The following is a 144,179-nucleotide window of genomic DNA, read 5'->3' as shown; positions in this document are numbered from 1 at the left end:
CTATTCTTAGTTTGAGTGTTATTTATCATGAAATCATGGTGGATGCTGTCACATGCTTTTCTAGTGTCTATTGAGATGATCATGTGGTTTTTGTCATATGTATATTAATATGATGTATTACATTGATTTTCACGTTAAACCAAGTTTGCATTGCTCGTATAAATTCTCCTTTGTCATGGCGTATAATCTATTTTATATGTTGTTGGATTCAGTTTGCTAGTATTTTGCTGAGGATTTTTTTGTCTAAATTCATAATATTGATGTGTAGTTTTCTCTTTTTGTGACATTTTTGTTTGATTTTGGTAACAGGTAAAACACTGGGTTCATAACATAAGTTGAGAACAGTTGACTTTTTTGAACAGTTTGAAGGATTGGTGCTAATTCTTATTTACACATTTCATAGAATTTATTAGTGAAGCTCTTTAGCCTGGCATTTTCTTTGTGTGTAAGTTTTTATTATTACTAACTGTTAGTAATTCAATCTCTTACCTGTTATAGATCTATTCAGTTTCAGTAGTTTCTTGAGTCAATTTTGGTTGTTGTCTTTCTAGAAATTTGCCTATTTTATCTAGGTTATCTAATTCCTGGGCATTAAATTGTTTATAGTATTGCTGTATAGTCCTTTTAATTTTTGTATGGTCAGTAATGATATTCCCTCCCTCATTCTGATTTTAGTTAATCTCCTTTTTTTTTTTAAAGATTGGCACCTGAGCTAACATCTGTTGCCAATCTTTTATTTTTTTTTTCTTCTTCTCCCCAAAGTCCCCCAGTACATAGTTATATATTCTAGTTGTGAGTGCCTCTGGTTGTGCCATGTGGGACACTGCCTCAGTGTGGCCTGATGAGTGGGTACCATGTCCGCACCCAGGATCCAAACCAGAGAAACCCTGGGCCACCAAAGTGGAGTGCAGGAACTTAACCACTCCGCCGGCCCCTCCTTTTTTTTTTTTTAATCAACCTAGCTAAAGTTTTGTCAACTTTATTGATCTTTTCAAAGAATCACCTTTTGGCTTCATTGACTTTTCTCTTTTTTCTTTTTTTCTATTTTCTAATCTATTTTCTTTCTGATCTTATTTCCTTCCTTCTGTTTTCTTTCATTTTACTTTGATCTTTTTCTAATTTCTTAAGATGGAAGGTTCAATTTGAAATTTATCCTCTTTTCAATATAGGCATTTAAAGCTATACATTTCCCTTTAACTACTGTTTTAGCTGTGTCCCATAAGTTTGGTATGTGTGTTTTCCCTGTTATTCATCTCAAAGTATTTCCTAATTTTCCTGGTAATTTCTTTTTTGATTCATTGGTTATTTAAGAGTAAGTTGTTTAATTTTCACAAATTTGTGAATTTCCCACGTTTTCTTTGGTTATTGATTTCTAGTTTCACTTCATGTGGTCCGAGAATATGCTTTAAATATTTTAAAATATATTGAGGCTTATTTCATTCCCTAGCATATAGTTATCCTGGGGAATGTTTCATGTGCACTTAAGAATGTATATTCTACTATTGTTGGACGAAGTGTTAAATGTCTGTTAATGTAGTTGATTTGTAGGGTTATTCAAGTTCCGTGTTTCTTCATCTTCTGTCCAGTTGTTTTAGCCATTATTGAAAGTAGGATATTGAAGCCTCCAATTATTATTGTCAATATGTTTATTTCTCTCTTCAATTCCATCAGTTTCTCTTCCTGTATTATGGTGCTCATTTATATGTTTATAATTGTTATATCTTCTTTATGGACTAACCCTTTTATTATTATAGAATGTTCTTTGTCCCTAGTAAAATTTTTCTGGGGCCAGCCCCGTGGCTGAGTGTTTAATTTCATGCACTCTGCTTCAGTGGCCCAGGGCTTCACTGGTTCGGATCCTGGAGCGCAGACCTAGTACCGTTCATCAAGCCATGCAGAAGTGGTGTCCCATACGGCAGAACCAGAAGGACCTACAACTAGAATATACAACTATGTAATGGGGGGTTTTGGGGAGAAGAAGAAAATTAAAAAAAAGAAGATTGGCAATAGATGTTAGCTCAGGTGCCAATCTTTTAAAAAAATAAAGTAAAATACACAAAAATTTTTTTTCTCTTAAATCTCTTGTCTGACATTACTATAGCTTTTGTCTAATATTAGTACAGTTCTTTTTCTATTACCATTTGCATATATTTTGTATATCTTTTCCCTATCCATTTATTTTCAACCTATTTTGGTCTTTGAATCTAAAGTGTGCCTTGTAGACAGCGTAAAGTTGGATCATGCTTTCTATTCTTCTTTGTCAATATCTGTCTTTTAATTGGAGAGTTTAATCCATTTACATTTATTATAATTCCTGATAAGTAGTATTTATGTCTGCCATTTCACTGTTTTCTTTTTCAGTCCTCTATTCCTCCATTACTGTCTTTTTTAATATGAAATAAATATTTCTAGTGTGCTATTTTAGTACTTTTGTCATTTATTTCACTATATTTTGGACTTATTTTTTTCAGTGGTTGCTCTAGGAATTACCATTAATATCTTAATTTATAGCAAACTAGTTTGGATTAATACCAACTCAATTTTAATAGTATACAAAAACTTTGCTCCTGTATAGCTCTGTTTCCTTCTCTCTCCCTTGTGCTCTTGTTGTCACGCAAATTAATCTTTATACCTCTTGTGCCCATCAACATAGATTTATAATTATTACATTATGCAGTTGTCTTTTAAATCAGATAGACAAAAAGAGAATTATAAACAAAATATGTATTAGTGCATCTTTTATATTTACCTATATAGTGACCTTTACTTGTGCTCTCTATTTCTTCATGTGGAATCTAGTTACTGTCTATTGTCCTTTCATTTCAGCCTGAAGATTTCATTTTAGTATTTCTCATTGGGGAGGTCTACTAGAGATGAGTTCTCTCAGTTTTTGTTTCTGAGAATGTCTTGATTTCTTTTACTTTTTTGAAGGACAGTTTTGCTAAATATAGAATTCTTCACTGATTTTTTTTTTTTCTCTTTGAATATGTCCTTCCACTACCTTCTGGCCTCCATGGTTTCTGATGCATAATGGGCTCTTAATTTTGTTGAGACTATCTTCTGTGATAAGTTGCTTCTCTCGATACTTTCAAGAGTCTTCTTTGTCTTTTAACAGCTTGATTATGATATGTCTAGGTGTGAACTTTTTTGATTTACCCTACTTAGAGTTTGTTGAGATTCTTGAACGTGTAGATTAATTTTTTCAAATCAAATTTGGGAAGTTTTTGGCCATGTTTCTTCAAATCTTCTTTCCTTTTCTGTAATTTTCTAGGGCTCCTATGTGTATATGATGATACTCTTGATGGTGTCACACAGATATCTTAGGCTCTGTTCATTTTTATACATTTATTTTTTTTCTGTTCCTCAAACTAGATAATCTTAATTGTCATGTCTACAGCCCACTAATTCTTTCTTCTGCCCACTCAAACTGTTGTTGAGCCCCTCTAGTGATTTAATTTCAGTTAGTTTACTTTCCGTTTCCTCAATTTCTATTGGAGTATTTAAAAGAGTCAAAACAGATTTCTAACTCTGATGCTTTCTATTTGGTGCGACCTCGGGAATCATTCTTTTGTTTCATAGAAATGGTTGTTTTGGCTCTTTGAACATATTTAAAATAGCTGATTTAAACTCTTTCTTTAGATATAAAGGCGTTATCTAGTCCAATGTCTGGACTTCTCAGGGAGAGCGGCTGATGGTCGCTTTTTTCCCCTGTGTTTAAGCCATTCTTTCTTCAATTTTTGCCCATGTCTTATGCTTCATTGAGAACTAGCCATGTTAAATAATATACTGTGCAAACTTTAAAATTCAGATTCTCTCTCCCCACCAGGCTGATTTTTTTGTTATCGTTGCTACTTGTTGTAACTGTTGTTTGTTTAGTGACTTTCTTGAACTAATTAGTAAAGTGTGTATTATTTGTGTGGGTGGTCACTGATGTTTGTACTTGGTTAGTTTAGTGTGCATAGATTCTCTTAAGCATTTGGAGACAATAGATTTCCCAGTTTTTGCTGAGAGGCCTTGTGTGCATGTTAGGGTACTCCTCCAACACTCAGCTGGGCACTTGACAATTCTACTTTAACCTTTACCTGCTGCTTGTGTCATCACAGGTTATGGACTTAAGGCCTTCTCCAGTCTTTCCTGAGTAGGTACACAGCTCTGCACATGTGTGTGGCCTTCTAGATTCCAAGTAATAACTCAGAGCTGTTCAAAGTCCCTATGGACATTGTTTAAGCCATTTGTTAGCCTATTGTTTGTCCCAACTGTTATCCACCACTTCAGGCATTGTGAAGTTAATCGATTACCTCTAATTGTTTTCGACAAATGCCACAAAGGAACAGGCTTTTTGCACTTGGTGAGTTCTGAGTCAGTTCAAATATAAACAGCCTAGCAAGGGGGATACTCCAGGATCCACCAGACAGGTCACATAATGAAAACTCTTGGGAATGAGACCTTAAAGTTGGTTCAACCCCATTCTGCCCCCTCCAGTAACTGCCAGGCTGGTGGTTTTAACATGGTTGTAGGTTGTTGGTTTTCAAGGCTAATATAGAGCTGGAGAGGGAAAGATGCAATATGGTAAGTTAAAACTTCACAAAGCTTGTTATTCTTACTAACACTTTGCTATATTTCTTCAGTAAACTCTCCCTGGATTGCAGAAAGCCTTTTGTTAATTTCCAGTGTTATGAAAAAGTATATTTTTAATAATTTTTGCCAATTTTCTCATTGCTTTTATGAGAGAGAAATTTCAAAGTTCTGTTCTCACTGATGTCACTCCCACCAAATTTCTTTTTTAACAACCTTGCTTTTTTTTTTTTAAAGATTAGCACCTGAGCTAACAGCTGTTGCCAATCTTCTTTTTTTTTTTCTGCTTTATCTCCCCAAACCCTGCCCCCCACCCCCGTACATAGTTGTATATCCTAACTGCAGGTCCTTCTAGCTGTGGGATGTGGGACGCCGCCTCAACGTGGCCTGACGAGAGGTGCCATGTTTGCACCCAGGATCTGAACCCTGGGCCGCTGCAGCAGAGCGTGCGAACTTAACCACTCCACCACGGAGCCGGCCCCCTAAGTTTTTTTTTTTTTTTAAAGATTTTATTTTTTTTCCTTTTTCTTCCCAAAGCCCCCTGGTACATAGTTGTATATTTTTTGTTGTGGGTCCTTCTAGTTGTGGCATGTGGGACACCGCCTCAGCATGGTTTGATGAGCAGTGCCATGTCCGTGCCCAGGATTTGAACTGACGAAACACTGGGCCGCCTGCAGTGGATTGCACGAGCTTAACCAGTCCACCACGGGGCCAGCCCCCCAGCCCCTTAATTTTTTAACTTCTTTGAAAATATTCATTCCAAGTTCCAAACAACCGTTTTGCAAATGTACTTTTGGATACTTTGTTTATTGAGGAGAGCCTAAAATGATCCCTCTCTTACTGCTCACAATAATAAAGAGCTGGGCCAGTGCTACTCATAAACACAGAAGTGTCCCCCTATGCTGTATAATTTGAGGAGCATTAATAGATTCTGCAAGCTCCAAAACTCCTCCTTACCAGCTTGCCCTCATTGAACCTTCCATCTTTAGAGCCACTGAACTATATAAGAGCACAAAGAGATAGAAGACTTTACTTAGAAATTCACAGTATCATGAAGCATTCCTAAAAACACGCCTTCCCTATTAGGTTAACCCCTTGACTGATTCCTTGGTCCCTGAGAAGACTAGATAAACAAATATCAAGATGCAAGAGGGAGTAACACATAGCATGTCTAAGCCTCAAATAGCCCCAGTGATGGGAAAATAAAATAGAGGTAGCAAAGTGAGATGGAAAAATATTTGTAATTTAAAAGTCTTATAACTTAAAAACCTAATCTCAAATTTACCCCACCTGGCTTTGCAATATTAATGAAATTGTGATCTTTTTTAGTTTCACAATCTTTATTGGTGAAATGCATAATATAATCCTCACCCTGTAGGGTTGTTGTGAGGATGAAATGTATATGAAGTTACCTGGGACGGTACCTGGCATAGAGAAAATGCAGAGTTCACGTTAGTTGAATCTGGAAGTCCAGGTCTGATGAGTAAATAGGGCCATAGTGCGTAGACTGAGAGCAGGAAGACCTCTGTGCTTGAGGAAAGATTGTGTAATCACTTCTTTTGGAATGTAAGCTCTCCAATAGCCAGAACCTCACTGTCTAGTCAATTGCTGAATCACAGTGGATTAATGCAGGAACCGACACACAGTAGGTGCTCTAATAAAATATTTAGCTATCCTTTTCATTTCTTAAGCCTCCAAAAAAACAAGATTCCATAATCTCCATCAGTAATCATTCAGGCGTTTAACAACCCTGTAAGGGATGACTTCCAAACAGCTTTTCTAACTCCCTCTTGTTGCAGCTGGAAACCATTTCATCTTATTCAATTCTCAGTGCAGCATTTCAGCTCCCATTGTTCTTGAAAGGTGTGCTTCTTCTGGCTTAGCTCTTGCTAATTTTGAGTTCCTTTAATAATTAATATCCGGTCTCACTCCAGCCAAGCCGACAGACAGGCTCCTCTGCCTCTCCTTTTGCTTTTTAATTGGCACCTTGTGAGCTGCAAACTGCACAGTGCAAATGAGTTAAACACCAGGCTCTGGCTGACATTTCCTTGTTGACAAAATTCAGCAAGCTCAGCCTCAGGAATGTTCAGGAAGGACTACAGAAACAGTGCTGATTAAGAGACAAAAATGTTCCCATGATTTTTTTTCCCCTTGTGTCTTTGCAGTTGCACATTCAAAGGGCTAAAGTGTAGGCAAGGGTAGGGGACAGTGATTCCCAAGTGAAAGATAGAGGGTTATTATTGATAGTGTAAATAGTCAAGATTGGGCACTTACAAAACAGGTCTAGCATGGCCCCTTCAGAGCTGTAGCAAACAGTGATAAAAGTCAAGTCTACAAGGATCAGCCAAATATTTATTTAATATTAATCTGAGTCCCTGGGATAGCCATGCTACCTTGTAGAAGCAGAGGTGGATGAAGACCCAATGCATTGTGGGAAATTGTGACAATCGTGCCAATAATGAAACGCTGTAGACATAGCCAAAAAGACTGGAGAATATTAGGAGTAGAGGAAAAAGATTCAGATGCAGAAATTTCTCATGTATGCATGTGTGTGTGTATCCGTTACACCTGAATTTTGTCAACTGTTTGCTGAGAGAAGTGAGTGGCTGCTGTGAAGAAGATGACAAAAATTCAAAGTTGAGTCCAGACTTGAAAGGATTTTAAAAATTAGTTTAAATGTAATCCCACCTTCGATTTTTTAAAGTTATATTTTAGGTGATGTCCCAGTAAACATGGCTTTTCAAAATGGAAAGATGTAGATTTTCATGTGGTCTGAATGAGGACGAGTATCAGCTAGCCACCTAGGCTAACGATCTGTGTTTAACACAAGGCCAATCCCACAGAAACTATCTACGGAATACATATGTTTGATCAATTAAACTACATATTGTACATTGTAAATTATTTCTGTGAAGATTATCTATCCAAGGGCTGAAAGAAATATGCTCCCACTGATGCCCCCAGAATAAAGGGATTGGATGAAATTTTTACCTTAAAATTGAAAGAGAAAATAAATTGTCATATAGATGAAATATCACAGGTAGAAAAATCTGTAGTCCTTGTGGGTTAGGAAAAAACTTTTGTATTCATGTACTCACAAAATATGTTTTTTCTCAGAAGTTGTTCTCGATGTCTGCATCAGGAAATTTTTCTGTGATAATAGATGACTCAAAAACTTCAGTGGCTTTCACTCTTGAATACTCTTCTCTCTCATGTTACATATTGGTAGCTGCAGGTCCATGTGTTTTCTTGTACTGGGGATCAAGGCTGAAGGAGAAGTCTCTATCGTGGCAGAGAGAAACAGCCAGAAACCTGATGGGAACTCCTGGTGCCTCTCAAAACTTCTACTCAGGAATGGTGTATATCACATCCACTCCCATTCATTTGGTGAAAGCATGTCATGTGGCTAAGCCCAAAATCAATGAGGTGGCAACATGCTCCCACGGCAGACACAGTGAGTCCTAGGGCCAGGGCAAGGGCCAGGGGTTAGGATTGCCAGATAAAATGCTGGACCTTCAGTTAGATTTGAATTTCAGTAAAAACGAAAATAAGTTTTTAGCATGAGAATATCCCAAATATTGCATGAAGCATATTTATATTATTTCTTGCACATCTGAAATATAGGCAGACTGCATTTTTATTTGCTAATTTCTGGTGACCCTAGCAAGGATGGATAATCCTCCTAGAGAGAAGGGGATAGTGAATCATTGAGAACAGCACAATCTAGCACTGTACCTCTGTATTGCTACACTTTTTATAATTAATAAATTAATAATTAATCATAGCTCAGGGAGTCTGGCTGCTTGCTTCTTTCTGCTCCATGAACTTTCCTCTGTACTAATTTAATCTACTCTAATGCCACCTGGCTTCATATTAATGACAAAATTACAATGACCCCAGACCTCTAACCAAGAATTTAGCTCCCCTAAAGTTAGTCACTTGTGGACACGGGGCAGCACCAACAGTATTCTTTTCTTCTCCTCCTTCAACTGACATTTTCTGACTCTATTACTTCAGGGCCACCTGAAGGATCCTCACCAGTACTTCTCTGCCAGTGCCTACCTTGAGGACACTGTGTGCCAAGGGTGCTAGGTTCCACTGCCCCCGAATCTGTTATACCCCAGAGCACCAGGCTGGGGCTGGGCTCCATAGAAAGATGGAAGAACTGCCCTCTCTTGGCTCTCTGTTATTGCAGCTGGGCCCAGGACCAGCTCTAATTATGCCCCAGCTTCCGCGGAGCCTTTCACGAGAACATTTTTGCCAGCTTCTGCCCTTCACTGTTTTAACTGTAGAATCTCAAACTCAGTCCTGGGGACTTTAGGCTTATGCATCTGTGGTGGAGTTTGGGGAATAAAAGCCAACTGGATGTTTTGTACAGGCTGTTGTGCACACTCACAATGTTCTTGCTATGCCTGTTTCCTGTTCACTAGAATGCTAACACACTGCCTGCTGCTTCTGCTTAGTACACCTTTCACCTGTGTTTTTCTTTCTCATGCTCTCCTTTGCCTGCAGAAGTTCAAAGATATTGATTCCTTTTCCTGGCATGTTTTACTCCACCCCCTACCTTGTAGTGAACCTTGTGGTTGACGCTCCAATATTGATTCTATTTGTTTCTCAATGAGGAGCAGTGATGTGATGGAGGGATTGACCTAAGAGTAAGCCAGTCTGTACTGTCTGTGGTTGGTTTATATGACCTAGTTCTGGGCAATGTGAGATATGAGAGGTTTGCTAGAAGCTGCTGGGAAAAGTCTTTCTTGCTCTTAAGAGAGAATGATGGGAAGCTACTATTTCTTTCTCTTCAGTTTGAACAAGGAAACACTTGGCAGTAAATGCTATGCTAGGCACCATCCTGCAGCCGTGAAGGGAGCCAAAGACAGGATGAGACCAAATGCTGTGGAGAGTGAAGCAGAGAGGGGACCAAAAACTGTCCTCCATGACGTCATAACCTGTGGCTCAATCAACTTTGAGACCCACCCTACCTCCAGATTGCCTCTTTGTCATCTGACAAATGTTCCTGCTCTTCCTGTCAGTTTTGATTTTCTATTCCTTATAGCCGAAGGCATCCTGACTAATACATTCCTACCCCTGCTTCTTCTCCTGCCAACTCCTACTTATGCATCAGGATTGAGTTAAATGTAGTTTTCCTGGAATTGCCTGAGTCTGAGTTAGGGCCTGTAGTTGTGCTCTCAGAGTCCTTAAGACACTTTATTGTTGCTTGTGTAACAGTCTACACCAACTGCTGCAAGATAATTCCAAAAGGACAGAAACTATTTGTCTTGTCCACTAGTATATCACTGTCACAATGCCAGTCACAGAGTGGATGATAATTAAAGTCTTGCTGGAAGAAGGGGCTTGAAGGCGTTGTTCTTTGATGTGCTGGTATCATCATGTTTAGCCATTCAGACGCAGCTCACCTTCAGTGCCTGGTTCTTGCCTCCAGCTGGTTATAACAATGCTGCTCCCTCTCTTTGTTGAGTCTGTTCTGGTTTCTGGCTTCCATTGTAAGGCATGCCCCTCATCCTCCACGCCATCCACCCAGCTAGTCCTCCTAGGTTCCCTGGGTATTGACTTTCCTCACTTTCTAATTGTCCTGGTTACATCTGGTCAGCCTAGCACCATTGCCCTGCTTCTAATTCCTGCACATCCCTGACCTGCTTCAGTCATCACCTGTTACCTTTCCCCAGACCTCATAAAAGGGCCAAGGTGATTGTCAAGTTTCTTACTTCTGAGGTAATTGCAAAATATAAAACAAACAACAAAATTCATATGGGTGTTTATCTCTTCCTTTAGACCTAATGAAAGGGCAGCAAACTAATGGGATCAACAAGGTTCAGATCCCAGGGGCCTCGGAGTTCTTGGAATATTTTATCAAGAAATGGTGGCATTTTTTTCAAGCAGCCCAGATGGAAAGTTGAAGACATATTTGAAAACAAAAATACAAAAAACAAAAACCAGAAGTTAGCTTGAATCTTTCTCTTACACGTGGAAATTAAAAGGCGGCTGCACTGTGACAGACTGTCAGACAATCTTTGGTGACATGAATAGTGTGAAAAACTGGTCTCTGTTTTTCCTGAGCTCACTCCTCGATCACTGTAATAGAGTTATCAGAATGGTATTGTGAGAACAAATATCCACCGGATTCCATTTGTGTGTTTATCTTAGAAGAGAATCATATGTGAAAATACTTGTAATTCCTGCAAAGCAGATGGATTTAAGTAGTAAGCAACATCCAGGGCTTTATTTTCAGGAGGAAACCTGAAGTTGTTTTTATCACACATTCATTTATGTCAATAATAATTCTTACCTTCTGTCCATTGCCTTCCATGTATCAGAGCTTAGCTTACATTATTATCTATATGGTTTCTTTTAGCTTTTCATTAGTTACTAAACAAAAGTAGAGAGAATCTCACAATGAACCCCCACATATCCATCACTCAGCTTCAACAGATAGCAAAATATGGTCAGTCTTGCTTCACTGATGTCCCTCTTCTACTCTCCCCCACCCCACCGCATTCTCTTATTTAATTTTCTCAGTGAGAGAGGTACTGCTGCTAGCCCCATTTAGAATGGGGAAATGAGGTTCTGAGAGATTGAAAGGCATCCTAGTTACACAGGGTAACACATGGCAAAAGCCAGAACTCGAGTAAAGGTCTGAATTATATCTGAGTCACAACCTACACTGCTTCTCAGCAAAGGTACCAGACGTGCATGCCAATCATATATCGATTTACCAACATCTTGAATGAATCAATAAATCAATTAGCTAGTGTTTGTTGAGCTCTGATTTTTATACCCACACTGTGCTAGCTACAATAAGGGAAAAATTTAAAAAGGAGATTTACCAGAAGTGAGTCCCACAATGGCAGTAATTTTTAAACAGCTTTATTGAGATATAATTTAAATACCATAAAACTCACCATTTCAAGTGTATGATTCAATGAGTTTTACCATATTTACAGAGTTGTGCTACCATTGATGGCAGTCATCTTTGACTGTTTAAATCTATTTTATTCCCATTGCCTGGAAATAGTGCCTGAAATATGTGTGTTCAATAAATATTTGTTGAATAAATGAATAAAAAGATTTAAGGAGCTTACATTATAGTTAGTAGACAAGATATGTACACATGAACAGTCAGAAGGTAGTTTATAATATACCAAATTTATTCATTTATTCATTCGTTCAGAAGATACTATTGAATGCCTACCCTGTACCAGGTGGAATTGCTGTTGAAAGTTTCATTCTCACCCTGGAAATAACCCAACAAGTTCAAAATTAGTGATTTGTGCACTTTGTCATTATTGAATACAGTCTTTTAATATCTATGTAAGGAATGCCAGCATTGTTTGACTTTACAAAAATTTCCTGCTTTTGGCAAGAATCAAAGAATACAGGAATCATCTTTGTGGCACATAGTCTAGAGTCCCTATTCTAAAGTAAGAGACACTAATGAGACACGATCTGCATCAAGAAGGCTTTTTCTAGATGTTGGACTGATGTAGGAAAATGCGCCTAGAAACAGAAGTCATAATATGAAATTTAGGGTCATGAGATATGAATTCTCAGTCTTGTTCAGAGCCTGAGTTTTCAAAATATAACTTTGCATTTTAAATGAAACAAAATATGAATCATTTTTTAAGTACATAAAATCTGGAAGAATTTGTTGAATTTCATAGAGTAAAGAGAAAGTAGTTTCAAATTGTATGACAATTTTAAGAAATGTAAGCATGTGCTAAAGTCAATTCTCTCCAAGAAATATGAGTTAGTGATTGAGGTCAAACTATAGCTTAAGCTTTATTGATCCTTGATGTTTGAAAAAAGTCTGACCGTTAGTAATCCAGAGGTATTCTAACTTTGTATTATATATCCTTTTATTCTGGAGCGGATAGTTGTGATACAAAGCAGCTTCATCCAGAAGAAGCAGGAAGAGCAGAAAAAAATGAAATAAAATAAACCAAAGTTTTCTGATTTTATAAAGTTTAAAGTCCATTTAGATTAGACTTTGGAAAGTGATTTGGCTCTATATCCACTATATATGAAGACCAACTAAGGTAAGCCCACATTGTTTGTGTACCTAAAACCTAGACTTCTCTGAAAAACCTAACCATCAAATGTACATTTCTGTGGCCTTCTAAACAGATCTATTTACTACAGAAACCATTATGACTAACATTTTTACTTGTGTTTCCAAAGTACCAAATGTCTCTGTACATTGTCTGTTTCTGTCTCAGTCCATTAGTTTTAAATTATCCAGGACCATACCCAAACCCTATTTGAGCTTCAGTAATAAATGGAGCCCTGTCTGTGGCATAGAGCAGAGAAATATGCTTTCACTCAGTTGAAGAACTCTCACTTTATTTGTCTGAGCATGGTGGCAGATACTCTGAAGTCCCATGGTGATGACCACACAAGGGAGCTGTGTTGTGGGTGATTGATTATCTGGGTTCCTGGATTACTGGTCATGGGAGCAACACCATCAGCCAGGAAAGGTCAGAACCCTAGGGAAGTTTTAGATGACACGTTTTGAAATTGCTAAACTGTGCACACCCTCTTTTCCCAAGTAATTCTCTACTAATTGTGTGCACTTATTGAGTTGGCAGATCTTTGGGGACTATCTTTCCATCCTCAGTTTCTGAAGCCTTGCCATGCAGTCAAGGGAGACTATTGAACATAATGAGACAAAGCACTGACTTGAAGTCAGATAGACCTTGATTTGAAATCTAGCTCCACAATTTACTAGCCTTGGCTCTTACAGAGGTTTCTCAATCTGTGTTAAACAGGGATGACAACAGTATCTATACCCCAGGGTTCTTGAAAGCCTAAATGAAACGCTTAAATGAAATAATAGTTATGGTGCTGAATGCATGGTCTGGCATATAGTAAGTATATAACAAATGAAGACTGTTATTATGTCATTATTGCCTTTGTGTCCCTCTCACAAAGATGAATAATCAAATGGGATCCTCAAAGTCCCAGTCAGCATACAGGCAATGGCAATTAATTCAACTCAATTCACTTTTTTTTAAACACAGAATAAAGTGCTTGAGAAGTGAATATGACATAATTTCTCATGGAAAAAAAAATCAAAATTTTGTGTGCAGACCAATATAACTGTATTTGGCCGTATTACTAATCAGAATATAATTAACTAACAGGGCTTTAGACCACTTAAAGTATGGTTTATGGACCAGTATCATCAACAACACCTGGGAGTTTTTGAAAATTGAAGACTCTCAGGTCCCACCCCAAGTCTTCCGAATGAGAATCTGCCTTTGAACAAGATCCCCCATTTGAATGACAGGCACCTGGAAATTTGAGAAGCAATGGTCTAACGTGTTACAAACAAAGTTCTATGGTGGCAATTAGTACGGATGGGGAGATTGGAGGTTATGCTGATGAGGTTTAATTTATGTTGAGTGTTGAAGGAAAGATTTCAAAGAAGGACAAAAGATACACTATAGGATGAGTAAATAGTAAGAACAAAGGCATGAAGTGTGTAGTTTTGTTTCTCCCTAAACCTGTATGATGTTTAGAGAGAAACCATTAGTAGCTTCATAAACTGGATTAGAGAGAATGTGAAAAGAAGTGGTAGGAGATGAGGCTAAAAAATTTAGTTGGTAACAAATGGTGACATATCTTCAATGCCATGCTATAAAGTATATTCTATATAAAATGAGAACTCAGGTATTTTGGGGCAGAGGGATGCCATGATGGTTTATTTAAATAATACGTGAAGAGATAATATGAAAGATTGATTGAAGCCAAAAGGGCAAGCGGAAGAGAAGTTGCCTAGACAACAATTGTAAGAGCCCAATGAATGACGTGAGCTTACAATATAGGGACTAAAAAGAAAGAAGAAGCAGAATTAAAAGACATTTCTGTGTGAAACCCTGGGAGTGTTTGAGCAGCAAGAGCAATTGAATTAAGGATGATTTATATTTATAGCGGAGATAATGGGGTAGAAGATGAAGAGATCAACTGAGACTGGATCACTAGAGAAGGCATAGGATTAAAGGGAAGATAACTAGTTCAATTTTGAACATATTTGTGTTGAGCCTTCTAAGGGACATCCAGGTGGAGGTAGACAGAAGACAATTTGGGCTGAGAGCGAAGGTTATGGCAGAGATGCAGATTTTGGAAGCATTTTTATGTAGATATAAGTTGAAATTATGGCAATGTATGAAATCAACCAAATAATGAGTGCAATGTACAGAACAGAAGAAACTAGGCATAAAACATTAGAGATCATTTACAATATGAGTGAAAAGAAATGCCAATGTTCATTAACCATAGGACACTCCTTGTAGACACTTAGGACCCATCTGCCCCAACTCTACAATACTCCTTTCCCTCTTAAACTTGCCTTTGATGTGATAACCTGCTTCAAAATCTCTAGGGATTTTTTCTAGGCTCTGAACTTTGTTAGGAACGGCTCTAGGCTCCACCCAGGAAGAAGACAAAGAGCATCACAGTCAAAATAGCCACAGTGGCTGTCCACAAGTCCTCAATGACAAGAAACCACTTTTTGCAACAATAATAAACTATCCAGAACCTCAGTACTTAATAATTTGTTAACTATTTCTTTTGCTTTTTATGCAGACCCTCACACTCCACTTTCGTCTCCTAAAAGCTTAAGCATGTAGGTAACTTGTGTTTATGGATGGTGCTTCTTTTGTTCGTATGATGATTTCCCATCAGTTATCTCCTTTATTTCTCAAAATCACCCTGTGGGGGAATTATTGTTTTTACCTCCATTTTCAAATGAGGCAGCTAAGGTTCACAGCAATTTCTCCCAAGTTCTTAGTTGGAGAACGGTCCAATCCAGGTTTTTAGATTCTAAATTCCATGCTATTTTTCACTCTGTGTTCTTGTCCTTAACCTGTTAATAGACCATCCGTACATGCAAACTCAATGTTTAGTCCATTTGAGCTGCTATTACGGAGTACCATAGACTGGGTAGCTTACGAACAACAGATTTATTTCTCACAGTTCGGGAAGCTGGAAAGTCCTAGATTAAGGTCCTTGCAGATTTGGCATCTGGTGTGAGTCTGTTTCTTGGTTCATAGACAGCCGTCTTCTCACAGTACCTCACATGGTGGAAGGCATGGAGGATCTCTCTGGGGTCTCCTATAAAAGATCACCAATCCCATTCATAAGGGCTATGCCCTTGTGACCTAATTACCTCCCAAAGGCCCCACTCCACTTTGGTAACCATATTTCAACATACGAATTTTGGGGAGATATAAACAGCTGGACCATAGCACTCAGAGGATTTATTTCCTTCATATCAAACATAATGGTCCAGTCATCTCATTTGTGAAAAACTAAATATATTACCTTCTTCCCTGGTTAGGGAGGAAGACTGCACACCTTCATTTAGATGCTACCACTGCTGTTAACAGACCTCTTTCTCCTTGAGGCTACATCAAGGGCATCCTTTATTGATTAGCATATGGTAACCACATAAGGTAAATTGCTAATTGGAAGCAGCAGTGCATACAAAGTTATTTTTATCCCAAAACTGAATTATAGTGAAAAAATAAATAAAAAACTTTGCATAGTCAGGATGTCAGGACAAGGTTTGCCTCTCATTAGAAACCTTGCATTTATCAACTAGGGAGACACTCTGTGGCCTCAGAGGTTGTCTGAAGAGCTGAGTGATGTTCAAATAGTTTGGTGACAATGAGAATTGTCATGCCCATGGTAGACTAGCCAAAAAAGGCCTGTTAATAAAAAACTAATGTCTTGAAGGAACATTTTGAGACACACTGTGGGATGTGACTTAACATTCGTACATTACGTTTTTTACTCAAAACAATTCCTTTTTCCATATCTTATTTTTTAATAATTGTACCAGAAGAAATAATTGTGTTCAAAGCTACATTTGTGTATATCTTAAAAATCTTAAAATGTAATATACACACATTCATGTGGGAGGAATTTTATAAGAAAGGATAGTTTTATGTAAAATTACAATGTACTTTTTATACTGTGTTCTATAAGAAATGATCCAGTGGTGGAGGTGAAACCGAACTGTATAAATACATTTTAAATATTCGTTATGGTTCAAGAGTTAGTTTTAATATTTTATAAAACAATAATATTCTTCCTTCCTCTGAGAATTCACAATATTGTCAAAATATATTATTACATATGATTTTCTCAGCAGCCCTGTAGGGTAGATATTATTATCCTTTCTCTGAAGGTAGATTCAGAGATATTGAGTGACTCACCGAAGATCATAAAGCTCTGAAGTAAGTGATAAAACCAGAATAAGAACCACAGACAGTCTGTCTCCTAAGTCCTCCCTCATAACCACTCTTCCTGCTGCTTTGCTCAAGATTACTTTGCACCAGCCAGAACCAGGACTGGCACTGCTAACTTTCTTCCCAGGCCTCTCTGTTTTGTTCTGTTTTCATATAGGTAAACTGAAACTGAAGGTTAGTGTTAGTTTAGATTCTGGACACCAAAGCAAATATTTCCGAGCTTTCTTTCACAAGCCACAGGCTGGGACCCCTAGAAATTCTGTCTGGACACCTTGGCAGCATGGAATTCTTCTCTTCCCAGAGCTCCAAACATCACTGGACTTCCAGGATAAACATCATGGCAAGGTCAAGTTCAACTGACTTCAGCAGGCTCATGACAAATCTGCTGGGGGCAGCTGGGCAGAGGTCAGTGAGTGAAAGCACGTAGGGAAACCCAGGGCCAGGAGTACAGCACCCTCCCGAGGAGAGAGCTGGCAAGAGGACTAAGGAAAGTGGTTATGTTCTCTCAACGTGCTTGCCTCATTACGGTTGCAATGGCTGAACAAAGATACAGGGAACAATGTTTGTCTCCAGTGGCCAACAATTAAATACACCCCCACAGATGGGCCAAACCCAGTTCGTCCATTCAGTGGTCACCTAAAGGAAAGAAGGGATGTGGCTGGAGAGTCACTGGAAGTGGCCTTCTGGCCTGGATGCCATCTTTGGTATTAGGGCCTTTGGTCTTAACCCTTGTGTATTCATATGTGTGTGATGAATTTTGTATATATATATATATATATATATATATATATATATACACATACATAACATAGGTATATTTGGTGTTTTAAATAACTGTATTTTATTATAGACATTTTTCTATGTTATAGCTGTTTCTTCATTTATGTAGAACTATGTATTGCAAATAAATACTTACACATATTCGTCATATACTCATAGAGGAGAAGAAATCTTAAAAATCAGCCCATTTCTCTCATTTTACTCATGAACTAAATCCAAAAGAGGATAGTTAGTTCACCAAGGTCACAAAGTTAGATGCAAATATTGCTAGAAGTATGTGGAGTTTCTCAAACGCTCCTGAGCCCAGGCTACAGAACAGGCAGAACCTAGGATAGAATGCCAGCTCCATCAGTTACAAGCTATCTAATCAGGGCTGCAGTTCTCTTATTTATAAAATGAGGATATTAATCTCCATCTTAAATGGAATGGCATAAAGGTTAAGTGAGGTCATTCATGACCAGCATGGGTCCCCATATCTGGTACATCACGGCTGCTCAACAAAGAGTGCTCTTCTCTCACCTTTAATTGTCCACAGCCATGCAATATGTACTTCCCTCTAAATTTACTAAGTTAATTCACTTAACATTTATGTCCACCTTATCTTCAAAATGATTTGCAGCACCTGGATGGTTGGGTAGATAGACATGGATTTCGAGTAAGCCAGAGATGACAGTCATAACCTAGAACGAACCCATGATTGGAGGTGTCTATGTCACTTTTAGCCTTCTACACTGCATGGGGTTGCATTCTGTGGCGGGGTCTTTAATTATCTACGAACAAGCGCTGCTTTTCCTGGTTCAGGCACACAAAGATCAGTACTGTAAGGGGAAAAATCCCTCAAAGAAGGCAGTTCTCATTCATTTTTTAAAAATCCTGTTTCAGAATTTTTTTTCACTTAACTCAGACCTCTCAATCTGCCCTGATAATTTATCTCTACATTTCAAAGACTATGAATCATAAATAAATATTTCCATCTATTGTTCAAGCTCATGAAATTGCTTAAGGGAGAAAGGCTGGATCTTTTTTAAATCTAATTTTGCTGGTACTCACCTAAGGAATTTCAAATCAGCCAAATTTTTGTAAAGATGGATGTGTGTTGTTTCTTGTTGTTTGTTTCAATATGACTTCCTGAAAGGAGCGTTTGCAAATATGCACATGCACTGATTGACCCTAGGCACAAATAGCTGATCTCCCCAGGGTGAAATTAAAAAATAAAATGAGTAGATGATATAGAGAAATGAGTGGATAGGGATTCCACCTGCCTTTGGTTTGAATTAATTTTTATACACCACTTCTGAGCAGTGGAAGACTATTTTTCTACCTTCTGACTTTTCCTTTTGTCTTGTCTTTCTGCCTTTTAGACAATAGGTTTTTGTTTTTTGTTTTTGTTTTTAATTTTAGCCCTGACTAAGTCAGGTACTGTGCTACTCCTCGCACTTACAGAAATAGATGTTTCAGCTTTAGAAGTGTCTATAGGCCAGCAGGAGAGAAAAGAGCATGGAACCAAAACCAGAGCCATGAGTCCACTCGTCTCACAAGATGAACAGCTGAAATAAATTCAGTCTCTCAGAATTTCTGGTGGGAAGAGACTATGCTGACCAGTTGACAACAATGTTCTGGTTTCCTTAATAATTGTATTTCTTATATAAATGAATAAATTGACATGTTGGTTTCTAAGTAAGTCTCTTGGATTTTGGTGAGTCATTTCCCAAGATCCAATTGCCAAAGAGTGAAATGACAGAACTACAGGGCTGAGTCTGCCCTGCTGAGAAAGGGACCCTGTCTCAGGGATTCCAACAAGTTGTAGGCACCCACCTTAAGACTCAGCCTGGGGTGTTCACCTCTATCACATCCTAGCAGCTACTAATAAATGGGATAAGTAGTGTCTGGGGCTGTCAAGAATGCTTTGAGGTCAGTCTCCAGTTGGAGTAACATTTGGGTAGAAAGAAAAGAGAGGAAACATTCGCTGAGTCTCTACTACACTACTTCACGTGCTCAGGTTAGAGAAGCTGTTAATTGCCTCAAGTCACGCATTCAGCCAAGAGCAGGTCTGAAATTTGAATCTAGATGCACATTCTGCCTATTTTTTTTCCAGAGTATTATTAGTTGATATATCAATATCTGTAAAATTCTTCAGGCTTTTTAGCATCGCATTTTTATAGCTAAGTATTCGTAGGAAATAATCAGATGTGCACAAGAGATAAACAATGTTCACTGCTGTTAGTTACACTAAAAAAATGGAAATAACGAAGAAAATGAGCAAGAGAAGTATACTTCAATAAATTATAATGCAATTGTATGCTGGAACATTATACAAAAAATTAAAAGCAACATTTCATGATAGGAAATATTTCATGATACGTTAAATAACAAAAGCAGAATACAAATTGTAAAGTTATTCCACTACTATTTCTAAAATTCACAGAAAAAATACTAGAGGATGGTGAACATGATGTAATCTACACAGAAAATGAAATATATAATGATACATACCTGAAGTTTATATAACCTTATAAACCAATGTTACTGCAATAAAAAATACTAGAAGAAAACAAGTTCTCATTTCTGGATAATGAGCACACCAGTTGATTTTTTGTTTTCAGTAATTTTCAAATTTTCTAATATTGAGCCTGTATTATTTTTATTTTGTAGTGATAAAATATTCTTAAAATAGTTATATTAATTGAGGCTCTTCATATAGTGATTTCAAGTTTTTTAAAGGTTTTCATATATGTTACTTTTCATCTTAGAAAGTGGTGTTGGGAGTTATTGTTACTTGTCTTCACAGATGAGAAACTGAGGCTCAAAGAGATTAGGAATTTGGCTGAGCTCACAGAGTAAGATTTGAGACGAACTCTGGCGGCCTTTTCTTTCCTGTTCCTTCCTGACTATCACGCATCTTTCTTTTAAAAGTCTATACAATTGGATGACAAACTCAGAACCTCCTAAATTCTCTCCTATGTGGCCTGCACTCAGCCTGCCTCCCCTTCTTTGCTGCTAACGAAATGTTCAAAGAATGATAAGAACTGGCTCCCTAAGCTTACATACACCCATTTATTTTCTCTATTGAAATATTATTTTCCAACTTGTAGGCCCATTTATGGACAAATAATAAATAGGACTGCTTTGGTGACTGTGGTCACCAAATCCTGATCTACTTGTGAATCTGAGTTAAGTCTCTGAGACTTTGAAGTGGCATCTTCAGAATAGAAGGCCTGCAAGCATAGAGTCAACTTTTTCTAATCTGAAAACTCCAAAGAGTTTGATAGTTTGAGTTGCTTTCTCTTTTTAATACTTACTGTATTTTAGTACTCTAAAGTTAATCTATTTTTAAAAGAAATATTTAATATGATCTAAGAGCCAAGGCTTAATATTACTGGATATCTTTCAACAAATTAGTTGAATGATATCTAGTCACTATTCAACTGTTCAAAAGTTATAAGCAATTAGTGGTCTGCAAGAAAGCCAGTAATTACTAGGATTTATAGCTTCTTTTTCCAACCAGGAGATAAGGAAACATGGCCTAAGACTTCATCCCAATGATAGAAAATTAATCTAACCTACCTGATTAATGTCAATACCAGGTCAAAATTTGAATTTTTGTCATAGCATAGTATTTAAGTTTGCCTCGTGAAGGATTAATTAAGCAATTATATTCTTCTGGTTTCAAACTCTGCGCCAAAGTAGAAAGCAAATAAAGAGATGAGTTTTGGGGAAAATGCGTAGCATTGCCTCTCATTTTTTTCCTCCTAATTTCTTCTGGAGATCAAAATTTGTGATGAAATGCATTATTGCACATGAAATCAGTGTGCTCAGCCATGTTGCTTTTGTGAAAAGTACGGTAAAAATGTGAAGTATGAACTAGCCATTGTGTTCCTGATAACATGGGCCTTCAGGCAAAAGGATCTGAATTTTGGAAAGGACTTGTGTCTTAGCTGAAGATAACGTAATAAAATACCATAGACTGGGTGTCTTAAACAACAAATTCATTTCTCACAATTCTAGAGCCTGGGAAGTCCAAGATCAAGGTTCTGGCAGGGTTTGGTTCCTGGGGAGAGCTTGCTTCCTGGCCTACAGATGGCTGCCTTCTCACTTCATCTTCACCTGATCTTTTCTCAGCGCATGCACAGGGGGAGAGAGAGAATATGAGAGAGAGATTTCTTCCTTTAAGAAAGAATCCCATCATGAGGGCCCCATCTTCATGACCTAATCTAACTCTAATTACCTCCTAAAAGCCCCATTTCCAAATACCATCACATTAAGTGTTAGGGCTTGAACATAAGAACTCGGGGAGGGGACACAAACATTCAGTCCGTAACAAGTTGTAGGGATTATCAAGAGCTAACCAGATTTCCAAGAGCTGGTAAAGCCTTGGAAATATCAAAAGAAAGAAAGAAGAATATTTCTTTCACATGAATGGAGATGAGGGCAGCATCTGCTCCTGCTTTCCTGCTGGCTAGAAGGAAATAGATTGTGCTTGTTCTGCAAAGAAAGAGTTATGCTTGCTATGCTTCTGCTTTCCAGCTCAGAGATTTGCTTCCTGGAGCCAGCTGAGCCCTGTGGCCTTTAGCGCCTGTCAAAAGACGGTACCTAGATCCTGACAAAGGGGCAGGAAAGCAAGGGAAGAAGGACAACCACAAAGCGAATTGTCAAGAATAAATTAAGATCTGTTGTCAGTCCCAGAACTAATTCCTAAATATCCTTTATCCTTGAATAAATCATACATGATATTCATCTGTATTCTGTGTAGTGACAGTCATAGCTCTGCGATCACAGGAATTGGAACAGCTCCCTGAAGTTCACCATTTTAACTCTTTAAAAATTTTAATCTTTTTATTTTTCTGAAAGCAACTTAATAAAATTGTAGTTAAAGCAGTTTGCATATTCTCCCACATGAAAGAAGCAAACAATAGCGTTTATACTAGCAAAAGCCTTGGAGCTATTTTTTTTTTAGCACATCTTATTTATGAAGAAAGGCATTGAGTATTATCTTTAGTTAGATGATTCATGCTTTGATCAGACTAAGTTCAAGGATGTGGTGCCTCCTGGCAAATGAATCTGACTTGCTCCATTTTCCTCTGAAAGAACTGCAGACTCAAGTCTGCTCTCCTCAGATTTTCATACTAATTGAAGGAAAGGCTGGGAAATAAGTATTAGTCTTCATGTTCCCTGCATGCTTCAGTACACACTCTGCCTGTGATAAAGGTAAAGTCACAATTTTTCAAATTAACAGACTATGTGGATATTGCAGGATGAAAACATTCACTTAGCAGCATTGGAAACCAGGTCAATGTAAAATGGTAAAGAGCAAACTGTGTGCTTTATGAGAGAAGGCACAATGGACCGAATGTTTGCATGACCCCAAAGTTCATATGTTGAAACCTAGTCTTTAAGTGATGGCTTTTGGAGGTTAGGCCATTGGGAGGTGTTTAGGTCATGAGGGTGGAGCCCTCATGAGTGGGATTAGTGCTTTTGTAAAAGAGACCCTGGGAAGCTCCCAGCCCCCTTCCACTATGTGAGGACATGGGGACAAAACAGCCATCTATGAACCAGGAAGCAGGCTCTTACCAGTCACCAAATCTGCCAGTGCCTTGATCTTGGACTTCCCAGCCTCCAAAAGTATGAGAAAGAAATTTCTTCTGTTTACAAGCCCCCCAGTCTATGTTATTGCTGTTACAGCAGCTCAAATGGACTAAGGCAGAGGGGAAGAGTCAATAAGCAATATCATTATTGGCCATGAAAACTCTCCCGGGATCAGGGCTTCTCTACTCCGGACCCATGTTAGAATCACCCGAGAACAATCTTAATGCTCATGCCATATCCCATCAATTAAATCTGAATCTCTCAGGGTGGGACCAAGCATTTGAGGGGCTGACTCCCAAGCACAAGCAAAGTTGAGAGCTGCTGTGCAATTTAGTTCCTCGCCTCAAGCTGCTTCTGCAGTGGTCTATCCTGTTGGCTCTTCTGTAAGAATAAGCCATGGTGAATACACAGAGGACTGAGACCGAACGATTCCTCCAGCTAGTTTCTCTCTCTCACGTTTAACCTGATGACCCAAAGGTGAAAACGTGTTGACAATAATCAAGGTAAAATCTACGCAAATACTGAGATAAAAGTTATTATTTAAGCACGAGTTTTAATTTCTAACAGTCTGCCTGAAGTTAGAGAAGCATGAAAATAAAATTCAACTTTAATTTCAGAATATTGCTATCAAATTTTAATAAATGGACTATATAATTATTAGATTAACATTTGTGAAAATTCTCTGAAATAGCACATTTTTCAGGGAACTATTATAGGGTTCACTTATTCAGCAGATATTTCACTGAGTTGTTATTATGTACCAGCTCCTATCCTAGACACTGGAGATGCCATGGTGAACAAGGCCAAGTTCCTACACTTATGGAGCTGAGAATCAAGTAGGGACAGATGGCGTCATTAGCATCCGGGCTACTGCCTGGGATTTTAAGCAGCCTCTTCACAATGATTCTCAAAATTCACCGTGCATAAGGGTTACCTAAAGTGCTCCTTAAAATGTGGCTCTCTGGGCTCTACCCCCAGAGATTCGGAATCAGAGCTCTAGGGAGGGAAGTTTAACAATTACCCCAGGTAATTCTGACACAGGTGGTCCATTTATCACTTTGAGGAATGCTAGTCCAGCACTCTTGTTGGTTCCATTGACTTACAAGGAACACTATGGGCGGCAGGAGGATTATTCAGGGTTTATCTAATAGCATACTCAGGCAGAGAGATGTAATCTTGAAGGGATAATGCCTGTCCATTATAGGTGAATGGCAGCTGCCAGGAATTACTTCTTTACTTTTAGAACAGAAAATATAGCTTCTATGAGTAAGCAGTCTTAGGAGAAAGTTTGACCTAATACAGATTAGTTTATATTTATCTCAAGGGAGTTATTCAATTTACCTGGGTCACCTCAAAATGTGGCTATTTTGAGTGCGAAAGAATGTCCAATAAAATATAAATTGTGGTGTGAGATTTGGATCCAGCCCCAAAGCACACATTATGGACGGTGGGGCAGGGCTGGCTGGTGGAGTACAGGCCTGGGAGAAATAAGCCCAGAAATTTAAAACCCTCTTAAATTTGATGAGACTTTGGTCAATTCACTTCATCTTGCCGGGCTTTGCTCTAGCAAAGTTTGATCAGATGATTTCTTAGGTTCCATACAACGAAGAATGCCTTGAAATGGGCCAACCAAAATCTGCAGATCATCTCTAACTAAAAATAAAAAAATGAGTGTTTTTACTCATGAAAAAGTCCACAAATATCAGTGTTACCATGATGGCTGCATGTTTGCCAATGTTTTCCACACTCACATGTATGGCAGTAGGAGGAAGACTAAGGTAGACTAAACACCTTAGAGTCAATGATCAACAGAACTGGAAAAATTAGTCATTTAGTCAGTTGACCAATCCATCCACTATCAGGATGACCAACTGTCCTGTTTTGTGTGAAACTGAAGGGTTTTCTAGGACAGGGGACTTTCAATGCTAAAAGCGAGAAGAATTGGTCACCCTATTTATTATCCACAAAGTATCGATGGGGTATCTCCTCTGAGTTTGTAGTCACGGTCAAGAGACAAAAGTAGCACATAAGATAACTGAAGAAGAATTCTGTGTTAAACTGGGTGACATTGTCTCCAACTACAACCGGAATTCCGAGAAAGAAGGTCAGTGCGGGCTGCAGTTACTGTAGAGAGCTTCATAAATTAGGTGGGACTGGGTCCAAGTTTTGTGACTTGCAATCCTGCTTCCTCCTTTACAAGAAATGTTGTCATGCTTGTTGTGCTGATAAACATGAAAATGACTTAGAATATACATTTTAGACTTAATAGGAAAGGGCAAAGAATAAGAGAGAAGTTTAAAAAGTTGATTTAAAAACTTTCCTTTGTCTATTTAACCAATTAACATTTATTTATTATTACTATAATAGATGCTGAAGATATAAAAATGAGTAAAATACAGTTTCTTCCCTTGATGCGTTCACTGTTTAATGAGGGGTATATATACTAATAGGTGAAAGTGAACTCTTTGTGAGTGGACCTGTGATATTCAGACTTACAGGCACCCCAAAGAGACCAATATGTGAGAAGAAATTGGAGTTCAGTAACTAACCCTGCCTTTTCTATATTTAATTTCAAAATTGTTGTTGGACATTCTTAGTTTTAGGGCTACCAACTGAAGTAGTTTGATTGATCTACTTTGTAGTAAAATACTCATTTAATGAGAAAAAAAGAAATCACACTGCATTATATGCTTACTTAGGGCAAACTTGAATAAAGACTGCACACTGTGAAGGGTGGAGAAAGTTCAACTCTCTTAGAAAGACACTTATGTCGCTAAGCTTCCTGAGGGATCCAAGATTGTGGCCTGATTGCATCTTACATGTAGACCGCCCACTTGACATCCCGGGCGCATGTCTTCCTGTCTCTGCGAGTTTGGGCCATTTGCATTGTAGAGAAGAGGGAGAAGGGGGGCCATGGTGATCGCCCTCCCAATTCCTCCCAAAGCCTGTGAAATAAGAATCCACCTACCTCTCTTTGAGGATAAGTGTCCTCCTTGTGTGGGTCATGGGTTTACTACCCAAAGGTAGCCAACTCTGAAAAATAGCATGACCAAGGCAAGATGCAATTGCATTAAGCATTTAAATTACATTTCTTTGACACTGGCTTTTGGGATTCATCCCTTGATTCCAGCCTTGTCTGCGTCTTGCTCTGTGACCTGCAGGGTGAGTCATCCTGATCTCTAGAGGCTATTTCTCTTCTTTACCTGAATGCAAATCCCTGGGAGCGGTATTCTGTGCACAGTACTCTGAATGTTCTGAGGTCTGACAATGCGGGGTCAGATTCTGTCTCTGCTACTAATCATTTCTGTCAGTCTGGAGAAGTTATTTAATCTTTTTAAATTTGTTTTCTCTTGGGGCTGTTAACAAGAATACATATCACAAAGGGTTGAAGTAAGGACTGAAGATTAAGGATGCAAAGCACTTAGCATAGTGGCTGACTCCAGGTAGTGTCCAAAAAATGATATTTTTACATGCCCCCAACCCAGGCAGCGCTGACTTATAAATATCTGATCTACTCTGCCCCATACATGTGAAGAGGATAGTAGGGCACTCCCAGTGCCTGCTGCCAAGACCAGACACTCCAATGTCCCAGCTAAACCTTCTACTGCTTCCATACCAATTGCTCAGCAGAAGCACAATTCAGTTACACATTAGATATAAAACTCGCAAGTCCTCTGTCTACCTACTTCAATTTCATACAATTACAGAACCAGGATACTCTAGGTTAGGCCTCCTTGGGTCTATGTTTTTGGCAATCTGCCTTCGAATGAGGCTCCTGGTGTAGATCCTGGGAGCCAAGTATGAACATTAGGCAGAGTGATCACGGACCAGCTTGGAGTGTAATGGGTCAGAGAAAACTAACATGTGTGGTCCAGCCTACTATAAGCCACAATTCAATTAGGTCCCATTAAGTACTTCACAAACCCAAAGGGCACTGTACCAGGCAGTGTCTTGCTTTCAATTTGGAGGCAAGCTATCAAGGCTGATTTATCAGCATTTCCTCTGTGTTTTATATTTATTTGGGGAAAATACAACTGTAAAATCTCTTCATCGGTTTGTTCCCCTGGCTTCCTGTGTTTGCATAAACATGCCAATCAGTTCAGAATCCTCTGTTTATACCTTTCACTTGGTCAGAAAGATAAAGGATATGAAGTAAGCTGCCCTCCTCTCTCCCACCCCCAAACCCCAACCGTCTCCCTGTGTTCTAAGCCACAGCGTCTGACAATGGGGAATCTTATCCGTTCTAGTCGTTTGCTCTTTGTAGATCTAAAACTCTTTAAGTTATAACAGCATTCCCTAGGCCTTCTGCACAAATAGTTCACATTTGCAACCCAGCCCACAGACACCGCAGTGTGGTGTCATAAAGACTTCAATTCTGCAAGAGGCACTAAATTTAATACCAGCCCTTCAGGAGCCAAAAGCCATTGCTCAGTCCTTTGCAGAGAGACCAATTTAATTAAGATGTTTTATGTCCATTTTTACACTTTTAAATGTAGGAATTTAAACATCTATAATACTAAATAATTCTGTCTTTAGAAGCATGTTTTTCTCAAAAAAAACAGACTGGCAGGTTTTCATTTACACAAAATACTTCAGCATCAAGAGCTGCCTCGTTAGCTGCCAGGCTTCACTTTGTCTCAGTAAATTAGCAGAATGTAAATGAGCCAAGGTCCATGAAAAATCTCCTCATTGATTGCTTCTCCCACTTCTGCCTCAAACCTTTCAGGGCTCAGATATTCGACATTGCACTTTCAACTTATGCATATTTGTATGAAAACGACAGCGTTTTTTTTAAAATCTAGAAATGCTCACAAGGCATTTTGACAAGTGATAGGCCAGTCTTTCCAGAGACATTTGCTTTAAAATGGTGAAAAATAATTAGACAAGAGTGTGCTATCTCACGTGAGCTCGTGAGCTATTGGCAGCCTCTAGCAGTAATTGTTGGTGCTACAAGAAGCCTTTCTGGAGGTGTGGCCAAAAAATATAAGTGGACTCATCTCGGCCTAATTTGGCCTAGGTCCCTCTGCTACAACCAGGTTTCTGGGCTGACTCTAAAATGAGCAGTTGAAGTAGCTAAAAACAAAATGGAGCTAAAAAACAAAGAATAACCCTAGACGAGGGAATCCGGTCCTGATTCTGACACTGTGTGACCTTGGACAAGTCACCATCTTGACAGCAGCTTCCCCTGGGCTGTGCACAGAGAGGTTTCCTGATGGAGCCATGCCCAGCACCCACAAGCTGCCTCATTCTGCCTTTCGCTTCTGCTAAAGAAAACATAGAAATACAGGTATGAGCTGGTTTCTTACAGAGATAACTTACAAGCCAAGCAAGTTTATTTTTTAAAGACAAAGTACCAAAGCTTGCAAGTAATTTATTATTAGTGTCAAATTACTTGTGACTCTCCTGAGGCTGATGGCAATAAACCACCGGACCGTATCTTCATGGTTGAGAGCAAGTGGGCTAGCCCCTGCCTTCGGCTGGGCTCCCCTCCCTTGTGCTGGCTGCCTCCCAAAAGGGGGGAGATCTTATAAGAGATAGGTGGAGAAGTTTGACTGAAAAAGTAAAAGTTGAACTCTCGTCTGTAAAGGAGAATCAATAAGAACGACTACTTCCTCATGGATTTGTTGTAAGGAACAATAAAATGCTACTGAATATAAAGTGCTTTGTATGAACTGCAAGGAGGTATTCAGTTGCCAGGACTGGTCTGTGCTGATTGGAGACTCCACAGAGAGAGCATGAAGGTACGTGTATGATGTAGCAGGATAGGGTGGGTGAGACCCGTGTGCAGAGACCTGGGCCCACGGTTGTTAACGTTGGGGAGACGGGATAATTTCCCCCTTTTCCTTAAGTTCTTCTGGCTGGTCAAATAATTTAAAAGGCAGGTTAGCAGTAGAAAATCAAATAAAGTTTAATAGCATCTATACATGGGAGAAACTCAAGAGAAACTGAATAACTCGGCCATCTGGCCGAGGCTGCCTGTTTAAATGTCTTTAACTACAGACAAGGAAGACATTGGGGTAGTGATTTAGGGCTTCAAAGTGGAGGAAGGCAACTCACATAGAAATGGAAAAGCAAAGGTTTGGTAAATAGAACTTTGATGAGTGGGCTTGGCAAGGATCCTCCCAGTCTACTGCTACCCAGAGTTATCTACGGTGATGGCCTGTCCTGGGGACAGGCCTATATTTTAAATTTCTTTTAGGCAGTTATGGGGGGAAGGTCAGATGTTTTTCCTGAGTCTTCTGAGCCATTATTGTCTTCAGCTTGAAATAATCTGCATACCAGAGTGGCACTTCTTGGGAAGGCCTGCCCTGAACCCCATCGCTAACAACCCAGCATAGAGCTTGGCATGTAGTAAGAGATCCATAAGTATTTGCTGAATGAATACATAGTTCGTGAATGCTTGAATGAGTGAATAAAGGAATGATGGAAAAGTGTTATACAATAGGATTCTGGATGATGAGATTCAAATAATGGGCTGCCTTGAAACATCTATTCTAGCCCAGAGCCATGGTACATGTACCAGGTCTGAGAAGAGATGGTTCCAATGGCTGAAACACTGATGCTCTCTCTCAGTAATAGGAAGCTTAGTGTAGAGATTAGGAGCAGGGCTCTTAGGTCAGGTTACATGGCCCAAACCCCAGATCTGTCATGAGCTGTCTGAGATGTGCACCAATTTGTCAAACATTTCTGTGACTTTGTTTCTCCATCTGTGATATGGGGAAGAGGATGGTGATGAAGATGATGGTGATAACTACCTTATAGCATTATTATAAGGTTTAAGTGAGTCAGTGCATGCAAAGCACTTAGTGCAAGGATCATAGTTAAATTCTAAGTATTAGTGGTTACATTTAGACAATGAAGGATCAGCAAGACATAGTTGTTTGCAGTGTATTTACAAATTTATGTATATACTATTTATGAATAGTTTACTGAAAGCTTGAGTGGGAGATCAAGCCTCCAGAAATAAAAATGCTTAGTATTTGAAGTCAGAAAAACAAGGCTTGAACACTTATTTGCCTCTTACAGACTGAGTGTACTTGGACAAGTCAGTGATCATTTTTGAGGCCCAATTTCTAACATTTAACATGTGGAGTGCCTTAGTTTGGGCTGCTATAACAAAAATACCATAGCCCAGGTGGCTTAAACAAGAGAAATCTCCTTCTCACAATTCCAGAGGCTGGAAAGTCCAAGGTCAGGAGGCTCACCGATTCAGCTCCTGGTAAGGGCCCCTCTCCTGGTTTGCAGATGTTCAGCTTCTTGCTGTATCCTCAGCAAGACTGAGAGAGCATCTTCTCATGTCTCTTCTTATAAGAGACTAATCCCACTCATGAAAGCTCCACCCTCATGACCTGATCATCTCCCAAAGGCCTCATATCCTAATACCATCACGTTGGGGATTAGGGTGTCAACATACAAATTTGTGGGGGACGTAAACATTCATTCTATAACAGGGGAAATTATAATGATACCTCATAGGGTTGTTATGAGGGTTAAATTAAATATGTATGAAAGGGATTTTTAAACCTTGAAGACTACCCAACAATTATTATAGATTTTTCGAAAACTTGCTTTACATTTGTATAATGTTGAAAATAAAGTGTTTTCACATTGTTTCTGATAAGTAACCTACGGCTTTCATACCATGTGTTACTGTAGCGTTGTTCATATATTTTTATGTGGTAAATTACCTTAACATATTATTCTGTAGGTGGTCTAGGCTTAGCTGAGTGGTTTTCATCTTGGGTCTCTCAGATGGGTACAGTTAGATCTTGGCTGTGGCTTGAATATTCTGCTGGGCAAGATTATCAACATGGTTTTCTTGATCACATGTATGGCACCTGGGCTAGGATGGCTGGAGTATGTGAGGGTGGCCAGTTCTCTTTCTCTATGCCACCTCTCCATGTGGGTAGTGTGATCTTCCTTTCATGACAATCTCAAAGTAGGGCAAGCTTCTTACATGGGGGCTGGCTCACACCAGGATGAGTCTTCCAAGAAACCAAGGCAGAAACTGCAAGGCTTCTTCTGGCCTCGACTCAGCATCACTTTTCTCTTATTCTATTGGTTATATAGGGCCAGCCCACTTCATAGAAAGAGGATCACATAAGAGCATGAATACCAGAACACATGGTCATTGGGAAGCCATCACTGGAGACTAGCTATTAGAGGTATACAAATAACAGTCACTTGGCATATGATTCCCAAATTCAGGAGCTTGTTCTATACAAGAAGCATCTTTTCTTGGATTTTAATTTGTTAAGGCTGGAGAGCCAGATCATATCTAGAAATTTTCAAAATAAAAACAAACATTATAAAAATGTTAAAAGTCTCCAGTTCTTTCTATCAACTCTTAACTTTAAGAGTTGTATTGCTTCAGTATAAGTATATATGGAATACCAACCCGTATGCAAAAAATAACATACAAGAAAAATAGTCTAAACAATTTCCTCACAGAAGATAAATTCAAATAAGTTTGAGACACCATGTTCCAGTACCCCCACAACAGCCTCCATCAGTGCTCCAGACCCTGGAATTGCCCTTTGTCAGATGCATCCTACACTCTGAAGCTCTGGGATGGAGCAGGTGTTCAGTTCGTTATACGTAATTATGCCTGGAGAAACTGTTCGAGTGATTGCCATTGAACTGACCTCAATTATGAACAGCATTCATTCATTCCTTCCTTCTTTTGTTCAGATCACTATCTTTCCTATCTCAGCTATTGATTTGGCATCATGTAGCATTAGCCTGTGTTGTGTGTGGCTGGGCATGTGTGTAAGTGTACGTTAAAGTAAATCTCTCAAGAAAGATCTCCAGAAAGAAGCCCAGCTTATTAGAATGATTAAGTTTTCAACCTCCTGATGATGATGTTGCAAATTTTACTACTTACTGTCCACATAATATTTTCTGCTCTTCAGCCTCTAGGTCATGGTGCTTGCTTTACTTCAAAGTCGAGTTCAAGGTCTACTTTTCTCACGGAGTCTTTCCTAATGGACTATTGCCACCTGCAGTCATCCACCCTCCCCTTACCCCGGCAGAATCGTTTCTGTTCTACTCCCCGACACTCACATGCTGCCTCCTGTCATGCCTTGATTTCCCAGATGTATTGAAGTTTATTATTGCCTAAAACCTCCTCCATTGCTCTTTAATTCTTTGTCATGCTTTATTTTTGTTTACTGAATTTATTGTTACCTAACATTGTCTATTTATTGGCTTATTTTGGTTTTATATATTTAACCTAATGGTATATAAGTAACTCAAAGGCAGGAATTTTGTCTCTTATTCACTGCTGTGTCTTCAGCACCAAAAATGTGTCCAACACAGTAGATAATCAATCTTTGTTGAATGAATGACTGTGTGGTGACAGTCTTCCTGGCCTGTGTGTGCCCCCAGCATTTGTACCAGGAGTTTGCCAGTGAATAAATAGGCACGTTGCTCATGCTTCAGCTTTTCTCTGTGCCAAATGGACAGTATGCCACTTCCTTCCTATCTTGCAGAGATGCCATGAGGATGACTGAGCAGTGTCCAAATTCACTGATTAATTGTTCGAGTGCTCCCAGAGAGCAGTCTGAGTTAAAGTTTGTAAATTGTTCTGTAGTTAGTTGCATTAAAAAAATCGTATAATCAGAAGCTACGTTCAAATGTAACAGCGTGAGACGTGTCAGCTTAATTATCCCCTGTAACAGACAGAACAAATTAACTTTCACTAATATCAGCGCCCCTGTAATCCTAGTCCTTCCTGCCATATACTTCTCTACCTACTCTTCTAAAAAATTGTGAGCCTAGACAACATGGGGTGCCCCAAATTTAACTGGGACCACAAATTTTGATTTCCTTATCCCTCTGTCCCTGCTGGACGTCAATATGGCTCCTCAGCTCTGCATCTCAGGCAGAGCAAGAATAGTGTTACACTGAGCAGGGGCCACAGTGTGGGCCAGAGCACCATTTGCAGCATCCATGGGATTCTGAGCCCTCTAGGCCATGGCTTTCTGCAGGCACAGCAGGCTGACTGCATCGAAATAATTCCGTCCAGGTAATTTATATAAACTCCAACCAGCAGGCTCACTCTCTGAGATGGAACATTGGACTTTTTCCCATCAGCTTTATGGTGAGCAAAGAAAGGTACATAAGAAAAACTGGGAGGCAGAGGACATTTTTGGAGGACTTCCCCTTTTTTATAGCCCAAAGACCCCTTTCTCTCCTGTGGCTCTCTTCTGGTACCTCTCTACCTCTATTTTTCCATATTACCTATTCTCCTTTTATTCATACATTCATTCATTCACTCACTTACTCACTCATTCTTTCCTTTACTCAGCACACATTGATGGGATGCTCACCAGGTGCCAGGCACCGAGATAGATGGTAGGATATGAGGATGGATAAAATAGATATAGCTCCTGCCTCAGGAGTTCAGGGTATAAGACAAGGAGCTCTGTGGTGCCCCAGGTTCCAAGAGCATTCGTCACCCAGTACTAAGTACTTCAGTTTGCCTCATGTGAACACACATGGTCTGATCAGAGCTCTAGCTTTGTGGAGATGAAACAGCATGTAACACATTGACCAGCTTAAACTAGTTTTGCTTCCTTAAAACAGCTTGTTGATTCATCAAACCTTGCTCAGTAAGAGAGATAGCACTGCATGTGTGCCAAGTGGGAACCCATAGTGCCAGGATGACCCTAGAGCCAAAAATCTTCAGAAATGATACCACTGGAGCCCTTTACAAAGTAATAAGTTCTTCGATAAGTCCGGCTTCCAGCAGCCCAAATAGCTTGATTACCATATATGGACTGATTTGAGACTAGCCAATCAGCTTCTGCCAAGTTTGAAATTTCTCTAACTCCTTAAATTTCACGCTGAACCCTGGACTGGGGAGACATATTTGAAAACCTTGCCTCCTGTCTCTTTCCCAGTTGACCCAGCAAGAAAAGCTTTTTCTTTTCTCAAAAGCTGGTGCCATTGTACTGGTTTCCCTGTGCATTGGGCAGCAAGCCCTTGCTTGATAACAGAGAGCAGAGCTTTGGTGGTGGTATGGGGGGGGGGGCAGTGCAGGAACAGAACAACAGCATGTCTTCTTTCTCAAGAAGCCACAGTCTAGGAGAGAAGAAAATGACTAAAAAACCCCCTAGTATAATGGAAAGGAGAGCAAAGTTAAGTTCAGCAATTGAAGTAAAAACAGGATACTACAGACATTCAGAGGAAAGAAAGTTTCCATCCAGGGCTGGAAATAAAGAAAGAGGGAAATGCTTCTTGAAGGAGGGGATAATTCATCTGGAGGTTGAAGGATGGTTGGAATTTCTTCGGGCCGACAAGGCGACTTCCAGACCTAGAAAAAAAGCGACAGAGAGAAAGTATAGAGTCTGTTCAGCAAAGATGGCTTTAAATGCCCAAGTGTGAGATTAGTGCTTCATTGACTCAGAGAGGAGTTCCTGGAGGCCTTTGAACTGATTGATAATGGCTCACTTGGAGCTGCTCTTAAGAGGAGCCGTTCTCAGTCTTGGGTGGGATGCGTTGGAACTAGATGAGTCTGGGGACCAGTGGGTAGATTACTCTGGGAGTGCGGGAGAGAAGTAATGAGGTGGTAGAAATAGGACCAGTAAGAAGAGACAATACTTAAGTTATGCTTATGGAATTAACATTTTCAACTCAATGAATGTTGGGGGGAGGTTGAAGAGTCAAAGACTGAGCTGCAACAAGGCTGTCCGGTAACAACCAAAGGACTTGCCCTCCCCCCAACCTTGAATGACGTTTGCCTCTTAAGAGTTCTCCCTTCATCAAAATGAAGCTTTAATCATGGTTAAATTTGCACTCTGACTTTGGGCAATTTTTTTAGACAGTTCTGATATCAAAACACTTGAAAAATTGGTAAATAACTCGGATTTATTCACTATTTGAACTCTGCCAAAGCTTTGAGTTTTTGGATTTGGGTGTGGTTTTAGATGTTTCGCTCTACTCCTTGCCCATTTGCAGTTGTCCATGTCTGCCCATGGCTGTGTAGCCTAATTGCATGGTGCTGCCACTGACCTGTGGCTTCGTTTCCCTCAAACGTGCATGTGAGAGCAAATCACTTGTTTCCACACTCTTCTCAGGGATCCTACATCAGGCTAATGCATGTCAAGTGATTCTCCAGTGACAGTTGGATGAATTTGCATTGGTCCCTCTGCTCCTTCTCATACCATCCTTCCTGTGATCACAAGTGTGCATGCTAGGTCTGACCAGATAGGAAGAACCAGATGGCCCCATGAATCCACAGAGTGTAAAAATCCCTGAGTGCACCACCAGGTGATTTGCAGATGAAGTAGGCAGCCCTCTCGTGGTGCTATCTGAAGGGCAATCATAGGATTTCATATCTCAAAATATATCCATTCATTAATCCATTCATCCATTCAACAAATATGGATCTTCTCTCAGGCTAATTCTGTCCCAGTACACACAATGCCACCACACGAGTTGTTAGAACCTATAAATACTTCCTGCTTATAAGTAGCCATTGCCTCAGTCCCTCTGAGTGCCCACCTTCTTCAGATAGCCCCGGTAGCCCCAGCTCTTCCTCGAGGACTGTCTATCCCCATACACACACATACTTGCCCAGGGTCCCACAACTAAATACTTAACCCCTGGCACAGCCCTGCAGCCAGCATCCCTTCTGATAGGTTGGTGCGCACGCTGTTCCTGTTGTTATATACTTTGAATAACACCCCTGATTTCATTCTACACTGGGGCCAAAGTGAGATGCTAGAACCCTTGGAAGAACCAGACTATGATTTTGCCTTTAAGTAGCTTCCAGTCCCTGTGGGGTCTCTGAGCAATTGCATGAATAACTGGGATGGACGCAGAGAAATAGATTAAATAATGGCCCCCAAAGATATGTCTATGACCTAATCTGTGGAACCCGTAAATGTTACCTTAAATGACAAAGACTTTGAGATGTGATCAGGTTAAGAAACTTGAGATGGAAAGATCATCCGAGGGGCCCTAAATGTTACCACATGTCTTTATAAGAGAGCAGCAGAAGGAAATTACAAATAGAAGAGGAGGAGGCCATGTGGCCACAGAGGCAGAGATCGGAGTGATATATGTACAAACCAAGGAATGCTGGCAGCCACCAGAAGCTGAAAGTGGTCAGGAGGGGTCTCCCTTAGAACTTCTATAGTGAGTGTGACCTTGCTGACACCTTGATTTCAAGCCAGTGATATTGATTTTGGACTCCGGCCTCAGGAACTGTGAAAGAGTAAATTTCTCTCACTTAAATCTTGTTTTAAGCCACCCAGTTTGTGGCTATTTCTTCCAGAAGCCACAGGGAACTAATCCAGAAGGGTTATGTGACCTAAGACACAGAAGGTTCTCCGGGAGGGAGAGGATGGAGAATTTAATTCTTCTGGAGTGTCCAGAAAGGCTTACGAGAGATGGTGGCAAAGGAATCGGGCCTTGAAGAGTGAGCAAGGATTGAGGATGCAGAGATATGTGACAAAAATAACAGTGTGTGGGAATAAGAAGTCCTCTCATTTGTCTGGGATGCAGTTTACAAAGGTGGCAAAGAAAGCAGGACAGTGTACATCAACAGGGAGTGGTGGGGCCATATCAAAAAGAAGTGTATGTGGCCCACGTGGAAGGGTTACAATTCAGTTACGAGCAACAGCTCTACAATATAGTACTATGCTAACCAGACACACACACCTGTGGGCTGGGTTCAATGTTATTACCTCTAGGTGGATAAAGGGGATAGTTAGGGACTAAGATTACATAGGAAGTTTGGAGGCAGAACATGGATGGCCTTGTATGATAGGCCGAACAGTTTGGTTTGGTTGCAGACAATGGTGAAGTTAATTAGTCAGAGAGAGGGAAATGAAGAGCTGGGCTTCAAGAGAGTCACCTCTTTGACCTGGACAAAGGTGTAGGTGTGCCAAGTCTAGAAGGTCTTAAAAGCGTGCATATGGGGGCCCCCCCGGTGGCGCAGTGGTTAACTTCACACGTTCCGCTTCTCAGTGGCCCAGGGTTCACTGGCCTGGATCCTAGGTGCAGACATGGCACCGCTTGGCAAAATCCATGCTGTGGTAGGCGTCCCACATATAAAGTAGAGGAAGATGGGCATGGATGTTAGCTCAGGGCCAGTTTTCCTCAACAAAAAAAGAGGAAGATTGGCAGTAGTTAGCTCAGGGCTAATCTTCCTCAAAAGAAAAAAAAAGTGCATATTGTCTGAAAAGGGAAGGCAGTGGGGAAGAAAGTTTTCCATACAAGCACAGATTCTTTTAATTGTTGAATAGTCACCCTGAAAGTTCCAGAGGCTGGGCCTAAGTGGGAGAGAGCTGACAAGTGTCAATGAGGGAGAGGCAAGATCTTAGTAGAGACACAGCTCTGTGTGAAGAGGCTGTACGAATACTGAGGAAGGAAAGGTGACAATAAGTCATTGGTACTAACCTTTACCAACAACAGCTGCTACTGGGGAGGCCTACGACTGTCTTCATGAGCACCTTGTTACACCCACTTAAGCCAAGCACCAGAGACCCCATCCTTGGAATTGACCCCACACTTGTCCAACGTTAGGATAAGTATCTCAGTCAATTAGAAAGTTGGTCTAGGTCTTTTCCAAGACAGTGAGAGGGGAATTGGGGCTGACCTCACATCTAGGTAAATTTATTGATCTTAGAGTCCTGCCTTAAAAACTGCATCTCACTCGAATGACTCATCTCAGCAGAAATGGCTTTATCACCTATTTCAGATTGCAATGATTATCATTATTAGTTGGATTTGGATGCTCTTAGGACTCATAATTGCCTCTTAATTAAGTGCCAAACTGTTTCCAACTGTCGCATATACTCTCAGGATTTCTGCACCACTTCTAATTTACTTCAGATGCCTTTCCAGCACATAAAGGGATGTAGAAATGCACTTGACTATTGAGCTGCAAGAGGGAGGCTGGCCAGAAATTATGGTATACTTTTAACAAAGTTGTTCAAGAAAACCAAAACATTCTTTTTAAAAGAATTGCTAAGCTATGTCTTGACCTGATACATGTTATGCTCGCAGCTACCAGGTAATTATTTGAGAATCACAGCTGAAGGTTTGCTTCAAAAGTCAGCTTGTAAAACAAAAATCATGTGTAAACAAAATTACCCTCGGCATTTCTTGATATTGTCCTGAACAATAAACAATAGTAACAAGTAAGTATATAATACACATTAAACTATACAACATATAATTAAGAGTCAATATGCAGAATATAATTCTCCACTATATTTATATTAAAGGAGGAAAGAATCATAACTAGCTGGACAAGAAACTCAAACTATGAAAGGCACATGAGATCTAAGACCACTGAGGTTGCACAGATTAGCATCTTCACTTCTTCAAAGACACCAAGCACCCTCCCATCTTGGAGCCATAGGGGTGAAAAGACCCTACCTGGAAAGCGCTTTCCTGCTCTGTGGCACTCTCCTATTTGATCTTTCATATTTTTGATCAAGTGTCATCTTATCAGAGAGGCTTTCTCTGGCCACCATAAAATCAGCTGCTTTACTTTTCTTCATTTAGCTGAGATGTTATAACTAGAGAATGAGTACATGATCTTATCTAAGGGTATAATTCAAATGAGCGTTTATCAATAGAACTATTACTAAATTCCAAGTATCTTGAATACGGATTTAGTATACCTTTGGTTGATTCATTCACTTATTCCTCCATTCATTCAATACATGTTTATTGAACACTTGCTCTGTGCCAGGCACTGTTGTAGGTACAGATGCAAAGAAAACAAAAACAAAGGCCCCTGCCCTCCTGGAACTAACTTTCAATGGGGAAGAAGAAAACAAACAAGCAAACAGACAAGTAAATTATATAATGTCAACTAGTGGTGTTATTGAAAAAAAAAGAAAGAAAAGTAGAGTAAGAGGGTAGAGATGGGCTGCTTGCCTATTGAGTGCAAGCTGCTGTCTGGGTACAGACAGCATCTGTCTGGGGGTACACTGGAGCAGAGACCTGGATGAAGTTAAGGATCCAGTCATGGAGATGTCTGCAGGAAGAGTGTTCCAGGTAGAAGGAGAAGATAATGCAAAGCATGATCTTATGACTAGAGAAGCATGACTTTTGGGGGTGGGGTGGGGAGGTGGGAGGAACGACAGATGAGGTGGAAGAGGGCCAAATGGTGTGGGGTTTGTAGGCAGTGGTGAAGACTCCAGTCTTGCCTGCCACGAGCTCCTATCTCATATGCCATGTATATGTATTTCAGATTTGGAGTAGTAGTCTTCAGTCATCCAGAACCCTTAAAACGGTTTTCCCAAAAGACTTCAGTCTTTAAACAGCTACTATTAGTGATATGCTTCCTGTTCACCAAACACTATGCTGAAACTTTTATCTATATCATCTCATTTTAAAACCTCTTGATTCTATTTAAGGAATATATTCACATTCTCTGAAGACAACTCATGATAAAAGTGCTTTGTTGATATGACAAAATTAAATTATCTTCCAGAATGATCCAATGAGCAAATGAATCATCTGTAGGCTGCCAAATGGCAAACAGTTTTTATTCAAACTCTAGAAATGTTTACCTAACAGATTTGTTATTTAGAGATGCTGAAGTGATTAGAAAAGAATCAGAAACTCAGTTTTATGAATTTTTCATAGACTATCTTTGTTACATCTGGCACCCTTGGTACAGAAGGCCCAGTGGGCTTGACAATATTTGTGGAGTTTGAGTTTGTAGCAATTTTAAAATTGTTTGGCTGTATTTCTCTGCACTTTGCTGCTATTAGAACAACACCTTGGCCATGTGAACGTTTAAGAGTCTGTTTTTATTTTAGACTATACATTTAAACTTCAGCTTAAGCCTCTAAAGTGCTGTGAAATTTACCAACGGTTTTTATAATTATTATTTTAAGTCAATCTATTCTTCCTGAGATTTGACTTTTTTACTTTTACATATGAAGAACATATGAAGAGCATGAGCAGAGATTAAATATTCTCACCCAAAGTGTGAAAACTAGTAAGTCAGGACTGAATCAGTGTTTCCTGATTCCAAGCCCAGTACTGTTTCTTCTGCACCACAGGGGCCAATGTACCTACCAAATGGACGGGGACTGATATTTATCTATGATTTGTTTTTGGTTAACATTTAAAAATTTCTCCCTATATTTACATTTTTATTTTTTTGAAAGGCAATTGATGAATCTGGTTAAAGAAAATCCAGTTAAAAATGTTATACTGTGAAAAGGCAGACCTCTCCTTCCTGGTACCCAATACAGCCGATTCCTCTCTCTGGGAGAGACTCCTTTCTTACTTGTTTTCTGTATTTTCCATAAACATTTTATGCACTTATAAATATATGGAAGTATATTTTATTGTTTTTCCTCTCAAAGGTATTTATCATACAAATATTAGGGGCAAATATTAGGGGTATGCATTTAAAAGACTCTTGTATGCTTGATATATTTTATCAGACGACATTAGAAGTCCATGTTAACCTTCATAAACAGCTCTTCTTGAACGGGCAGAACCTTGAGTTCCCAGAAAGGACAGTACCAGAGGGGATGCCACGGGTGTGATGCCACAGCTACACCTGCAGCTTTTCTTGTCCACTCTGGCAAGATGCTTCTTAATAAAATTTAAACTAAAATATACTGCATATATTTCAAGTTTTGTTTTTTTTTTTATATTTGTTACACATGCACATAAGGTGTCAACCAGCTCTCCAAGGTTTTTAAAGAGAAAATAGTATAATTCTCCCTACCCCTTTACCTCCTCCCAGGGGCAAACACCTTCCCTTTTCACTGATTATCTCCTAAAAACATGTTTGTATTGATGCTCCATTTCCCCTAACACCTTTTATTTTCCCTTGAGTTACTTTTTCTTTGCCATTTTGGTTTATTTTTCTATACACTAGTTATTCATCCAACGACAACTCTGCCAAGTGTCTAAATCTCCTCTCAGATGTTCAGAGATGTCAGATTTTCTATGAAATTCACCTTCCCAGAAGAGTCTCTCCCAACTTGCTCCAGCCTAGCCTGGTTTCACTCTGGGCTTGGGGTTCAGCTGCCATTCTGGAGTTTTTCTGTGTAATAATCCAGAGGATTCTCTGTCTCTCTCTGTTGCATTTCCCATACCCTATGTGTCTCCCTCTTTGTTGTCATTCTCTTTTATTTTGGGGGATGAAGCACATTCTCCATTAACTTTCTGGAAAAGGATGCAGGAAGGTGATTTTTTTTTGAGACCTCTCCCTGCTTAATGTTGGTATTCTATTCATCAACTTGATTGAAAATTGGCTGGCTATAGAATTTTCGATCAGAAATTATTTTCCTTCAGAATATAAGGTATTTTCCTACTGCCATCTAGTCCTGGTTTTGCTGTTGAGCAGTCTGAAGTAGTTTTGATCCATGATCTTTTATAGGGAATCTACTTTTTGCTCTTGGGTGGCGTGAGAATCTTCTTCCTGTCCCTAATGTTTGGGAATTTCATGATGAAATGACTCAGTATGGGTTATGTTCGTCCATTGAGCAATGGGTTACTTCAATCTGGAAATTCTTACCCTTTAGTTTAAAATAAAAAATCAAAAGGAAAACTTCCCTATAGAAGATAAAAATATTTTATGATTTCTTCTCCTCTGATAGCACTTTTCCCTTTACAGTCATTTCAGTGAGGCTTTAGAGGGGAAAGTAGACACTGTATTCAATCTGCCTTCTTTATCCAGAGGTTGTAATTCTGTTTTTATAGAATTATTTCCCCTTAGTGATAAAATTTATGGATAAATAATTCAAATGTAATTTGGCAAATGTCATATCTACTTACAGTATTGCTTTATGTTTCAATTTCCTGTAAAGAATAAAATCTTAGGTGAAATCGTAGAAATGATATCAAAAGATGGTATTTTATAGTAGTGTTAATAGTGGTTGTTGGGAAGAAGACTGAGGACTAGCCAAATCTTCCCATGGTTTAACTGTTTCTCCTCCACAAGGGGTTCCTGAAGGAGACATATGCGCAGGGGGAAAGGAGAGTGAAGTAATATTTTATCATTAGTTGGGGATTTGGTCCCAGATCTTGAAGCTGAACTTTAATAAGAAAGCCTAGAATCTGGGGAAGACTCAATATTCCTTCTCTAACTGGACTGAAAAACTAGAACCAAAGCAGGCCGTGTTTTCCATCTCTACTCATTCTAACATCACGCTCAAATCTGAGATTTCATCATTTCCTGAGAGAAAGACAAATCTAGAACACAGATACCCACAGCAGCAGAGAAAAGGACCAAGACAGAGAAACCTTGAGAGAGGAAGTTTTCCCAGGACCTTACCCACTTACAAGAGAAGTCCTAGGAGAGGAGCATTGTGGAAGTATAATAAGAATGAAGTGGAAAGGTCACAAAGTTGCTTTCAGTATCCCTGGCTACCATTTGCATGTCTTTGCCTTACCTGGAAGGAAGAAAAAGAATAGGAAAGAAATTTTCATGTCTTTCTTGGTCCAAGTAAGACGGAGTATCTCAGAGGCAGATGCCATCCTAGCACTATCACCTAATCATTGCCCTTCAACCTGACAAATCCTAATGGTGACCCACACCTACAGGAGTTAGGAGAGTGGCAGGGAGCACAGTCCTTTATTTTTCTCCTAGATGCCAATATTCTCAGCACAATTATTATTCAATAAATTGCATTCTGAGCCCCCTTTTCAACTCAGTTCTCTTTCTCTATCTCTTCCTCCAAACCTAATGTGGCCCCACCTCTCTCTGGTCAGGGGGAAACAACATTAGGCGTGAATGAGCTTAATGTGTAAGCTAGCATGACAATATTTATGTTTAAAAAGATGACCTCAAGGGTGAGGAGGGAAAGAATAAAGGGAGAAGAAAGGAAGGCAAGCCAGCAAACATTTATTGAGCACCTACTACATGTCAGGTGCTATGCATCTTGGTTTTACAAACCTCTCAGTCTTGGTAACATTGGTGCAAAATAATCACCATTTTTATGAGTGAGGCAATTTACCATCTGACAAGGATCAAGTGACTTGCTGAAGGCCCCATGGTGAGCAAGTGGTGGGAGTAGGAGATGAGCATCCAGGCTTGTCAGGCCCATTCCATTCAGAGGTGGCGGGACCAGAGTGGGGAGATCTTTTCCTTCACATCCTACCAAAAATGACCTCCTCCTCTTGGTGAGACTGCATCTATTCTTTCTAAAAGTACTAAACAACTGGGAAATCATTAAGCCAATATCAAAAGGAATTCCAAAAGACATTTGGAGAAAAACAAAAATAATTACATGAGTAAAAGAGAAAAGTTTCCCATTCTCAAACAATTGTTTATAAATATCTACACTTAATTAGCTTTTATGTTTAACTGAAGTGTATTTTTATTATTTGTTGTAGCTACTGAGTCAAATGTTATGCTTTGTCTTCCTAGTTAATTCTTTCCCTTAAGAGATCTTGAAATTTATCTTGACATTTAAGTTGTTAATCCAGCAAGGAAATATTAGTGGCTAGATCTCTGCATTTTCTCCCTTTAATAAAATACCTGGACTAGTTACTGAGCTTATATGCTAAGTATTTGAAAATATTCCCAAAGTGAAAATGAACCAAGTCAAATTTTCATTCGGTTGGAGTTCCTGGTTTGCGGTGCCCATGGGAATGCGAGAGAGGAGAGTTGAGCTGAGCGTCCTGATTTTTCACAGCTCTATCGATTTGCCTTCAGGCGGCAATTATCCTTCAATTGCCTCACTTCATCCTTTTTAAAATGTTCCAATCGTCTCCCTTTAGAAAAGCCTACCCAGTTCACCTCGCAAACAAAATAACACAGCATTCCCAAAGACTTTGGAACACTGGAAAGAACACAAGCTGTGCTTCCATCCACTCCAACTGGCTTCAGTGACTGCACCCAGCAGAGTGTACATAGTAGGTCCTCAATTAGTGTTATTTTTCATCATTCTTTTAAACTGCAAGTTCACCAAGGAAAGGCTGAGCAGCTGTTCCGCATCATCGTCACTGCTATAGAACCAGGCTTGGAAAATCCACAAATATTTCTGTAATTATTTGGTTGAAAGTTGAACTGCTATTTTAGAAAGACTAAAATACAGTGGCTTCAAGCATACAGAAATGCATTTCTTTATGCTGTACTAGTTCTGAAATGAGCAGTCCAAGTTGATGGGGAGGTTCTCTTCCTTGTGGTCATCCTGGGACCTAGGTTCCTTTCACCATATTGTTGAGCCAATCCCTAGAGCATTTTTGTATTGCTCTTCCAACCCCTAATGCATGGTTGAAACTGAGTGGAGCCAGAGGATAGGTGAAAAGGCATGTGGAAGAGGCACATCAATATCTTATATCCTTTGACTCACAATCCTTTGGTGAGAATTTAGTCAGAGTTGACATCCAACTGTATGGGAGAATATGAAATGTCAACTAGCTGGGCAGGTATGTACCTGCTCTCATTGGAAGAAACAAAATGAATCTTGCACACAGCTAGCAATCTCAACTTCATAATATTTATAACACATTTCCATTTCTACCAAATGATGCATTGTTAGGTACTAGGCACTGTGCTAACCTATGATAGGAGATGATTTTAAAGTTATCCTAGGCCAGCTTCCTGCTTAGTGAAAGAATCTCTTCTATAACATCTTCTACTTTAAGGGCAATAGACCTACTAATGTTGCTATATGGCTAAATACGATTTCAAACACAGCTTTTCAATACGTGCAAGTGTGCAGATGTTTGCAAAAGAGCTTCTGGGGCAAATACTTAGAAGTAGAGAGGGGCCATTCTAGAATTCCTAATTCCAAGGCAGGTAGATTTTTCAGGGCAGGATAGACTGGGGCTGGTGGGTACCAAGGTCAGGGTTGGATCCCACAGTGGGAAGGGAGGAGCCAAGGGAGGGATGAGCAGGACGACTTGGAGGGCGCGGGAACAGCCCTGGTAGCAGAGCACAGTTTAGGAAGAGGACCTTTCTGGAAAACTGGAGGCTAAAGCAGTGCTCAGGTATACATGACTCATCTTCTGATCCAGCACTCCATCAGGAGGGGGAGATCCAGGATAGACGCAGGGGGTGCTTATTAAAGTTCTGCTGCGCCCCGCTCCCATCAAAAGAAATTGCAACAGATGGAGTTAAACAGGCAAGGAAGACTTTTGCAATAGGGATCGAGACTATTATAGTAGGGGTAAAAGATTGAACTCAACACCATTGAGACAAAAGGCAGGAGAGTTTTTCAATACTGGGGTGAGTTAACGGAAAATTATTGGAGGATATTAAGGGGAAGGTTGGTCAATGTGACTAGGCCATCAGTGTTTGCTACCTGGTACTTATCTTTATTAAGTTAGGCTCCCTCCTGTGGAGACAGAGAGAGGGTCTGTACCTTCCTTGAAGATTACATTTCAAAGGGATGGGCTCCAGGTCCTTGAGAAAGAATTCCTGGGTTGTAAAACTAGTAAGAGACCTGGGGAAGATTTACATTTTAAGAGGCAAGAAAAAAATTTACAGTGGCAAGTTTTCTAAGTAAATACTCTAAGAAAAGGGACAGGGGCCTATAGTCAGCAAGAAACCTATCTAAAGTTTAGTCAAGTTGAGGGGAACATATAGTCTGTCTTGGTCACTGCCAGGTAGACCTGCTGTCTCCTTCCAGCAGTGCTTCTACCTGTATGGTGGGTCCAGGAGGTGGCATCTTGTGCTCGGCCTCATCAGTTAAGACTCTACCAGCCACTGTCCACTCTCCAGCAATTGGTGGAAATCTCTTGTTGGGATCACCCTTACCTCATTCCCTTTGATAACCATAGGATTTTTGCCTTTGCCTTTACTTTAATGGGTCCTTGAAAAAGAGAAATTATAAATGTATCTGTTCAGCAAATGAACCAGATGTTTTCAGATATTAGCATTTTTACGGCTAAAAAGCATTGCTAATTTTTTCACTTATGTCTTCTATTCACTAAAATAGTAGCTAAATGGTAAGAGGTATACATTGCTGTATTTGCATACACGTGGGCGCACAGTATGTTCTTTTAATCCTCCTATAGGAATCAATACAGCTGATTTAATTTCAGTTTGAATATACAATTCATAAATATTTTTCTTAAATTGGCCATTGTGCGTAGAAATGCTGTTCCTTGTTACAGTCCATTTCATTGTTGGACAGTTCCAGTTGTCAGAAAGTTCTACCTTACTCTAAATTGAAATTCTTTTTTATAAGTTTTACCTGCTTGGCTTATCTTTGCTTTCTTAAATAATACTTCTACTTCTATGAACTAATCCTGTTACATAGGCTGGCTCTGGGACATGAAGCAAAAATATCCATAAGGGTGGGCAAGGGTCTAGAACAAGCCTTTCATACCAAAAGGGGAAACTGAGGCAGATATTATATGAACGGGACCAATATGGTAAATGTTATTGGAAAGCCTGCTTTGTTAGCTGATAGTATCTGCCATGACTCTTTAATGAAACCCTCTATCTCACCAGGCCTGTCTTCGGGTGCTCAGAATCTTGGGTCCAGAGCAACACAGCTCACTCCATTACAGGTACAATGAAGTCTCTCCATGGGAGGCCAGGATTAGATCAGGAATCAATGAGTCTGAACCAAGTGCAGTTTAAGGGCCTCCAAGATGATTGTTGAGCAAAGCTAGGGAGAAAGGTCTAGTAAGTAGAATTTTTTAACTGAAGAATTTAAAGATGGACTATTTTCCAGGGATGAAAAGATACAGGCTGTGGTACTAGGTTTCTTAAATGAGGAGGGGGAAAAACAAAATCAGTGCACTGTGAGCCTAGGGTTCTTCTGGCTGCAACATTCATTTACTCAACTCAGCTGAGTACAAACACATGTGATGAGTCCCTGCTATGCAATAGAATTGTGCCCTGCCCTTGGAGAAATGAAGGTGAGTAAAGTAGTGTTTCTGCCCTTGAAGAGCTCAGTCTAGTGTGGGTCAGAATTACCTGAGAAACCCCTTTTAAACCTCCGTCCCAGGATATTCTTTCAGGATGCTTGGGGTGAATAAGAGATTCTGTATTTTAACAGCTTTCCTGGGTGATTCTTACACACCTCATACATTTCCAGCCCATAAGCAGGAACTTGGACATCACTGAGCTCATCCAGTTGAACAATGATATTACGTAGTATGATGGAGAAAAAGACTGTGTGTCAAGGATGTACTTCCTGAATGCACGTGGGGAGCCACCTGGAGGTCAACAGGGGACTTGGAACAAGAATGTGGAGGGAACTCATTGGCTGGGGGAGTGTGAGGGTGAAGGAATGTAGAAGGCAACAGTCTGGAAGTCATAGTAAGATCCCAGGAGGACAGGTCCCAAGATACAGGGAGTACAGAAATTGAAGCTGTAGACATTGAAAGGGCCAAAAGGAAAATATTGTCAGGGGAAACCAGCTTCCTGGTGAGGCATAGAAGTAGGGAGAGTGTTCTCTGATAAGATTAACAATCTGGAGAGCTACTTTGAAAAGAAGAACGGGGAGGATGCCAAAAGGAAAGCGTGAGGAACTGGAGTTAGCAGGCACAAGGTAGGCAAGAGAAAGCGATAGCCTGATGGGACAGGGAATGAACTTGGGAGAGGGTAAGGCTGCACCTTGGATCATGACCGCAGAGCACTGAGCTGAGGGAGGACAGTGTGTACAGGTACAGAACATGATTTTTCTGTATTTGGTGAACTCCCCCACATCCGACTCAACTAAACACGTGTCCAGACCATCCTTTCTTTATGGATCCCCAGGAAGTGACATAGCTTTCCCAGGTGTCCCAGCTGATTTGCTCCAAGGTATGGAAGAGAGAAGACAAACCAATTCTCCCTTGTAGAACCAAGCCTGTGTCCTCTCCCTAGACTTCCACGGGGTTTGATAACTTCACACTGAGAGGAACAATAAAGCTGCATTACTCCTCAACACACTGTGCTTTACCTGGTCAAGATTGAGGGCTGGAAAACCTCCGTTAAAAGCAGAGGAACTCAGAGCACAGAAGATTTTTAGTGTAGTGGAAATACTCTGTATGAAGCTACAATGATAGATATGTATCATTATGTATTTGTCCAAACTCATAATATACACCACCAAGAGTGAACCCTAAGGTAAACAATGAACTTTGGGTGATTAGGATGTGTCAATATAGGTTCAGCCACGTTAAAAAAAAATCCATTTTGGGGGCTGGCCCTAAGGCCAAGTGGTTAAGTTTGTGCACTCCACTTTGGTGGCCTGGGATCACCAGTTGGATCCTGGGCGCGGACCTACACACCGCTCATCAAGCCATGCTGTGGCAGCATCCTACATAGAAGAACTAGAATGACTTACAACTAGGATATACAACCATGTACTGGGGCTTTGGGGAGGAAAAAAAAAAAGAGGAAGATTGGCAACAGATGTTCACTCAGGGCCAATCTTCCTCACCAAAAAGCATACAAAAAAAAGTACCATTTTTCTGAATAATATTGATACCGGGGGAGGCAATGCATGTGTGGGGGCAGGGAGCATTTAGGAAATCTCTGTACCTCCCTCTCAATTTTGTTGTAAACCTAAAACTGCTCCAAAATTATGAAGTCTTGGGGAAAACAAAAAAAAAGCAGGAACTTTGCCTGGTAACAACCCCATGCCTTTTAAGGGAAGAACAGACTGTCTGCGAACTCCTGGAGAAGGCATTCTTGTTAGTACTTAAGCAGGCTTGAAGCAACCTGATCCCTTGACAAATTCTAGAGAGGACTGAACACAGGAGAAATTGCAACAGCAAATTAGGAGTTAATTGAATGCCATTCTGTTCCTCTTTCTTAGCTGCTATTTATGCAAACTTTCCCTGGGGGAGTCTACCTGTATCCTCTATGAGAGCATAATGACGGGTTTCTGTAAGGAGCACTTGCTGCTTGATTGTTCAGTCTCTGCCTCATTCTTTCCATGGAGTGATTAGCAGGTGAGTGGGATTTCTGTCCCCTCCCAGTAGTAGCAATAAGATCTTCTAGCCCATGTGATTGATAGTTAATATTCATATCATGACATGGTACAGTTGTTAAGGACATGGGTTTAGAGTTATAAGCTCTGTTTGCATTTGAGGTCTACTACCTTTAACTATGTTACATAAATTAAGTTACTTAACCTCTCTAGCCTTATTTTTCTCAATGCTAATATGGAGGTGTGATTGGGCCTACTTTTTGGTTGTTGTAAGGATTAAGCGGCGTGATGCATACAAAATGCTTAACAAAGCGCATTACTGTTCTAAAACATAGCATATCTTAGCTTGACTATTATATAGCTATTATGTTATTGTTTAAATCAACCTCACAATAACTCCACAAGGTAGTCATGATAGCTCTAGTTTCTGGGTACCTTATAGCAGAGGCAGGGGCTCTCTCTATCTAAAAGAAAGCATATGAGTAGATAGACGTACTTTGTGACATCTTATTTCTGACCTTATTTCACTCTGGGAGGTGTGGAACTAAGTTAGGAACTCAGATAAGTTCTCCAACAACTACTTCCCCTCCCAAATCTTTGCATGTCTAAGTTCTAATATATTTCCTCCATCCACTAAGCCAGGACCCACTTACACTCTACCATTTGCTTGCAAATTGAGTCTCCTGCCTCATTCTCAACAGTCATTTTTTGGAAATCGATCCCACCCTGTTCCAGCAGACAGGAGTCCCCATTGTAGCCCTTATGGGGTGAGGGCTATTGGTGTTATAACCCTGGTTTTGACAAGCATATATTTAGGACTGGCTGCATAGTTGGCAGGGTCCAGTGCAAAATGAAAATGGCGACCTCTTGTTCAAAAATTAAGAATTTCAAGACAGACAACAGAACATTAAACCACAAACAGGGCCTTCTTCTGATTGCAAGGCCCTGTGCAACTTCACAGGCTGGTCATTCATGAAGCTGACCTTCAGTTTAGTTAAATTGTAAGGTGGTTCCTTCGATTTGAAATAGCTCACTTCATTCATTAGTTCATTTTCAAAAAATAATCCCAAGGACTGGAACAGATAGGGGCCAAGGAAGTACACAATAAGAGGGATAACATAGGCTTTTCCTATGAGGACAAAATAATCAAGTTGTGACTTGAAAGGCAAAGGAAAGGGAGCTGAACAGTAAGAATATGAGGACATTATGGACACTATATTCTATCCCCCAGTGAAAGTCACTGTTTAGCCTTGGGCCTGTCCCCCAAATTCCAGCATGACAAATGGAATCAGAACCTAAGTGAACACCAAAATGTCTCCCAAATTTCAAGCTATGGAAAAAAGAGGTTCATTAAGGGGAAGGCTGGAAAAGATCAGGAAAGTTAAGTTAGGCCAAGGGCCCTAGTTTCCTGAAAAGAAACTCTGTGAAAAATGGATCTCAGACAAGGCAAGTGTCCTACAAACTGGAGTAAACATTCTGAGTCCTTCCTGAAAGAAGGTTTGGATGGCTTTGGAGCAGAAGGTAGCTATAAGTAAGCCTAAGGAAGGCACCAGGAGGACAAGGGACTGTACACATAGATAAGTTCCCTCTGACGTGGGATGCTTGAGTCGGAATAGGAAAGAAAGTATCCCATCACCCTTCCTATCAAGGATGGTGAGGCTAGTTTTAAGAAGAGATTATGCTAAAGTTGGAACTGAAGCTTGAGCCCACCCAAGAAGGTCCTTCTTGTAGCCTTCCGATGTAAAAGACACTAAGTCCAAGAATTACAAGTTCACTTCCTAATGAGAGCAGGGTTCACGCTCCCACCCCAGCCCCTTAGCTAGCATCATCTTTAAGAGTTATTCTCAGTCCTAGGTTTTCCAACAGCCACAACAAGCCGAGTAAAGGAATAGAGGATAGGAGGCGTGAGCTCTACCTGAAGAGACTGTTTCCATCAGCCCAAAGCGTTTCTCTCAAGTCAACATCAAGTTCCACTTTTTCATTAGTGAAAGGAAAGAATGTTGAGTTTATTGCCCAAATTTTGACTTTTGGGGCATATTTTATAATTATGAGTGAGATGAAAGGAAAAGGGACTAAATCTAGGGGCTTTATTCATTTTGCCTGTCTTTCCCACAGCCAAGCAGCAGGAAATTCCTGTCTCTCAAAGGAGGCAGAAACAGAAAAGCAGAGAGAAACGGATACTGACAGAAAGGAGAAACTACCAGATAGTTCCCCATCTCTATCCAACTACTCGGGCTCAACTCTCACTTCAATCAGCAGCTTAAGGACCGACAGGCTGTGGAAGACTCAGTTAAGTAGAAGGTGAGAGAACATGATTGGTCAGAGTTGAGGTCCTGATTGGCTGGAGCCAATGAGCTTCCTGGATCTGTTAAACCAGGAGTAGAGTGGCAGCCGAGGGCTGGTGCTGACTTTTTTTAAATTGAGACACTCCTGAGTCTGTTCACCTGTAACCACAGCATGATAATTGATCCTCCAACATTGATTATCAAGATTTGCAAGAAAGACAAGTTGCATCTGTCAGAAATAGGTTAGAATCTTAAGTTTGATAGTAAAGAAAATAAACTCAGTAAAAAGTGATATAGCACAATTCCACATGAAAAACTATAAGCATTTCTTTCCTTAAACAATACAGAGGAAGATCCAAGTCATATCCCTGTGCGTAAGCAGAAACCACTGCCAACTCCCTCCTTTTGAGCGTCTCTTCTAACCAGCCCCAGGCCTCTCCCTCCAGAAAGGTGTTCCAGCAAAACAAGGCTGTGTAACTAGTGGCCATTCAATCAATTCATGGTCTCAAATGTTCATTCTTTTGCATGTGGTTGTCCAGTTTTCCCAACACCATTTATTGAAAGGACTGTCCTTACACCTTTGTATATTCTTGGCTTCTTAGTCGTAAATTAATTGGCCATATATGTGTGAGTTTATTCTGGGCTCTCTATTATGTTCCATTGATCTATGCCTCTGTGTTAATGGTAATACCATGCTGTTTGGATTACTATAGTTTTGTAACATAGTTTGAATCAGAGAACATAATGCTTTCAGTTTCACTCTTCTTTCTCATGGTTGTTTAGTTATTTGGGGTCTTTTGTGGTTCCACACGAAGTTTAAGATTCTTCATTCTATTCCTGTGAAAAATACCACCAGAATTTTGATAGAGTTTATATTGAATCTGTAGATGGCTTTGGGTACTATAGTCATTTTAACAGTATTAATGTCTCCAATTCATGATATCTTTCCATTTATTTGTGTCTTCTTCAGTTTCTTTCAGCAATGTCTCATAGTTTTCAATGTGTAGGTCTTTAATCTCCCTGGTGAAATTTATTCCCAGATATTTTATTCTTTTTGATGTGATTTTAAATGGGATTGTTTTCCTAATTTCTCTTTCTGGTATTTTGCATTGATGTATAGAAACACAATAGATTCTTGTATATTGATTTTGTATCCTGTGATTTTACTGAATTCATTTATTAATTCTAATAATAATTCTAATAATAATTTTTTTGATAGGATCTTTAGGTTTTCCTATATATAATATCATGTCATATGCAAATAGTGACAGTTTTACTTTTTCCTTTCCAATTTGGAGGCCTTTTCTTTCTTTCTCTCTCTCTCTTTTTTTTTGTTTGGCCTAATTGCTCTGGCTAGGACTTCCAATACTACGTTGAATAAAGGTTGCGAGAGTGGACATCCTTGTCCTGTTCCTGATCTTAGAGGAAAAGCTTTCAGCTTTTCACCATTGAGTATGATGTTAGCTGTGGGCTTGTCATATATGGCCTCTATTATATTAAACTAGAATCCCTCTATACCCAATTTGTTGAGAGTTTTTACCATAAATGGATGTTGAATTTTTCCAAATGCTTTTTCTGAATCTGTTGAGATGATCATATGATTTTTATCTTTCATTTTGTTAATGTGGTATATTACATGAATTAACTTGCAGATGTTTAACAATCCTTCATCCCTGGAATAAATTTTCCACTTGTTCGTGTGTATGATATGTTTATTGTATTGTTGAATTTGGTTTGCTAATATTTGTTGAGGATTTTTGCATCTGTGTTCATCGCAGATATTGGCCTGCAACTTTCTTTTCTTATGGTGTCCTTGTCTGATGTTGGTATCAGAGTAATGCTGGCTTTTTAAAATGAGTTTTGAAGTGTTCCCTCCTCTTTTATTTTTTGGAACAGTTTCAGAAGGATTAGTACTAATTCTTCTTTGAATGTTTGGTAGAACTTACCAGTGAAGCTGTCTAGTCCTGAACTTTTGTTTATTGGGAGGTGTTTGATTACTGATTCAATCTCCTTACTAGGAATTTGTCTATCCAGATTTTCTACTTCTTCATAATTCAGTCTTGAAAGTTTGTATGTTTCTAGAAATTTATATAGGTTGTCCAATTTGTTGACATATAATTTTTTATAGTAGTCTTTATAATTCTTTGTCTTTCTGTGATTTCAGTCTTAATGGCTCCCTTTCATTTCTGATTTTATTTATTTGAGCTTTCTCTCTTTTTTCTTGGTGAATCTAGCTAAAGGTTTGTCAATTTTTGTTTATCTCTTCAAAGAACAAGCTCTTAGTTTCATTGATCTTTTCTATTGTCTTTTTAGTCTCTATTTCATTCATCCACTCTGGTCTTTGTTATTTCCTTCCTTCTACTAAGTTTGGGCTTCATTTGTTCTTCTTTTTCTAGCTCCTCAAGGTGTAAAGTTAGGGTATTTATTTCATATTTTTCTTGTTTATTAAGGTAGGCATTAATTGCTACTAACTTCCCTCTTAAAACTGCTTTTGGTGTGTTATATTGCCATTTTAATTTGTCTCAAGGTAGTTTCTATTTCTCTCTCTCTTTCTCTCTTTTTTTTGGCTAAGGAAGATTTGCCCTGAGCTAACATCTGTGCCAATCTTCCTCTATTTTTTATGTGGGTCACTGCCACAGCATAGGAGCAGATGAGGGGTGTAGGTCCATGCCCAGGAACTGAACCTGGGCCACTGAAGCGGAATTTGCCAAACTTAACCACTAGGCCACAGGGCTGGCCCCTTTTATTTCTCTTTTGATTTCTTCATTGACCTGTTGGTTGTTCAGTAGCGTGCTGTTTAATCCCCTCATATTTGTGAATTTTCCAATTTTCTTCTTGTAATTGATTTCTGATTTCTAGTTTCATAATATTGTGGTCAAAAAAGATGCTTAATGTGATACCAGTCTTCTTAAATTTATTAGACTTGTTTTGTGGTCTACCATATGATGTCATCTGGAAAATATTCCATGTGCACTTGAGAGGAATGTGTATTCTGCTGCTTTTGGCCAAAATGTTCTGTATATATCTGTTAATTCCACCTGGTCTAATCTGTCATTTAAGGCCAATGTTTCCTTATTAATTTTCTGTTTGGATTATCTATCCATTGATTTAAGTGTGGTATTAAAGTCTCCTGCTATTATTGTATTGCTGTATATTTCTTCCTTTAGGTCTGTTAATACTTCCTTTAAATATTTGGGTGTTCCTATGTTGGATGCCTACATATTTATAAGTATTAGATCCTCTTGTTGGAGTGACCCCTTCATTATTATATGATGCCCTTCTTTGTCTCTTATTACAGTCTTTGTTTTAAAGTCTATTTTGTCTGAGATAAGTATAGCTATCCCAGCTTTCTTTTGATTTCTATTTGCTTGGAACATCTTTTTCCATCCCTTCACTTTCAGTGTGTGTGTGTCCTTATATCTGAAGTGAGTCTCTTATAAGCAGCATGTAGAATAGGTCTTTTTTTTTATCCACTCAGCCTTTCTATTTCCTTTTATTACTGAATTTAGTCCACTTACATTTAAAGTAATTATTGATAGGTATTTACTTATTGCCATTTTGTTCATCGTTTTCTGGCTGTTTTATAGTTCCTCTCTGTTCTTTCCTTCTCTTTCCTTCTTCCTTTGTGGTTTAATGACTTTTAGTGGTTTACTTAGATTCCTTTCTCATTGTCTTTTGTATCTACTATAAGTTTTTGCTTTGTGGTTGTCATGAGGATTTCATATAACGACCTATATTTATAATAGTTTATTTTAACTTGATAACAACCTAGGTTGGAATGCATTCTAAAACTCTACATTTGTACTCTCTTTTCCACACATTTTATGCTTTTGATGTCGTATTTTACATCTTTTTAGCTTGCTTAACTAATTATTGTAGTTATAGTTATTTTTACTACTTTTGTCTTTTAACCTTCATACTAGCTTTATATGTGATTAATCCAGGATCTTTACCAGTGAGATTTATTTTTTCATGTGTTTTTTTGTTACTAATCAATGCCTTTTCTTTTCAGCTTAAGGAAGTCCCTTTAACATTTCTTGTAAGGCTGGTTTAGCGGTGATGAACTCCTTTAGCTTTTTGCTTCTCTTTCCTTCAATTATGAATCATAACTTTTTCAGATAAAGTATTCTTGGTTGGAAGTTTTTTCTTTCAACACTTTGAATATATTGTGCCAGTCCCTTCTGGCCTGTAAAGTTTCTGTGAAAAATCTACTGATAATCTTGTAAGGGTTCCCTTATACATAATAAGTTGTTTTTCTCTTGCTGCTTTTAAGATTCCCTCTTTGTCTTTAACTTTTGACATTTTAATTATAATGTGTCTTCATGTGGGTCTCTTTGGGTCCATCTAATTTGGAACTCTCTGGGCTTCCTGGATCTAGATGTCTATTTCCTTCCCCAGATTAGAGAAGTTTTCAGCCATTATTTCTTCAAATAAGTTTTCTCCCCCTTTCTCTCTCTCTGTTCTCCTTCTGGGCCCCCTATAATGGAAATGTTAGTCTGCTCGATGTTGTCCCATAAGTCCCTTAAGCTATCTTAGTGTTAGGTTTTATTATTCACATCAGGTGATTTTAGAAAATTGGTTAAAATGAGAAATAATAAGATTAAAGTCACAAAGATTTGTTCATTGGATGTCATTACAAAAGTTGCTTGTGACTTTAAAGATCTGAGCTCAGTTACTATTATAATCACTTAAGGAGTATTACTATAGTAATGAGCAGAGAACATATTTAACAGGATGGATTGTTCCTTATTCACTATTATAAAATAATGATTTAGTAGGAAAGCAACTGAAGGGTCTTTTGAATTTATGCTGCAGATTTGTGAATGAGCTACTGTTATGCGAAGTTTGAAGAAAGAATGTCTTCACCACCCAAATCCAGAAATCACTCTAAAAAGGAATGTTTCTGTGCCTTGAAGGGAGGAGGTTAGGGAGATCCCTGTGAGCTGTGCCCCACTGAACCCAATGATATGTTTATCATGTGCATTTCTCCTTGGGCCATTCCAGGTGCAGACTGGCTATGAAATAAGTAAGATTGTAGGCCTTCAAGAAAATAAAACAATTTAATTTAAGTGTAAGTCTAACTAAAATGTTCATTAAAATTATTTTATCTCAGGAGGTAAGCAGTTATTTTCTTCTGAACTATGTTATGAATCAAAGCTGCCCAAATAGTAGGCACAATAGCTCTGGGAGACATTAACTTTCTCTGGTTTCTGGGCTTGTCTTGTTCATCACCTCCTGATATGTGCAGGATGTGGCAATTTGGTCACCAAACAATGCTCAGGCAGGATCCTGTAGCTACTTGCCATTGGTCCATCTATTAACGAGTATGCATCTCTACCACAGAAGGCTTCTGCCAGACCTGTTCCTGTGGGAGTAGAATCATTGTGGGACCTGATGATTCAACAGTTGGTGAGTGGCCTGAGCTGGATTATAAGCATTTCTTGATGTTCTCAACCAGCCTCTTCCTTGCCCTTTCTCCAGCCGTTCTTATTTCTCCACATCTATCTTAGAAAATTGAAATCAATTTTTTTGTCTTTTTACTTAGATACCAATTGCATTCTTGTATTGCATTGTAATATTGTACTGTAATTTTAGATATTTTATTGATTAGACACTGAAGTAGTCATAATTTACCTTTGTGTTTAAAAAAAGTACCTTGTTAGTCACTACTTTTTTTCTCCTTTGCTTAAGATATGGATGAGTGCAAAGAATCCAATGTCTGTAAACATGGGCAGTACATCAATTTGGATGGCTCCTATCACTGCCATTGTCCCTTTCATTATATTCTGAAAGGAACAAATTTGTGGATGAGTATAAATCAGTTTCTTCCATTGTGATTCTACAAATTAGAAATTAAGCTATACAGCATTCACACTAGGAAGTATAAGTACCAAGATGGGACAGAAATGAGCTTTATCCATTCATTCAAGTATCATTCATTAGCAATACTAGCTGAGTCCCTACTGTACCAGGCACTGTGCTAGGCTCTGTGGCTACAGCCACACGGTCCTTCCTTTCATGGACCTTACCATCTAATGGGGAAGACAGACATTGGACACATTTGAAGAGATAGTGGAAAGGACAATATTATAATGAGAGTCTTTGTCAATTTTTTTTAAAAAATTGTTAATGGTCATAATCTTATTCTCTCAATACATAAAATACAACATTTATCCAGATTTTATTACATTTAGTAATTTGAAAGGTTATGTACCCAGTCTAAATTCTTCTTGTTAAAACTTCATAGAATGGCTCCTGTGGCTGACTTTTGATCTCTTAATACATACCAACTCCAAATTGAATCCAAGTATTATGTCTATTTAAGAAATCCAAAGCAATTCAATATAACCTTAATTGATAACGGCATAAATGCTGAAGGTTTTTGTGTGTACATTAGAAAGTATTCTTTCCAAAGGAGGAATCAGGGCATGAGGATTTCACCTGCAGCTATGGCTGTGGGAGCTTGAGCAAGTTCATTAGCCTTTCTAGGCCTTAGAATGTAATATTATGCAGATGGATTAAATTATTTCTAATTACTTTGAAGCTCTAAAAATCAACGATATTGTGCTTTTTATTAACTTGAAGGAGATATAATATTCCTGACAGTGAAATGCAATTTCATAGCAGAACAAAAGCAAAGTTGTCAGTGCTTTCTCTTTTGAATCTTTAGGTAGCACTATGATATATGTAAGAAATGAGCCTCCTTACCCAGGATTTTTCTACCATATTCTCTTGCCTTCACTTTCTGACTTCAAAACCCAACATAAGACATAACTCTTCATGATAGTCCATTACTCTTCTGTGCCCTAGATAGCTAAAATAACAATGTTATTTCTCAAAAATTTTACTTTCCCAAAGGAAGATATTCTCCCCAAGAGATGTGTCAGAATAAGAACAGTCAGTATTCTAGGTGGATGGGTTAAGAGGCATATATATTTTTTCGACATCCTTGGTAATACTTGTTCTCTCTCCATGGTTCCTTAGAGAGATTGTACCTTAAATATATTTCTTTCCAGCCTTTCTTCTGCTTAATTTAAGCCATCTGCATTCAACAGAATCAGCAAAATCTATTTGAATCTTGATTTTATCCAGTGTATTAATTTTGCTTAACCTCTGGTCTCTCATTTTGTACAAGTTCAGTCTTCTATTTTATATCTGGCAAAAAAACATCATGTTTAAGGTTTATTGGAGGATGATTTAATGTAAGGCCAAACTGGAGGTGTATTTCTAGCTTTAAATAAGCGAAAACTTTTGACTTGTGAGAGAAGCTTTGTTTTAACACTTTGAGCATCTGTTCCCAGTAGATGATTTACTTCCTCATAATGTGGAAGGCTGGAGAAACTCATGGAGTCATTCTTTTATTAAAAATTTTTCTGAGCAGCTAATATGTGTCAGGCATTGTTCTAGGTCTAAAGACATAACAAACGAGGGCCCTGCTTTCCTGATACTTAACATCTTAGGTCAGGGGGCAGAAAACTACACCTCACAGGCCAAGTTTGCCTTGCCAGCTGTTTTTGTCCTGCCTATGAAGTAAGAATGTTTTTTTTCTTTTCTATTCTTTCCCTTTTTTTTGCTGAGGAAGATTAGCCCTGAGCTAACATCTGTTGCCAATCTTCCTCATTTTTTGCTTAAGGAAGATTAGCCTTGAGCTAACATATGTGTCAATCTTCCTCTACTTTTATATGTGGGTCACCACCACAGTGTGGGTGAGGAGTGGTGTAGGTCTGCACCTGGGATCCAAACCCACAAACCCAGGTCACTGAAGTGGAATGTGCCAAACTTAACCACTACGTCATGGGGCCGGCCCCTGCTTTTATTATATTTAAATGCTTGAAAAAATCAAAAGAAGAATGATATTTTTGTTGTGTGAAAATTATATAAAATTCAAATTTCAGTGTCCATAAATAAAGTTTTATTGGAACACAGCCATGCCCATTTACTTACATATTGCCTGTGGTTGCTTTTTGGAAGCAATGGCAGAGCTGAGTAGTTCTAATTGTGTGGCCTGCAAAGCCTAAAATATTTGCCATCTAGGTTTTTACAAAATTGTTTGCCAGCTGCTATTGTAGCAGTAAAGACAGAAAATAAACAGGTAATCGATTAAGCAAGATAATTATCTATTGTGATGAGGGCTCTGAAGGAAAGACACTGAATGATGAAATCTCATACACACTTTGAATAGGGTGGAAAGAGATGATCCCTTGGAGGAGGTGATACTTGAACTGAGTCCTGAAGGATAAAAATGTTTCAGTCATCTAGAGAGCTGGAAGAAAAGCATTCCGGGTGTAGGCAATAGGAAGGTCAATGGCCTAGAAAGATGAGAAAAGTCATGGTGTGTCCTCAGAACAGAACAAGGCCAAAATAGCTGGAGTAGGTAGGAAAGAAGTTAAAGTGAGATAGAGAGGTAGGCAGGATGTATGGTGCAGTATCTGCGAGGACTTGATAAGGAGTTTGGGCTTTATTCTGGAGAGCAATGAAAAGCTACTAAAGAATTTTAAATAAGGGAGTGATGTGGTCTGATCCACATTTTTTTTTTTTTGAAGATTTCACTGGCTGCTATGCGGAGAATGGGCTTTAGGAAAGACAAAAGTAGAAGAAAGGAGACAAAATAGGATACTGTTATAGTCCAGGCAAGAGATGGCAGTGGTTTGGATTCAGATGGCGTTGGAGTCGGAGAGATGTAGAAGGCTTTGAGATATTTTTGCAAGTGGCACCTACCCAACTTGGTGATGGTTTGGCCTTGGAGTTGAAGGAAAGGGAGGTTTCAAGACTGCTGCCTAAGTTGCTACTTGGTCAACCAGTGGTATGGTGGTGATGTTAATTAAGATCAATTCATTCAACAAATATTTGTTGAATGCCTATTACATTATAGTCACTGATCTAGGCTATGGGAAATAGCAGTGAACATAACAAATGAGGTCAATAATCAAATATACACATAATTATATAAAATGTCAGATGAGGATAAATGCAATGGAGTAAATTGTAGCCAGATAAAATGGAGAGGGAGTACCAGGATAGAGGCTGTTGTTATTATTATTTAAAAATATCCAGGAAGGTATTGCCTGCTAAGATGACATTTCAACAACGACTGGAAAGAAGGAAGACAAAGAAGCAATTTAATGAATTAACTATGCACATCTAATGAGCTAACTATGGACATGAAAAAGTCTTCCAGACAAAGGGAACAGCGTGAGCGAAGGCCCTGAGCCAAGTGTGTGCCTGACATATTTGAGCAATGAGGGGAGAGTTGTAAACAACGAGATGAGAGTCGTAGAAGAAACCCCATTTTGTAGAGATTTGAGGGTCGTAGAAAGACCAGGCTTTTATGCAAAGTGAGATGGGAGGCCACTGAAGGATTTGAGCCCCCAGGAGTGATAGGAGCTGAAGTACATCAAAAAAGGATTGCACTGGAAAGACTCTAGGACAGCAATGGCAGGCACCGAGGGACCAATTAGGAAGACTTGAGAGAAACATGACAGGAAAATAAAGCCAGAGCTCTATTTTGAACGTATTAATTTTAAAACCTCTAGTTTATCCCTGAATATAAAGCAACATTACATAGAACTCAATACTCAGTAAAAGATGATATTTCCATTTTCCCAGTAAGAACAACCACTACCCTCAAAAATGCTTTTTGGCCAACTTGTCTACTTACACTGTTTAATTTGGTTAAACGCACATATTTAAAATCACATATTATATAAAATAATTTAAATAAACAAGTGTAACTTTGAAATAAGCTACGTGAAATTTACCACTTCTTTCACCCTCTATGTCTTTTTTAATTTCACAAAACCAAGCATTTTAATATATGCAGCAAGATTAATTATCATTAGGGATTTGGCTTGAGTACTACTTTCTGCAAATCTGCAAAGACCTGAATGAATATAATATGATTTTCTTTTTTTTACCCAAAGTCTGATTTGGGGTGATAATTAACTAAGTGAATGAATGAATGAATAAATAAATAAACAGATAAAGTAGATCATCCTGATGTTCAAGCTCATACAATAACCTCCTAGGAGACTGGAAAAGCAAAGTTACTGGGAGAGTTTGAGAGGAAGGCCAAGTAGCAGTCAGCACAAGTGTGCAGTCATGAATTATAGGGAAGCCACTAAACCCAACTCTAGAATGTTCCCCAGTAGCATTCACTGCTCAGGTGCATAGGTGACATTGGTCCATCCAGAGCAAGGGAGTAGTGTTTTTCTTTTCTTTTTTAATTTTTTTTTTAGGAAGATTAGCCCTGAGCTAATATCTGCCGCCAATCCTCCTCTTTTTGCTGAGGAAGACTGGCCCTGAGCTAACATCCGTAGCCATCTTCCTCTACTTTATATGTGGGATGCCTGCCACAACATGACTTGCCAAGCGGTGCCATGTCCACACCTGGGATCCGAACTGGCGAACCCCAGGCGCTGAAGCGGAACTTGCGAACTTAACTGCTGAGCCACCCAGCTGGCCCCACGGGAGTAGTTTTAGATGATGAAAGATCACATGGTTGATGGCAGAAAGACAGAAAATCCAAAATGACATGACCTCTTTTCTCACTTTCTTGGCCTGAGGCATAGGAAAACCTTGGGGGAGCTGGTCAATCAGCCTGTCAGTCTGAATTCCCTCAACAAAGCCTCAAGTGTTAGAACCTGGAGTAGATCAAAGCTCAGCTCAGCGCTCAATTCTCACTTTCAGGTACTGTTTCCTAGGGGACTTCCGAGACCAGCTCTGGAAGAGTCACAAGGGCCATAAGACAAAGGGGCTGGGCTCCCTCTGCCCCACAGTTCTATCCACTCCTTTTTGCTGCCTCTTCACATCGCCCGTGTTTTCCAAGAGGCAATCCTCCAGCTCATGGGCAGTTTGCATTTTACTGTCTTGGCACATATGTGTGTTTGTCTCCCTGACTACACACAGAATCCTTAGCAGGCACGGATAGTATCTTCATTTACTTTGGGGGTTTTTTTGGTTCTTAGAAACATCTTTCTTACAGGTATTCTTTTTTTTTTCTTCTAGGTTTATTGAGATATTATTTACACACAGCAGTGTGTAAATTTAAGGTGTACAGCATAAAGGGTTGACTTACATATATTGTAAAGTGATTACCACAATAAGTTTAGTTAACAATCATCACCTCATATGGATATAAAAAAAGTGTATTATTTACTTTTTGAAAAAGATCAAAAAGCAGACAGAGAGAGAGAAAGAGAAAGAAACAGAGACAGAGAGACAAGGGGTGTAGGGAAAGAATTTAAAAAATACATTGGAAAATTTTTAAATGTATAAGGAAGATGACATTTATTTGTATTCAGCATTTTTCTGTTTTCCCAAACACAATTTTGAATGCTACTTTTCTTTTCAACTTAAGATTTTTCAATGACGTTTCCATTTTATAATTTATTTTATAATTCCTCTCATGTTCAATATCACTCCATCCCTTTTATGTGCTCTGACATCTAAAGGGGAAGGAAAGCTGTGGATAATTCTTCCAAGAACCTCACTGAGTGGGAGCCATATATTTACTACACAGAGTTGCTGTAACAATGGAGGATGCACACAAAGTGTCTTTATGGTGGTGGCTCATAGTTGGTCTTCCGTAACTGGTAACTAGGATCACAGGAGGTAGTGTGTCAGAAGGAAAAGACTGTGGCCCTTTAGGGACAGGCAGAGTTTGATTCAAACCCGAAACTGCTGTTGCTTGCTACATGACCTTGGTCAATTTAGTTAACATGTCTACCATTTTATGAAAACTACATAGCACCTATGTAGAGTAGATCCTTAATAAAGAGCAGTTATTATTATTACTATTATTCTAGAAAATGATAACTATACTGATTCTTATTTTAAAGACAAACATCAAACATGGTTTCTATCTATGAGTGGGGTGTACATAGCGGGGAGGAGGTTGGTAAATAAACTTCAAATGTCTAGTTGTATCTTGTGAAGAAACAGCTAAGAGAGAGACGAGAAAACAACTACTGCTACTTGGCCATTTTTATCTGTGAAGATTTTAGTCCTTCTTCAGAGAAGATAAATAATGGGGGAATTTGAATTAGGGGAGAGGATCCAGGAAAGGGATGGACTAGGCAGGAAGCCAGGGTCACAGGTACAGAGGGTTAGAAGAGAGGAAACAGTTGTGCTGCTCTCCCTTGGTTTCACACCAAGATCTGTGGTTTACTTCTTGATGAATCATTTGCCTTGTTAATTTCCAGGTTCTGTTTGATGGAGGCAGCAGCGAGCAATATTGGTTCATTTTATGTTTACAGACATCATCAATCCTCCGGTGCCTTTAATCTTTGCTGCATAATGCAAATTTTCCTGTTATTTCTCATGGAAGGCTGAAAAAATTAAATTAAATTATGCCAACCCCTGTGTAGGAAAGAAGACATTTTATAAGCAGCAAGCATTTTACCACATTACTATCTGGTTATAATCCTTTTTTTGTTGTTAGTGCTGTCAAGTAGATTCCAAGTCCTAGTGAGTCGCCGTGTACAGCAGAGTGGAAGACTGCCTGGTCTTCTTTGCGCCATCCCCTCGTCTTCTAGCGCTCTATCGACAACGCTCTGCCGCTCTTCATAGTTTTCATAGCCAATTTTTTGGAAATGAATGGCCAAGTCCTTCCTAATCTCTTAGTCTAGAATCTCCACTGAAACCTGTCCACCATGGGTGACCCTGCTGACATTTGAAATACTGGTGGCATAGCTTTCAGCATCACAACAACAAGCAGCTGCCACGGTATGACAACCCACAGATGGGTGGCGTGGTTCCCTTACCAGGAAACAAACCCGGGCTGGAGTGGTGAGAGCACCAAATCTTAACCACTGGACCACTAGGGCTGGCTAATAATTCTCTCTAGGAGCAGATATTCAGGAGTCCGCAGCCTGGAAGTGGGCCTTTACCAGAACCCGACCATGCTGGCACCCTGATCTTGGACTTCCAGCCTCCAGAACTATGAGAAATAAATTTCAATTGTTTATAAGCCACCTAGTCCATGGCATTTTGTTTAAGCAGCTGGGATAGACTAACACATACCATCATACAATCAAGGTGTTGTCATACACATGGGACTTGTCTAATGTGCAGACAAAAATTCTGATGTAAAGCTTTGAAAAGAAAGGCAAATGCTTCTATTTATTAATAGACAATCTCTGAATCCAATTCTTTCTTCAACAAGAAGTCTCAATTTTACTCCCCCCAGGAGAGAAAATGATTTAAGGTTTCTACCTATCTCTCTCACCAATATCTTAAGATCTAATATGGTTAGAGAAGTTGTAAGTCTGAAGTACTGAAGAACAAACTACAGTTAATAAATGAATGAAAAACCCTACAAACCAAACTCTGGAAGTCTGTGCCCCAAGTTTACAGAGAACTGGCCACAGGCACAACAATAGTTTCTCTCTTCCGTATTCAAAGGGATGGCAAAACTGTTTCTTACAGATTGGCTGTGTTAAAAATATCTTTAAAAATTTATCTTATGAAAAATCTTGACTTACATCTAAGCAAATAAACCTATTTTAGTTATCCTTACTAATGGCTCCGGGTCAAGACTAGTCAACAGAAATGTGTCTGGTTTGGGGGATTGTCAGGAAACCATGGCTGCTGGCTTAAAGGGTGAGTTCTCTGTTATTTTTGGCTCTCAACAACCATAACTAGTCCAGAAATATTGCCCTAAACTAGCCATAACAGGGAGCTTCCTACGAGCTCAATCATTGCAAAAATTGATGTGTCAAAAAAGATTTAGTAACCCAGGTTTTTCTGAGCCCTTGTTTCACAGGCACACACTTCTTTGTTTCAGGTATTTGCACAGTTAATAAAAATAACCATTTAAAAATGAATAAATAAAAATTAAAAAATTATTTATTCAGTAATTCAGCTGCTTATCTATTGCAATAATCCTATGAAATAAGTGTGATTATTTCCATAATAGTTCAGTGACTTGCCCGAAATCATATAGTTATTTCATGAAAGAGGCAAAATTCAAACCCCGTTCTCAATCACCCAGAAATGAAACCTTTCATTCGAATCTGTGTTTACTCTTTCTCACAGAGTAAACCTTGAATCCTGCTGTTGGAATCTGTTGTCACATAGACTTGAGAAATTCTGCAGGCTGTGTCCCTTTCTTGAAGATTTATGATGTACATTAGCCTAGTAATGGCTTCAGGCTTATAAATCGCGTCTCTGTATAAATCTATTTATATTTGCTTAACTCTGCATTGCTTAAATTTATTTTCCCACGGACCCCCACCTATCTTCCCTTTTTTTCACTTAACAACTATTAACAATCTGTAAAACACATTTTGGAAAATGTTGCACTGAATTATTCAGGTCTTGATGTTGATGTTATCAGCAGTTGAAATCAATTAAGAAAATATTCCAGGACAAAAAAGAAAGATAAGACAGAGAGAAAGAATGAGAGAGAGAGAAGGGGGTGAGATGAGAAAGAAGTAAATGAGGGAAAGGAGGAGGGGAAAAGAAGAGAAGAGGGAAAAAAGGGAGAGAAAGAAAGAAAATGGTTTATACTGAAAGAATTGAACACACAGAGAGGAGAGAAGGACACATTAAGGCCAAAAATATTCTTTTGGCAAATCATTCATGGATTTGAGAGCATCTTGAGATTAACTAAGTTTTTAATATGACAATATTTTGAAGCAATTAAAAAAAGTTTTGGTAACTCTTTGAGCATGTTTAAGTTTCTAAGGGCAGGACACCAAGATTGAGAAGACACCATCTCTCCCCTTCAGGGGGTCATAAAATATTAGGACTGTCCTGATCCATGTGCAGAAGGGAAGGAAGGCCGGAAGTTATTCAGGGTTTGAATGCCTAGAGAGTGCCATGTCATTCTAGAACAGGGATTTGGCGACCTGTAGGAGGTAACCAGGATGACTAAGTATTCCAAAGATTATAGCTAGAGCTGTGAGCAGATTGACCTGAAAGTGAAATGGAGGTCAATAGGCCATTAAGAAATATGCTTACGAGAGCCCCAGCTATTGGAATCACCTACTCCGGACAGTCTGTCCAGCAGCGTTGTACTGATCCCAGCTAACTGCACTTGTGGAAGGAGGGGTGGAGGAAAGAATGCAGTAGAGAAAGGTGACTGGCAGAGGGTGTAAAATTAGAAGAGAATCCATCCTCTAAGGATTGGAGGCTTGATCTCCATTTCATCTCAAAAAACAAGAAGGATGTTCAATCAAATTGAAATTCTGTTTGTATCTTTTCTTGGCAGGGGCTGGATTATCATTGTTTATCCCACAGATGTGTTTGGAAATTGCCAAACAATTAAAATGCACAAAGTTAGCAAAATTGGTTACTCATTTTCCCAAAAATCTCTCCTGAATGTGCTGTAAATGAGCTTGCTTTCAAAAGTTCAGTCAAGTATACACATTCCAGTTACTGGTAATGACTTAAAATAAGGCAATAGAAACGCCACAGCTGAGTGTGGTTTTCGCCCTTTACTTTCAGTTCTTGATGTGGCTCTCTGCAAACTGTAATTGAAATGACTGAGTGAATTATGACTGCCCAAATCTGTCTTTGTTAGAGTGGAAGTAAGAGAAGGTACGGAGGTAAGGCTCAGGGGAAGTGGTGCTGGCAGAGGGAACAGGCTGCTGTGGGTAGGGAGAAGATTCGCTTGTTTCTGGATTCCTTCTCATAGTTAGTGGTGGATAAATTCCTGGGGTTTCTTGACAATCTGTCTGTTTCATAAAGACTAGATTCGAGTCTCTCTAAAATCAGCTAGTTCACACTGCGATTGCACGCCATTTTAAAACAGCTCCTCTTGAGCAATGTTACCAAAACTTGCAACATAAAATTTACAATAATTTTAAGAAAAATTTGACTGTTCCTCTGTCCACATGGGTCCATATACCCGGAGAACAAATTAAAGAGAAATTCATCCCAGGGGATTTTAAAATAAACTAGCAGAGAAAACCAGAACAGAACACTGAAAGTAAGGCAATATAAAACTCCCAAAAAATGATACTTAAAGAAGGCTACTCTGAAAAACATGTCAGCAGAGCACAAAAAGCACCACCTTCAAATGGCAATTCATTTAAGTCAGCGGTTGTCACTTGATTGTCACAATTGGAAGAGGGTATGTTACTGGCATCTCGTGGGTAGAGGTTAGAGATGCTGCTGAGCATCCTGCAATGCACAGGACAGCCTCCTGCAACAAAGACTGAGCCAATTATTCAGCCCACATGTCAATCACTCCAAGATGGAGACTTTCTGCTTAGTATTAGAAAGGATTGCACTAAATCCAATGTTTTTCTAGATGGAGAAAATGATTGCTGGTGTATTGTCCAGGTCCCTCACATGCGTTTTTCTCTTTTTAACAGCATCGAGTAACATAATATTATATAGAAATTGCATAAAACCTGAATGTACAGATTAATGAATTACTAAATAGTGGACACTTACCCAGCCACCACCCAGGTCAAGAAATAGAATACTGCCAACAGCCTAGAACCTTGCTCTCCACTCTCGGTGCTCCTTCTCGTAAGGACACTTTCTATCTTATTCTCCTGACTTGGTTCCTAGGTTTTCTTTGTAAATTACCACCCAAATATTCACCCCTAAACATTTCAGTTTTACCTATTTATGAACTTTCTATATATTAAATCATAGAGTGTATGTTCTTTTGTGTCTGTGTTTCTTCACTCATCATTTTGGTGAGTTCTATCGATGCTATTGTATGTTAACAGTAATGCATTCACTTTCATTTGTGTGTGATATTCCATCATAAATTACTGCTAACGGGCATTTGGGTTCTTTTCAGTTTGGGGTTATTACAAATAATGCTGCTGTGAACATTCTTGTAGAAATGCTCTGAGGCATATATGTACACTGTTCTGTTGGGTATATGGTCAGGAGTGGAACTCCTGTGTCGTAGGGTATAAGGATGTTTAACGTTATTAGATAATGTCAAATTCTTTCCATAAGTGATTTAACATGGGATGTTTAAGCAAGGCATGTGGAATATTGTTCACAAAGGGAACCATTTTGGTTAAAGATCATCCCCATTGTACACTCAACAGATTCACAACTTATGGAACATTCGCCAGCCTGTCATGTCCTTAAAAAGCCATTCGTTCCAGGTTTCTTTACGAGAGGTAAATCATGCAAAAAACATTTTATTAGAAAAGGGCTCTCATTTATCTTTCTGCTATAAATACCAGTAGCACCTTTACCGGGAGGTGGGGTTACTCGCACGCGTACCAGGGTTTTAACCATGGTCATTCCTTTTTTCCAGGCATCCCTGGAAAAGAAAGGGGATTGTTTACAGGCCTGCTATTACTATTTTCCTCACAAACATCTTAGATATACTTCTAACTGTTTAATAGTATAGTGTTGGTGCTATTTTAAATGATAGATTTATTTTAAATATCATTTCTAACTGTTCAGTGTTGGTATATAAGAATACAATTTATTTTTTTATTGACCTTATTTTCAGTCATCTTAAAAATTTCTTAATTCTAACAATTTATCTGTAGATTATATTAGATTTTCTACTACCTGGTCTTATCATTTTCTGTAAAGAGAGCTTTCTTTCTTTCTTCAATTTTTATATTTCTTATTTATTTTTCTCATCTATTTCACTAGCTAGGGCCTCCAGTACAATGCTGAATAGAAGTGGTGATAGCAGACGTCATTGCTTTCTTCCTGATTGCAAAGGAAACTGTCAATGTGTCACCATTAAGTATGATGTTTGCTGTAGGTTTTTTGTAGATAACATTTATCAGATTAAGGAAGATCCCTTCTGTTCCTAATTTGCTAAGAGATTTTATAATGAAGTGATGTTGAATTTTATCAAATGCCCTTTTTTGTACACATTGAGATGATCATGTATTTTTCTTTTAATTTATTTATGTGACATATTCCATTGATAGATTTTTGAATATTTAAACACCTTTGCTTTTCTGGAATAAATCCAACTTGACCATGACATTATATACTTATCCATTACTGAATTCAATTTGCTAATATTTTGATTGGCATTTTTGCATCTATATTCAGGCCAATAGTTGAGCTCGGCCTCTAGTTTTTCTTTTTTGTATTATCCCTTATGAGGTTATGGCAACTTCATAAAATGATTTAGGTGATATTCTTTCTTTTTGTATTTTATGGAAGAATTTGTGTACATTGGTATCATTTCTTCCTTAAATTTTTGCAAATTAGCTGGTGAAACCATCTGGGTTTCACAGACTCTTTAATCCAAGCTTCCTAATGTCGAGTGACTTCAGGGCTAACCCAGTCATGTAAATATATGAAGCAGCAGGAAATAGAGTAAAAAAATAAAAAATGGCTATTACTACGGTTAAGTGGAAAATACCTCAATGTATTCAAGCACAAATGAACCTACACATAGGCACATACACACACAGACAGATGGACGAGCCAACTACATTTGCTGGGAGCCATCATTTTCCGACTCCCTACTGTAAGGTTTCACCATACAGTGAATGCTATAAAATACTAGGCCTTCAAGGACCTCCAACTATCTGTAGCCTTAATCTTAAATCATTTGTTTTGCCTTACTCTACATAGTACATTCCAACCTATTCCTAAACCTAGATATTTCTGAAGAAATTTGATCCTGAGTGGTCCCTGTGAGATTGAGAGTGATGTGGATGGGATCTTCTAAGACTTCATTATTTTATTTTATTTTTTCTTTAAATTTTTTTTTTTTTTTAGGAAGATTAGCCCTGAGCTAACATCTGCTGCCAATCCTCCTCTTTTTGCTGAGGAAGACTGGCCCTGAGTTAACATCCGTGCCCATCTTCCTTTATTTTATACGTGGGTTGCCTACCACAGCATGGCTTTGCCAAGCGCTGCCATGTCTGCACCCAGGATCTGAACCGGCGAATCCCGGGCAGCCGAAGCAGAACGTGTGAACTTAACCGCTGCGCCACTGGGCCGGCCCCTAAGACTTCATTATTTTTTATGCCCTTCTGAAAAGATAGAACCAAAGCTAAGCAGATAAGAACTATTGGCCTTCCTAGAAGGAGTCTTTTGAACCCAGTCTTTAAGAATGCCTTCTTGATGGTCTTCAGTAAGCCATCTTTGGGAACTGCAGCCTGGAGTCAAAGACTGATATTTATTTTGTTCAAGGTTGCCAGTAAAAATCACCTTGAATAATGGGTTTTACTCAGCAGCTAATGGGTATGGGGACAAACAACTGAGATGGAGAATAGACTATCTAAAGTACTACAATTATTTGCTCATCATTTATCTCTTTCTCTAAGCCTTTCCCTTATCACGGGTCTTTCATTCCAAAATATTCTCACTAAATATAATTCCCACACTTGTGACTTTAAATTGCACCTATCCTACAGATTCAGTTCGCATTCTTTTTTCTTCATGAAGCCTTTTTAGACATGAGCTCATGATCTCTTCCATCCATACTATCTATACTAACCATAATAATGTTCATACCGTTGAGATATTCTTCATACTTCTGAGACTGCCTACACCAAACAGCAAGTAAATGGTGGGTATGGCTAGAACCCAAGTCATCTGACCCAGCCCAACAGTCTTTTCAATAGACTCCTACTGCTTCACTGACATTCTTGACATTATGCATTTAGGGGCCACTTACTTGCCTAATAAAAAGTTAGACCTGCCATGAAGTTTATGGGAATATGTGCATCAAGGAATGAGAAGAGAAGTATTCTCAAGTTTGTGCATAAGGATTACACTTTGTCTTCCATAGTACAAAGAAAGAATTGGATATTAAAGAGAATTTTCTTCTTCCAAACCTGAGGAATGCACTTTTCCACTTGCCCCAAGGAGGAAAGGGTTCATCATTTTCTCTCTGGCAGCAAAATCATAGAACCCAAATGAAGACAATCACTTTTCAGAATTGACAATAATCTTTTTCATTTTGATAAGCACCTACTCTTTGACTGAAAAATTTTGTTCTATACTCTCCTATTAAACAATTTTCAAAATGAAATTACGGTATATTAATATATGAGATTGTTTGCCTCTCCATGTTAAGCTTGCTTCTACAACTTTCTCTTTTAACAATCACATCAATGATTGGAAAAAGAAGCGTGGTACAGAGGCAGTTTATACGTGTGCCAATGCACCTCTCATAAATGGTGGAATAATCAAGGCTTAATCACAAAACATCTATAATGAGGGTATTAAAGAGCTTATTCATGAATTTGAATCTTTCTTCACCAGACTCTCCTACCAATTGCCGCAGCAGGCAGTAAGGAGTCTATATTTATGGCTCATTAATAAAGATTGCTTTCTAAAAAGCCAGTCTTCTACATAATCATGAAGACGAAGGAATTTTTAAAGGAATTATACTATTGAAGAAGTGATGGATGTGTCTGATCTGCAGTGATTCCATTCTTAACTGAGATTTATATTTGAATAATTTCTGCAACTGTATCTTCTGTGCAAATACATTTTTGATTGGTAATAAACGTTACTAGTTACTTCGTTTTCAGCCTACAGACTGATCTGATATGATCCTCTGTCTTTTATATGTGGCCTTGATTGGCATTCCAAAAATTCATGTTGGGAGACTGCAAAAGAAATTTTCTGACATACCACCTGAGGGGATAATGTGAAGAAACTGCAGACAGTAGATGAAACCGTCACTCTGGCAATTATGGGATGTAAGAAAAATGTGCTTCTTCCCTGTGTTTGAGAGTAGTGAAAGAAACTTCTTTTCTATTTTCCACATGATTTATCAAAAACTGATCCAAGAATCTCTCAAAAACTCCTGTTTACCAGTTTGTAAAATGGTACCATTAAAAAACCTTTACAAATATTTCCAAAGCCATGTGAGCCTCTAAGGACTATTCCCAAGCTCAAAAAAAATGATCATTGATCTTGACATTTTACTGTCAGACTGCCAGGCTATTAGTGATCATCTTTAACATTTTCACAGTCGCCACTATTACTACTAATGTTGCTACCACCTACAGGACCATTACCAGCTGCCATCACTGGGGGGCTCACCATGTCCCATGTACCAATGTGCTTTGCATGCATTATCTCATTTAATCTTCATAATACATGGGATAAGTATTCTATAGACCTTTTATATGTGAGAAACCAGATTTAGATAAGTTAAGCAGCCTGAGTAAGGGGAGGAAGGGGAGGAAGAAATTTTCCTCTACCTTTCTAGGTTCTTCTAGCTAGTCTAAGAATTAAATTGACAGGAGGCTGATGAACAGGAGGAAATCAAACAAAGTTTAATAGCATGCATACATACTCAGGAAAACTGAGTGCTTCTCCAAAATGGCCAAAGCCACCACCTTAAATAGCATCTTCAGCTAAAGACAAAGGAGGATGTTGGGGGTAGTGCTTTGGGACTTCAAAGGAGTGGAAGGCAATTCACATGGAGATGGAAAAGCAAATATTTGGTAAACAAGTGTTTGCCATGCCATGCAAAGACAATGGGATGTAGAAAGGACTTTGATCTCTGGGCCCTGTGGAGTCTCCTCCCACCACACTTAGCCCATATTCTTTGTAGATGTCTCTGGTGATAGCTCTGTTCCTGTTACAGGTCGTTGATCTAAATATTTTTAGGCAGTTAAGGGGAAGGTAACAAGAAAAACTTTCTGAGTCTTTTGTTTCTGAAAAATAATGAACCTAAAATAATCCTCATGTTAAAGAGACACATTTTGGGGTGGCAAATTTTGTTCCCCTTCAGAGGGGACTCAGGTAAAAAGTTAGTGGTGCCAAGGACTGAACCAAGACATTTTGATTTCAAAGCCCAAGGTTTTTAACCAATGAGATAATCTGTTCCTAATCTGCTGTGGAGTTGAAGACCAGGTGGTCAAGCTCGTTAGAACTGTGTCTAAAGTATCTAAGTGCTGCATTAGGTTTAAGAAATTCTCCTGAAAGGTGTGTCCGAGCTTTAGAGGAATGGATTCCAGTCAACGTTGGGGACAGCAGAATTATCAGGTCTATGAAACTACAGGCAAAATAGCTTACAATACATGTTACTCTTTTTCAGATGTGTGTATTTAAAGGTAAAAATTGATTTAATTGTGCTAATGAATTTATAGTCTGTCTTATTTATTAGTAGAAGGAAGCAGAGTATAGCACGTGGTTAGGCACACAGACTGTAGAAGCAGTTTTCCTGGGTTCAAATACCAGCTCTGTCACTTTCCACCTGAGTGGCCTTGGCTAAGTCACCTAATCTCCCTATGTCTTAGTTTCTTCATGTGTAAAATGAGCTTAACAATAATACTTGGGACACTCCCCACTTCCCATAGTAAGCACTGTGGGTTTCCTTAGGTGCTAAATGCTAAAGACATAACACACTATCCTTAGGAGGTCTGAAATCATTCTTTAGATTCACTTGAAAACACTGAGAACCCCTGCTCTAGAACAGATACATTGAGACACCTTGTTTGGTTGTTTCTGAGACCCTTTTTGCATCTGTCCAGGTTATTATTGTGTTCAGGATGCTGGATAAAGATCCTGTAGTAAGATGCTACTCTGCGGTGTGTTAAGAATTTACGTGCATATGATTTGTACTTAGGTGTCGAATCAAAGTCAGTAAAATAATGACACTGTAAAGGCAACATGACAGACATAGTCTAAATACAATGGACAAAGAAAAAATGTAAGGAAATACCTTTTCTCTTCTTTTGCTGTTTGATTTTATTGTTTGGAGATGTAGCCCATTATTGTCATTTTTTTGTTTCATTAACCCAGGTTATATAATATACTTCTCCCTCGGCCCATAGATACGTACAAGCAAATAATTCTCTCATCAAGTTAATTTTGAACTCACACTCTACATTGCTATTTTTCTTCTTGAGCGGAAACTGGTCTATGCTCTGAATGCTATTTGATAAACCCCTGTATTTATTTGTGTTCAAAGATCCTGCTGCAGTCTACTAAAAGTCATTTCTTGGCAGCCTTGGGTAATTGCAGAGGAAAAGGCTGCAAGAGTAATTTTTCCCTTCCAGCGAAGTGAGGAAGGATACTGCCAAAGCTAGGTATAAAGATTCCCACCCAGGCAAATAAGGAAATAATTAAAAGCAGGAAAAACAACTTGGCTATATCACACCTCACGCAAGTTAGAGGGCCCTAGGATTCTCTAAGAAAGCCTTCGCTCCTTCATCACACACAAACACGCACACACACCAGCCCAAGTTTGGAGCAGGAAAAAAAGTCAAAACAGCAGGTAGCTCAGACAATGGCACATCCCAAAGCCTGAGAACTGAGGCAGCATTTTGTACAATCCTCACTTGGACACACTGAGAGTGTCCTACAGGATTTGTTTCAAGAAGCCTGAACAATGCGCAGGAACTCTGTGAGGTAATACAAAGAAAATGCTAAACATTTCCTACTTACATTTCCTCTCACATGGAAGGACAAGACACTCATCTTTGATGCAGGAACGGAAAGCAAAAAATCTGCATCTGGTGTACATTCTAAAAGAATGTCCTGCCTGTCTGTGAGTGTGGCACCAAAGGGGACAGTACCAACACCTCCTTTGTCTCTCTGGTTTTTCTTTACAATATGTTTCATGGTTTTGTGGATGCCATCCTTAGAGTCCAAAGGACATTTACTTTTCCACATTCTACATACTATAAGGACAAAAAAGAGGGTAGACCACTTCCGAACAATTTATTTAATACATCACTGAAATTCTCTCTTTTTTTTAGAGCAATGGTTCTCAAAATTGAGTGTTTGTTAATCACCCAGAAGTCTCATTAAAATAAAGTTGCTGAAAACTGGTGCAGCCACGTGGAAAACAATATGGATATTTCTCAAAAAATTAAAAATAGAAACATATTATTCAGCTATCTGACTAGTATGTATTTATCCAAAGAATATGAAATCACCAATTCAAAAAGATTTATGCACCCCTATGCCCATTGCAGCATTATTCACAATAGCCAAGATATGGAAGCAACCCAAGTGTCTATCAGTGGATGAATGGATAAAGAAGATATATATATAATGGAATACAACTCAGCCAATAAAAAGACAAAATCATACCATTTGTGACAACATGGGTGGATCTTGAGGTAATTACACTAAGTGAAATAAGCCAGACAGAGAAAAGCAAATACCGTATGATTTCACTCATATGTGGAAGATAAAGAAACAAATAAACACATAGAGAAGGAGAACAGATTGGTGGTTACCAGAGGGGAGGGGCAGGGAGGAAGGCAAAAATGGTAAAGGGGCACATATGTATGATGACCAATAAAAACTAGACTATTAGTGGTGAACATGATGTAGTCTATACAGAAACTGACATATAATAATGTAGACCTGAAATTTACATACTGTTACAAACCAATATAACCTCAACAAAATAATTAAAAATCTGAAAAAAATAAATAAATAAAGTTGTTGAGCCTCATCCCAGAGTTTCTGATTCAGTCGGTCTGGGGTGGGGCCTGAGAATTTGCATTTTTAAGAAGTTTCCAGGCGATGCTGATGCTGCTAGTTGTGGAATTGCACTTTGAGAAACACTGGTGTAAACACCGGTGCAGAGAAGTACCAAACTGGCACCTACACCAGTTTGGAAGTCCAGGGGTTTCCAAACTTTTCTGCAGTTTGGAATTATCTAGAGATCTGTAAAACTACCAAAGCCTGGCATTGCCCCCAGAAGTTCTGATTTCATTGGTATGAGGTGGGACCTGAGCATCAGGACTTTACAAAGCTCCCTACATGATTCTAATGTGCAGCAAAGCTTGGGAACTGGTATGTTAGGCTATACCTCTCTCTAATTCTCCTTGTAACTGACATCTAGCAAAGTCCTGATCAAGAGTTTTAATGTCCTTATTCCTTGATCCTCCTGTTTCACTGGCATTTAGCTTGCAAAAATCCCAGGCTCGGGTCAGTACATTAGCTGCATTCTTTACTCCTTCATCTGTGTTGCCATGCACTTCTGGAGAAAATAATCTAATCACATATTCTGGTGCACTGCAAATTCACTGTGTCATAGATCAGCAGGGCCCTCAAATATTTCTAATTGTCACATAAGACCTGATTCAGTTCATTTATTGCCATACTCAATTTCTCTCTCACTTATGGGCTCTTTTTCTTGCTCTTTCATTCCTCAAAATATTTTCTTTTTAAAGTCGTCTTGACATCTTATAATCTATCTTAGTGATGCTCAGCCTGGGGCAATTTTGCCCTCCAGGTAGCATTTGATATTGTGTGTAGAGAATTTCATTGTCACAAAAGGGAGTGGAGGGCTCTACTACTGGCATCTGGTGGGTGGAGGCCAGGGATGCTGCTAAACGTCATAGAATGCACAGGACAGATCCCACACCAAGAAATTATTCAGCCCGAAATGTCAGTAATGCTGTGGATAAAAAACACTAGTATCTCCATACTACCTTCCCCTAACTCTTGGCAGACAACCATCATTTGAACTTCACGAAGAAAAGAGAGCCCACTGTTTCCTCTGCCTTCACACTCACAAATCCAGACATATTCTTATCTGTTTGGTTTACTTTCTGTAGATAAGTGAATTCTCTATCGCTAACAGTTGCACAGATGCTCCTCCTCTAATTATTGGTCTCTCTGATCATTTCTGGAAGCTAAAAAATTAAAAAGATGAGTACTCACTTATTCATTGATTTTATTATTTCATTCACTTAGAAAATACTTATTATTTACCATGTGTCCGGTATTGTGCAAAGTTCTAGGAATATATTGCTGAGCAAAACCAGACATGGTCTCTATCTTAGTTGATCTTAATATCCAGTAGAGTAGACACACATTAATTAAACAATCTTCCAAATAAATATTGATTACAAAATGTGATCAGTGCTAAGCAAGCCCTTGACCTAGTACTAGGGGTCAGAGGAAGCGTCTCTGAGATAATCTTGGCCACTGATTGAGTTTGGTTAGCTGGGCAGCAGGGGTGGGAATGGGGAGGAAGACGGACTCTAGGTCGAGAAAGCAGCATGCATTGAGGTCCTGAGGCCTGAATTCTCAAGCATGTCTCATTGAGGGACATGAAAGAAGATCAGTGCAATGGATAACAGATGAAACTAAGGAGCAAGCCAGGGGCCAGTTCTTTAACTCATTCATTCAACAAATAACTGTTGAGTACTTCCTCACAGCCAGGCCCGGCTCCAGGCACAGGAGATTAAGGAGTTGAATTGAATATTATTGTGGGTGATACAGATAGTAAACAAAGAACTAACAAAACTATGTTGTATGTTATATGGTGTTCACTGCTGAAGAGGCAAATAAATTGGAGAAGAGGAAAGGGGAATATGATAGAGTGGCAAGTTTCTGTTTTTACCTGGGGTGGTAACATTTGGGTAAACCTGAGGACAATGAGGGAGCAGTCATGCAAGGAGAAACACCTTTCCTTCCAGAGGGACTGGCAAAAGCAAAAGCCCTGAGGGGAAGCCTGCCTTTCAGTTTGAGGAAGAACAACAAGGCCTGTGTGTCTGAGGCAGAATGAGTGAAGGGAGAACAGAAGGAGGAAAGGGCAAAAAGATAAGAGAAAACAGAGATTGGCAGAGGGGATTAAAAACGTGGCCCAACAATATGAAATCTACAAAAAACCGCACTTCAAATAAAATGATACAGGCAGTTGCTCGTAAAAAGATGGAAAAGATATCATGCAAACATTAATCAAAGAAAAGCAGGAGGGGCTACATTAGCGTCGCATAAGGTAGACTTTGAAGCAAAGAAAACTACCAGAGACAAAGAGGGATGTTATATAATGATAAAAGGATCAATCCACAAAGAGGACATAGGAATCCTAAATGTGTATGCACCAAACAACAGAGCTACAAAATATATGAAGCAGAAAGTAATCTAACTAAAATGAGAAATAGACATATCCACAGTTGTAGGTGGAGACTCACAGCGCTTCTCTCAACAATTGATAGAACAACTAGACAGAGTATCAGCAACTAGATAAAGGAGTTCAACATCAGCAACCAAGACCTTACTGACAGTTATAGTAGACTCCATCTGCATAATGCACGTCTTTTCAAGTGCTCACAGAATATAAACCCAAATCAGCCATATCCTGTGTCATAAAACAAACCTTGGCACATTTAGAATAATTGAAATCATACAAAGTGTGTTCTCTGACCACAATGGGATTAAACTATAAATCAATACAAGAAAGATAAAAGGAAAATTCCAAACACTTGGAAACTAAAGAACACACTGCTCAATAATTCATAGTGAAAGAAAAAGTTCTAAGGGAAATTTTTAAAAATGCATGGAATTGAATGAACATGAAAATACAAGATATCACTATTTGCAGGACACAGCTAAAGCACAGCCGCAAGGGAAATTTATAGCATTATATACATACATTAGAAAATAGGAAAAGTCTCAATAATATGAACTCCCATTTCAAGAATCCAGAAAAAAGTGCAAAATAAATTCAAAATCAGCAGAAGAAAGGAAATGATAAAGATGAGAGCAGAACTCAGTGAAGGTAAAAACAGAAGAATAGTAGAGAAAAATCAATAAAACAGAGTTGGTTCTTTGGAAAGATCAACAAAATTAACAAATCCTCAACAAGAGGAACAAAAGAAAAATGAAAAAATCCTCCAGGTAACTTTATATTTAATGCTGTAAAATTGAATGCTTTTTCTTCTAAGATCAGGAGCAAAGTAAGGATGCAGCTCTCATCACTCTTATTGAACAGAACACTGGAAGTTCTAGCCAGTGCAATAGTGTAAGAAACGGAAATAAAGGCATACGGATCAGAAAGGAGGAATGGTGGATGATGTCATTGTCTACATAAAGAACTTCAGGAAATCTACAAAAACCCTCCAAGAACTAATAAGTAAGCTTAGTAAAGTCACAGAATGGAAGATCAATATACAAAAATCAAATATATTTCTATATACTAGCAATAAACACATGGACACCAAAATTAAAAGTACATAACAGTTACTTAAAAATGAAATACTTTGGTGTGTATCTAATAAGGCATGCACAGGACTTTTATACTGAAAAGTACAAAGCACTGATGAAAGAAATCAAAGAAAATCTAAATAAATGGAAAGACATTTGGTGTCATTTGATTGGAAGACTCAATATAGAAAAGATGTCCGTTTTCCCCAAATGGCATACAGTCCCTAGCGAAATTATGCAACAGTTTGTGTAGATATAGACAAAATTATTTTAAAATTTATATGAAAACCCAAAGGAACTAGAATAGTTAAAATAATTTTGATAAGAAGAAAGTGGGATGAATTACCCAATTTCAAGACTTCTTATATAGCTACAGTAATCAAAACAGCATGATATTGGCAGAAAGATAAATACATAGTTCAATGCAGCAGAGCAGGAAATCCAGAAATAGATCCACTCAAATTAGCTCCAAACTGACTTTTTGACAAAGGTGCAATGGCTGTTCACCGGACGAAAGAGAGTCTTTATAACAAATGGTGTTTGAGCAATTGGACTTCTGTAAGCAAAAAACAGAAACCCTTGACCTAAGTGTATAAAACAATTAACTCAAAACGAATCACAGACTTAAATGTAAAATGTGAAATTATACAACTTTTAGGAGAAAATATAGGAAATCTTTGGAAACTTGGGCTAGTCTAATAGTTCTTAAACTTGACGCCAAAAGCAAGATCCATAAAAAAAATTAATAAATTGGACCTTATCAAAATTAAAAACTTTTAGGGTCCAGCCCAGTGGCATAGCGGTTAAGTTTCCATGCTCTGCTCGGTGGCCCAGGGTTTTCCTGTTCGGACCCCGGGCACAGACCTACACACAGCTTACCAAGTCACGCTGTGGCAGGTGGCCCACATAAGGTAGAGGAAGATGGACACGGATGTTAGCTCAGGGCCAATCTTCCTCAGCAAAAAGAAGAGGATTAGCAGCGGGTTAGCTCAGGGCTAATCTTCCAAAAACAAGTTTAAAACTTTTACTATGTGAAAGACCCTGTTAAAAGTATGAAAAGACAAGGTGCAGAGAAAATATTTGTAAACCACATAACTGACAAAGGACTCGCATCTAGACTATATAAAGAAAGCTCTAAACTTTCAAGCAGGATATACGTATGACAAATAAGCACCTGAAAAGATGTGCCATATCATTAACCATCAGAAAACTGCAAATTAAAGTCACAGTGAAATAGTAACGGCTATCAAATGGCTAACACGAAAAACCAGTGGTGGCACTCAATTCTGGCCAGGATGCAGAGACACCACTCACTCATACATTGATGGTGTGAGCGTAAAATGGCAGAGCCACTCTGGAAAACAGTTGGACATTTCTTAAAAAAAGAAAGATGCAACTACTATATGATCTAGTAAGTTCATTTCTAGCATTTATCCAAGAGAAATAAAGATTTAGGTCACACAAAAAAACCTATGCATGAATGTTTTACTAATCATAGTCCCAAACTGGAAACAGCCCAGATGTCCTCGCATGGGTAAATGGTTGAACAAATGGTGATACATTCATATGACGGAATACTACTCACCGATAAAAAGGAATGAACTATTGGTATACACAACTTGGATAAATTTCCAGAGAATTATTGAGGGAAAAAAAGCTAATGTCAAAATGTTAAATACTGTATAATTCCATTTAGATAGCTTTCACGAAATGACAGAATATAGCTAGAGAGAACAGGTTAGTTACTGCCAGGGTTAAGGAGCTGGTAGGGGTGGGAGGGCAGTGGGTGTGGCTATAAAAGGGCACAGTGAGGGATCCTTGTGGTGGTGTAAATGTTCTTTATCTTGACCGTATTGATGTCAACATCCTAGTTGTGATATTGTACTATAGTTGTGCAAGATGTTACCACTTATAACTGTATGTGATTCTACAATTATCTCAAAATAAAAAGTATAATTTAAAAAAGCATTTATCCTTAGATTAACATATGGAAGTGCTGGCATGCCTTTGATATGGAACAATGATTAGGGAGTAAGTGCCCGGCCACGCCACTTCTGCCCTCCTATGGCTCCCCGCCTCCAGTGAAATATAGCGTTACATTGACATGTTGCTTCTCCGCTGTGGTTCCTTCCCAACTACCCATTAAACTTAAACCTAAAGGGCCATCTCAGCCCTCGTGAGATGATGTTTTGCGGTGCAGCATTATGATTAGAGTTGGCCTTAACTTTACTAAAAACTGAGGAAAAAAATTGAAGCAATTACTCACTCTATTTAGGAATTCTTGACCTCAATTTTTCTTGACTTTTCATTTTCAATATCATTCTGTGAGAAAATTAATTGTCAGATATTCTGAAAGAATGATAAATAGTGTTGATAGGATATTTAAACTTAAAAAAATTACTCTTTGGAGCTAAAGTATTATCTGTGTTTTTAAAGAAAATGAGTAGAGAGGTTGTTTGCTAATAGTTGTGTTTATGGAAAGACTGTGGGTTGTCCAGATGATGGTGCTAGAAGAGTATTCTTAAGTCATGTGAGAACAGAAAACTCATTCTGGGTCATTCAAAGTCAGAGATGGATCCTTATTAAATACATTTAAAATGTTTCTTCCGGGCCAATCATCATTGCCATCATTTTCATCATCAAATACTCATGGAAAAGTTTACAGTCTGCACGACTTTCACAGCAATGCCAGAAATCCTTAAAAGGCCAAACAATCCTATTCACACCAGGAATTGTTAAACAGATGTCATTTATTCATAAAGTACCTGTTTAACTTATTAAAGGGACGTAATCAGAAATAGATGATCATGTTAAAAGTGCCAACTAGCCAGCCCTACTACAGTGTAAATATTTTTTAAAGAGCTTATCAGAAAGGTTCATAGCCAAGAGTTTTTTTCGTAGGTTGTATATAGAAAAGTATTTTTAAAGTTAAAATTGTTAACATGGTGAGTAAATTAAAATGAATGAAAAGTAAGTTAATTTCTAGAGGTAATAAAAACATCTTACAAATAATGAAAGGAAATGTATGATATACATATTTTACATAACCATAGTGAAAACAACACAGTCAAAGAACCAAATAACACCAATGGAGCCACGATTTGCTCTGGTTTATGAAAGACAGTTGACCCTGAGACTTTAAGAATTGGAAAAAACAAAAGATGCCATAAAGAACAGAGAGCAAGTAATAGGAATAAAAGTCTTTTTCTTGAGTTTCTTTAGTTTGTAAAGTGTACTTTATCATTTCTCACCTGGGTATTAAGTCTTATGTCAAGCTGAAGAGCTATTAGAGAGAAGAAAGCAAAGAAACAGCTTCTCAAAAAGAACAAGTTTATTGCGTACATCTGAACACTATCTTGTACGTGCCAAACTACAACGGCTACAGCATATAAAAGTAACCCTTCACAAAACGTGAACTTTTCCCACCCCTCAGAACTGAGGGAAAATTGATGTGTTTTCACATTGAATACTGAGAAATAAATTCTCATTTCCTCATTCCTTCTTTCCTTCTCACTTGCTCTCTCTCTATCACACCCCCCCGACACACACTCCATTGGGGATAATTCAATCTTTTTTTAGTTATCTTTGAATCCTGTAGGCTACTGTTTCCTACTTGTTCATGACCCAGACCAGAGCTACAATTATCATTTTACATTTACAGAATACTTCATATATTTTAAAGGCTTCATAAATATATTTTATTTATTTCTTATAGCTCATGTCTTGTTTAGGGCTGAAAATGCTGACCTGGTTTCATGGATGTCAGCAAAAGAGAAGTGAAGTGAATTGTGCCTCTCACAAAGTGTAGTGTCTTCTGAAGGATCACATGAGTGAAAGGAAAAACTGGATTTTAAGACATCATCTCTATGGAGATGACTCTAAGCTTCTACCCTAACCCCTCTCCTGAGCTCCAAGAGAGGTCAAGCTTTAGAAATGTATGCTGCGTAGCTCCATCTGCATGCTTCATTTGCACTTCTCCCATGGTCCTTAACCTTAATTATTCTCTCTTCCCCTCTTCAAAATATGTTAACTTGCTTTTCTCATTGTCATACCCACTGCTGCCACCTATCGTCCAGGCCTTTCTTGCTTCTCATTTAGATTGTGGTAATCAGTCTCCTCTACTTCTTTTCTCCTATTTCAGGACATCCACATGCTGTTGATCGCTGTCTTGATCAATACTTTCAGCATCTCTCCATAAGCTACTGAGTTAAGCACAAACTCCTCATTCTTGTGTTCAATACCCTGGCTTTCCTTTTCTTCAGACTGAACTACATGTACCTTAGCTTTCTATAATTTTGACTTTTCTAAAAACACACTCAAGCCTCTTGCTGGCCTCTCTTTGCTCCTGCTCTGTCTGTGGATTAACCTACTAAGCCCCATCACCCAACTCCTTTTGTTGAAAACCATTCCAGCATTAGAGACCAGTTTCAAGTGCCACGCCCTCCATGAAAACTCTTCCTAGCCTCCTTTGGCCCCTGCCTTGCTCTGTCAGTTTTTCTCTACTTGTACCTTCTCTCATGGTACAGTCATCGATTCAGATGTCTTTCTCTTCCTTATGGACTGTAAAGAACAGATTCTCGAGATTCTCTCTAGATTCTTGAGGACAGAAACTTTATCATCGTAATTTCTCATACATCCAGGTCTAAGAATTCAATATAGTGGACAGTGTATATTTATTCAATTGAATTAAAATGGAAATAGAATTGAAGATTTTTACTTTAATTAAACCTAATGGAGTAAACTTTCTCCTATTCAGCTTCCAAAAGTTGCTTTCAAGAGTGCTGCCTAACTGTATAAAAACACATCTTTTAGTTTCCACGGAAGATTACCATGTTTGAGTATATGTATCTAAAGTTGGTTAAAGCTTGGGGATCAGCAATGTTGACAAAGAGCAGGAAAACCTTACAAATGCAAGTGCTAGTTTGTATCATCAACAAATACTCAATTGTTAACAGCATTAATTCAAAAAGACTATCCAATGTAAAGCAATAATTGGTTTAGGACTAGAACTACAAATAGAAATGAAATTAAAGCAGTTGTTGAGTTTTCTCTGTGACTGTGACACAATTTTAGTTTTTACCTATGGTAACAATTTCTACCCTTAATGCTAGAGAACAATTTCACGATTGTTTACATACCATTCCTTTACTCATTCTTCCTTTTACTTAACAAATATTTATTGGGCAACTTGGCATAGGGGATGAAACGTTATCTCCATTTTCGCTCTTAAGTCTCCTAGAGTTTGATGGAAAGATAGACTTGAAGGTCATGATAACACGTGTTAATTCTCCATGGACGTACAGGTGCTCACGGGGCTGTAATTTATGGGGGAAGGAGAATGTAGGTTTCCCTAGGAGGGCCAGAAAGTCTTTCAGAAAAGCTGAAACATTTGAGTGGAGAACTGAAGAGTTCCCTCTTTGGCACACAGACAAGGGAGGTAACAGCATTCTAGGGAGATGGAGGTGCATGTCAAAAGGCTTAGGGTGGTGAGACACCATGTTAAGCTTGGCAACTGTGGCTCTGCATAGTTTGGACCCAAGAAAGAAGGGCAGGAATTGAGTGTCCGCAGGCTGACTGAGCCAGCTCTAGGAAGGCCTGGTACAACATGCTAAGACTTTTGGACTCAGGATATGGGAAGATCCCAAGCAAAGGGAAACTTCAGATTTTATTGCAGAAACAGTGCTCTGATATTTGGGTAATGGGGCAGAGTGTGTGAATGAAGGAGGCCACATCTTAGCAGAGAATCAACGAAAATTTCATTCCCACTAATGGCAGGTCAGTAGCATCAACAGGTACCTATTAACTCAGGATATAGGAAGAATTTCTGTCCAGACCAAAGCTTTAAGGCAGAAGAGAGTAAGTTATATCAAAGTGACATTCAAACATTTTTTACAGTCTGAAAAGATTCAAGAACTTAATCTCAGCTAGGCTATGTAGAATTCATCCCAGATGGGTAAATGCCTGTCTGTGTCCCAGACGAGGTCAGAGGAGGAAATGCCACAACCACCCAGGCTTGCAATGTTACACAGACTTCAGTCTGGAAGTCTCTTTGGTCTAACCCAAATTTATTTTCCTGTAGTTTAAGCTCATTTCCTCTTTTCCATCCTTGGGGAAGGTAAGGAACAGATGGTCATAAACCACCAGATAATGACCCTTTATACACTGGAAACACATATTCAATTATCTCTCAGCCATCACTTTCCTGGGCTGAACAATAGAAAACTCCCTACCAGTTATATACTTAGGTTTGCTGTTCTAAATCTGTATCTTTGTTTTCTTATAGTGACCGCCCAGATCTTTCTCATCTTGCTTAGATGTTCATCCTCAAATAGGATAAGAGCATTCAACAAATATATAGTTACTTCCAAGTGCATTGGAAGCATTTCTTCTGGGATCTCTGATCCAGTAATCAGGTGTCATGTTACATTAAAAATTAATAACAAATAAAAATAAAACAGCAGCGGCATGTTACTGACTGACATCTTTAGACCACTAGGATTTCCACACACTTTTGGTAAACTGTACTGAGTCAGTCTTCCCATCTTATGTTTGTAAACTCTAAACTGTTTTTTGTCTGTTTGCTGTAGTAATTTGGCTCGCTTCTTTGAGCCCTCTGCCCCTTGCCATTGAGCTTCTTTTTTCCCCATTTCTGGCATTTTTCTTCTTCTTTGGCATTGATTGACATTATTTATTTTACTTTGAGTTACAGTCAGACATAGTTCAGATTTTCTGCATCTCTGTATTTCTAAAGATCTTACAACTCCTTGCCCTTTTCAAAATATCATGGACTTCCCTTTGCACCAGGCTTCTCTAGAGCAGTCAGGGGCATTTGGTTGTGTCATTCCCCCACCCCACCCCACACACTCACTTCCAAGCTGAAAGAAACAGTGAAGATGGAGTAATGACATGCATTGGGCCACTTTGGGCCAGACACCGGTATGGGCAGAGGGATAACTCAATGATCTGATCCCTGCTCTCCAGGAGCTCACAGCCCTGGCTGGAGAGGCTCATCTAACACATTCTTCACAGGGACTGCTTGCAGCAGAATATCTCAGTAGCTTGAATGGTTGCCTAAGGTATGTTATAATTCCCGAAGTTATCTGAGGAGCAAGAAAATGTTGGATTTCTACTTATATTATCCCTCCAAAAGGTTTAACTGCATGCCTCCTCATCAGTCTATTAAAAATTATAATTTAAAAATAAATTAAACTTTCTAAGTATTCTCATCTCATAAAATTGTTGTTTAATAAAATATATTGAATGGGAAGACAATTCTTGGGGTAATAGTTGAAATATGCTAAGAAAAAATCCGACAGCCCTCATGTGACTATTAACCAATTATTGCAATAGAAAAAATAAAAACGCAGTCATCTTTTTTTTTTTTTTTTTGGTGAGGAAGATTTGCCCTGAGCTAACATCCATTGCCAAACTTCCTCTTTTTTTGCTGGAGGAAGACTAGCCCTGAAACTAACATCTGTGTCAGTCTTCCTCTATTTTGCTTGTGGGATGCCTCCACAGCATGGCTGATGAGTGGAGTAGGTCTGCACCCAGGATTTGAACCCAGGGAACCTGGGTTTCAGAAGTGGAGCATTCAGAACATTAACTACTTGGCCACGGGGCTGGCCCCTCACATCTTTTATCCCCTCAACCCTCACAGTCTTTCTGGATCCTTTTAGGTTCAGACATCTGAAAATAGCCTTGGAAGAACTCTTAGAAGAGAGCATTTTCCCTCGTCTTCCATTCATCACATGACCATCATTTCCAAGTGGACAATGAGATCCACAACTTCCTTTTGCTCAGAGCTTACTATGACATAGACAGGCACTGTGCTACAGATTTTGCATTTATAGCCAAGAGTCCTGCCCAGCGGAAACACATTACATGCGGGACAGAGGAATTTCTTCATCAAGAACTCATCTTAAGGGAAAATGGAGACAGACACCAAGAGTTTTGATTTGGTACCCAAGTGTCAGGGCTGAAGGTATGTAGTAATTTAAAATACAGAGGACTTAATCATTGATCTGGAATAGTTTCTAGTCTTATCTGATGGGGCCATGTCTGGATTTTAGGAAAAGAGAGAACAGGAAAGAAAACTCTAAGTAGTTAAATCAGTAGAAAAGACTCTAAAATTTTAGGTGTTAGCAGTCCTGAATATCCCCCTAAAAATGGGGCTCAAAAGAGGCAATGAAACTGTTACTGTCATCGCATTTGGACTAGAAGTCAGTGAGCCTCTGGAGAAACTGGGTAATCCACAATCATGTCATGGATCCGTACCACAGAATCTGAGGCAAGGAGGATTAATCCCATCTTACAGATGAGTTTTGGTGAGTGACTATTAGCATGTTGCCCCACTCCAGGGACACCTTTCATTGTAATCTATGAGAATGGCGCCCCCTAGAGTACAATTTGGCACTCTAGACTTAGAGTGTGAGTCTGATGGATTCCAAGTTCATCCTGTTAAGCAGCCAAGGTCAGCCTGGATTTAAGCCACTTCATTCTTCTGGAGCTGACAGACCCAGAGGGCTGACCAGGACTTCACAATCAATGGATCTATAGGGATTGGTCAAGTCAATGCTACTTAGGAAGTTCTCTATTTCCTCTGGTCTTGGGGAGGAGATTTGTATCCTCCCCTAGAAATGACTTTGGTGCTGGGCTTTTGTTTTAGGAGATCTCAGCCTTGAGCTTTGTTTGCTTGTTTACTTCCTCTCCTGCATCCTTGTTTAGGTTCCCAGCCATGTTTTTCTTCCCTGCTTATTTGTTCGAGAGCAGCTGAGTGTGTCATTTCCTTCATCTCTGGCATGTCCTTTGATTTTTTTTATGGCCTGGGGCACAGTAAGGGCCTGTGATGCAAGGATGTGCAGACCTGTGATCAGAGGGCCGGGGACATCGGGGAGTTCAGCGGGTTGACAATAGGGGGGCGCCAGCTCAGCTGGGGAAGGCGGCAGACTCTCAGTTCCTGAACAAAAATAGGCTGAAGTTTCTGCTACAACTGGCCAAGATTCCACCCATCCCAGTGAAAGGAAACAGACATTCATACATTCCTACATGCAGTGTTTGTGTATTTGGTGTCCTCACTGACTCAAGTGCGTGTTCCCACTGGGTCACTTTTCACCCACGTTGTTGTTCCTGCTAGTTTTTTAAATAAAGGTCACATTTTATTAAGAAAAGAACAACTTTAGGTTTTTAAAACTCTTGGCTCATCTATTCTTTCAATACTTTTGGTGTTCAGCTTAACATCTTCTAAATTTAAAAATAACTAATCTTCTTATTATAAAAATTATAATATGTTCACTATAGAAATTTTGAAAAAATAAGAAAGGATAAACAAAAAAAATCAACTCTAACTTACCTTCCAAACATAATAGTTACCATTGGTATTTACATTTATATATATATATTTCCAATTTGTTTTTAAGACATAGATACATATATTTGTAAAAAAATGGAATAATGTTCCCATGGTTTTATCTCAATAGTTTAGTTGTTTTAACAGTTAACATTTTAGGTGTTTTTAAGAAAACACTTTATAGAGAACTTTATACATAGTTTCTCTCTATATTTTTAATTGAAGTATTATTTCCATACAATAAAATGTACCAATTTCCAGTGTTGAAATGTATACGCTTGTGCAACCATCACAATCAAGATGAAAAGCATTCCTATCACTTCAAAAAGTTGCCTTGTGTCTCCAGCCCTTCCCAGTCCATCTGCCTCTCCACTCCCTGTTTCAGTTTCAGGCAACCCCGATCTGCTTTATGTCACTATAGATTAGATTTGTTGTTTCTAGTTTTATATAAATGGAATCATGCAATATATACTCTTTTGTGTCTCACTTCTTTCAGTCAGCATAATTCTCACGCATGTTAATAATCACACATGATTATACTCACATACACTTTAAAATCTGCTTTTCTTCATTTTACAAATATCTCATGAAAATTTTCCACATCACTAATCATTCTCTTAAAATTTAACTTTCAATGACTACATGGTATTTTGTTGTAGTGATATACCATTATTTATCCATAAATAAGATCTTAGTGTTAATCACTTTTATTGTTTCAACAGTTTGTTTTTACAATCAAGAATGAATATTCTTGAATATATATGTTTGTGTACATGACGTAATTTCTGAGGAATAAATTCCTACGAAAGAACTCATTAAGTTAAAAGGCAGGCAAATTCTTACGGCATTTAATATATCTTGTGCCAATTTAATTTCTCACAAGCAACATGTACAAATATGTGATTAAAAATAGTATTTTCAAGTGGAAGGGAACCTGTAGAAAAGTCGAGTTCAGTGGAGGACACGCCTATGGAGCTCTTGAAATGCACGTGCATCTTACCCAACTTGGTACTTATGAGGCTCCAGTAGCTGTTGTTTTTTGTTTTAAGTTCTGCAGATGATTCTGTTGCACACTCACGTTGAGTCATCTCATTTTTACAGATGAAGAAGCTGAAGCCAGGAGAAGCTAATTAAAACTTCCAAATTCCCCTATATTCTTTGCACTGCACCAGAGTGAACTTCCATGGGCACTGATTACCCATCATCTGGAAAGCACTGACAACAAACAAAGACCACTGCAACTCTCTATCCACTCAGAAGCCACAATTAAACAGCAAGGTCCCTCCTTGGTGGACCTGTAAGTTAAAACAGCACATTAAGGTGACAAAGTTGATAAAAGTGCCAGGACCACCTCAGAGGACTCTCCAAGGAGAAGGGAGCCCAAACAAGGTGTAACTGAAAAATCTACTTGGCTCGTAGTGCCAAAATCTGAAGTAAATCCTCCTTTTCCAGATCATACCAGGCTGGGAGTGAAAAATAGATTTGCAATAACAGTAAACTCCATACACACACACACATACACACCCCCAGATAGGTCCTTGACTCAGTCTGCAGGAACGCCAGTCCTTCCTCAGTCCCCACCTCCATATCTTCACATTCCTCTTACAGGAGACAGAGAAGCAAAGAGCTGTCTCACTTGAGCTCAGAAATGAGTCCATTTACATACCATGGCTGCCACACTGGGCCTCTTGTTTGTTTTCCTCTCCTGTGGTCCAGGCTCCCAGGAGTGACAGCTACTGTTTCTGCCATTTTACACCATGACCAAAGAGAAGCTGCTGAAACAAGACGCCTTGTATAGCATCTCATCTCCAGAGGCAGACTTCCCAAGCTTGCTGTCAGGCTATCATGTCCATTTCTCAACTTCTCTGAGCTCCAACAGTCACCTTGGAACGGGGCAAGTGCCTTTCACCTAACTGTCATTACAGAGACCACAAAGCATTGCTTCGTTGAGCTCTCAATGTCTGACAGAGATTTTAGTGAGTCAATTCTTTGAGATTTCATCCACTCTTGATTGCAGTCCTTCCCCATGTGACTAGACAAGAGTCTGGAGGGCAACCTTGTGAATCTGTACTCTTTTCCTTTAGAGTAAGTTTTTTCTCAGGAGCCACTGATGTAGATAATCCTTGATGTAAACAGACAGTTGGTCCATCTTCCTCAAGAGTTCTCCAGGCATGTCTGCCTCCTGGCGGGAACCCAGTGTGACTGTCAGGGTGGGACACCCTATTTACACCTAGCTGGGCAGGGCTAGACACATTATTCTGCATACCATCAATTCCCATAATCACAGCATTTTATTTGCAAGGAGTCAGGATTTCAGATGCAAATTATTATAAAGCCAAATAAAAATACTCCTGGAGAGAGACTTTAAAGCTTTAGCAAATAAAAACTTACAAAAAGAAAAATTTAAGCCAAATCATTCAGAGTTCCTAATACTTTTCAGCACCTATTTTGCAGATAAAGTGATTTTCCCCACACACAAGTCCCCAGAAATTAGGTTGTTAGAAGGAAACATCTTCATGCATCATGGAAGAGAGAGCTGCTTGCTCCAAAAGAACACCTCAGGGACCCCTCCCTCTGGGAGGATACATTTGTCTCTTCTTCCCCTGACTCTTTCCTTGCTGTTGACCCCCAGATCCTCAAGTGTTGATATCTTCATCTCCTTTTACAAATTAACATAGGAGAGGCCTTGATAATCAATTAGTTGTGCTTCCCAATTGACTGACAAATTAATTGCATTTTAATGGAAACTCTTGGTATCTAGTGAAACAAAGACCCTATTGTAGAATGAAACACATTTCGTAGTTTTAAAAAAAGTTGAGGGCATCAGAAAAGAGACGGGGAAAATTTGGGGCTATGAATGTCCACGAAATTACATATGGCCACCTGACTGACCTTTGAAAGTAAGTTTAGCTGACGCGACTTCCTCAAGTCACAAATTCTAGTGTGCAAAAATGTTACTTTCTCTGTTTTCCTAAAATTGGACTTAATTTCTACCTTGAGACCTATTTCTCTAGGTTTCTCTTGGATTACTCAAGTAACTCTGTGATTTCTCCATCATTTAAAATTTAACCTCAGCCAAATTCAGGAACACCACCTTGCCCCAAACTAAAACATTGCAGCACTGTGAGAAGAGGAAATAAAAAGTTTATCAAATATTTTATTCCAAAATCTTTATATCTCTCATTTAGATCAACATTTTTAAGCTCAAAGTTAAGACTATAAACTTAGGGTTTTGGTTCCTTCTCCCTCTACCATTGGACATGTCTCCTAGCTAAGGCTGTTGTAAGATTAAGACAAATGCAAGAGAAATTCCACATGTTTTTGTGGCATTTATGTCATGTATATCTCACCATATAAGCCTGATCAAGGCTTCTGAAGGTGACATGAGGATGCGTAAGCAGGGCTATAAAGGGTAGCCATCCAGATCTGCCCACTCCTCCTCTGATTCCTTGGGGAAGAGACTAAGGCTTCTGCTGGCTCTCCCGGAGGTTCCTATGGATGGGAGAATGTGTGTTCCTTTGTCATCAGCTTCTTCCAGGATCTGCAGCCTGCTTTGTCTAGCATAGCCCTGAAGGCAAGTTCCCTTCTAGACTGACTCCTAGATAGCTCCTCCCTGCCCCTGCATCCATTAGCTAGGTCCTTCTGCCTCAATAACTCTAACTTCTGTCCAACTCTTTGCTTCAGCTCCTTCTGCACCAAAAATCCCATATATAAATTCTGTACTTTCTAAGTATTATTATTATTAAATAGATTTTTATTCTATAACCCTCCTTATCTGACTTTTTGGGCATATCCCCATGTTTTCCACATTATTTATTCTGGTTATAACACCTATTACAAAGAACATGATATTGGGATGCATGTAGCATCAGCTGTTGATCTATCTTTCCCTTCCACTAGATGGTGAGTGTCTTAAAGGTAGGGACCATGTCTGATTCCTCGCTGAAATACAGCACCGTGCGCAGAGCCTAACACATACTAGGTGCTCAATGTGTGTTTAGTGAATAATTAACGAATACATCCTTTCTCCCAATTAAGAAGGTTAGATATTCTTTTAAACGACTCATCTGCTTGTAGTGCATGCACTCAAGGTGAATGCCAAAGGCAATCTGCAGTCATTTAAATAATTTATCATTAATTACTGACTTGCTGTAAAAGGAGATATTGTTTCATCTTCTTCCAAGCAAAGAGTCAAAGCCTGTAGATCAGGGACTTCGGACTCCTACCGTAAGATAAGAGTCAGCCTCCTGACTACTGATTTATTAATATCACTAGAGAGCCCCAACAACAATACTGTTTCCTAAGCTATAGTCAGTTTCTCCCCTATCATCTGGGGTTGAACTACACAACAGGTATTAAGAACTAAATTCACTGCTTGTTGTGCATCTGTTACTATACTACACAGAAATCAAAATGAGAAATCAAATGGAGAAAATAGCAGAATGTCACAGTTCTCTACCCAATATTTGCTTTATGACTTAATTAAAGGAATTCCAGCCCTGGTGGTCTAGTGGTTAAGATTTCTCACTCTCACTACCATGGGCCAGGCTCATGCCCTGGTCAGGGAACCACACTACCCGTCTGTTGGTTGTCATGCTCTGGTAGTTGCTTGTTGCTGTGGTGCTGAAAGCTATGCCACTGGTATTTCAAATTCCAGCAGGGTCACCTGCTACTTTCAGTACAGCTTCCAGACTAAAAAAGACTAGGAAGGAGAATCCAGCCACCCACTTCCAAAAGAATCGGCCATGAAAACCCTGTGAATAGCAGCGAAGCATTGTCTGATATAGCACTGGAAGGTGGGAGGATGGTGCAAAAAAGACAGAGCAGGGTTCTCTTCTGCTGTCCACAGCGTCACTAAGAGTTGAAATCGACTCCCTGGTACTAAAACCAACAAAAGCACTTTGTGGGTTTATAGATCCCTTTCAAATTCTTTCAGTTATATATTAACTTCAACTTAAAATTGAATAAACTAACATTTGTTTTATGAGGCATTTGTCCAGTGTTGTACACGGAAGGTAATAAAGAAAGAAATAGCATCTGAATTCTAAAAATCTAAAAATTTGCAGCCTAGAACACTCTTTGTCTGATTATGTTGTCTCTTGAAAGGGAGTTGCACCAATGATAAAGACTTTAGCTGTACTTGCCAGAAAGAATTAAAAATAGGTTACACCAGCTTTCCAAATACAGTTCATTTTAGAAGACAGAGGAAGGACTAGACTGACCAGCTCCAAAATTGTAGAAATTGTGAAAGCTACTGCAAATATTTAGAAGTCATGTTGCTCGTTGTGTTTTTATCTTCACATTTAAATATCCATTGATACTACTTATTCACTCATTCTGACTCCCAAAATAACAAAAAAATGTGACTCAATGCCAACCAAAACTAAAGTCAACTTAGTGATAAAGCCTTGTTAAATAAGCTTAATGAAATATTATCCATATTCAAAATGTTAATAGATGCCAACTGGCCTTTGCTAGGGTGAGGTTAGAGATAATAATGTTACATATTAATGATTTTCTTCCACTAATGAATAGAAGCTAGCTCTCACAAACTAAAGTAACATGACTCAGAGTTGGAACTTTAGTTGCAATGTTTAATAATTTCTCAGGCTATGTCAACAAAACAATCAGAAACAATATTTGTGTGGCTATCAGTGATTTTGAAGTTTTCCCAATAGTCAACCCTCTAAAATGCGATGCCATTATTTACTGTATCTGACTTGACTATTAAAATATGTCTAATTTGATCATGCAAGCTTATAAGAATATTCAGCCTCCTCTCCCAGAACATCACGAGCTTCAAGGATGCAGTCTAGTCAGTTGTTTGGAGCTTGGGTTCTAATCCTAGCACATTACTTTATTGGATATGTGGTCCTGAGCAAGTTGAATAATATCTCTATGCCCTAGTTTCTTAACCTTTAAAATGGGATTAAGAATCTTTGTCCTTCTGTGAGAATTAAGCAAAATAATATAAAAGAAGTACTTAGTATGGGGATAATTAATAATCAATAAATGAAATTTAGTAAGCAATTTTTCTTGAGGCTCAATTCTCAGGATGTTCTTCTCATTCTGCATCTCTAGAGGCAAATATGGCAGTGTTTGGTGTCAGCAAGAGAAACCAAGAGTAGGATAAATGATTCAATTGATTTGAGAATAGTCATATTAGGTAGACAAGGTCAATAGCAGAAGATGGATAACAAGCGTGGAAAGCTGTAAGGGGAAAATATTTTATAAATATCCAAGAAGATTTTAATCTAAAATCTTTATGAGGGGGTGGTCTCATTGAACCAGAAGAACAAATATTTAACAGGACCCTCTATGTGAAAAGCCAGACACTATAAGAGACATATAGAAATTCCTTTAATAAATATTTATGATGTGTCTACTATGTGTCAGGCACTGTTCTATGTGCTGGGGTAAAAACAGTGAATAACTGAGTCAAATTCTCTGCTCTCATGGAGCATAAAGAAACATAAAGATTCTATTCTAGTGTAAGAAACATAAAGATACTATTTCTTTCTTCAAGGCATTGACTATTTATTTAAAAAGACATGAATCTAGGATTTGGTGTCAAGATGGTGACGTAGGCAGAATTTAAACTCACCTCCTCCCACAGACACAACATGTTTACAACTACTCTTGGAAAAATTACTCCTGAGACAGAACTGAAAACTGGATAAAAAGAACCCACACAACAAGGGATGGTGCTGACTGAGATGGAAGAGGCAGAAATTACTTTCTGGAGAGGAAAAAAAACCACCTTCAAGCCATGGCATCTCACATCTGGCTGGGAGCAGTCCTAAGGGGTGAAACTTTCCTTGGAGGAGTGGGGCATCTGAGCAGGGGAGCGTTACGACTATAAGCAGCTTTTGGACTCAGCTCACAACATAACAAGTGTCATAATATTTGGCTTTGCTGGCCACTAATAACAATGGGGAATACCCCCAGAAAAGCTATTGGCTATAAGAGAAAAAAAGCCTGCTCTTAAAGGGCCCACACACTAATTCACCTGTTTTGGAAAGCAACCTAAAATCACCAGAAAGAAAGTTGGAAAGTCCTCTGGTGAAAAGAGACTCACTTGATAGGGTCTGAGTACATCTTGGTGAGAGGTGAGACCTCCCCAGGGACTGAGACATTGGTAGCAGCCAGTATTGTAACCTAGTACAGGCTTGCTGACACAGACACTGGCAAACACCATTGGAGATCTTCCCCTGGCTTGTTAGCACAGGAGTCTGCCCCACCCACTAGAGCACTGATTTAACACAACTCAGCCAGGGCAGGCAGCCTGCCTTAGTGACTGGCCCCACCCAACAGCAAGCCCTCAGGCAACTTGTGGGCCTGCATAGGCGGAGTGCCCAGAACCTCTGCAGCTCAGTGAGTAGGTCCACTTCTGTAGGGCAAGGTGTGCACAAGAGGCAGGCCTGCATTGGTGAACTGTGTGGGGCCTCTGCAGAGGGGCAACTGGGTCTGCTTCAGTGGGTTGGGGCATGTGCATGGGGCAGGACTATGTTAATGGAGTGTGTGGCCCTGCTGGTGGTGGGGTTTGTCAGCTGCAGAAGACTTGTACTTCTGAAACAGCCACGTAGGGGATCAGCTCCACCTTCCAAAACCTGAAACAATTGGGTGGTCTCCTATCTGGGGCTAGGCCCACTCACCCACAATCCTGAGAGAGCTGAAAACAGCCTTGCAGGCCAGAGGCCTACAGCAAATGTAAGCCCCTAGCAACCAGCTATGCTGGGGCCCAACTCACTTAACCGGAAATCTGCAACATAAATGTGCTATTAGACCTTGCAGCAAACTGTGCTGGGGCTTCCCAGGCCTGATAATGTGTCTGAGGGGTTCATAGCAGCCACACACAGCTGAGCATTACAAATGGCCAGCCAGGATGACAGCCTAGCCTTCCTGGGCACAAGCAACAAGAACAACCTTGCCACAACAGGAGGACACATGTAACCCACACAGGGGACACTCCTGCAACATTTGGAACTGTTGATGAGAAGTAAGCCCACTGCTTGGTCTCATAAGGCATCTCTTACATAAGGCTGTCTCTCCAAGATTGGGAGACATAGCTGACCTACCTAATACATAGACATCAGCACAGAGAAAGAGGCAAAATGAAAGACAAAGGAATACATTTCAAGAAAGGGAAAAGGAAAAAACCTAGAAAAAGAACTAAATGAAACAGAGATAACCATTCTACCTGATAGAGTACAAACTAGGAGTCATAAGGATGCTCACTGATCTTGGGAGAAGAATGGATGAACTCAGTGAGAACTTCAACAAAGAATTGGAAAATATAAAAAAGAACCAATCAGAAATGAAGAATACACTACTGGAAATGAAAAATTCACTCCTGGGACTCAATAGCAGAATAGATGATACAGAAGAATGGATCAGTGAGCTGTGCGAAAGACTAGAAGAAATCATCCAAGCTGAATAGATTAAAGGAAAAAGAATTAAAAAGAATGAGGATTGTCTAAGGGACCTCTGGGACAACATCAAGCTCACTAACATCCAAATTATAGGTGTCCCAGAAGGAGAAGAGAGAGACAAAGGTGCAGAGACTCTATTTGAAGAAATAATAGCTGAAAACTTTCCTAACCTAAGGAAGGAAACAGACATCCAGGTAGAGGACGCACAATGAGCATCAAACAATATAAACCCAAAGAGGCCTACAGCAAGACACATTATAATTAAAATGTCAAGAATTAAAGATAAAGAGAGAATCCTAAAAGCTGCAAGAGAAAGGCAAAAGATTACATACAAAGGAAACCCCATAAGACTATCAGCAGACTTCTTAGCAGAAACCTTACTGGCTAGAAGCAGGTGGCACAATATATATAATGTGCTGAAAGGAAAAAGCCTGCAGCCAGGAATACTCTACTGGCAAGGTTATCATTCAGAATGGAAGGAGAATAAAGAGTTTCCCAGACAAGCAAAAACTAAAGGAATTTATCACCAAGAAAACAGCCTTACAAGAAATGCTAAAGAGACTTATTTAAGTGGAAAGGAGAAGACCACAAAAAGAAATGAGAAAATTATTTTTTAAAAAAGCAATAAAATCACTGGTAAAGGCAAAAATACAGTAAAAGTAGCACATCAACCACCCATGAAGCTAAATTGAAGGTCAAAAGATAAAAGTCCTAAAATTATCTATTTCCAAGATAAGAGGGTAAAAGATAAACATTCAAAAAAAGAAGTTAGATATGATATAAAAACCAAGAAATGTAGGGGGAGAGGAGTAAAAGAGTACAGAATTTAGTAGGAGGTCCAAATAAAGAGACCATCAACTTAATATAGACTGATATATATGTAGGTTATTATATATGAGCTTCATGGTAATCACAAACCAGAAACCTATAACAAATACATAAACAATTAAGAGGAAGGAACCCAAGCATAATACTAAAGAAATCCATAAGACCACGAGGGGAGAGAGCAAGAGAAGAAGATAGAGACGGAGAAGAACTACTAAAACACCCAGGAAAAAGGCAACAAAATGGCAATAAGCACATTCCTATCAATAACTACTTTAAAGGTCAATAGACTAAATGCTTCAATCAAAAGCCATAGAGTGGCTAATTGGAGAAAAAAACAAGAATCATATATATGCTGCACATAAGAGGCACACTTTGGACCTAAAGACACTCATAAACTGAAAATGAAGGGATATAAAAAGATAATCCATGCAAATGGCAATGAAAAGAAAGCTGGGCTAGCAATACTTATATCAGACAAAATAGACTTTAAAACAATAACTGTAACAATAGACAAAGAAGGGCATTACATAATGATAAAGGGAACAATCTAACAAGAGGATGTAAAACTTGTAAATATCTATGCACCCAACATAGGAGCACCTAAATATATAAAGCAATTATTAGCAGACATAAAAGGAGAAATAGACAGTAACACAAGAATAGTAGGGGACTTTGACTCTCCGCATACACCAATGGACAGATCATCCAAACAGAAAATGAATAGGGAAACATTGGCCTTAAATGACACATTAGACCAGTTGGACTTAGTAGATATATACAGAACCTTCCACCTAAAAACTGCAGAATACGTGTTCTTTTCAAATGCACATGGAACATTCTCCAGGATAGATCACATATTAGGCCACAAAACAAATCCCAATAAATTTAAGAAGATTGAAATAATACTAAGCATCTTTTCTGACCACCATAGTATGAAACTAGAAATCAACTACAGGAGTAAAATTGGAAAAGCCACAAATATGTGGAGATTAAACAAAATGCTACTGAACAAGAATTGGAGTTGATGAAGAAATCAAAGGAAAAATAAAAAAACACCTGGAGACAAATGAAAATGAAAATATGACATGCCAAAATTTATGGGATACAGAAAAAGTGGTTTTCAGAAGGAAGTTTACAGCAATACTAGCCTATTTCAACAAACAAGAAAAATGTCAAATAAACAATCAAACAGTGCACCTAAAAGAACTGGAAAAAGAAGAACAAACAAAGCCCCAAATCAGTAGAAGGAAGAAAATAATAAAAATCAGAGCAGAGGGGACCGGCCTGGTGGAGTAGTGACTAAGTTCATACTCTCTGCTTTGGTGGCCCAGGGTTTGCCAGTTCAGTTCCTGGGCACAGATTTACACACTGCTTATCAAACTATGCTGTGGCAGATGTCCCACATATAAAGTAGAGGAAGATGGGCATGGACGTTATCTCAAGACCAATCTTCCTCAGCAAAAAAGAGGAGGACTGGCAGCAGATGTTAGCTCAGGATTAATCTTCCTCAAAAAAGAAAACATCAGAGTAGAAATAAATGAAATGGAGATTTTAAAAAATAGAAAAAGTCAATGAAACTAAGAACTGGTTCTTAGAAAAGATAAACAAAATTGACAAACATTTAGTTAGACTCATCAAGAAGAAAAAAGAGAAGGATCAAATAAATAAAATCAGAAATGAAAGAGGAGATATTAAAAGGGACACCTCAGAAATACAAAAGATTATAAGAGAATACTATGAAAAGCTAAACACCAACAAATTGAATAATCTAGAAGAAATGGATAAATTCTTAGAATCATACAACCTTTCAAAACTGAATCAGGAAGGAATAAGGAATTTGAATAGACCAATACCAAGTAAGGATAAAAACAGTAATAAAAAACCTCCCAAAAAATAAAAGTCCAGGACCAGATGACTTCTCTGGTGAACGCTACCAAACATTCAAAGAAGATTTAATACCTATCCTTCTCAAACTCTTCCAAAAACTTGAAGAGGAGGAGAAGCTTCCTAACTCATTCTATGATGCCAACATTACCCTGATACCAAACCAGACAAGGACAATACAGATAAAAGAAAATTACAGGCCAATAATGCTGATGGACATTGATGCAAAATTCCTCAGCAAAATACTAGCAAATCGAATACAACAATCCATTAACAAGATCATACACCATGATCAAGTGGAATTTATTCCAGGGATGCAGAGATGGTTCAACATCTGCAAATCAACCAACATGATATACCACATCAACAAAATGAAGAATAAAAATCACATGATCATCTCAATAGAGGCAGAGAAAGCATTTGACAAGATACAGCATCCATTTATGATAAAAACTCTAATTAAAATGGGTATAGAAGGAAATTACCTCAACATAATAAAGACCATATATGACAAATCCAAAGCGAATATCATTCTCAGTGGAGAAAAACTGAAAGCTATCCCTCTAAGAACAGGAACCAGACAAGAATGCTCACTGTCACCACTCTTATTTAACATAGTGTTGGAAGTCCTAGCCAGAGCAATCAGGCAAGAAAAAGAAATAAAAGAGTCCAAAGTGGAAAGGAAGAAGTGAAACTGTCACTATTTGCAGATGTCATGATTTTATATATAGAAAACCCTAAAGAATTCACCAAAAACTTTTAGAAATAATAAATGGATATGGCAAAGTTGCAGGATACAAAATCAACACACAAAAATCAGGAGTGTTTTTATACACTAACAATGAAGTAGAAGAAAGAGAAATTAAGAATACAATCCCATTTACAATTGCAACAAAAGTGATGAAATACCTATAATCCCATTTATAATTGGAGCAAAAAGAATAAAATATCTAGGCATAAACTTAACCAAGGAGGTTAAAGACCTGTACACTGAAAACTATAAAACAATTTTGAAAGAAATAGAAGAAAACACAAAGAAATGGAGAGATAGTCCATGCTCTTTGATTGGAAGAATTAACATAGTTAAAATGTCCATACTTCTTAAAGCAATCTACAGATTTAATGCAATTCCTATCAAATTTCCAATGACATTTTTCACAGAAATAGAACAAAGAATCTTACAATTTATATGGAATAACAAAAGACCCCAAATAACCAAAGAAATCCTGAGAAAAAAGAACAAAGCTGGAGGTATCACACTCCCAGATTTCAAAATATATTAGAAACCTATGGTAATCAAAATAGCATGGTATTGGCACCAAAATAGACACACAGATCAATGGACCAGAATTGAGAGCCCAGAAATAAACCCACACATCTATGGACACTATATGTCTATAAGGGAGCCAAGAACATACAATAGAGAAAGGAAATTCTCTTCAGTAAATGGTGTTGGGAAAACTGGACTGTCACATGCAAAAGAATGAAAGTAGACCATTAACTCACACCGTACACAGAAATTAGCTCAAAATGATTAAAGACTTGAATGTAAGACCCCAAACCATGAAACTTCTGGAAGAAAACATAGGCAGTATGCTCTTCGACATCAGTCTTAGCAACATATTTTCAAGTACCATGTCTGACCAGGCAAGGGAAACAGTAGAAAACATTAACAAATGAGACTACATCAAACTAAAAAGTTTCTGCACAGCAAAGGAAACCATCAACAAAATGAAAAGACAACCTAGCAATTGGGAGAAGATATTTGCAAACCATATATCTGATAAGGGGCTAATATCCAAAATATATACAGAACTCTTACATCTCAACAACAAAAAAACTAACAACCCAATTAAAAATTGGGCAAAAGATCTGAACAGACATTTCTCCAAAGAAAATATACAGATGGCCAACAGGCACATAAAAAGATATTCAACATGACTAATTATCAGGGCAATGCAAATCAAAACTACAATGAGATGTCACCTTACGCCCATCAGAATGGCTATAATTAACAAGAGAGGAAGCAGTAAGTGTTGGAGAGGATGTGGAGAAAAGGGAAATCTCATACACTGCTGGTGGAGTACAAACTATGGAAAACAGTAGGGAGATTCCTCAATGATTAGGAATAGAACTACCATATGATCCAGATATTCCACTGCTGAGTACTTATCCAAAGAACATGAAATCATCAATGTGTAAAGATACATGCACCCCTATGTTCATTGCAGCATTATTCACGATAGCCAAGACTTGGAAGCAACCTATGTGTCCATCGAGGGACAAATGGATAAAGATGAATTGGTATATATACACAATGGAATACTACTCAGCTGTAAAGAAGGATGAAATCTTGTCATTTGTGACAACACGGATGGACCTCGAGGGTATTATGCTAAGCAGAATAAGTCAGAGGGAAAAAGTGAAATACCGTATGAGCTCACTCATAAATAGAAGATAAAAACAACAACAAACAAACACATAGAGATAGCAACTGGGTTTGTGGTTAACAGAGGGAAAGGGAGGAGGGAAGAGGGCAAAAGGGGTGATTATGCGTGTGTTTATGGTGATGGATTGTAATTAGTCTTTGGTTGGTGAAACTGATGTAACCTACACACAAATCGAAATATAATGATGTACATTTGAAATTTATATAATGTTATAAACCTATGTTACTGCAATAAAGAAATAATAATTTTTTTAAAAGACCTGAATCTTTACATTAAAAATAGTATAACAGCAATAATAACAACAATTGTAACAAAGTACACAAGAAATGGCACCAGAAGTCTGTGCACGGAACTCATGGTGTCTAAGAAATCTGAGTTCAAATCTAGGTTCTGATAACACCTTTGGACCTCAGGACAACAGGTATTTTATTAGAGGTTCATATACTTATCTGTGAAATAAGCATAATAATAGTTACTTTATAATATTGCTCTGATGACTAAATGAAATTACATGTGTAAATTCCTTCATAGAGTAACATGAATAAATGCATGACTTCATTGAGGAGGAGACTTGATCCGTGCCGCAAAGAACAAATGGGATTTGGTTGGAGAGAAAAGGAGAGAAAGTACATTCTAGGCCAAGGAAAGGGCTTGATGAAAGACAAGAATTTGGAAAAGTACAAAGAGTATTTGGAAGCAAGTGAGTTGAACAATTTGGCTACAGTGGAGTTCACATAGATGAGCAGAAAAACGACTCAAATTATAGGTGGACCTTGGATGACTCGCAAAGGAATTTCTGAGAGTTAGAAAAGCTCTCATACATACGTAGACATTGAAACACAAAATGATTAAGTGAATTACACAAGGTTATATCATTAACAGTAAAAGTAGAATTGCAATATCCATCTGGCCCTCTGTCTCCTCGATGGCCTGGCCAGTATTTAAGACAATATCTTATCATCCTCCCTATCAATTTTTATCTGTACACTCATAGCCTGTTAGACATTTTTCATAATATACAGCGGATATCCTACCCAACCCTCTACTTTAAGTGTTGCATTTATGGCAAGAAAAAGCAATTCTAAAGCAACCAAGGGGAATGAGAAACAAGGGCCTATTTCTCAAAAATGAGATGGTGCTTTGCAAAAATGAACTGACTTTATGATGCCATCTGGAAAATGCTTTTGTATTCCCGATACAGGGCACTGAGCATAACTTAAAGTTGACTAACCAGCTCTGAAATGCTCTCTTCTGCTTCCTCACATATGGATGTCGCCTACAGGAATAAACGTTATTAGTCCTTGGACCCGACATCTGGTGTGACTCCTTAGCAATAAGATGTGCAGTTCTTGGGTGAATTTCAACAGAGCACATCAGCCTAACTTTAGACACTTGTCAGGGTTAAGCTAGTCCTTAGTGACTGACCTCGTTCAGAAACTAGCGCTTCTAAACCATGCTCTAATCAAGTAGATTTTTTTCCTCCTTCCTCTCTTCTTCCCTCCCTTTCTTCTCTTCCTTTCCTTTCTTTCTTTTTTCTTCCTTCCTTCCAACATTTAAAGAATGTCTGTGATATGTAATGCACTGTGGTATACTCAGACAAAATTTCAAATGGATTTGAACCTCGAGACGTTATATCATAGTCAGAACCGTCAGCTCTTAGGGTTGGCAGATGTTCTTCACAGTTTCTTCCAAGGTAACAACAGTCCTTTCCCATAATTTATTGTAATTGGATAGTGGAATTACGGGCAAAGAAATTCTTCTCCTTTCTCAAATTTAGTAATAGAACCTAAAATTAACACCAGTAGAAAAGATTTAGAATCTCATAAATGAAAGAAACTTTCATTAATTTGGATAGGAATTAAGCTGAAGCTAACTTCGCTTTATAAAAAGTTGCCAATAAAATAGTCTAATGCTTGCAGGAGGAAGATTTAATTTACTGAAGAGAATGAATTGCTTTCAAACAATTAAAAACACCAATTTATGGATAAACAACCAGTATGTTAAATACAAATCGTTCTTCTCTATTTGCTGAAGTAGCTTCCCAACTTCTTTTTTGACAATACTTAATTTGCCTGACTTGAATTGCTTTATTTCATTGAGATTAATAGAAAACATTTCCTTTAAAAATTATTTTATTAAGATCGACTCCCCCATTTGGTCTACATAGTGAAAATTAGTAAAATCTGCTTTTAAAAACAATTATTTTTTTCTTTGTAATTTACAATAATGGTCAACACGATGTAAATTTATATGAGGTTGGCTAGTTGTATGGGCATTTTGCCTCATTCTAACTCCCACTGCCTTTTTTGGCGATGAGGGGAACTGTAGACTTAGCCACTCCACAGACGAGACAGAAAGTAAATCGAGTGAGTTTGGCTAACATTCAGCTTCTCATAAATAGATCTGATTGGGTAGAAAGAAGGTTGTAATACTATCTGAAATGAAATGCTTCAGTTCTCTACACTGTGGCACCATGGCTGATAAAAACAATGCTTAGTCATGTCAGTTTATTATTATTTTAAAGGGCCTAAATGAAAGGAAAATAGAACTACCACAACCTTTGCGATCAAACAGAGTTGTCCCAACCTGGGCTCCACTAATTCACTTCCTCTGTGACCCTTGAGGATTCAAACTTCCCTGAACCTCACTTGAGTATAAAATGCAGATAATAACAGCTATTTAGCAAGTGCTATGTCATATTTATTTGATACTTAATAAGTGCTGGGCATTCTTCTAGGGGCTTTATACATATTAATCCATTTAATCCAACCATTGAGCCTATGAGGTAGATATTTTTATAAATTCATTTTACCAATGAGGAAATTGAGTTACTGAGAGGCCAATTGACTTGCCCAAGGTCACACAGCAGGCCAGTAGAGGGCCTTGGGTTCTAAGAGAGACAGCCTGATGCCAGTTTCAGTTTTTAACTAGTTCTGGAAGTTGAAGTGAAGATTAAAGTAGTTAACTATATAAAAGATTAGCATGTGACCTCAGACATGATAAAGGCTTATTAAATGTATTTTCCTTACTTTTCTGACCTCTTCTCAGGCTCCTTTTCCTCTTCTAGGCTTCCAGATATTGGAGTGCTTCAGGGGTCTCTCCTGGCCCTTTCTATTCTCTCTCCACACTCTCCCCATGTGACCTCTTCCACTCCCAAGACCATGTTTGTACTAATGTCACCTGTGAAGAAAAACACACTCGTCCTGTGTTTTTCCTCTACTCATACACTCATAATACTTCTGACATCAGATGTGTGGGTGTTCCACTCTTCAAGAAATTCTCTGACCCCAGTTGGATCTCCTACTATTTAGCTCAATTCTGACACCATCCACCTGGAGATAGCATCAGATCCCACAGGCTAAAGGCTCAGTCTCACAAGATTTCACCAGCTCACCTCTCCATCTCCCCACCATCCCACTTCAGATGCCAATACTTGTCGCCTGTACTTTTGACTGACAGGCTATAAACTGAGGTTCCCATGACCCCCTCCTTGGGGTTTGATCATTTCCTAGAGCAGCTTACAGAATTCAGGGAAACACTTACTGATATTTACTAACCTCTTATGTAGTAAAGGATATGATAAAGGATACAGATGAACAGCCAGATGAAGAGATAGCTAGGGTGAGATCCAGAAGGGTCCCGAGTACAGGAGCTTCTGTCCCCATGGAATTGGGATGTGCCCCCCTCCTGGCATGTAGATGGGTTCACCAACCCAGAAGCTCTCTGAACCCTATAATTTGGGGATTTTTATGGAGGCTTCATCACGCAGGCATGGTTGATTATCAACTCCATATCCAGCCCCTCTCCCCTTCCAGGATGGTAGGGGATGGGGCTGAAAGTTCCAAGTGTCTAATCATGGCTTGTTATATCTGATGACCAGCTCCCATCTGCAAACTATCCAGGAGCCCACCAGGAGTCACCTCATTAGAACAAAAGACCCTCCTATCACCCAGGAAATTCCAAGGGATATAGGAGCTCTGTGTCAGGAACTAGGAGCAAAGATCAATTCATATTTTTTTCTCCTATTTCACAGCTCCCAATTCTTCATCTCTAACCCTGAAATCTCCCAGCCCTTCAGATTCACATACTTCACTACCTACTTGTCACATTTACATCATGTCTAACAGGCAAACGTACACAGCCCCAAACAGCACCCTTGACTTTCTCCTTCAAACTTGCTTTTCCCTTCAGTCTCTCTCTTCCTCAGAAAATGGTACCATCGTCAGTCCTTCAGCTCAAGATAAAAATCTAAGATTCATGATCCCACATCAAATCCTGTAAGTCTTACAGATTCTACCTCCACTTTTCTCCTTTAACATTTGCATAGCCTAGTCCAAACCACTGCGCTTCCGGTGTACTACTCCAATAGCCTCCTAACCAGTCTCTCAGCTGCCTCTCAGCCCTTCCATATAAATCCACAGTCTGCCCAGAAGTGATGTGCTCACTTTAAAATAGAACTCAGATCAAGTTACTTCTCTCCTAAAATCCTCAAATATCTTCCCATTGTATTTAAACTCAAACTCTTACCATGGTTCATAAAGTCCCTCAAGATCCAGCCTCTGTCAAAGTCGCCAACCTCATTCCAATCACTTCTTTCCTGTCTGCTATCTCCAGATACTCTGATCTGAGTCTCAGATCCTCAGGCTTATTTCTGTTTTTGGACCTTTGCCCAGCTTTTTCCTCTTCTGGAAATATGTTCTCTTTGAGCATCCAACAGCTGGTTCCTTTATGTCACTTCAAATATTCACTTCAAATGTCACCTCCACAGAGAGGTTTCCTAACCACTCGGTTTGAAATAGCTCTATCACTTCACCCCTTTAAATTCTCCAAATTGAGCCATTTATAACCTATATTGGTTTTATTGTCTGCCCCCTTTCCAACACACACACATACACACACACACACGCTTTCATGTGTGCATGCATGCCTAAAAATACAAGCTCCATGAGAGTGAGAATCTTGTCTTTTTTGTTGTTTGTTGCTCTGATTCCAACGTTTAGTGTGTAGTAGCTAATAAGATATAAGTTAAACACATTTCATTGAATTAATGAATGTATTAAATTATAGTTGCTGTTATTAATCATCCTTCTTAAGGTCAGCAACAACTTGCATTTGCTACACCTCCTATATTCCATGACAGGACTGGGTTTGGCCCAGTTAACTACAGCAGTTTACCTGCAAGGTGCAAAAGGGAAAAACAACCTATTTGCAAAAGTTGAGCAACCATCGAGAACACTACAGAATTCAGCATCTGGTGAGAGCAGCTCTAAACTGCAAGTGATACTTGGTAAACAACTAGAATCCATATTCCAACTTGAAGTAATGGCAATCCCCAAACCAATGCCAAAAGCCTACTGATGGAGAATTAGCATCAGGTGACACTGGGCAATGCATGCAGGCAGGTGTGGATGACAGTCTTTGGGCAAGAGCCCACCCACCTCACTGGGGTTCACAGGCCAGCTTTCAAGCCCCGGAAGGAAATAGGAATGACAGAAACCAAGGGCGGAGCCTCACTTCTAGAAGGAATGGACATTAATTTGCTGACAAATTTGAGAAAGCTAGGCTGAAAGAACAAAGTAGGGTTCCACACATTAGCATAAAGTACAAAGGAGGGATGTGGCTCAAGAGTCAAGCAGAAACCCACCCTCAGGATTGAAGAGGGGGCAGGTGACTGGTTGCCGAGTTTTAGGCTAAAAGCGGACTTGAGAGTGAAGGAAGTCATAATGCGAGGCTGTGTTCCAAGCAGTGGGCAGTCCAGTCAGATGGGAGGGCTCTATCGATTGCCTTTCACTGCATCATAACGCTGTCAGACACAAGACCCGAAAGCCCATCTTTCTGCCTGCTGCTCTGGATCAATATGATAGATTTTCCCCTCAGAGGCCTGTCTGAATCCTATTATTCTGCCTACACGCATGTAGAGCTAAATTAATGATGATGACTCATGGGCTTCAGAGCATCTGTAAACTGTTATTATCACCATCTACACCAGCACTTTATTGATCTCCTCTGTTAGGCACTGACTCAGTTTATGATCATCTTTTTTTAGGAAGCCAATAGGTTAACCTCCTCTTTCCTCTCTACCATAGTCAGGGTAAATGTAGACCCAATCAGGGGTGGTCTGTCTGTGCCTAAGCACTAGACTAGTGACAATGATTATTAGAACTGTGTGGATTTAGGCATATCTGATAAAATCTCCACCCTCTTGATATTCCTTCCTTGAGGCTCAGGGCAAAAAGAAGTTTACTTGGAGATAACTTCATCACACTGGTATATGAACTGAATTTACCGTTAAAACATTACAACTAATTATCAACATACAGTAACAAACTGATTTACATACTGATCTTACTTGGTGCACAGATGGCTCAACATTCTTTAATCAAGGATGTTTAGGACAACATCTCAGTCCTGCTATTCTGACCTGCTGTAACCTTTAGTTTTGATGTTTTCTTGTGGAGTTTATAGGGGGCTTACCGACTCCCTCTCATGACTCAGTGCTTAGTTATTAGTGAGGCATACCTAGAGACACATACATAATATCAATGCACAGATAGGTGTATAAGTGTGGGCATTTATTGAACGTATGCACGCATGTCCATTGTATGTACTACATGGCTCATGTAAAGGGAGGGGCAGGCCGGTGTGATGTTCATTCTTTCTATGGCCTCTCTTCCACACAGCTGAGTCATTGATTGTAATCCTGTTCACATGCAATGCTCTGGGGAAGGCAAAGTAATTGTAAGCTTGCTGTTCTTTTCACCTGTATCTCACTTCTTCACTTTTTCAAACACTGTTCTTTTCTCAAAAATTCAACATTTGTGCAAACGTTTTTGGAAGAGAACCAACTAGAAGGATTAAACTGTACTTGGATGTGAGGAAAAAATCCAGAGTGCTCCTCTCTTAGGGTCAACAGATGGATTTGAAGTGGATGAGATGCCTTTTTGCAGGGAGTGGCAGGGGTGAATCAATGTCATCAGCAAATAAAGGGATCCAAATAGGAGAAGATGTAAAAGTGGCTTTCGACCTAAACTAGAAGTATAGTCCGCATGTAGTCAACGTCCTCTTTCATTAATACATCACCTCTTATTTAACAGGTCATTTAAACATTTTCCACTTTTTATGAAAGTTCCAATGTATATGATAGACATAGAGATTACAACATTACGGAAATTATTTTTCTCTGGAGACTTTTTTATGTTGTTAAATTTGAGTTGTGAATGGTAAGTAGGGAACTTCATATGCAACATTCTATTTAAGCATCTGTTCAGCCAATATGTGATTACATATTATAATCTGCTTCAATCATGTTTGGTTCACTGTTAATCAAAACCCCGAAATTCTATCCTGCACAGCAGCTTTTTCAGTGTTGTCTCATAGTTTGAATCTAAGAAAGCACATTTAAATGATTATTGGGTGATAAGCCCTTATGAAAGTTTCTTCTGTGGAATGTCCATATGATGGATTTTTATGACTAAAATGTGTTAACTATTAAAAAAATCTGAAAAACTAGGGAAACAAGGAAACTAATGGTCCATTATATAATCATTCTTTCTCTCTAACTTGTTCAATATATTAAAAATGAATTTCAATGTTATGAGATAAGGACTACTGGATAAAAACAGAACACATTCATCTCTTCTTTCTGATTTTTCTTAAAACATATCGTGTTGAAAGCATTTTCCTTAAGTCTATACGCAGCTAAGGTTTTGTTTTTACGCTGCACCGTTTTGAAGAAAGTAGTCAGCAGTATCTTCCTCTGCAGGATTTGTTGCCCTTGCTTACTAGTCAGTATTGACATCGACAAGGTCTCAGAGATAAATCCAAATGAAAGCCTTTTACATCAAGAGCCATAAACACTTTATCAATCATCAATTTCCAGATTTAGCAAAAAAGGTAGCTTTTTTTTTCTATTAATTTGGCTTACCGTTTTGGTCAATTTCTACAGGAATGAGTAGAACCTTTCTGTTACTCTCTAAATAGATTTTTCTAGTCTCTTTCTGCAGTAGAGGGGAATCATTATATGTTGGAATTCTCTGAACACTCACAGAAAGTGTGACAGCAAAATGGAAGTGACAGGAACCTGCTCCGGTGAGAGATGCTTGTATGCAGATAGTTGAGTCTGATGGGGAAAGGGAATTGAAATTCTTTAACAAAACAAAGAAGCCCAGGAGAATCTGACAACTGAAAATCAAACCTAAACATAAACATTTTATCAAACTTGCATTAAAGGAAAGTGTTTGTTGATATATCTGTTTGAAGCATATTTTTTAGAGTCAAAGAAAACATGGATTTTATTTCTGTTGAAGATTGAGGAGTTGCAGCAAACCATTTTCAGACTGAATTCTTTCTGCTCTTCCCTACCTGTGGAAAAAAGATAATGCTCATGCCTCATTAAGGGTCTCAATGCTTATTGAGCTCTGTATAGTTTCCTCAATTAAAGCTCAAATTATCCAGCATTTACTTTTAACCAAGGATCACTTTATTTTCTCATTTAAGGAATCATTTTCTCATTAGTGGAAAATAAATTGCATATAACATTAATAAATATTGCCCCTCTCCCAAATTCCCTCTTGCCTAAGGAACTGTGTAGTTTCTCAAGCGTGATGTGGATTACTGATTAATTCCCTCTAACACCAAGGGAAAGAAATAAGGAAACTTTATGTCAACACATACAAATTACATACACAAGTACACACACACTCACACCTCTTGGGTGGAAATACTAATTAAGCATGGATATTTTGGTGTGTGTGGCTAACTCATTTATTGGATAACAAAAACTTGCTCAGATGGAAGCATACCATAACTTCACTATTTTTCACAATTTTGGCTTTAAACCCACTCTTCTGTCTCTTTCTCTGGAAGAAATCATAGATAGTTTCTATAGCATTTTCAGTCATATTGAGATATTAACAAATTGTGTTAAAATCCAGTTCATTCTAAGATTTATTTTCCAATTCTCATTGCTCTAAAACTCCTTGCTGCCCTCTGCTTGCACCTGACTCAGTGAAGAAGGATGGTGCGGTGATCTCGCTTTCCTCAGACTGCTCTGCCACTCCTCCCTGTCCACTTATCAGCTGCCTCTGACTCTGCAGAGTTGGACAGGAGAGAGAAAGGGGAGACAGGATCGTGTCTGACTACAGCTGTTGTGATTCTGACCCCAGAGCCCTCCGCATGTGACAGAGGTCCAGATACCAACTCTTTCTCTCCTAGATGCTTTTGCCAGATTTTTAGAACCACAACCATTGAGGGTCTTCTACCTAAAATTATCTGAGGATGATGCTTCGATGCCTCTTCAGCTGGTTTCTCACAACTTTCCTTCAGCCTCCAGCTTCAGCCAATCTACCCCACACAGAATCCCTCTGTTGGGAACATCTTATCCCTCTTGAGTAGTATCTCCTTTGGGATAAACCAAGAGGAGGCAGGAGGTAGCAGAGAATAGCTGGCATATATTCCCTCATCAAGCTCCATGCATAAATTTCAGCCTTACAAAGAGAAGGGAGCTGTTTTCAGAAGGTTACAGTGAGACATGGGGCTTATGTCATTTTGCTTTGGTTACAAATCACATCACAGATTAAGGGAGAAAGGCATTCTTCCATTTATTCTTGGAGCAGTATTGCTCAGACAGTGTGACGACTAAAGGGATTATGCAGCATTGCACAGTCACTTTGAGTGTTTGGTTACTTTGGAAGCACGTGAATCCCCGGCCTTGGCAGGAATCAGCATTCTTATGTAGAAAGCAGTGGTCTTAGGGAAGCTTCTGTCCTCAAGTGGCATGGAAGACAGGAGATATGCATAAAAAGAAAGTACTGAAAAAAGCACGAGAGCATTGTTTACGACCAGGTAGAAGAAACACCTTAGGATTCAAAATACAAAGAGATAGACTAGAGAAAGTTTTGATGGGAGAAAGAGAGTGTAAGGTCCTACCAGAAGCAGATGGGACAATGCAATAATAAAATGTACATATTCATGTCCAGATGTCCTTAAACAGAACCATTGTACTCTGGTGAAATATTGAGTGAAATATTGAAGGAATGAAAAGACCCAATTGTTTATTTTTTTAAGTCCAATACAAAAAAATATGTTTTGGACCAGCCATTAATGCAGGTATTATACAAAGGAAAATTAAAAATGGTTGTGAGGTGTGAAAGGAAATGAAAGAGGCCATAAACATCAATGGGTATGCTATAGTAGAGTTAGGTTGCAGACAAGAGTTTATGCAAAAATAGATTCACTATGATGTAGTGAGTGACTTGCAAAATTGTGGGAAAGGGTGTAGAAGCAGGCTGTGGCTTGAGATTCTAGGAACTTCTAGTGAGGAGGAAGCTTCCGCTTGAGCTGTAGCAAGCCATCAAGTTAGAAAGCTGCTAACCACAGTTTTACACTGCCTCTCACAATTTACATCCTCAAAACGAATGCCTCACACCTCTCCCTCACTTAACTCAGTTTCAAATCCAAATCTCATATGGGTGCACCAGGTTGGTAGAACCTAAATTACATCTATAACTCCAGCTGCAAGGAAATCTGGGAAATGCGGCTTTTAGCTTTTCAGCCTCTACATTTTGTGAAGACACACAAGAACGAGATTGGAATGGATGCCAAACAAGCCAGTACACTGATCTTAACATAGTTGGGGTTTAAAAACCCATTTCATCTCCTACCTTACATTATTTATTCATTTTATAAATATTTATTGAATGCCTGCTATGTTTTAGACACCATCCTTGGTTCCAAAAATGAACAAGTAAAAAGCAGGGGAAAATAACTTGAGTTCTTTCTCTCTTTTTTCGTTTCCTTGTTTTTCTTTTACTCTACTTTGGAAGTAGAACTTGGGGCAGTATGATTTGGGACTAAGCGTGCCTCCTGTAAGAGGTGTCTTTGGCTCTGGAGAAGGAAGATAGGCCAGGGAGTGACCCAGGGGAAGGACAGGCTGGGATGGGAGCTGGCTGCTTAGAATTGGCTTGTTCTCAGCCTTCAGGGAGGAGGATGCCAGGGATTACGAGGCTCTGCATTTTCCAGCTCTGTGCACCAGGGTAAGGAGGAGAAAGGGATTTGGACACAAACCCCGCTCATGAGAGGATTTATTTGACTCATGTTCCTTTCATTTTATCTCAGAAGCTAAGCCTGACCATAGCAAATAAAGGGAAGAAACTGGAACACTCAATTGAGAAGAAATGCAAATTCAAAGCCTTAGATAGCAGGGTGCATTCTGGAAGCAGAAGGACAGCAATTATACAGAGGAACACGGACTCCAGACTGCGTAGTTTAGGATGGCTGTGAGAGACAATGAGGAAAATCATGGGTACATTCAAATATACCCAGAGTCTCAAAACGTAAAAGAAAGCCAACTCTTTCACAACAAGATTCTTCCCATAAATGTTTCACTTTTCCAGTTTCTGGCTTGGACTGGGCATACTATGAAGAAATCTGGATACCACATCCATAAGAAACATGAAGAAAAATTAACACAGAAACAGTCAAAGTTTTGTAGTGTTTTAAAGTTTGAGTGAAATGAATTATTATTTAAAGAAGACCAGCTTATCCAATAACATCTAACTTGAATTTTTTTTGGGGGGGGGGGCCGAGATTCTGGAAGAACCCTGTTAATTGGAATTGTCCAAAATGTCACTGAAATGCTCAAGCTCACTTATACCTTTACAACCCTTTTGTAACAGGAGATCAAAAAATTTGTTCCCACTTTATAGGTTGGAAAACCACAGAGATAATTCAATGATGGGTCTAGTGTCACGTAATAATTGCTACCTTTTTACTGAGGGGCTGCCATAGAGCAGGTGTTGAAAGTCTTTTACTTTCATTATAGCTAATCCTCACAACACTGCCACACTGTAGATATGTTTGTCCCCCTTTTACAAATTGGGAAACTAAGACCAAGAGAGGCTAAAGCAATTACTATAGTTGCAAAGCCAACAAGTACTAGAACCAGCATTTGAACCTGCTCATGTGATTTTAAAGTCCACGGTTATTTCAGAATGCCACATAGCTGTCGCCAGGACACCACATGGCTGTCCCTGGAACTGCTAACAGAATCAGAGTCTTGGTATTCAGGTCAGCACTTTACTGACTTAACTATTAATAAATAAATAGATAAACGTCCCTTTGGGCACTGCCATACTCCACCTATATCATGTATTCTTCCCTGTTTGGAGCTTCTTCCCTTTCCACATTCTTTCTCCTGTTTTCCTCAATCATAAAATCAGGTACAAGACTGTTCCTTGCCTTAGAAAAATAGACTGTAGCCATTTGGATAATGGATGTGATTGTTCTCTCAGGATACTAAAGTGTCCTCTTGCCCAGTAATGTTTATAAAGTATCTTGATGCATGTAGCCTTTGCTGACCAAGAGTTGGCACGGGCCATGAACTCCAACCTCCTAGAAAGACAGAGGCCGGCTAGAATGACCTAATAAGCAAAAACAAGAGTCTACTTATTGCTAGAGGTTGCCTTCCTAGTCCTACAAGTTTAGATCCACAGGATCATGTCTAAATTGTATAGTCAGAATTCAGAAACCAACATTTGGTCACAAACTGATATTCGAGGGCAGCCAAAGTCCAAGGGGAGGAATGGGAGAGAAGGGCTTTTTCACAGTGCAGATAATCATCTAGGAACCACCCTACCCTGTGGCAGGGCCCCATGTCCCTTTGCTGGGTCTTCCCAGGTAGATAATCTCCTTTTGAAGGACTAGTGCTGTGGGAGAAAAACTAAATCCACCCCCTGAATTTTTCATTGGTCATTTCTGCAAATGACAGCTTTGTGGACAAAAAAGCCTTTTATTTTATTTTATTTTATTTTATTTATTTGTATTTAAGACACCAAAAGGTATGATATTAAAGACAATTTTTAGTTAGGTCAGGAGTTCTTAACTTAGGCCCCATATATGGGCTTTCAAAAGGTCCATCAGTCCACTGAAATGGAAAGAAAGACAGCGTGATTTGTAGAGATGTGTACTTTTGTGTGGGTGGGGAAGAGACTACACAAAAAATGTCTGAAATAAAATAAAGAATAGAGAGCTTAAAAATGCAAACTTGTGGTAAATTGAAATAAATATGAACTGTGCAAAAACAGTAATGTTGCTCTGCAATGAAAAAACAAAACATAACTAAAATGTTGGATAGCAATAATATCTAAGGTGGGAGTGGGATGATAGGAGTTAAAGCAATCTAAAGCCTTGGTGGTCTTCTGGAGGAGGATAAAAATATTGATTAACTTTAGATCTTGTAAAGTTAGGCAACTAAATATTTTAGGATAAATACTAAATAAAGAGAAATAGAGTGTTGAATATTCAAACTGTAGGTAATTAAGGAGGAAAGCAATCAATCCAAAAGAAGGAAAAAGGAAAAAGAAAACTAAAAATAGAAAAAGCAGTTTAATAAGCACAAAGGTGATGACCTCTATAAATTCAAACAAATCAATAACTAAAATAAGTAAAATGGAATAACTCGGGCCTGGCCCGGTGGCACAGCAGTTAAGTGTGCACGTTCTGCTTTGGCAGCCCAGGGTTTGCCAGTTCAGATCCCGGGTACAGACATGGCACTGCTTGGCAAGCCATGCTGTGGTAGGTGTCCCACATATAAAGCAGAGGAAGATGGGCACGGATGTTAGCTCAGGGCCAGTCTTCCTTAGCAAAAAGAGGAGTATTGGCGACAGATGTTAGCTCAGGGCTAATCTTCCTCAAAAAAAAAAAAAAAAGCATAAAAAAAAATGAAATAACTCTCCATGTTAAAGACAAACCTGCTAGTCTGGACAAAAGATCCAAAGTCTCACTATGAGCTCTTTCTAAAAAGTAAATCTAAATCAGAACACAGAAAAGTTGAAAGGATTGAAAAAGATATACTAGAAAAATACTAAGCAAAATAAATTTGGTCTGGCTGGTCATAGACTTTAAGGCAAAAATAATTACCAGGAAAAAAAAGAGAGTGAGCATATATTGAGAAAAAGAACAATTTGCCAGAAAGATAAAATAATTCTAATGTTAAAGCTTATGGCCACCTAATAATATGTCTTCAAAATATAGAAAGTAGAAATTGACAGGCTACAATGAAAATTTGGTAAATCTACTATCATAGTAAGAAATTTTAATGTACCTATCTCAGCTATCAATACATGAAGAAGACCAAAACTCAGCAATGTTAAAGAAAGTGTAGAGAACACAACACAAGTGAAATAACAAACATATAAAGAACATTTTATCCAGTTGTTGGATTTTTTTTTATTGACAGGGCTAATCTTCCTCAAAAATAAAAAACGAAAAGAAAAGTTGCAAACAAATGCTGTTCACAAACATACACAGAAAAATCTTAAACAAAATATTTGGAAACTGATTTCAGGCTTTTATAAAAAATAAAAAAGACATCATGATCAAAGTGTACAATTCCAGGAATGGAATATATTCTTTATGATCTTTACGTCTTCTGCCTTCTATCATTTGTGTGGAGAATTCAGCTTTCAGTCTTTCATTACTACTTCGAAAGACATGTCTTTTTCTCTGGATGCTTTTAAGATTTTGTCCTTGTCTTTGGTGTTCAGCAGTTTTACTGTGATGAGTCAAGGTAGAGTTTATTTTGTATTTATCTTGTCTAGGGTCCTCAGGCCATCTCGATTTGGTAGTTTAGTTTTATAAAAATTTTGGTTATTATCTCTTCAAATATTACTTCTTCCCCATTCTCTCCCTCTATTCCTTCTGGGTCTTCAATCACATGGATGTTACCTATTCTCATTGTGTCCTACATGTCTCTTATAATTTTTTGTATTATCTTTTTTTCTTTGTACTTCAGTTCAAATATTTTATACTGGGAGGTAATACATGGAAACTTGTTCCTTGTTTCTCCTGGACTTTGCCCCATGTGCATTTTATCTTTGCTGATTTTGACCTTGTTCTTTTACTGTAGTACACGGTAAACATGAGTACAACAGCTTCTAAGTCTTGTAAGTCCATTTAGTGAATCATAAAGCATGAGGGAAGTCTTGGGTTCCCCCATTACAGACATCATTTACAAAAGCAACAAAACTAGCAAATCTAAGGATAAATCTAAGATGTGAAATACCTCTACAAGAAAATTACAAAACCGTAAAGCCAAACAGTGAATAACGCATAATAAATTTAAAGATATTTCACATTCATGGAGAAAAAGATTCAGTCTTAAAGATGTCAAATTTTGAAGTGTTATCAATAGTTATGGCAAAATTCTGATCAAAATCTCAATAGATTTTTAAACAAACTTGATAGGATGATTCAGAATTTTATGTAGAAGAACAAAGAACTGAGAATATTCAGAAAGATGAATACATTGGGGAAATTTGGCACACCAAATATCAAGAGTAATACATTTATATCAATTAGAACTGGCAGGTATCTGTGCAAGGATAGCCAAATTGATCAATGGACCAAGAATAGAAAACTCACATATATATGGAAATTGTTCATTCTCATTTGATTAATGATTTCTATGTAAAAGTCTAAACTTCAAAAGTTTTAGACGGAAACGTTGGAGAATATTTTTCTGGGCTTTGTAGAGAAGGATTTCAAAATAAGAGTCAAAAACATAATTCATAAAGGAAAGTATTGATAGGTCTATTTCATGAAAAAGAAGAGTTTGTGTTCATCAAAAGATACTACGGAAGAAGTAAAAGCATGAGCCATATTGCCAGACATGTAATCAATAAAGGACTAGTGTCTAGAATGTACAAACAACTACTAGAACTATTAGAAATCAATATGAAGAGAACTGCACCAAGATGCTGACTTAGGTGGCTCCCAACTATCCCTTCTCCTATGAATGCACCAAATAGACAGCTTTACATGGATCAATTCCTTCTGAGAGAAATCCAGAAACTACTTGAGTGACTCCTACATGTCAAGCGACTGAGAAAATATCCAAATTGAAATGGGTAGAAAAGGTTAGGACACACTCTTGTCATAAACCCCACCCCTGGCACAGAGTCTTACAATCAGGAGGAAACCCCCAACTCTGAGCTTCTCTCTGAGGAGTGAAGGGTTTGGACCACACATCTAGTGCCCCAACTTTCAAGGCTGCCACCCAAGGGATAGACTCTAGCTCCGAGAGCCAACTGGGGCTTGAATTTATGAGTCCCATAGGACTAAATCAAACAAAGAAGCAGCTGTTAAATGGGTGCACAAACACTCCCTGAGGCTGTCCTCCCCAGGCTCAGTGCAGAGGAAGCAGACAAAAACAGCCATCTCCCAGTTTTTCCTTAGAAGGGGTTTGACTGCATATTTCCCTGCTTGAGGGTCCAGCTTCTAATCAGCCTGATTGCAAGGTCCTGCCTGGGATCCTCCTTGGAATCTGAAATAACCAGGGGGCACTTCCCCTACCTTCTCTCTCTGGTTTGCTCCAACATAAAATCAAGCCACCAGCTTCTCCCTGGAAAGAGCTTATCCACACATTTAGCACCCCAACTTTTGCAATTGCCATCTGAGGGACACGGTCTCAAATCACCTAGGTCTGATAATAAATGGGGTTCAGCATTCACGAGTGCCACAGAACCATATTAAACAAATAATGACAAAAAAATAACAGTTTTCAAATGAATGCAGCTATCCCCTCTGGATTCAGAACAGAGGGAGCAGGCAAAAACACTGTCTCCATCTCCTAGTTTCTCCCTAGAAGTGATACAACTATCTATTTTCCTAGCTGATGCCTGAGGTTCCAGCTTCTAATCAACCTGCATGTGGGAGCTGACTAAGATCTTCTCGGGAGCCTGAAGGAGCTGGTGAGCACGTCCCTTGCCATCTCTCCCTGGCTTGCTCTAACAGTAAAACCACATCTCTAGCTTCTCCATGGAAGGAGCTTGTCCACACATCTAGTACCCTAACTGTTACAGTTGCCACCCAAGGGACTGGTTCTAAATCACCCAGCTCTGGGAGCTGATGGGGCTTGACATTCATGAGTCCTCCAGGACCACACAAAACAAAGAGTTGGTTCTATTTGGGCACACAAGCAATCCCAGTGACTATTCCCTCTGGCTCAGCATGGAGTGAGGAGGCAAAAACAACCAGCTCCCAATTTCTTCCTGACAGAGGCTAGACTGCATATCTAACCTCCTGACCTTCCCATCTGCTGACTGAAGGTTGAGCTTCAAATTAGCCTTCATTGGCCAGTGAAAGAGTCACACAATCAGTAATCCTCTAGGAGCCTGAACAGACATATGGGCATTTCTCATGCCTTTGGGACACTGAAGGGTCTTGGCACACCCTTACCTACTGGGAGCCACTAAGAACAAAGACGGTGGCTTGGGCAATCACAAAGATTTAAGAGGTAACCAGGAGCTCAGGCTGGGCTGATTGAAAAGAATCATCTCCTATATGAAGCTAATCTGTCAAGACTAAAAGTGGTGAGTGTTTTATCTAACTCATGGAAACCAATACAGAGTCCAAAAGAAAAGGGGCCAGCTTGGTGGTGTAGCATTTAAGTGCACACATTCCACTTCAGCAGCCTGGGATTCGCCGGTTCGGATCCTGGGTGCAGACATGGCACGACTTGGCAAGCCATGCTGTGGTAAGCGTCCCACATATAAAGTAGAGGAAGATGGGCATGGATGTTAGCTCAAGGCCAGTTTTCCTCAGCAAAAAGAGGATGATTGGCAGCAGATGTTAGCTCAGGGCTAATCTTCCTCAAAAAAAAAGAAAGATCTCAAATAAAGAACCTAACTTTACACCCCAAAGAAGTAGAAAAAAAGAAAAAATGAAGCATAAAGTTAGTAAAGAAAGAAAATAAATGTTAGAGTTGAAATAAATGAAATAGAGACTAGAAAGACAGTAGAAAAGATCAATGCAACTAAGAGCTTATTTCTTTGAAAAAAATGAACAAAATTGACAAACTTTTAGCTAGAGTAACTAAAAAAAAGAGAGATGACAAATAAATGAAATCAGAAATGAAGGAGGAGACATTACAACTGCAACACAGAAATAGGAAGGGTCATAAGAAACTACTATGAAACATTACATGCCAATAAATTGGATAACCTAGAAGAAATGGAATTCCTAAACATGCAACCTTCAAAATTGAATCATGAAGAAATAGAAACTCTGAACAGACCATTTACTAGTGAGGAGATTGAGTCAACAATCAAAAACCTCCCAACAAAGACAAGTCTAGGACCACATGACTTCATTGGTGAATTCTACCAAACATTTAGAGAATAATTAATACCAATCCTTGCCAAACTCCTCCAAAAAGTAGGGGGGAACATTTCCAAACTCATTTTATGAGACCAGAATTACCCTTATTCCAAAGCCAGACAAGGAAACCACAAGAAAAGAAAATTATAGGCTAATATTCCTAATGAATATAGATGCAAAAATATTTAATAAAATATTAGCAGACTGAATTCAACAATACACAAAAAGGATTATACACCACAATCAATTGGGATTTACTCCTAGGAGACAATGATGGTTCAACACATGCAAATCAATCTATGTGATATACCACATTAACAAAATGAAGGGTAAATATCATATGATCATCTCAATAGATGCAGAAAAAGGATTTGAGAAAATTCAACATCCTTTCATAACAAAAAGTCTCAATGAAGTTAGTATAGAGGGAATGTACCTCTACATGATAAAGTCCATATGTAACAAGCCCATAGCTAACGTCATACTCAATAGTGAAAAGCTAAAAGCTTTTCCTGTAAGACAGGAACAAGACAAAGATGCCCGCTCTTGCCACTTTTATTCACCATAATACCTGGAAGTCATAGCCAGAGCAATTAGGCAAAAAAAGAAGGAAAAGGCATCTAAATAAGAAAGGAAGAAATGAAATTGTCTCTGTTTGTAGACGACACGATCTTAAATACAGAAAACCCTAAAGACTCCACCCAAAAATTGTTAGAACAAATTCCACAACGTTGCAGGATACAATATCAATATACAAAAATCAGTTGCATTTCTATACACTAACAACAAACTGTTGAAAACAGAAATCAAGAAAACAATCCTATTTACAATAAAATCAAAAAACAATGATGTGCTTAGAAATAATTTCAACCAAGAAGGTGAAATATCTGTCACTGAAAACTATAAAATATTGATGAAAGGAATTAAAGAAGACAAATAAATGAAAAGATACTCTATGTTCATGGATTGGAAGGATTAATATTGTTAAAATGTGTATACTACCAAACAATTGACAGGTTCAATGCAATTCCTATCAAAATTCCAATGGCATTTCTCACAGAAACAGACAAAATAATCCTAAAATTTGTGGAACCATCAAAGACCCCAAATAGCCAAAGCAATCTTGAGAAAGAAGAACAGAGCTAGAGGCATCACACTTCCTGATTTCAGACTATCTTACAAAGCTATTGTGATCACAACAGTATGGATGGGCATAAAAACAGACACATAGATCAATGGAGCGGAATAGATAGCCTGGAAATAAACCCATACATATATGGTCAAGTAATTTTCTACAAAGTCAGCAAGAATACACAATGGGGAAATGATAGTTTCTTCAATAAACAGTGTTGGGAAAACTTGACACCCACATGCAAAAGAATGAAACTGGACCCCTGTTACATCATACACAAAAATCAACTCAAAATGGATTAAAGACTTAAACCTATGACTGAAACAATGAAACTCCTAGGAGAAAACATAGAAATCCTGGACATTGGTCCCAGCAATGAGTTTTTGGATTTGACACCAAAAGCACTGATAATAAAAGCAACAATCAACAGGAGAATTACATCAAACTAAAAAGCTTCAGTACAGTAAAGGAATACACCAACAAAACGATAAAGCGATCTATGGAATGGGAGAAAATATTTGCAAACCTCATATCCAATAAAGAGTGATTACCTAAAATATATAAGGAACTAATACAACTCAATAGCAAAGAAAATAAATAACACAATTAAAAAATGGGCAAAGGACCTGAATAAATGTTTTTCCATAGAAGACATACAAATCGCCAAAAGGTACACGAAACGGTGCTCAACATCACTAATCATCAGGGAAATGCAAATCAAAACCAGAGTGAGATATCACTTCACACCTGTTAGAATGGTGATTGTCAAAAAGACAAGAGATAATAAGTGTTGGCCAGGATGTAGAGAAAAGGAAACTGTACACCATTGATGGGAATGTAAACTGGTGCAGCCACTATGGAATACAGTGTGGAGGTACCTTAAGAAATTAAAAATAGAACTACCATATGATCCAGCAATCCCACTTCTGGGTATACATCCAAAAGAAACAAAATCATTATCTTGAAGAGATTTCTGTACTCTCATGCTCATTGCAGTATTTGTGATAGCCATGATATGGAAATGACCTCAGTATCCACCAACAGATGAAAGGATAAAGAAAATGTGAGATATATAATCCCAGCCTTAAAAAAGAAAGAAATCCTGCCATTTGAGACAACATGGACGAATTTGGAGGTCATTATGCTAAGCAAAAAAAGCCAGTGAGAGAAACACAAATACTGCACGGTATGACTTATACGTGGAATCTTTAAAAAAAAAAAACAACAACAAACTTTAGTTTATAGACAGAGAGTAGAATGGTGGTTGCCAGGGGCTGGGGAGGCAGGAAATGGGGAAAGGTTGGTAAAAGGGTATAAACTTTCAGTTATAAGATGACCTTGCTGAGGATCTAACACAGCTCACGGTGACTAAAGTTTGTAATCCTGTATTGTATAATTAAAACTTACTGAGAGAGTAGACCTTGAGCGTTCTCACCAAAAAAAATCAGTAAATATGTGAGGGTTTTATGCTAATTGACTCGATTGTGGAATCCTTTCACAATGTATATGCATATCAAATCATCACATTGTACACTTCAAATATATTACAATTTTATTTGTTAATTATACCTCAATATAGCTGAAAAAATCAATAATAAGCAGAGAGCATTCCAATAGATGAAATAGGCAGTAAAAGAACAGATATTTCACAATGAACATACGACTATGTTATCAATCTCATTATTAACCAGAGAAATGCATAAGATAATGAAATACCATTTCATACCAAAGAGATAGGCAAAAAATTAAGTTGTCTAAAATACTAAGTTCTAGAGAAGATATAGATGAATGGGAGTGCATTTCTGGTGGAGGCGTAGGTTGTGTTATCCATTTTGGAGAACAATCTCACAATAATGTAAAATTGAACTTTAAACAGACTCTATGACTCAATAATTCCACTATTAGGTATACACCCTAAGCAATTTTTATACCTGTGTCCTAGGAGTCACATATAAGAGTTGTTGTTGCTGTACTGTACATAATAGCAAAAATTAGAATCAATACAAAATCCATTTATTAGAAAGTGGATATATAAATAGATTTATTTGCAATACTACCCAAGGAACGTTACACCACTTTACCCACCAACATGGATGATTCTTAGAAAGCTAATTTTGAGTGAAAAAAAATCAAGTCCTTGAAAACTCTAAACAGATATAAAGCTCAAAACAAGCAAAACTAAACCATCTACTGTTTAGGCATAAATACACACATGGTTAAACATTTTTTAAAGGAAGGGATTGATATATACAAAATATTGGATGATTGTTACCCAGGGAGAGAGAGTAGAAGCATCTGGCACAAAAGATATCAAGCTAACGGCTAATGATCTTTTCTTTTTGGTGGTTGATGAGTTCATAAGTGTTTGTTCCAATGTTACTGTTCAAACTGTACGTGTGTTTATACTTACTCTTTTTTTTAGTAGGATATATTTCAAAATAAATGAAGAACAGAATTCTTATAACAACTATTAAAAAAGATTAAATGTGGCTAATTTTCACAATAATGAACAAATCTCCAGAACAAAGAACTACATTATGAATTAGGGAAATTTCTATGTTTCCATTGTCTCATTTATTTTGTACCATGAAGATATCCTGACTTATTTTTTAAGGTTTTGTTTTTAATTTCTCTTTCTCAAATCACCAATCTTTTCTTGTTCTGACACTTGTAATAAAGGCCTAAGATGTATTTAGCTTAAAAATTACTGTTCCTCCAAACAGAAATATATGTGCAGATTGTCTTCCAAATTACTAAAACATTTTCAATAATCTTTTCATTAATTTTGAGGCTAGAATTATTTAAGTGCTTTAAGCCAAAAGCATTTGTTTGATAAAATCTTTTATAACCAAAGATAGCCTCATCAACAAGAAGTCCCAGGGCCCTAAGGCTCACAGACATAACTAATAAGTCTGTTGGCTATCATTGCCTGGCCTCCCAAGTGACAATACACTTCACAGTGAGACAGTGGGTGGCCCCTGGGCAATATTTCCAGACTTCCTCCTACATGACAGGACTTACTCCTTTGGCAAGGAAGATATGTGGTAAAATATCAAAGTCACATGAATGCATTTATTTTTTATTTTAAGATTATTGAATAGAACACATTCACATATCTAGCTGACTCCATGGCTTCCTCTCATTGCTGCATAAGGCAGGGAAAAATTTTTTTAAAGTGATATTCACAACAAGATCTCACCATGATGTTTCTCAAAGGATCAGAGGATGGAAGCTACTGTAAGAGGTTTTGACTGAAGAGTGGGCACTGGGAGGCTCTGGAGCTCACCAAGAACACCAGCTTTGGGGACGCTGATTCAACTGCCTCGCTGGCTCCCTAAGTGGAAACAGATGCTAAGATTTCAGGGGCCAAGCAGCAGATATATTCACTACCACTCTTAAGTTTTCTGAAGGAGCTGCGTTCAGACACTTGTCCCTCTTCGAAAGACTATCCTGTCCTCCATAATAGTTATTAAGCAAAATCATTAAGGGACAGTAATATTCTAATGTTTGGCTGTTCAGGGGCATTCATGGCAGTGGGCCAGGGACACTAAAAGCCATAGAATAAACACAGTACATCATCCGGGAGTTTTAACTTCATCCAAAAACTTGGAGGTTAACATTTAGGTAATTTAATCTGGTATGAAATTTAAAACACTTTTAGAGTAAAGCAAATAAAGACATATTATGGGAGGGTAGTCACAATTTACATGCTTTTTTAAAGATAAAACTTCAGGCTTCAAATAAATTTCACGTTTTTATCCAATCCTTTTGGGGGTATGTTCTCAGACCCCTTAAGCCATCTCCTGTGGCTATACATGTACCTTCCTCTGCTTTGATGGAAAAAATTTGAGACTCACTACCCTAAATTCTTCCAGGATTAGAAGAGACTAGATCTTTTTCAATGATGAATCTGTGTTAGTATGTAAAGGGACAAGCCAGGGAACTCCAGAGTGTTGATCCTAGTTGGGGATTGGTTTGCTAGTGTAAAATAACTTTTTCTTCTCCCACATTAGGAATCATTTCACTTCCAAAATTCTGTACACCTGGGCTGATGAATAATTAGCAGGAGGTGAGAGAAACTTTTTACCTGAACAGTGGGCATGGAGAGAAGGAAGACTTTTTTTATTCACTGAAGTCAAGACATCAGCTCTTCTTAGCAAATGAGTCATTCTCCAAAGAGAAAGTGGGCCTTTGAGGCAGAGCAAAGCAACCCATGAACCCGTGTGTGGAGAGAGAGGTGGTTTGCCTCAGTAGGGTGGAGGCAAGAAAAGAGTTCATTTGGAAGAACCCAGGGTTATCACACAGCATGGAATGACAAATGTAACCAGTCATTGATCATGGAACAGATGACAAGGATGAGCCAAGATGCTGGCCTTAGATCAACTGACGGAGGTGACTGGCTTACTAAATGAGAGGAACCAGCAAGAACAATTGCCTTTTTGTTCCAAGAAATTATTCAAGACAAGTGAAATGGTTCGGGGCCAAATTTGAAGTAGTGGTGGCTGTGTCTCAATTTCCTTATTTATAAAATGGGATTAAGGGCCTCCTTTTGGGGCCATGCGAGTTTAAAGAGACACTTCAAGTCATCTGGGATAGTGTCTGGTGGAAAGCGGACACTCCATAAATGGAAGCTACTGTTATCATCATTGATATTTACTTGTGTGAAACCTATGTTGGCTTAAATGTGGCAAAATGAACCCAAGGGTTTATGATCCATGTAGAAAAAGTGTGAAAACTGTCAATAAGATACCAACTATGAGCCACCAGAAGGGCTGTAAAATCCAGTGCAACAGGGACCAGGAAACTTGCCAAGACCTGTGTGGCCCAGTCTGCAGTCACAAATAAACTGGAAGATGTTTTCCTCTCCTTTCTTCTCAGCTTCTCAGTTTTCAAGTGGCTTCCAGCAATCACTTCCACTGAACCTCAGTGATAGAGATTTTCTTCCTTAAAATTCCCAGAAATCTGAGAATGGTTTTTTCTATAACAAAGTCTTCCTTTTGCTAAAGATACCTACCTATCGAGGTACACAACCTCTGTAACTCCTTCTTGCTGAGAAGGGCTGCTAAAATTTTAATGGTTCACATCTGTTTTGCATTTGCTTCCATTTTCAGGTCTTTATGATATTCTTGATATTTCCTCCCTGTCACAAGGATAGGCTTGAAAGCCCAAGCTTGTGGGCACAACATTCTTACACCAGTACTTCTCAAACTTTAATGCACATATATAAGAATTACGTGGGATCCAGTTAAAATGCAGACTGTGACTCACTAGGTCTAGGGTGGAACTGAGAGTCTGCGGTTCTAACAAGCTCCCAGGTGCTGGTGATGCCACTGGTCTGCGGAGCACACTTCGAAGAGCAAGGCCTAGCCTAGAAGGCAGGGTGAGTCTTGTTTCAGGCTCATTGGCGCTTCCTCACTCCTTGAATTTCATGTAGTCTGTGAGCAGCTCAGCAAAGCTCCTACATTGGCCCCCGAGAGAGTCCTACCTAGCCTTCATGTTTAATCAGTATTTAAAGACCAAAAAGGCCAAGCTAACTCTGCTGCAGGGCTTTCCAGATGCACACTGGGTCAGTTAAACCAGTGGGTGTGTGGATTTTGCTAATTGGTGAGCTCTGCCCTTATACACGTTTACAGGGAAAATGATATGCATATTTTATGAAAGCACATTGAATTACGCATCTGTGATTATAAGAGATTAAGAAGAAAGTCAACTCCAAAGATAATTCTGTTTGTTATCTACTAAGAATTTAGCTGACTCAGTTCTTCATTCTTCATCTCTTTTATCATTCAGGAAAACTTACCCAGCCAACCACAAAATGGCTCTGGGAGACTCAGTTCCCAGCAGGGCAAGGAGACAACTAGTCTTCTCTTTGCAAAACTGCCCTTTCTTTCAAAGGTATTTATTTGAAATCTCTTTTTGCTATTTTCACATCAACCCTGAAGTTATTTTCCAACAGAGTGTATATACATTTTAATCAGCATTATCTCAAGAGGAAACGCTATACTCTAATTAATGGCTCAAGCAATTGTACTAAGTATAACAATTGCCTGGCAGTCATAGCTTTGTGTTAACTGTATGATTGCTGTTTGTGCTTTGTTTATACAAAAATCATGTTATTATAGTCCCCAGATAATCAGCATTTACTTCCAGCATTCAGAGCATAGGCAAGGTGGTGCCACACAGGCCAGCGATTTTGTTTAACGTTCTGCATTGCAGCATCTCAGCTGCCAGCGCAAGAAGGTCGTGCTTACCTGGTATTACTCTGTGCGATGGAGATTAAGATGATGACAGGTTACATTTTGTGATGCTTTAGGGAAATGTAACAAATTAAAGGGACATCATGAGGTGCCCAATATATTTTACAAGACACAATACTCACCCTGTCTCTGTTCTTATTCTTCCTGTATTTCAGCCTCACATGAGAGAAACCACATCTGGCTTGTACTGAATACTACATGCAAAAAGAACGCTGAAGCATGAAACATCAGAAGGCAATATCACGTGCCAGTGCTGTACCAAGCCATAGCGAAGCCTAAGGCAGAAGAAGTCAGTAATGCTGATACTGTCTTTATTTAAAATTTTGATATTTTGATATTTTATTCATTATAAATGTTTTGGCATTAATTTTGATTTTTAAAAATATCACACTAAAATATTATTTATCTTGACTACTAATTTTTTTAACACCCCCATAAAGTTTGTGCCTAGAACTAGTACCTCACCTTAGTTTTGACCTTGTCGTTAGAAAAGAGATAATCTACTTAACAGCCAAGAAAAGAAGAAAACTTGAAAAGGCTGAGTTAATGTCACTGCATATTGAGCAAAAATAAAAAAAAATGACAAGTTGGGTTTTCATGAATTGGAAATCAAAGCTAATCGAGTGTGGATGTTTCGCTGATTCTTGAAGCTACAGTGAGCAGAGAAAATGCTTTGAGCTCTTTCTCGAAAGGCTCATCTGTGTCTTAACTTAAAATCATCTTAGAAAAGATTTTGTCGCTATCTGACTTTATAAGGTTAGTTTATTTGGGTTTTCTTCATCTTAATAGGTCTTCTATATAATAATTTGCCACTTTTATCAAAGTTGAACTTTTAGTGCACATGATTTAAAGGCTGAGAACTAACTGTGGTAGTTACTGGAAGTAGACATTCGTCCTAAACGGCTGGCAACGGGATTGCTGTAGGCTTACTTTTCTGTATCCTGGCAATTGTAACCTCCTTTTTCATTTTCATCTTGAGATGTTCCTTGGCACAAGCTTAGTTAGGAAGTTGAGTTCAGTGGAGAAAGCACAGGCTTCTGACTCACAGTTCACATGATCCTAGACAAGTTAACCTCTCAGTTCACTGAGTCTGTTTTCTCTTATGTTAAGTGGCAGGAGCAATATGTGACTAACACGCATACCTCATTGGGTTGTTTTCAAAATAATTCAAGTTGCTTTGTAAAATATGCACTACCATATTTATCATCACGGGTTGACCATAAATTTACTAAGGTGTACATAGAAAACACTCATCCGGATTTATCTATGTGTAGTAAATTGTAATTAAGGAATATATATAGTAGCAATAAATACATAGTAATTTTATGTACCATCTCTCACCTCCTCCTCTCTCTATTTAGTCAACAGAGATATAGATAGGCCCAATCAAGTATAGTCAATATACTGGCTTCAGTTTAGTAACCAAGCCACTCCTATCCCCTTACCTGGATTATTGCAATGGCCTCCTACCTGGTTGGCCTGGCTCCACTCTTGATATACACACCCCTTCTCCGCTCACCCCAGTCCTCACCCCTGCTTACAATTTCTCCTCAGCCTAGCAGCAAGAAAATGATTTTTAAATATAAGTCAAAACACATCACTCTTCTGCTCGAAACCCACCGATGGTTTACCATCTCACTCAGCATAAAAGTCAAATTTCTTACAATGGCCTGCAACACCCTCCAGAACCTTGTCTCTTACTACTTCTTCACATTCGTCTTCCGTCATCTCCCGCTTGTTTCCTATGTTCTTGTCACACTGGCCCCCTCACTGTTCCTCGTCTCTGTCTTCTCCTTGGGCAATTTACTTAAGTCTCAGTGCCTCGGTTTCCTCACCTAGAAAATGGGCATAATAATAGTAAGAACCTCAGAGGATTTTTGTTAGTATTAAATTAGTTAAAATACTTAGAATGATGCTTACACATATTATTAAAAATATTTAATATTACATTATCATAATTTTTGTTACCTTCACCTGATTTTTTCAAAGTCTCTAATGATTTGACTGCTGAACTGACAAAAATCTCTAAGGGGGTCATGGTGCTTTGTTCCTTATTCGTTTGTAGCATCTTTAAGATCCCCGCTGCAGAGAAATAAACTCAGAAACTTCAAATACTAGAGCGTTTCCTTGGCCCTTGCTGCAATGTCTTATGGGCTTGTGGTTTTCTCTTAATTCTCCTTTCTTTATTCTTTGTCTGGGAGTTGTTTTCTGTTTTTCTATTCTCTCTTGTGTCCTTTCTGTCCATTTCAGTTTAATGTCATTTTCCATTTTGATTTCATATTCATAATCCAATTTTCCCCTACATCGGCCCTGTGCCTTCCACTCTCTGTCTTCAATTCTTTCCACAATTTTCACTATGCTTTCTTTGCTCTCTCAGGTGGGAGCAAGGGCACATGTATTTAACCTCTCTGGAAATCCTGTTTTAATAGGAGAAGACTGGCTTTCTGGCAGTACTAAAAATAGAGTAATTCCTTGAAGGAATGCATGATGGGGCCAGATAGTCATCCAGTAAGTAGAACTTGGATACTAGGTAGAGATGTGGTCACAAGGAAAACAAAGACTCACTCACCTGGTCCACGGTCCTGGGTCAGAATGAGTCCAGCAGCAAGGCTGACTTGATTATAAGCTTCAAACCACAGATCCATCAGTCCTTATGTTTTCTCAGCCTGAGAGGGAGACCAGAGTTTAGGTAGGAACTAAGGCTGCAGGTAGCATGAAAGCATCCCCAAGTGTGGGACAGGCAGACTTGGGAAGGGAGAGAGTGCTCATAGGGACAAGGTGGGAGCAATGAGCCAGTGCCTTCACTCATTATACTGACCATCTTTTAAATAGGAAATACAGAGCTATCTTATTCAATTTGTATTTTTTGAAAGAGTTTAAATTTAATAACTATGATACTCAAATCTCCATTCGATTTTTCAAAAGCACAATGAAGTGGGAAGTAGCCTCCTCAGTGACTCAGACCTTTAGGAAGCCAATGGTTTGGATCAAAATACTTTTACCAAGGCCCCAGCAACAGCCTGTATCAATACAATTATAAGGACAGGAAAAGCAGTTCAGAGGAAAGAGCATGACCTGGGGACAGGTCTTACAAATCAAATGAAGTGAGAGTGAAATTTGCAGTATTTAAGGAACTGATCTTTGCTGCTTCTGCTCATTGAGCCAGGCTTCAGTTTTCTTGTTCTAACAACAGACATAGTGATTACCTCAAGGGTTGCTGTAGGAATTAGATGAGAGAACATAGGGAATGTCTTTACTATAAAGTCCAGCCCATGGATGAATTCCTATATTAGTTTTCTATTGACGTGTAACAGATTACCATAAACTTGGTGGCTTAAAATAACAGACATTTACTGTCTCACAATTCTGCAAGTCAGAATTCCAGGCATGCGTGGATGATTTCTTTGTTCAGGGTCTCACGAAGCTGAAGTCAAGGCGTCAGCTAGCTGTATTTGCCTCTAGACTTGACTAGGGGGGACTTGCTTTCCAAGCTCATTCCAGTTGTTTGTGGAATTCAGTTCCTTGCTAGCTTCAGCTGGGGATTGTATGCAGCAACTAGAGGCCACTCGCAAGTCCTTATGACAAGTTCCCTTTCATACTCAAAGGCCACAATAGAGAATTCTCCTCTAGTAGAATCTCTCTCACACTCTCAATCTCTATGACTTTAGAAAGGGCTCACCTGATTAGATCAGGGCCACTAGAATAATCTCCATTCTAGTGAACTCAAAGTGAACTGATTAGTAACCTAATCACAAGACAGATATCCTTTCATATTCATAGGTCCCACACTCAATGGAAAGGATTTATACAAGGCACATATAGGGAAGTAGCGGTGGGAATCTTGGCAGCCATGTTAGAATTCTGCCTACAACAGTGCCCATTAAATGATGGTTATTGTTTTTTGTTAATGAGGCATAAATTAAGTATACTCTCCAGGTGGGGACAAAACTTCTAGTCAATAAGAATTCCATATTGTATAGTGACATATTCCATAGAAGTAAAATACGTTAACAGATTCTCATAGATAAGGACACCTAGAAAAATTAAGGGGATTAGGACTTCTAAACTTTGAGGTCTGAGAGGCGACTTAATGATGACTCAACAACCATAGGTGAAATCATGTTTGGCTTCAAATCCACTGGGCGTAGATTTGGACAAAACATTTAAACTAGAGTACCCCATTACGGGATTATCTGAAGAGAAGGATAAAGCTAGCTACAAAGATTGTAAAAGTAAATTTAGTTGCCAAGGGGCTTGTTCAGTCTCTGTGTCTGGAAATCTTTTAAATAAGGCAAAGTATTTTGTATTTGAGGTGGTTGGGATCCAGTCCAGCCTGAAGCAAGGGGGAGACTAAGTGTTGTTTCATTCCTTCCAGCCCTATGACTCTGTGCCTAAGGGGACAACACGCCTATTGAATCAGTGCTCTCCCAGGATCCATCACAAATTGGACTGTATCTGTGAGAAAGAATAAGGCTAAGTCAGGATTCCTTGATTTAGACCAGTTAGTGTAAACACTGAAAAGCCTGTGTACTGCCAACATCGCTTTTGGCAGCAATAACAGAAGAAAGAGCTGTAATAGAGTAACAACAAAAATAACTTCTGGTCCTGACTTCCCCCCACATCCCCCAATCCCGTTTGGTGATATGAGGCTCAGAATTGCGCAGGACTTGGATGTTTTGCTCTCACATGTCATTGTTGTCTTGAACCTTTCCAGGCGTGTACAGAGCTCACTGCTCAGGAGATTAACTTTCCAAAGCCAAAATGCTTGACCAACTTGAAATCTATTTGTGGAATTTATTGTTATTTTCATCATTGAACCACGAAAAATAAATTCAACAAATAGAGCCCTAATAGCCTCACCCATCTTGAAATATCTCTAACTTCTTAAAGTGTCCAAGGGTTAGAGAGAGCTGGGAGATGTATCATTATCTTGGTCTATTTATATATATTCTTTTCCTTTTCATGTCTGGGATTTTTTCTTTCTGGGGCTTTTGACTTGAGAAAGCACAATTGTTCTGATTACTGTCAGTTTTTCTGACTAATGTGGTTTTCTCACCAGAAGTCTTGAACAGTTTTCTTTTTAACTTGATAGCAAAGAGAAATTATGATAGTTTCTTTTGACATCACTTAGACCAAAAACAAAAAAATTCATAAAACCAGCATAGTAAGAAGACACTGTATATAAGGGACAAAACAACTATGGTTTGAGGGGGCAGGGGGCAGTGGATAAAGAACTTAATGTATTCCTCCTGAGAATTTTCAGTATTTGGAAAATGAATGGCAACCCTTGGACGAATTTTGAGAATCATCTTGAAAAGGAACTTATAGTCATTTCATAAATAAGGTCAATGCAGAAGATGAGAGCATATTTATATATATTCTTTTTAATTGAAGTGTAGTTGACATATAACATTATATTAGTTTCAGGGGTACAACATGAGTCAATATTTGTATATATTGCAAAATGGTCACCACAATAAGTCTAGTTAACATCTGTCACCATACATAGTTATAAAATTTTTTTCTTGTGACAAGAACTTTGAAGATCTACTCTCTTAACAACTTTCAAATATGCAATAAATCATTATTAGGTATAGCCACCATGCTGTACATTATATCCCCATGACTTATTTATTTTGTAACTGGATTTTGTACCTTTTGATCCCCTTTACCCATTTCACTCACCTTCTTATCCCCTGCCTCTGGCAACCACCAATGTGATCTCCTATCTGTGAACTTGGTGTTTTGGGTTTTTTTAGATTCCAAATATAAGTGAGATCATATGGCATTTGTCCTTCTCCATGTTCTTGATTCTAGTGAGGTACATGATTTTCTCCTCCAACTGAAAATTAAAATATCTGATATTGAACTTCAACAAGCATTTATAACTTCAACGTTGATCTACTTATAGAGCTAAAAGAATATTCTGAGAAACATCGTCCCTGCCTTTAAGTAACTCATTAAAGAGTTAAAGACAATGGAACATTAATGTGAACATGCTAGTCAGTAAGAACTTGTGAGCACTGAAGAAAAGGCTCTGGATAAATGATCCAACAACAAAAGAAGGATTGTGGATATACCTCGGATGAATGATTGACTGGGTGTTCTGGGAATACATCTTTTGGACAGTGAGTCCAAAAGAGAAAATAACTAATATTGGTAAAACATCTATAGCCTGTAAAATCTCTTTTACTTAGATCATACCACTTAATGGAAGGATGGAGGAGAGAACAAATGTTATTGAGAGTTGGTGATATACAGACACATTGTGAGGCTCTTTTCAGGTACCATCTCAGGGACCATAAGTTTCTCACATTGATCCTTTAAAGAGGGATGTTACCTTGGTTTTAAGGATAATCTCCCAGAGCCTCAAAGTCTTTAAGTGATTATCGCTCTGATTACTATTGTTGCATAAGAATTTGGCCCCAAATTTAGGAGTTTAAAACAACTTTTTTCTTTCTCTCTCAAGATTTGTTGGTCAGGAATTTGGAAAGAGTTTGACTAGGCAGTCCCCACTTAGTCCCTCACGTGGTAGCAGCCAGATGTCAGTGGGGCTTCAGTCCTTTGAAGGCTACACTGGGCCGGACTTCCCAGATGGCTCACTCATGTCTAGCAGAGGCTCCTGGCTGTCAGCTGGGAGCTCAGAGGGGCCTGTTGAACAGAACATCTACATATAGCCTCTCCAGTATGGTGGTCTCAAGATAACCAGACTTCTTACATGATGGCTGGCTTCCCAGAATGAGTGTTCCACAGGACCAGGGAGAAGATCCATGACCCTTTCCGACTAGCCTCAGGAATCACTAGCATCATTTCTGTCATACTCTATTGGTTTAAGCAATCAGAGGCCACCAAGACTCCAAAGAAGAGGATATAAACCCTACCTTTTGATGAAAGGAATGTCAAAATACGTGGGGGCCATGTTTTAAAATTACCATGTGACGTTAGTGTCGTTGAGTCGAGTTTGACTTCTAGTGACCCTGTGTACAGCAGAGCAGAACCCTGCCTGGTCTTTGTGCGCCATCCTCTCATCCTCTGGTGCTATGTCAGACAATGCTGTGCTGCTATTCATAATGTTTTCTGGCTTCTTTTTTAAAATTATTTTATCAAGGTCACATTGGTTTATAACATTGTGTAATTTCAGGTGTACGTAATTATGTTTCAGTTTCTGTACAGACTGCATTGTGCTCACCACCAATAGTCTAGTTTTTATCCGTCCCCATGTGTATGTGTCCCTTTACCCTATCCACCCTCCCACCCACTTCCCCTCTGGTAACCACTAATCTGTTCTCCTTATCCATGTGTCAATCTTCCACATATGAGAGAAAGCATACAGCGTTTGTCTTTTTCTATCTAGCTTATTTTGCTTAACATGATACGCTCAAGGGCCATTCATATTGTTTCAAGTAGGATGATTTTGTCTTTTTTTTTTTTTTTTGAGGAATATTAGCCCTGAGCTAACCACTGCCAGTCCTCCTCTTTTTCTGCTGAGGAAGCCTGGCACTGAGCTAACATCCGTGCCCATCTTCCTCCACTTTATATGTGGGACGCCTACCACAGCATGGTGTGCCAAGCGGTGCGGTGTCCGCACCCGGGATCCGAAACGGCAAACCCCGGGCCGCTGAGAAGCGGAACGTGCAAACTTAACAGCTGCTCCACCAGGCCAGCCTCTGATTTTGTCTTTTTTTATGGCTGAGTAGTAGTGCATCGAATATATATACCACATCTTCTTTATCCATAAGGTTTTCACTGCCAATCTTTTCAGAAGTGGGCAGCCAGGTCCTTCTTCCTAGTCTGTCTTAGTCTGGAAGCTCCGCTGAAACTTGCCCACCTTGGATGACCCTGCTGGTATTTGAAATACCAGTAGCTTAGCTTTCAGCATCACAACAACACACATCCACCACAGGATGACAATCGACTCATGACAGACAGATGGTGTGGTTCCCTGACGGGGAAACAAACCTGAGCCGTGATGGTAAGAGCATCAGAGTTAACCACCAGGCCACCGGGACTGGCTAAATTTATCATACTTGTTCAAAAACAGCTAGTAAGAGCCCACCAAAAATTATTTTAAACAACAAAACCTCTGATCGCAATTTGGGGTGTATAGCGAAGAAGTTTGTTAATTTGCAAATGACAGAAAATTAATGCTAGTGAGGTTAAGACTAAAAGAGATTATAGGTCTATGAATCAGATCACAGGAAAAGGCAGGATGAATCTGGCTTTAGTCAAGAGTGATACCAGGTGCCGCTGTGGGAGCTTTATCCTTAAACCACATCTGCTTCTGTCTACGTGTTGGCTGCTTGTTGTGCACTGTACACCACTATCTTCACAATGCTCCTAGAACCAGCTGATGCCCCCCAGAAGGAAGGGACTCCTGCTCCTTGGTTCAAATTTGATGTATTGTAGGGAATGATTTGGATACTCAGTTTTTGTCACATATACACACCTGTTCAATCCCGATAGCATATTCTAATTGAGTCATGTGGTTAGGACAATCATTACTAGAAGATCAAGAGGTGGATGGAATGGGAGGAATAATAGTGAAAAAATGTTCACTGTATAGGAATCAAGAAAGTTTACAGCAATAAGCGAGTTACCAGCTTCTTCTGTTGAGAACTCCTTTGGGAAACTTCTGCAAACCCTGCACAGAAAGGAATCAGTCTTTAGCTCTCGGCAAACTTTTTGCTGTCCGAAGAATCCATGGGAAACTAAGTGAAAAGCTATTTGATTTAGCTGATAGAGTAATGAGCCAGAAGTCAGAGCTGACACACACACGTCTTCATCTATATATTGCTTACCAAGTGTTTCCATGTAATTGTCTCACTTACATGTAATTATCCACACAACAGCTAAGTGTTATAGGGCAGGTTTTTATCTTCTCTTTGCAGATAAGAAACCTGAGGGCAAGGAATTTTAAGTGACTTAATCCCAGTTACATAGGGAATAAACGGTAGAACAAGGACGTAAACTCAGATTCCCCTCCTAGTCCAGTATACTTTCCAGATTCTTCTGATGTAGAACTTCAGGTTCCTTAATGGCATGATAGATGGGAAAGGTGTCCTCTACTGGGGAGCCCAACCACTCCACTACTTAATCTTGGAGTAGCTGCCAATTGGAACATTTTGGCTTCTATAGACTAAATTAAACGTGCTGTTTTCATGAATGCAATTTATAATAGTAAATTTCTCTTGCCAAGATTATCCTACTCATACATGTCATCTCTTTTCACAGACACTGTTGATGGCCTCCCACTACACACAGGATAGTGTCGAAACTCCTTAGCAAGGTTTACAAAGTCCATCATCTGATTATAACCCACTGTCAAGGTTGTTCCCTTATCCTCACCTCACACTCTTCAACAGACCAACCACAGAATCTAACACCTCAGGAGAAGTTCAAGCCTTTCTCTATATACCCTGCTGAACTGGTCAACTCTACTGCTTAGGAAAAAGGCCTCTATGTAAGTCAACAATAGACTTCCAGGAGAAACATTGGACACCATGCTTTGGGAAAGATCTTCTGGTAGAAAGAATAAGGATTTTATTATTACAACTGAGGGCAATGCTTTCTTGCAGATTCCCTTACCTTCCCTTCTATTTTTTGTTCACATTTGACTGAGGTGATAAGATATGCCTAGGATGCCTTCTCCCTAGAACAGTCACCTGGAAAGCCTAATAGGACCAGAATAGACTCTAGGGGAGAAGGAATGGAGAACACATCTTAGGCCAGCTTTCTCTAGGTCTCACAGAAAAAAATAAATAAATAAGCTTTTCTTTATCCATTTCTTTGCCTTTTATTTCCTCACTGAAATAGTCGTAAGGTCCAGAGGACCAAGATCAGAGTATAAGCCTGAAGGAAAGAGCCTAAGTTGAGGTCATTCAGTCTGCCTCTAGTTATAGACTGTGCTAAAGGGCAAAAGGAGTCCCATAGGCTGTTTGCAAACAGAAGAGTTTACCAGGTTTGGGAACCAGAGAGGGTGTTAAGGGCCAGTATAGAGCTAGAAATCAAACAAGTTCTTTCACTTCTGAATGTCCTATGTACACAAATGTTTCTCTGGAAAATGTACAATCAGTTGGATTTAGAAAAAAGAAAATGCAACACAGAAGGATTCAATGGTTTTGATTCATTGAGTGTTAATGATTCCAGATACTTGATGCTTCAGTGGGGGGTCCGGAATACACTCCCCAACTGATTTAAGGCACCTTTGTATGTGTGTGGCTCATAAACGTTTGTTGAATATATGAATCAACAAATATCAAATAAATAAAATGCATTAGCTTCAACTTCTCTTTGCCCGGTTCCCAAGAATACCATATTTGGTCAGTTGGGTTCCATGGCAAGGTGAGGAACTGGGTTTGGACAGACCACAAGAGTTATGTGTAGCTCCTGAAGTCAGATGTGGTTGGCTCAGGGCCATTTGGTAGGTTCAAAGATCTTGGGCTAAAAGTGAAAACAAGAGGTCCTCAAAATTTTCTATTCTCCAATTGAGAAACAAACTCTAAGAAACTTTATTTGCTTGTGAAAACACAATGAAAAGAACATCTAACCACTTTTGCTTCCATAGGTAGTATAAAAATATAGGCTATGTATTATTTTCCTTTTGAAAGATTTCTTAAGAATCAAACGATTGAAAAGTTATTGATGGTAACTTTGATATAAACATAACTGTCATTGAGGATTTCTTGAACTGAAGTGATTTTTTAAAATTTTAATCCATGAATCCATAAGAGTTTTGGTTTGGTTAACATAAGCCTGACTATTACCTGCCAAATTATGAAGTATGAAGTTTTCCTTAGGTGTTCCAAGTCTCCCTTTTCTGCAGTACTTTTCTTCTCATTTCCTTTTTCTGTTACTACAGGCCCATCCTTCACTGGGAAGACACCATCCCAATAAAATTCATACACAGAAATGATGATGATGACACTGATAGTACCTACTATTTATTGAATGCTACCACTGACATGTTATCTACTCAATGCTTGTTATGAGCCAGGTCAGGCTTTATGTGAATTATTTCATTTAATCCTTTATACTCTATGAGATTGATACTGTATTTTCCCATTTTACAGATGATAAAACTGACACTCTCAGATGGAAATAATTTGTAAGAAGTTTCACAGCTGGTGAATGATTGAGCTGAGATTGTCTCCTATCTGACTCTTGAGTACATTTCCTTAATTATTCCAGTGAGTGTAATAGAGTGCTGCTAAATCAACCTAGCACCTATCCTTGTAGTACTTTCATTTTAAAAGAGGAGCAGCAGAAGAAAGTAGTGCTTAATAGAAAGTTATGAGTTAGACTTAGTGTGGCTCCTAGCATAAGTAATAGGTCAATGCAGAAAATATTTTCAAGTTGCTGAAAAACGGCGTCCCAGAATCTCACAAATCACAAATGACACCATGTAGAGAAATTTTCTACGCTTTCTGTGACTGAAATGGGGATTAGGAAACCTAAATGATAGCACCAGTTATGCTATTACCTAGCTCTAGGATTCAAGTTTCTGATCTGTAAAATGAGGAAGGGAGACTAGATCATCCTTTGGGATTGTTCCAGCCCCAACACCCATTTTCAAAGGATTGATTATGTATTGAATGAGTATAGTGAACCTATCTTAGGGCAGTTTGAGAATCCTAAAATCCTAGTTTCCTCTGCTTTCATAACTCCAGTTTCTTGGGCCTTATATAAGTCTTCTCTGAGGTGAAAGATGGCCTGTAAAAAACAGTGAAGGCAATTCTTCACTGAATGTCATTACAGCATTACAGCCCTGAAACTAATTCATCTCTCAACCTACTTTCCCAGGAATTGGTAGTAAAGACTTAATGCTGTTTCCAGCCCCTTTCATCTTCACAGCTCTTGCTAAAACATCTAATTAATCTTCAAAATGTCACTAAGGTAGGCACAATCCAAGTGCTGTCCCTCCTCTTGCACCCCCTTCATATTTCCTTGTCAATCATACTGTTAGAGTGATGGCATCAAAGGAGATCTGAAAGGTCATTTACTTGAAAATCACATCTAATGCTTGATTCTCATGAACATTCTTGCCAAGTGCTCATCCAGTGTAGGGGATAATTTTGGGGTGTCTTCCAAGCCCAAGGATCAAGGATTGCCCCCTCTGTCTACAAGTTGTTATCCAACTTAAGTAGAACCCCAAGCAGCCAGGTGAGTATAACATGACTCCTCACCCAACTGATGTTGATTGGACTTAGTTTAATCAACCTGCAGCAGGCTGGACCAATCAGAGGACCCTCCTCCACAACAAAGAACGGGAATGTAGCTACTACAGTCTCAGTCTGGGCTGTTTTCTTGAATGGAGTTGATAATCTTGGAAGTGGTGGTGCATCTACCTTCCTCTGTAAGCCAATCTGCAAAAGTAGAAATATGAGTCAGATGTACAACAGGGAATAGAGTTGCAATATGGAGAAAAGCGTACTCCCTGAATTTCCAATCACTTCACATTTACTCCTTCCAATCCTTAGCTGAACTTCTGAATTTGTGTCAAATTAGTGTCTTCACTAATACCTCCAGCCGATGCTTGAACAGCTCTAGCAAGAGATTCCTCACTGTATTTCTTCTACAATTTCTCACAAATCCCTATTCTTTCCCTTCCTTCTGAAACCCTTGGAGTCCAAAGACAAATTTATAATTCAGGAATTTTTTCCCTTTCCTCCAACTGGGGTGGGGTAGAAGAAGAGAAAAGGGAGAAAAGAACTGGGTATTTTTTTTCTGTTTCTGCTGGCTTTTTAAAAATTCATTTCTTGCTGATAGCACAGTGTTTCTTGCCTCCTTTCCAGAATGACTGTCAGAATTATTCCGTTCTCTGCAGTATTGTAATAGAAAATGTAACAACATAAACCCATAGCTTAATGGATTTGCAGGTAGTCATATCAGTATAAAAAATAGAAATTTTAAAATAATAATGAATTCTAATGTTTTCTCACGTTTCCAAATTTATGCTTTGACCTTTCTACGTAATTGAATCAATCTTTTACGTTTTTAGGTTGTGCCAACTATGTCTTAAAATCATGGACTGTCAGACTAAATCAAAAGAATAACATTATTTAAAGTGTACACAACTGTAAATAACTGCTTTCTGAGTCCCCTGCCTGATGCAACTTGGAAATGCTATCAATAAAGCCTGAAGAATGGGTTTTCAATTGGTAGCAATGACACTTTAATGGAGTCTAGAAATTTAGTACTTAACCTATGGCTCAGTTTTGAAATGTCCTCTTGCCTGACCTGAAGAGAATTGTCTCCTGCATCCCCGCTCCACCACCTCCATCCCCATTCCATCTCTAAGGGTGGCCTAAGAAGCCAGGTCTGGGTGGTACTGCTGTAGGAAAGGATCACGTAGCACGTGAGTAAAGGATGTCAGAAAAGGTAGAGGATGAATAAAGGGGAGCTCTAAAGAATAGAGGCCTCTGGAGACATATGGAAATTCAACCTCTGTCATGGTTGTGCCCTGCCCTTGAGCATGGGATGGGCATCAGAGCCCTGCTGTCCCCATGTCTATCTAAAATGTGTCATTTTGTCTTCGGCAATGGAGAGCTGAGGCCATCCAATGTGAATAATGAAGTGTTCCTTAACAAGACAAAGGGTAAGAAATTCATCTTCAGTAATCCCCTCAGAATATACTTACTAGCTGAGCTCAGCATTATGACATATTATTCACTCACTCAGCTCGTCAAAAACATTTCTCTGGAAATGAGCTCCTACTCTGGGTACTATTGGCTTATTATTTTTATAGCTGTCTCTGTAGTGATTCGTAAAGTGTGGTCCCTGCCTCAGCAGCAGCCTCATTATCTGGAACTTATTAGAAATGCAAATTCTTGGGCTCCACCTCAGCTCTGCTACAGCAGAATTCTGGGTTTGGGGTTGAGCAATCTGTTTCAACAAGCCCTGCGGGTGACTTTGATGCCCACTAAAGTTGGTGACGCACTCCGCTGCTCTAGAGACCATAAACTTCAGGCAGGAAGTCTGTTTAATGTAGTCCCTTGAAATGAAACTCTTTCCCCCTAGCAGTGCAATGATGAACTATACTGGAGCTGAAGGCAAAAGTTAAAATCAATAAATTGATTCTGCCTTTATTTAAAATTTAGATATTTTGTTCATCATAAAATTTTTGCCTCAGTTTTGATTTTTAAAAATATTCATCTTGATTGCTGAGTTTTTGGTGGCCATCCAAATTTTGCACCTGGGGTAAATGCCTCGCTCGCCTACCCTGTCCCTGCCCTTTGAGAAGCCATTCTATCAGGGAGAGAGGACAGAGTTTTAGAGCCATCTACTGAATGCCACCCTGGATCAGGAAGGATAGCCGGACAGTCATTCTGGAAGCGGCCTCGGACGACTCAGACCTCAGCTACACAGCGTTGGACCTTGTACGCACAAACCTCAGATGGCCCTCAGCTGTGGGTGGTCCGGGTGGAACTTTTGTAGAATTGCAAGGTCAAGAGATATTTTTTCTGTTTTTTAAAAAATTATTTTATTGGGGTCATATTGCCTTACAGCATTGTGTAAGTTTCAGGGATTCAAACAATACTTTCAGAAATCTTCATAACATCCCTCAGACCTCTCCCTCCCTATGAGCAGTTTCAGCCCAAGGTGATTACTAATTTATTTGCTTCTGAGTGAACCCATGTTAATCAGGATGAACTAACTTGATTTAATGTGTCATGTGTGCCCATGGTTACTTTCATTTTCTCCTGCAGTCAGGGCTGCTTAATTACTGAACTGTGACAAGAGGGAGGGAATTCATGCCACCAGCCTGGAACTCATCTCCACCTTTAGTTTTGTCTACAAGAGGACAGAGCTGCCAAGGAGAGGGCCTGACACCCCAGTGCTCATTAAACCCATCACCTTCCTCCGTCTTGCTTCTTTTCACTCCTCTTTCATTCCAAACAGCAGGAGCAAAAAGAGTACAAAAGCTGTGCATCTAAAAATTATAATTTAATTAAATGAACTGAATGACTCTTTTTTCCCAATAAGTTTTTATTTTAGTATAATACATGCAAGTCGTCAGTCCCTCTTTTACGCAGCTAAGCTCCCCTGCAGGCACTGAGGACATTGAGCCTACTGGCTTGTTCTAGAACCAGTTCTGATCCAGGCTGGCAGCATAATTAGCAGGACCTGACTCAGCAGCTATTGGAGTGGTAAATACTGTGGTGCTCCTCCCAAATCCTTTCTTTAGATCTGATTCACCCAGTCCCTGACTTCTAGGACTATTAGCTGTTGATGGCTCACAGCTGCATCCCTCACAGGACTTGCCCTCAGTCTCCAGGATTAGCCTTGCCCAAGTTACACCACCTCCCAGAAGGCATCCCACAGTCAACAATATGGTTAAGTAGGGAGACATAGGCACAGCCCCCTTGGGATTCAATTTGGGACACTGAAAGATGTCTCAGCTCCAAAACTCTCACCAGAATCAGCTGAGGTCTCAGTTGCAAATCAGCTTCTCCTTCTGCCCAATCCTGCCTTCCTCACTTCCTTAAAGTTCTGTCTCCTGAGAGTCCCCATCCTCCCCACCTCCAACATCCCTGCCCAACTATCCATCTCTGTATCTGGGGATCCCTTGCCAGAGAACCTAATCTAAGCGTCAAGTGGTTCCAGGAAGCAGGCTGTAAATAGGACGTCAGAGATAGATCATTCACTGGCTGTCTGGCAATGAGGATCCCATCGTTAGCAGTAGGTGGAGAATGAATAGCCCCTGGAATGCTGTAGCAGTGCAGTCGTTAAAACTCCCACTGGTGGTGATCTGGAATAAGACTTTGGTCAAAGAGGATGCACTGGCTAATGCAATATTTCTGGTGCTATGAGGTGGGTGTTGATGCTGAGTACCAACGATTAATTGAAGAGATATAATAGGCTCAGGGTGATAAATCAGCAGTACAAGACAGAATGTGAAGGCAAGAGATGACTCCTTGGCAGCAATTAAGGATCTCCTATGGCTGGAGGAACACACTTAAGATCAAGCTCAGGACTTAGTCATGAAAGCAGTGGAACTTAAGAGAAGATTGAACGCTCTACTGCAGCAGGTTTCTTATGCCAAAATTAGGACTCCAACAGGGGAGGAGTGGGACCCTGAGACTTGGGGCAGGGATATCTGGGTGGATGCATTCGAGAACTTTGAATTCCCAGAATCCTCTGAGTGTGCTGGGTATACAGAAGGGACCCAGTCTTTGCTTAAAGATAATACAGAGGCCTCAAATGAAGCAGGTGCCTTATAAGATAAGGTTCACTTATGCCTTCCTGGAAACAGGACCAATAACAAGGGACTGAAACTAGGCATGTGCTGGGCCTGCCAAGGGAAGAGAGGAACTATATGCTGAAGCAGCTGTAGAATTTGGATAACTTATTCTGTCAGGAAGTAGAAAAAAATATATGGAACTGGATCTTGAGGGTTCTAGGTCAAGGGAAATGGAATATAAGGCTGGATGAGAGAAAGTTTATTGATATGAGTGTACTCTCCCATAATATAGGACTTAACATCCTAGCAACGGCCCTAAGAGATGGCGCTAACATGCTGCTAGAATGGCTCTTGAAAGCTTGGAAAAAGTGATAGCACACAGTAAA

The 144,179-nt window shown here is 39.0% G+C and overlaps 1 long non-coding RNA gene across 1 annotated transcript; it reads left to right on the top strand.

Annotated features, from left to right (window-relative positions):
• Positions 1–28,186: 28,186 nt before the first annotated feature.
• Positions 28,187–128,178, top strand: LOC139041226 (uncharacterized). Its single transcript, XR_011496055.1, has 3 exons — positions 28,187–28,945; positions 56,650–56,715; positions 127,769–128,178. It is a non-coding gene; the product is annotated as an uncharacterized lncRNA (long non-coding RNA).
• Positions 128,179–144,179: the final 16,001 nt, after the last annotated feature.

The sequence above is a fragment of the Equus asinus genome, chromosome 20 (genome assembly GCF_041296235.1).
Source record: "Equus asinus isolate D_3611 breed Donkey chromosome 20, EquAss-T2T_v2, whole genome shotgun sequence".
Taxonomy (NCBI): domain Eukaryota; kingdom Metazoa; phylum Chordata; class Mammalia; order Perissodactyla; family Equidae; genus Equus; species Equus asinus.
The sequence above is the reverse complement of the archived record's forward strand: the minus strand, read 5'-3'. Positions and strand labels throughout refer to the sequence as shown.